At 41.2% G+C, this 144179-nt stretch overlaps 1 protein-coding gene across 1 annotated transcript; it reads right to left on the reverse strand.

The window, feature by feature from the left end:
• Positions 1-30764: 30764 nt before the first annotated feature.
• Positions 30765-100115, reverse strand: ofcc1 (orofacial cleft 1 candidate 1). Its single transcript, XM_068748221.1, has 23 exons — positions 100044-100115; positions 95987-96057; positions 95439-95614; positions 92858-92962; positions 92130-92213; positions 89339-89563; positions 88933-89030; positions 87451-87537; positions 87201-87247; positions 85871-85997; positions 82672-82914; positions 79590-79738; positions 79145-79259; positions 77681-77990; positions 72117-72208; positions 70203-70351; positions 59537-59788; positions 56901-57153; positions 56348-56511; positions 52693-52852; positions 36558-36755; positions 31068-31203; positions 30765-30835 (listed from the first exon to the last, which is right to left on the reverse strand). The coding sequence occupies exons 1-23, from the start codon at positions 100113-100115 to the stop codon at positions 30765-30767; spliced, it is 3384 nt and encodes a 1127-aa protein (XP_068604322.1).
• Between the last annotated feature and the right edge of the window lie 44064 nt (positions 100116-144179).

The following is a 144179-nucleotide window of genomic DNA, read 5'->3' on the forward strand; positions in this document are numbered from 1 at the left end:
GCATTGATTTTGATGTCAACATAATTATCAAAAAGCATCAGAGTAAATTGGCCTGACAAGATAGAGTTCATTATCAGCCAATACTCTTGGGAGTGTGTTTCTCTAATTAATTTTCTATAATGAACTCAATGTTTTTGTTGATCTCGGAAATACCTCCATGAGACGCTGTTTATTAAGAGACCTCGTTCCAGCTCCGGTGGGTTTTCGTGGATGCTTGTGTTGAGTTATGTCTTGCATGAGCCTGGTGTATTTCATCAGAGATTCTGAAAGTGCAACAAAATACACTATATTTGGAAAATTGTGCACGAGTTTTATGACTAAGAAGGATGATATGGTCACTTTTCTTCTGCAGAGCAATATTTTGAGACTTTTGCATTCACTCAAGTGAAGAACAATTCAAAGTTCTTCAATTTTCAGCGATGCCCCCTCTCTGCATGCGCTCTCAATCACCATACCAGGCAGCTTTGGCATCAGAAACCATTTTCAATAATTGATTCCGGACTCTAATTGAACAGCACGACTGAACGACATAGCTCATTACTTTACTCATTAGTTAATTATCGGAGAAGTAGGACAAGTCAATAAAAGTGAAGGCAGTAAATTCCGATACTAATTAGCCACGCTTCCTTCAAGACATATTTAAAGGCAGATTAGTTACCTGAATGTCCCGCTATGGGATCGGAGGTGGGGGGGTGGGGCAGGGTGGGTGGCTAAAGTTAGATGCTTGATATCATTAAAGTGGGAGAGATTATAGTTACAGCAATGAGATTGAACTCCCCAAAATACTTTTTTTTTTAACCACATAGGAATTGGAGGTATGGAAACTGAAGATGCGGTGATTAGTACAGGGATGATAAAGCGTAAATCCTTCCTGATCCTGATTTTCCAGGTTGTTGTTATATCATCGGTTTTTTGTGTTGGAGTATTAAAATACATTATATTTCAAGTCTTTCAAAGTCTTGAAATAATAAATATACTCAGGAAAATTAATTGACAAATTCAGAACAAATGTGTACTGGAAGTCAATAAATTATATGATTGGCACAGCAATAAATAACAATATTATGTGTGCCTCATCGGTTATATCAGGTTGTGATTTTGACATATTGCTCCAATTTGATTAATGAGGACAACTGATTAAAAACAATGTATTCCCTTTCATTATGAGGCTCTCGTCCTCTATTTGTTTTCCTGGCTAATGCAGCTAATTATAACTGTTTGACATATTGGGCCCACTGTGAATAGCCGTGACTGGGTTCATGCACTCCTAACAGGGGGGGATTTGCAACAGTAGCGCAGATGTCCTGTCAGCCAATCATAAAGCAGGAGAGAGAGAGCCGGGCCAAACGAGCACTAGAAGTCTTTTTCACATGCAAATGCTACAATTTGATAATAAACACCTGACATGGAGCATGACTGAATTATCCTGCCTGTTTAATCAAAGCAGCGCTTCATCGCGGTTCCCAAACCTCTGTCACCTTCTTCTTACTGTGATATTTCATCACTCGCTCCATCCTTTGCTACGCTGCCTTTTCATCTCTCAGCATCCCTCTCGATGCATTTCTTTTCTCTCCTCGCTTTCTCTCCTCTCTTTACATCTACTCCTTGGCCTGTTAATCTTTCTCCCTCCCCTTTCTCCCGATCCCTCCCTTCTATCACTCAGATGTTTTCACAGTCATACATTATCACTTTTACCGTCAATTGGCTTTAACCGCACTAAGTTTTGTGAGGAACCATTGGTGGGGGTTCCCTTGGGGACAAGGAAATGACAGAAGGCCGCCTTTATTTACCTCTGCGGCCCCTACCGTGTCGTCTGCTTAATCATGTGTCTAATCGACAACACTGTCTCCCTGCTCGCCCGCACCCGGACAATGGGGGACCTCATTCATATTTAATACAATAGAGTGTTTAAGTCATTGCACGCGTCTGAGGAGGAGGATATTGTGTTTCATTGTGAAGGGCTCCACAGGGACAGCCTCCCTGCCCACCCAGGCCTCCCTGTATGCCCTCCTCCTCCCAGCTAGCATATGCTTGGCAGTTCTGGTGTGAAGCAGGCCGGTGCAGCTGGCTGAATGCTGAGCCCCGGCCTGGTATCAAAGCAAAAGTTCCCATGATTAATTCAAAGGGTTAATTCTGCTTTATCACAGCTGAAGAAAAATTACCAAGACAAATATGTACTCCTCCATGAATGACATCGAGGTGTGTTTAATAATGCAACAGGGCGTATAATAGGTGCTCTTTTCATTGCCCTAATCTTCTTACCGCCTTCACCTCAGAGAGCGCGGTGTTAAATCCTGCAGACCATGTGCTGCCTCTGTTCTGTAACAGCTCTAAAAAGAGATTTGTCCCATAGCAAAGAAAATAGTGTGATGGCTCTGTTTGTGTGTGCGCTGCTACTGAACCGCTCCAAAACCACGTAAGACGTAGTCAAACTTGGACATGGCTAAGAAGTTACAAAACTGCATGCATTTATTTTGATGTAATCCCTCTCCTTAACAGACCATCCCTTCTTCTCTGTCTCTTTTGCTGTCTTTTCTTCTCCCTTATTCTCTAAAAGATTAACCAGGGTCATTAAGGACACCGGGAAGGTTCATTTCGTTGTTACGAGTGGCAAATTAATCATGAGGGGGGAGGGGGTGCCATTTAATGACACACTTCCCTGGACTGATTACTTGTGTTCTTGCTAATTACATTGGTTAACTACAGTGCACCTATGAAGGTCCTTCCGGTGTTTGGTCTCTCAAGTCCACGGGTCTCCTTAAAGACACACTCACACACTTTATTTTCTCCTCCAAGCAAATTAAAGAACATAAAAGGAACAGCTGTGTATGATGCGCGCCCCCCCCCACAAGCCTATTACTGATGTGCTTGCGTGTGCCGTGGAACAAACTTAACTGTGTGCTATAACCTCAAAAAGAGAGCATGCCACTTGCAGCAGCTTTATCGTTGGAGCGCTGTGGCACTCGTCCTCCTCGGCGCTGACTCTTTGTCTGAGTGGAGAGAGCACAAAGGCTCAGTGCCATTAAAAACCACCACCATTAGGGCTGGCTGGCTTCATTTGTCCTCTATTATTACTGAAGATGGCTCAGCCTCCTGAGACAAGGAGGGGTGCAGGGTGGGGGGTGACAGGCAATAGAGTACAGGTTAGACAGAGGGCCACAGCCCGGTTAATAAGGATGGGAATCTTGGGGCAGGTAAGGGTCAAACTGGACACTTCCTAGCATGCAGCAAAGAGCCATTCATCTGAATGGAAATGTCAGCAGAGACCATCAGGTCAACTGCTCCAGGCTAATTTGGACCTGGGTGTGACTCCTGACACTCGGCAGCGGACAGGGCCCAGATAATGGGTTTAGGACCCTGATGGTTATCTACTCAGCCCTGACTTGTTTTCATTCCTCTCCTCCCCCCTGTCCCTCCTTCCATCTCTCCCCACCCTGAGGAGGGGTTAAATGGCCTAATTCCACAGAGATTTTTGGGAAGACAGGATACGTGACAGATGTATCGCGATAAACGAGGTGCTGCCGTTACGTAGAGCAACACGGAAGAGGCAAGACAGCAGCGCTGTTTCCGTTGTGATGTGTGTCAGTTATGTGTAAACAACCTGAAGTCCCGCCTTTACGACTACTATCATAATAAAAATTATTATCAGAATTCAATTCTTTCCCACCTCAAATAATTTCTTTGTCAACACTCTAATCTGAGGGAAAGGTGTGTTTGTTTCAAGTGTAATTGATTCCTTTAATTGATTTATCAATATTCAGCCACATCTTTGATCTTTTTTTTTCATTCTAATTGATAATCATTTATAGCGAAATTGATGCAGTTTTGATGTGATTGGCTGTAGTTTGAAATTACATCATTCATTTAAATATTTAAAAGAACTTTAATCCTGAAGGAGACAAAAAGCTTTCCTCTTGAGTAAAATGTGAAAACCCTTCTTCTTTTTTTTTAGGAATGTAACCCCTTTGTGGAGAAAGAAGGAGACAAATATGCACATCTTCCTCATGTCAGAATCTGTCAGCGCGTTTGGAATCCTTTGATAATTTTGCCCTGTCTTGCTCATATTGAGAGGGCTTAACGGAGATCCTGAAAAGACCTTTTGAAATGGACCAGAGCTGGCAGTCTGGCTATTTGGTAACCCCCTCCTTTTCCTCTGCCTGTTTTACAATCTCATTAAATCGGCCCTTTGTTTTGCCACTTTCCAAGCTCTGATCTCTGGCTTAGGACGAGTCAAGAGGCCGAGACAGTTTGAAAAAGGCTCCCTCCGCCACAAAGACGCCGCTTGTTCGCAATCATTCCCCTCTTCAACACCACTCAGACGAAAAAGAGAGGGAGAGAGCAACAAGGTCATTCACTGGCGGGTTATCGTGAGAACTTAATGAAAGTTTTATAACTCTTGAAATGTTTATGACCTTCCCACTCAGCAGCTTGTCCCACCAATTAATGACTGATTCTGACAAGATTCCACAAGCTCAGCTGGTCCTATGGGCAAAAGTACGGAGAGAAAATAAATACAAAATACAGCAAAGAAAAAGATTTCTCATGCTAGAAATTTCAGCTTACAATTTACAGCTTTTATTTATTTATGCCACACCATTATTATTTTTAGGTCGCTACAGGGAGACGTTGTGCATGATCTGTAATTTCTTAGGCGACTGAGGCCTCTCGAGCACGGCTAACATAGACTTCCTGGCACTTTGCAGCGTTTCAGCTCTTGATAAATACTGCTCCATTGTGGCCTTATTGTGCAACAATCCGCTCCATTATGCCACCATGTTTACAGGGTGTAAAAATGGAGAACTGAAAAGGTCACAATCAAAAGAGAGATTCTGCCGATGTTAGTGCGTGATGCTCAGATCCCAATAGCGCATTCACAAGTGTTGCATCAAAGGACGGTGTGAATGCAGCCCTTCTCCCAGCAGACAGTAGTTACTGAATTGCGCCTCTTGCACGGATTTAACGAAGATCCATCTTGGTACGGGGAACCTGTCACGGAGCAATGAAGGGGAATCCAGCACCCATCTGAAACAAATGACAAAGTCTATCGCCCAAGGCCCCTCTCTCTCTCTCCCTCATCTTAACAGCTATGCTGAGAAGCCATCACTGTCCACAAAATATGATAAAACCCGTGCCATAATAGGATTCATAAACATGCCCAAATACAATTTGCTGAGATGTATTTCAGGAAAAGACAATCATTTACAACTTCTGAGGGGGATTTAGAATAAGTATGTTTGTATGCAAATCCGGCAAACACGTTTTATGTACGGCGCTCCTACAGATCATGAAAGCGCATTAGATTTATGGCAACGTGTGTGCATAATTGTGAAGATGTGAGGGTGGGGTGTTTGGGGGCGGGGGGGGGACGAAGAAGAAGTCTCAGGATTTACACTGAGACCTTTTTGGGGGTTTGATTAGTGTAGAATGAGCCCAGCTTTCATGCCCTTGACATGGAAAACAATTGGTGTCACTTGACTGAGTCCTGGGCATCCAGGCCCCCTTGCTTTTACATGGGTCGCCGCCAACATTTGCTTTTGGCAATAAAGATAGCTGAGGACAAAAGACAGACAGCAAGTTCCTTTTGGCAAATTTGCATTTGCAAGGCCAATTTAAAAATATTATAGCGGAAAAGTTAAAAAAATGGAGGATATTTCTGAGGAGTCGATATTAACCTTAAGACTTTACTTTACATGGGATATTTCTTGAAAATATATTGAGTCGAAATCAGCTATCTTACACTTTTTCAGTATTTATTTTATTTATTAGGCCCGAGTGCCTATCTCGGCACAAGGGGTTATTGCTTTTACAACGCAGAAGACGACAAGTTGAGGAGCACAGCCTGAACATAGATGCCACTTTAAGAAAGCGCAACAAAATCCTGTGACTTTACGCAACCGTTATAAAGTTAAAATACATTGAAATACTATTTACAAACTAATTTATTACCAATAAAGAGCAGAATAAGCACCTGCTTTATGCCACCTTAACCTCATCTTGAGCTGTACTTTTCTTTCCTCTCTCGTTCTGTCTGGAGAGACTGTTATGTGCAATGTGGCATGGATTTAGGTGTCTGACGCAGCAGCCTCCTTTTCCTCTATCTCAACCATTGGAGGGAAAAAAGAAGGAAAGGATTGGAGGGGGGTGACCCTGGAATCTGGAGGTTTTTTTTGGGGGGGGAATGAGAGTTCAAAGGAACTCCCCGCAGCCTATATAAACCACCCTCAATTGGCACAAAGAGGAAACTCAATTTGCAGGGAGCTGCGCTATATACTTTTTATAGAGGAACTTTTAGTCATTAGGCCGAATACTCCATCTTGTTCCAAGAGCCAGGCAACGCGGCAGGAGGCCTCATCGTGCTTCTTCTACAAAACAACACGACAACCCACCCACCCCACCCCCCCACTCAAGAGAAGGAAAAAATCGCTTAACGAGAGCCCAGTTAGTTCCTGTGTCTTCAGACGGTGTCCTGTTTGTTCAGCAAAGCATGAGGAATCTGTGTTAACCCTTCCACAACGAAATCTGCTTAGAAGGTGTAATCCTATCTAGTATGCATGTAGCAGTCTTCAGGCGGGGCTGCGCTGGAAAAACAGCCAACGATGCTGTATCAAATTAAACATATGTGGAAAGAGAAGCTCACTCTTTTGAGGAACAATCAGTCCACATTGAAAGAGAATGAATTTCTTCAGAAAATCTAGTTTAAGGTTGTCAAATTCATTTTAGTCAAATGGGATTTGGGAACAAAACAGATTGAAATGTGACCAAAAAAAAAGGCCCGATAAGTGATCTTTTTACAAATAAATAAATGCATTCATGTCACACACTGGAGGACTTTTATCAAAGCAAGTCAATAGGTGCCTAAATAAAAATATATTGAAATGCATGTCATTTTAAATACTCAGCAATTATACTTAGATATTTAAATTAGTTCTATTTATATTAAAAGTGTCAAATAAAAGCAGTTTCTATGGATAATATTTAGACTATGCAGATTTTATTATATAAAATCATTAAGTTTGTTATTTTTTTTAATGAAATTAATATTAATTTAATTTACAAGAACAGATCTGTTGGATTATCCATATAATGAAATCATTCAGTGTTAATATTTGATTCCTGAAGTATTGTAGAGCAACACATTTCCCTTCACTATTCTAAAGAACATTTTGATCACATTTGCATTTGGAATTATAGGTTGTCATTATTATTGATGTGAGCATTTCTTCTATTTAATGATGAAAACTGGTGTGATAAAACTGGGAATACTTTTAGTAACATTTATTAGCCAGTTTTCTGGCTTTTATCCTTCACATTTTCTACCTGGGTTCTTGCTAAATAACCTTTGTGAACTTTGACCTTACAACCCAGGCCATGCCAGTCGTCATATTTGTCTTTTTTGTGTCCTTTGTTGGCCTTTTCTCTCCCATTCACCCCCTTTCACTATATATATGGCAGATTAATGACAGCTAATAATATCTGATGTTCCTGGACATTGTGTCCGGTAATGAGATGCATTCCCAATGGGCAGGCAGAGTGTCACCACTAACAAATTCACGTCACCGTGTGCAATTAGCCTGTAAGAAGGGTGGGAAAATACACTAAATCAGTATCGGCCAAGATGGATGGCGCACACTGAATGAAAAATGCCCCTTTGTTACCACATACCCAGCATGGTGGAGGAGAGGGAGAGGGAGAAAAAAATGTCTCTTTTCCTCCTCCACATCTTTCTCCTGGAGGAGATGTGGACAGGTTACCTTTATGGAAACATTATTCCTTGACTGCTCACTGGCAGGAGTTCATTACAGCTCAGGCTAACGTTGAAATATTCTCTACAAAATGTCAGCGTATGTAAATGAGGACTCAGCGCTCACTCGCATGTCATGTTTTGTTAAAAGTTGTTGCAACCTTTCTTTCTTACTTATTCCTGCCCTTCCTTTGCCACCCCCCCCCCCCCATCACCAGCAAGTCAGCTCAGTTTTAAAATGACACAAAAAACAACGTGAAGTGAGAAAAAAATAAAATGCAAAATGTCTCACATTATCCTTTTTCACTACGTGGAAGATGTACTCCATTTTTTTTAGTTTCTGTGAATTTATCAAACTTAATTTAAGCTTCTAATACCGCATTGATTTATTTGATCAGTTAATCCATTGCTAAATCCCTTTGAAATGAGCCAACATTATTTTAAATCTAAATTCAGAATCTAAATAACAACATTCTAAACAATTTTGAATGTCAATTCATAGATTTCCTGTCTATAGTACGATACAGTGTTGATGCCAGCCATGATGGACAACGGAAGACAGGAGGCGGAGCTAGAAGTGGAGGAGATGAAGATGCTGAGGATCTCCTTGGGAGTGACCAGGTTGGATAGGATTAGAAATGAGACAATGAGAGGGACAGTGAATGTTAGACGTTTTGGAGACAAGGTCAGAGAGGCCAGACGTTGGTGGTTTGGACATGTCCAGAGGAGAGACAGGGACTATATCGGTAGAAGGATGCTGAGGATGGAGCTGCCAGGGAACAGGGCTAGAGGTCGACCCAGGAGAAGATACATGGACATAGTGAGGGAGGACATAAGAGTGGCTGGTGTTGGGGAGGACGATGCAAAGGACAGGGTGAAGTGGAGAACGTTGATTTGCTGTGGCGACCCCTCACGGGACAAGACAAAAGTACAGTAGTAATAGTAGGCCATATTAAATCATGTTCAACATCATTGATCCCTCAGGGCAGTTTAAATATTAGTGAGCATTAAATCAATATCAATGAAGGCTGTTGTTACACTCTAAAAGGATGCTGGCACAATTCAACATTTATTTATTTATTTATTTATTTATTTATTTATTTATTTATTTCGTCCACGTAAACAACCAAAAATGAAAAAACAATGCCAAATACATGTGCACACATATACATAAACATAAATACAAATATATACTATACACACATATGTAAAGACATATTCACACACACACACGCAGCACATGTAATATTAATTAACAATAACTCAAACAATAAATAATAACCATAATGCCCTAACTATGCAATTTACGTGAACGAAAGGGAGTAGGAAGAAGTAAATACTTATTTAACCCTACCCCTTCTAAACTTAAACATATACACTAAACTTAAATATACATTATTTACTAATAAAGATAGCAATTCACCCCATGTTTGGACTCACAAGCGATATTGTTAGGTACTGTCCCTGTATGTTTGCAAAATCATTTCTTTGTGCCTTCTTTTAAATAAAGTCAAACTCAACATATTTTTCATTTCATTACTCAGTCTATTCCATAGTCTTACTCCACAGACAGTAATACAGAAACCCTTCTTTGTTGTGCGTATTCTACGGACCTTTAGATTTGACATATTTCTAAAATTGTATCCCTGGTTTCTCTCATGGAACATGTTTTGTATATTGTGTGGTAATAAATAGTGTTTTGCCTTATATAAAACTTGAATTGTTTTGTGCTGTACTAAATCAAAAAATTTCAGACTTCGAGATAGCCAGAATAAATCATTAGTGTGTGCTTTATAATCAACATTATGAACGATACGTATAGCTCTTTTCTGCAAAATAAAAATTGGTTGGAGTGCAGTTTTGTATGTGTTTCCCCATATCTCCGAACAATAATGTAGATATGGCATGATTAGAGAGTTGTAAAGAATAAATAACGCTTCATGATCCAATACATGCCGAGCTTTGACAAGGACAAAAATACTGCGAGAGATTTTTGATTTAACATACTTAATGTGAGGTTTCCAGCAAATTTTGTTGTCGATTATTACTCCCAAAAATTTTGTTTCCTTTACTGTTTCAATGTTGACACCATCAATTTGTACCTGATTCTGTATATTATAATCTCCAAAAAACATAATTTTAGTTTTGCTCAAATTTATTGATAATTTATTTTTGTCGCACCATATTTTTATTTTACTTAATTCCGAAGTGATAACACTCAAAAGTTGCTGCAAATTCTCACCCGTACAAAAAATATTTGTGTCATCCGCAAACAAAATACATTTAACCAGTCTGGATACGTTGCATATGTCATTAATGTAAAGGAGAAATAGTTTTGGTCCCAATACTGACCCCTGGGGGACCCCACACGTAATTGTCAGTCTTTCTGAAGAACAGTCACCAACCTTAACATATTGCTCTCTATTTTCTAAATAACTTTTAACCCAATTCAAAGCCACACCTCTGATCCCATATAACTCCAATTTCTTAATCAATATATCATGGTTAATTGTATCAAAAGCCTTCTTTAAATCAATGAATATTCCTGCTGCATATTGCTTTTTATCTATTGAATCTGTTATCATTTCTACGAGTTCAGTTAAAGCAAGTGATGTTGAATGTTCTGATCTAAATCCATATTGACTATCAGCGAGTAAGTTATATTTTCCTATAAATTTGTCTAATCTGTAAGAAAATAGTTTTTCTAGGATTTTTGAAAATTGAGGTAGAAGAGAGACTGGCCTATAATTAGTGAAATGGTGACAATCCCCAGTTTTATATATCGGTATAACTTTTGCTATTTTCATATGTTGTGGAAATTGCCCAGTTTGAAATGAAAGATTGAAGATGTGAGTAAGTGGTTTAGAGATCCCTATGATGACCTTTTTTAGCATCTTCATGTCCATATCGTAATCATCAGTTGATGTTTTGTTTTTACATTCATTAACCGTATTTATTATTTCATTTTCCTGTATTGCATTTAGAAACATTGAAGAGGAATTTCTTTCCTTAACTTCCTCGAAGGGTCCACTCATATTTGTCTTAGGTATGTTTTCTGCCAATTGTGGGCCAACACTTACAAAGAATTGATTAAATTTGTTAACAACCTCCTTCATATTATCAATCTTTAAATCATTATCCATAAAGAAATTTGGAAATTTATGCTGTCTCGAGCCATTTCTTATTATCCTGTTTAAAATATCCCAAGTACCTTTCATATTGCCTTTATTCCTTTCTAATATTTTATTATAATAATCCTTTTTACATATCCTCATAATACTCGTCAACTTATTTTTATATTTCTTATATTTATTTTCAGCTTCTAACGTTCTGTACTTTAGGAATTCTCTATATAGTGTATTCTTCTTTTTACAAGCATTTTGAAGACCCTTTGTAATCCATTGGTCATTATTGGATCTTTGTTTTATTCTGTTGTGTTTAATTGGACAATGTCTATTGTATGAGGCAGTAAAAATATTTATAAATAAATCATATGCTTTATCACTCTCATTTTCTTTATATACAACTTCCCAGTCCTGCGCTAGTAGATCATTCCTCAGTTTATCCAAAGACTCATCTGTCTTAACCCTTCTATACTGTGGTTTGTTGTCATTCTGGATATTTCTATAGCTATTGTTGTAAATTGTGAAGACTGGCAGGTGGTCACTGATATCACAGACTAGTAATCCACTCACTGTATTATTGTCAATATGATTTGTAAAAATATTGTCAATGAGCGAGGCACTATGAGAGGTAATACGGCTAGGTCTGGTGATTTTAGGATAAAGACTTAAACTGTATAATGTGTTGATGAATTCATTTGTTATTTTATGTTCGTTTTGGTTCAGTAAATCAATGTTAAAATCACCACAAATAAACGTGACTTTTTGATTTATGGAAAAATTATCTTCCATCCAGTCCCTGAACAGGTCTATATTTGAACCTGGTGTTCTGTATATGCAGCTCACAATGACATTTTTCTTTCTCTCTAATAATATTTCTATCGTAATACATTCAAGAACATTATCCACTACCACAGACCGTTTTTCATCAACTTTGAAAAGCATCTTCCTGTCCACAAACAATGCAACGCCACCACCCTTCTTATTTTCTCTATTCACATACACCAGTTCATAACCATCCAGTTCAAAGTCAATACCCCTTTCACTATTCATCCAAGTTTCTGAGATGGCAATGATGCTAAAAGACTGTGTGAACTGGCTTAGGAAATATTTTATATGATCAAAGTTAGCATACATACTTCTGCTGTTAAAATGAATTATTGATATTTTGTCTCTAGAAATGATAGTATCGTTAAATTGACCTTCTGTGTAATAGTGGCATTTGTTATTCATGTTAATGAGAAGGTTATTTTCTGGATCAATGTCATTTTCTATGTCCTGTGGATGATGATCAGTGTAATGAAAAGGGTTTATTTCCAGATCCTCATGTTCGTTAATCCATTGTTGAACATTCATAATTCCAGGATGCATGAATGTTGTGTGTTCTGTCATTGAACTTGTGCGCGTAGTTACCCATACTGGCTGGCTGGCTGGCTGCTTGCTGTTGTCGCATCTACTTTGGAGCACTGTTGCGAGGACGAATGATCAGTTTGTCATGTCGTAGATAAGCGATGTCTCCTCTTTCTCTGGCGGCTCTCAGGTCTGGCATCAGCTCCTTCCTCTTCCTCCTCACGACATCTGTGTAGTCTTCATTTATGTAGATCTTGGTTCCCTTCAGGTTCTTTGTATGTTGAAGTATGAGTGATCTGTCCGTATACCTTAAAAACCTCACCAAAATAGGCCTGGGCCTATCTCCGGCAGTTTTTCCTATACGGTGTGCTCTCTCCAGCTCCATGTCCTTTCGTATCTGTAATTTCTCTCCCAAAACGCTTTTCACCTTTTCCTCTGTCTCAGACCAAGTCTCTCCAGGTGACTCGATTATCCCATCAAAGACCAAGTTGTTCCGTCTGGACTGTCCCTCCAGATATTCCATCTTATCAGTGACAGCGGGCAAACTGTCACAAAGTTTGCCCGCAACACAACCGCTAAACTCTGGCATAATGTCCTGGCTGATGCCATCTTCACTGTACAGGCCCCGTGGCTACTCCAAATGATGAGAATGGATAGAGCCTCCATTCAGAGCCATCCATGTGCCCAGTAGCTCAGAGCGTCGATAAGTTGCCTAGTCACATCCCCAGTGTCACAGCCAGTACAGCATAGACTCAGCAGCCAATGCTTTGCTAGTGCTGAAACACCACCCATTTCTTCTTGTTCCATGCTCATGATGCATTCCTTTGCTCTCCATGTAAGATGAAGCAGACTCAGATGCACCAATATATGGATGATCTCCTACGTTGGGCTTGTAGGCTGTGCGCTTGGCTTGCATTGCTATGTATAATGCATTGCGTTCCCATTGTTGCATCTTCAAAATTTTATTTTAGAGAGGGGTACAGAAAATGCCAGCTGGTTTTCAGAGAGCTGCAAGGAGGGGAGGTTTGTGCTTCTGAAAAGAACACTCCAGCACTCCCATATTCAGCAGCCGACTCGCTGCTCTGCTTTGTGCCCCCTACTGTACCCCCAGTGCAGGGGCTGAATCTGTGGGTGCTCGATCCGCCTAATGAAAATTACATTCACAGCCGCACCACTCCTGCCTATACAGCCTGCATTATGCAACAGATGCGCATTGGGGCCTGGGTGTCTAAGTTTGATAGCAGTTCTTAAGCAGGATCAAACTGGAAGCGCGGGAGGAGTGTTGGCAGTGATGTGAATTTGATGAGTTCAACAGTAAAAATATTCACTTTTCACGTATAATGAGAAAGAGAAACATGGCGATGCTGGGTACACACTCAGATACTTTTTTCGAGGAGAAATATTCTTTGCAATATCATTTTATGGGGGAGGGGGGGGATTGATATAAAAATGAACTTTTTGAAATAATTGACTCTATGCTCATAATGAGAGGAGATCCCGTCATTTGTTATGAGCCGAATGTATGCTACAATATAGGAAATCCAGTTAGGAGAAAAGTGATGACTTTCGGGAAGGCGCTGAAATCTACATACAAATGCATAATAATCACAGATCTACATTATTACAGTGTTAAGGAAAGAGAAAAATACCTTGGATTCAATTATCATGTGGGCTGGAATAATCATAATGTTATTGGAAACTCAATTATGGAGGCAAGCCATGTCTAGAAATTAGCTGAACTTAGCTAAGGCAAGTCAGCCCCTTGAATTCATCTAGTATGGATTATCACACTATTACATGTTCACTTTGATTCTGCTGTCCAAAGACAAACATTCACAGTCACTGCTGCATACTCCCCACGTTTGTTTTATTCATGAACTGCACTCTGATCTATTATACATACAAAACTGATTCTATGCTGATCGCCTCAGGCTAAGAGGCTCAGACATAGAATTAATGATATTATATACACACGCATGATAATTGTGTATGATTCGGTCAAAGACAAAGGTATTTCTCTATGTGTGATTACCATTGTTGCTTCGGTGGCAATTATTTTCATTATTGTTGCTAATATTGTTAATGTTATTGTTTTCTCATTACAGCATCTCTCTGGGGCTTATTTTTTAAGATATTAGGATGTATGTGGCCGCGACTCTGGAATAAATCACGGTGCTGGCTGACGAGGCCCATGACATTAATACATAAACGGCATGCTCATATAGCAAGAAAATTACTTTGAAATTAAACACCGGGCTAGCGCAGGTCGGGCACAGGAAATAGAGATAAGGGCTCTAATTCATTAAAAAATATTAATGAAATATCCCCCTCTACACAACCATACTTATGAATATTGCAACATTAAAAGTATTTCCCCTGGCTGATAGGAAGGATAGATCTTTTTGCATTATTATTATTGGTTGATACTTGTTTTCCATGCTTGCATGTGATTGAAAATATCATTTACATTCTGCACTGTGCGCGTCATGCATGGCTCGGTTATCAAATTCCAGCACACGCTGCAAGGTCCGAAATGAATTCAGTCCAAGTTCGGCCAAAGACATTTACTATAAAATTCGCTGGGCCCATGCACTCTACTATGAGAAGGGTGCTGAGGCTCCAGAGGTCAATTACATGCCTGGGTGGCATTTTTAATAAAGATATATTTAGACATGGATCAAGGAAATAAGTGTAAAGGATCTCAATTGATATTTGCATGAATCGACTTGTATTGCGTATTAAAGATGGGGAGGTTTGTATATGCATGTGGAGGACAACTGATATTTGTATCTGTCAGCCATAAAAATAAAAAAAAGCAAAAATTGAAAGTTTACTGACCTTTCCGGCATAATTTCCCAACTGAATCCACATAATGCAACCTTGTCAGCAGTGAATGCATGAAAATACGATGCTCTACTCACCCATGCAGTGTCTGTTTGGCACATACAGGCGTCCATCATAAACTTTGCCGGAATAAATATGCAACAACAACGTTTTATATATCACATATCATGACCTCTACATTAAGAAAAAAACATTGTGAAATGGTTGCCGTTTGGTTAAGGCAACAAAGCTTCTTGGTTGTTATCAGGTATAAAAACACACTTACATAGATAAGTGCACAAACAAAATATAATTAATACACCCTCACTCATCAGACTCACTCTTTCTACCGTTTTACCACACAGTTGCCTCCAGAAACGATGTTACAGGGGTAACTACAGGCTGCCTGTTTTGTGTCATTTAACTGGAATGCAAGCACCTGAAAACCGGTGCATCAGCTTATAAGGTAGAATAAGTGTAGAAATATAGGACTGTGTAATTTACTTTGCAGTTCCAATGATCTTCATTGATCATGTGTTCCCATGTCTGTGTGTAAACATCTGTAAACGTCAAGATTGCCTTTCGGGTTGCTCCGTCGCCCGCCGTATCCTGGTTCCTCCTGCTTCACTGCCTGCCACGGCTGAGCTGAGGAACATGCAGTCTTGCTCCAAGACGACTTCAATCCCCTATTATCAGGAGAGCGCACATTGCCGCTCACAAGGGTTTAATTTATTTGTGCCTGTTTCAGCCCAAGATTAAAGTTTAATTGGCGCTGACTGGCAGCTCCCAAGTTTTGACTAATTCTCCTTATCGGGAATCCTTACTGAGTAGCTGTGGGCAATGTGAGGCCTGCCTGCTGCTTGAGTGTGTGCATGGCAGCAGTACACACACACACATGTAGATACACACATGCCGTCAACATAGTAATCCCTTATTTTAATTGGTCGATACATTGATTACCTGTAACTATACATGCTTGATGGAGTTGTGTGTTTCCTAGGTGTGTGAGGGAGTGTGGACACAATTATACGTGTTTGGCTTCGTATGTATGAATTTGTTTAGGTGTTAATATTTGTGAAACCTCCATTTATCCCTGGCAAGGCCCCAAAAGTGTTGGGATTGTTGTGTAATTAGACATAGATCCCATTATTTACTCCAGACTTGATAATTGATTTGTAAAGGTGGAACCGTCAAGCTATAGAGCAGAAACCTCTCATTTTACACACAATACAAGCAGAGGAATTGTGACATTTGCATGCATGTTAATATATGCATTTACAAGTGTGATTCCGGCAGTCAGTGTCGCAAATGACTGGGCAAATGAACACCATTGGATTGTGGGTTGATGCGGCCTGTCTGCCACATTTTCCATGAATAGTTCTAGCATAAATCATTATTAAGTGCATTACCGTAGAGGGATCGCATTTCCATAAGTGCATGTTTATGCCAGAGTGATACACAAGCATAAATAACACTGGTAATCTCAGCCCGTGTTTGATCAGCCAAATCTGAGTCTGAGGGTGCAATCATTTGTGACCTGTAATATTTGTGGCAGCTATTAAAAGCTGAAGAGGATTTGCAAAGCTTCATTTAGTCTGTCGGGGAGATGTGCGTGAAATAGAGTTCCTTTGGTCGTAACTAATGTCTCTAATTCTAATGAGCGGAGCCTCTATGTTGCAGCTACATGCTCCTAAAGTAGGAAGCATTGGATTAAGGGAGTTCTCATGGGGGCAAATGGACCCGAGTTCAAAGTCTTGAGCTTTGATCAGGCGTGCAAGATGTACACATTGGCACAAATGCATGCAACAAATTATTATACTGATGCACTTTTGCATGTCTGCTTGAACACACACTCACTTTCATCTTATTAAAGAACTAGCCATTTTACAAAACCAGCCAGAAAACATTTGAATATTGAACTTTACCATCAGGCAATTCGACACAAATGACACAGGTTAGGACTAGGTTAGAATTTTGGAGGCTTTAATGAATACTTCTAAGATAAACAAAAGGATAAAAGCAGGGGAATATGTAAGATAAGAATGGAGTTGTAGGCTTGGAGCGTGAATAGGGATGGCGATGTAGGATAATGCACATGGTTTATAGTATATTCAGAAAAAAGATCAAATGAAAGGCAGGTGACTGAGTTGTCCTGGCCAGTGGGAAGCCGTTTGTTGCCAGAGCAAATGTGGGACGATGCCAGAGCCCAATGTCCAGCTGGAGACAGCAAGCTCTCCTCTGATGGAGTTAACACAACCTCCCTGAGCATATTACTATGCTGGGGTGTCCAGAGAAACATCTGGCTCGGGTAAGGGGGGACCAAAGTGAAAACACATGTATGTGAACACAAAATGGTGAAGCCAACATACAGGACTCACCAAAGATTAATTCCAATTACCATTTGTGTCTCAGAGAGATAGATAAATAAATAACGCCACTCATCAATTTCTGCTGGTGAAGCTTGGATTTGCACACTCGAAGCTACACCAGGAGTTTGCTTGCATGACGCTGTACAAAGGTAAAGGTGACATAAAGAGATGACATATGCATTGATTTATGACTATCTATTTTTATGTTATTTATGCCTTGTATTCAATTAACTTCTTGGCTCCTAATGGCAGGATCATATTTATATGGGCATAATTTGATTCTTTTAATGAATAGGCTATTTAAAAATAATAATAATTTAAACAAACTTCCAAATCATCTGTGTTGACAGAAATGGTTGCGACTGATTACCAGACACTGGCAACTTCCTACTAAATAGTCTATGATGGGAGAAAAGGTGGAGCTACTTGGAATGATTGGACATACACTGCAATCACCATCAGTCCAAACTCTCCTTCTCTGAAAATTAGTTTCTTTTTTGGGGGGGGGGGGGCAGCTTGTTGGACTGAAGAGAATATGTGTGAATGATGCTTTGCGGTCTGCGTGGTGTTTGCTAAAATTGCCCGAGAGCAACACAAATCCAAACACATCCTTAGACTCTTAGCTGGGAGTCATTATTTGCTTTGGGCCGAGAATGGTGTGTGTCTTATTTTGTGTTTCGTGGGATGCAGTGTGAGGGGATGCGAGCATGTTGAGATGGGGGTGTACGGGTGTGTGTGTGTGTGTGTGGGAGGGGGTGGAGAGAGGATTCCTAATGAATCCCTAAGTCTGAGGGTCCTTCACTGGCGGCTGCTAATTTCACCTGACACCGTTCAAGCCGCCGCTGAATGCAGCCTGGCAACCAATCGGCACGCGTCAGTCTCAATCAGGAGGAGGTGCACATACAAACAACACACACAAAGACACATCTTAATGCAGGGTCAGAGATGGTATCAGTGTTTCCATCTGCAAGGAGTGCACCTGCTCCTGACTTGGAGGTTTTGCTGAGTCTAACACCAGCTGACCTCAAGGTGCTAAATACTGTTACATCTCACGTGTGAGGAACAGGAGCGAGCGATCAACTCCAGAGGCGCAAGCAAGGGCCTCCCTACTTCATCTCCGGTACGACAAAGAACTCCTGGCTTATTGCCACCATTTGCACGCTTCGTGACAACGCCTCTAAAACACTGTATGGCACCCGGGGAGTGGCAGAGATGATTCCTCTCAAGCTGAAGTCAACCAGCGGCGAACAAACAGCGCCCAGTAGACAGATGGTGTCGCACTGCTGAGCTGAAGCGTCGCCAAATAACACGGACTGCCAGTTATGGTACCACGCCGTTCATAGTAAAGGTGGATGTGTGTGTGTGTGTGCACATGTTGAGGGTTTAATGGTTTTAATAGACTCATGTGTTCGTGTCTGGGAGGTTTTCAATGGCTTGGCTGGATAAGGTGCTTTGTTGGTTATAACAGAGAGACAGACTCTCACATAATAACCTCACAATAATCTCTTTAATTCGTAAATGTTACAAAGGCACAACCATCATCTTCCCACTCGTCTTTTTTTTCGGTGTAATGCTTTTTTTTTTTCTTCAAGGTCTTTCCTTCGGGGCACAAAAAACATTTCTTTCCGCCGTCCAATGTCAACTTATGATGAACACGTTTTGATGCAAGAGTTGTTTACAAAGCCAAACAAAAGAGGAAACAATGTTGAAAAATGGGCAAGGCAGTTAGTTTTTGCCAAACAATTAATGTTGCTTGTGGTGGGCAAAAGCGCCCGCGGCCAAAACCCATCTCTCGTTCCCCTCAGACTGTGAGCGCGGTCGACGTCGTGGGTTTCTCAGTGTCACAGAAGAACATATTCAAATGTGTATGGCTATTAAATGTTAATTTGCACAACAGATGAATGTCAAGTACGGCACTTCATCAACAAAATGTCCCCGTTTGAGTATGCAAAGAGCAGGGCCTTCACCGAGTCGAATGACATTAAGAAACCTAAAACAAATGTCTTTTTGAGCTTTTAAAAGTTTGAGTTTGATCTGCGTCAAAACTTCAATGCTTCATAATCGCGCAGGATCCCCGAACAAACAGCTGCTCCAATGCTTTTAGGTTGACTCCCATTTAACATCTGAACAGCGGTTATCAAAACATTTGTCGACATCGCTGGCATCTTCTCTGTTTCGGCTTTAATGCTAAATGTCTGGAGCTTAATCCTGAGCAAACAGCTTGAGTCAACCGCAGACCAGAAGGGACTAATGTGGTCGCTCGCTGGGCAGCGTGAGGCAGGATGTGGTAAGCGATGCCTGTCGTCACACTATTGACAAATGCCTTTGAGAAAAATGGCCGAAATCACTTTTAATTCAGGAATCTTAGAATGCTGATAGATGGAGATTACTGCAGCTGTCACAAAGGGTTGTACCTCTGAGCTGGATTAACAATTTCAAATTTAAACTCAATAAAATACATGTTCCCCTAAATCCTTATGTACAGTAGGCTTTGCTCAACTCTCCTTTTAATGGTTGTGATTTTTTTTTTAACATACAAGCCTCTTTAAACATTTCACATGAGAATTCATTCAAGACAAGTGTGCTTCATTTCATTTATATTATAGCTATGCTTTGTAACTCAGCATAAGTGCAGGTGAGTCAGCCCTCCTCTCTTTCAGGCATAGCACTGCGCTGAAGACCTACATACATGACTGGACGCGACGGGAGAAATAACAAACACTCACACCAGAGATGCTGAAACGGAGACGGGGTAAGGAACGCTCTCCAGCATCTCACGCTGGACCTTGAGCTGATGTTGCTTGACACCTTCAAAACAAAGCTCGGTGTTTCTCCACCGCTACGTTAAACATCCAGTCTGGAGTGTCAGGCCTTACCTGCTTCCTGTTCGAGGGCGCCATGGAAACCCGTTGTGACTACGACACCTGGTTGGTGTCAGGGGAAGTCAGCACGAGGGCATATGTAGGTGAGGGAGCGAACAGGAAAAGGGAGACCTGGGGAAAAGCAAATTGTGTTATCCTATACTCTGACAACTGTTAGTTTGGGAAACTATTGTATTTTAGAGGTAAACACTGTAAAGACTCGTTCCTCCTTTTGTGCCTGCAGCTTATTTTTGGGGCTACATTATTGTCAAAGGTTACACATTGAAGCTGCATAATCTGAACAGTCTTGAGGGGTTTACTCATGTTTTTTTTATTGGGCTATTGGTACATTAAAAAAATTAAATGCACATAAAATCCATTAATTATTTCAGGTCATGACTGATCACGAAAGTTGTACCACATACTTGAACACGGAATATTAAAAGGGCTGCAGGGACGAGGTGGGCGATGCATCATAGTGTGGCCATGTTATAATGTGGATAATTCATGTTAATGTAGAATAAATATAACATCAATGAGTATTTTATGAAATACTGTATTACATAATAGGTCTCCTGACAGTTCTACCATGCCCTGGATTAATCTGCAGGGAAAAAAAAAACACATATCTGAACCAAGACTACAAAACTGCATCTGCAACCACACAACCTTTATTTAAACAAAATCACAGTTGAGAACAATGGCAACAAAAATAGTGTAAAAAAACAAGTGTAAAAGAGGAGGAGCAGGGTGCTTGCATGTTTTTTCAGCCTTCCCCCAAATTGAGGCCACATTTTTAAGGTCAGCAGAGTGCGAGGAAGTGCAGCGGGTTGCAGAATGTTGCTGGCACTTAGCTTGGCACACTTCTGAACCTCATAGACGTCTGTGGCAAGGTCACCACAGGAAGCATAAATAAGAGCTGATGGCTCCGTTGTTCCGTGTCATTCGCCGTGCTTTTCAACGTACTATTCGGGGACGCGACTGAACACAGCTGACATTGTACACATATGTACACAAAGGAGCCGAGCAGGATTAAAAAGGCGCAGTGAAAATAGAGCCCGGGCTGTCATTATTAAGACACAAGCTTCAGTTAGCCCACACAATGCAATGATGGGATAGAATTGATGCATTTCCTGTCTTCAGTCCAGAATAGTTTTTCAGGCTGTCCCACACAAATAAACATTCTTGTGTCTAAATGCATGTTAGAAGAAGTTTTTGTTGTTGTTGGCTATTTTCCTTTTCTTTTTTTTTTTCGTAAATGGAAAGGGATAATGGGATCCAAGATGAGAGGCCAGAGTGGCCCTGATGCTCCGCTCGCCCTTTTCCTGCTCAAGACTTTTTCTTCCCTGTGAATGCATTGTTTTACTGCAAATTATAACCATAAAAAAGCCTCTGATCCCCCATTCTGTTAAATTAATAGAATTACGCAAAAAATGTAATGATAGCAATTAAGTCTTGAAAATGCAAATTTTATAGTCAAGGACGATTACCTCATTTATAGCATGTGCTGGAATGATGCCAGATGAAGGTAATTTAGATCCGGGTTGCTCACGGTTACATCATGATGAATATGAGATGATCAGGGCCTCATCACCCACCTTCAGTCGCTCAACTCTCAATCAAACCGGGAGATGGGGGGGAGGAGTTTAGGGAATGAGGGACAAAGATGCTGCCAGTGACGAGTCTTCTCATGAAAGGGAGACATAAATCATGACTAAATAGGAGTTAAGTAGTCAGGATGAAGATTGCAGGTATTCTCCAACGGTCTGAGTACTTGGACTGGATAAAAGGGTGATTCTGCACTGACCGTAAAGTATGAAGGGCCAGTTCTTGACTTCTTCGACTTTACAAATGTTATGAATACCAACAACTTCTCTTCAACAGAGAGGAGCTGCGGTGGATTTTATAGCACGTCTTGACATTTTGGAGTGAAATGGATTTTGAAGCAGGGTTTGATGGAAGCCTCTCAGGACGAAGCCACGTTGCTTCCGTCGGTGCGCCCTGTTAACCTCATAATGTTCATTGCCTGAGATTAAGAATTCACATGAAAACTCCACGCCCAAATGACATTTAAATGCAAGCGTAACTGCGTTTAGCTGAATAAAATACTCACATTTAATACTCACAGTTAATTATTCGAGAAAAGGCAGCTATAATGGCATGAATCTTTAATGGGGGTCTGCCTGGTGCCGTGATCTCTAATAGCTTAACATTTCACTTTAGCACTCCCTCCATGCTAATACACTCCTCTGATCAGCATGTTTTACACGCCGGTATACTGTATATTGCAGCGGGAAGCATGGCAATGGTGTCCAAATATTGTGCACTTGCTTTTAAAATCGCTGCCTTCCTCTAGGCCTGTCGAAGCAAGTAATCCACAGGAAAGACAACACCTTCCTCAAAGCAGAAAGATAATTTTGCCTCAACAATTCCACTGAGGTAACATCATCATTTGGGCTGGAGATTCGCCATCTGTCATCATATACCATTTTAAAATCGGATTTCATTTAGTTCGATTTCAGCCTCATGAAGATTTAAGGGTGGAAAAAGAGATGAAATAAAAGAAATACCTTTTTTTTTTCTTCTTTAAAACTGGAAAGCCATTTAACTAACATTTCACCCGGGCCTGGCTATTACACAGTCTATTGACACACATAGCAGCTGGGTTGGACTCTTTCTCAACCCCATCTATCGGTCACACAGATTGTCCCCTGGTAGGCAGAGGCCTGCAACGTTAATGGAAATGGGGCGATGCTGGGAGCATAGAGCCTGGAGAAGCCTGGATGATCCCTGAGGCCATGGCTGCCACGGGATGAAATAGAGAGACTATTACAGCAGAGTTGTAAAGCCCCACACGCTCCACGCACTATCATAATAGAATATTGATTCTATCAGATGCCAGGCCCTGGCCTGTCCCCGCAATGAAGGAAAGAGCACTAAAGGTCATTGTGTAAAAAGAACAGAGTAGTGGAAGAAGGAGAGACAGAAGAGCAGAGATGTGCAGAGGAATAGTGGACAAGAAAGAAAGAGTGAGGATATTCCTAGTGTGCTCTATTTTTTATAATAATGGAATATAGCATTCTGCAAAAATATCCACAAAAAGTACAAATACAAGTAGAACTGAGTTGAATACTGTATGAATTAAGTTGAGCCAATCTTAACATATTTCTGCTCCTTTGTTAAACTGTTTTTTGTTTTTTTTTGCCGCATCTGTCTGCATAGCCATAAGTAACAAGGAAGCAATTTCAACCATTAATTGTTGATCAAGGCGGTTGGGAAAAGCGCCAAAGGAAAAGGATGACAAATAAGCGCCCACCACGAGAACAGCAGTACAAATTACACCACAAGCAGGAGACGTTTATGCTTGATTGGAGCAATTTAATGTTTTCTTACAAAAAAAAAAGCTTACAAATCCTGGGAGGACAGTTAAGGAAATGACTTTTTAATCATCCGAGGAGCCGCTGCAACTTGACTCTCCTGATGGCCCCATATTGAAGACTTGGAGCCATTAGAAGGAGTTCATTGGTATAGAGGACGCTCTCCGTAGCAGTTGAACTGATGTTACTTAAATTTTAGGGTGCAACAAGCCCAAATTGAGCAAACAGAGCTTTTTGAAATTGTGAAAAAACTACTAATAATTATGACTTTTCACTAATTTCTTAGATGATTCAATAATAGTTACTGTTTAATATAGATATCTATTATTAAGGCTACATATGAATATTAAAAGAATAGAAAAAAATGGATGCATTTGATTTAAAGAATCTGGCTTTAATCACGGCTCTAAATGCTTTTAAAATGGCCATTCAACCCTTTTATGAGAGAACATAAGCCACTTCACTACAACGTAATTTGTAACCAACTCAGCGAAGGGATATGCTTAACAATGCCAGAGTTACATGAACAGTGCATTAGGAAATTGACTAATCTTTGCTGGGGCATTACGGCCTGTACAGATTTCATGATGAATTCTGTTTTTCCTGGGCTCTTGGAAAATATATTCATGAAATTTCAATGTCCGATGAAAGAAGTCATCTTTTAACCAGAGCTTGACTGTCACATACCATTCCTCATTTCTATTCTGAGCAAGGCTTTATTTTATCCAAATAAATATCCATTTGTCTTCTTGTATTTTGTTCTTTAATTTATTTATTTATTAATTTTTTACAATTCACACACATCCCTGTAATTGAACAGCAGTTGTTGTCGAGGGCCTCGGCAAATGAAACTGCCATTGTAACATCAAAAATAATCAATGTGATGAGTCTCGTATATACTCCCATACTCAAAGTAATGCAATATTGATTCGGTGCTCTAATAAAATACTCCTCTTCTGTAACAGAATGATTATTGGATTTTTGACAAATTCCAGAGCAATCTTTTATCCTCCTCCTCATGCCCGGCATCCTCTTTTATCCCAGAGCAACTGTGCCGAAGCCCTCATCTCCTATTCCATACTGCAGCCTGACTTTCTGTGTGTTTGTGTGTTTGCAACACACACTTGGACAATAAAATACTTTCCCTTATTGCTAAACAACAGCTGGAATGCAATTTGCCCCGATCAATCTGCATCAAACTATTTTACACGCAGCTCAATTTGCATCTAAAAGTTGTGCAATTTCACATAGTGTGCCTCTCTCACCTTCTCACATACACACACACACACACACATGTGCACAACTTTAAGTTATTATGTTTCATAGTGTAGTGAGGCATTGTGGATGGTAGCTCTGAAAATCTAATACATTATTTAAATCCAAATCACCCTCCCCTGTCCGGCTACGTTATAGATGACAACCCCCCCCCCCCCTCTCTCTCTCTCTCTCTCTCAGCCCTGTTTCTCTCTTCCTCTAGCTTGCTTTACTCTCCGAATCAAAAGAGACACCAATGACCAAAGCAATCATATTGATGGAGTGATAAGGTGAGGGGATATGGGATGATGGATGCATGAACAGTTGGATGGATGGCATTCATGAGGGGAGAGAGACAGAGGGGTGAATGAATGAAAGGAAAGGAGGATTGGAAGAGATGAAAGATGGGAGGAGGTGCAGGCATCGAAGGGTTCGTGGGGTAGAAAAGGTGGCTGCAGAGGAAAGAAAGAAAGATGGAAAGATGACAGGTCTGAACAACAGGCCAGTCTGTATTGATTATTGCGTATAATGAAGAAAGTGAGACACTTGGCCCCAGAGACGATGGAGTTCACTTGGTCTTTGCTATAACAAGGAGTGCATGTGTGTATGAGACACTAAATATGTGTACAAAAATGCCTTTGTCTAAATAAATGGTTAATGAAAAAAGTACGCATGTTTTAAAGCCTACCTTGCTGCATGTGTGTGTTGGTTTGAGCCAGCCCATGTACAGTCCATGCATCTGTGCTTTGGGCTGTACCCCCTATCTGCAGCACAAAATTGCCTCACACATACAAAAAGGTCCTGGTCTTGGAAAAATCAATAGGCTGGTGATAGAAATATGATATAATGTTCTGTAGGTGAGAATTCGATCTGAAATCCAAAGGGTCCATCCAAAACCAAGAAATGGTTAGGGGTTGGGTACTTCCAGAGCTCCACAGAAAGCAATGATTAGAGCCACTTAGTGTATGGCATAAAGCCCATGGTGAACAATGGCTAAATGCTAACGCTGGAACAGGGTTGGGTCTGCGTTACAAAAGTCTGACTAACAATACATCTGTTCAACAAAATGACAGAAACATCTGAATACTCCTTATATGGTTCTTATAATCATACAGATGACTTTGATTTGATTTGAAAAGGTTTTGGAAAAGGTTTTGAGATTTATTTGTAACGTGTGCCGCACTGAAAAAATATGTCAAAACATCAGCGAAAACAGAACAAATCTTCTCACAAAGTGATTTCAGTTCTCACCATTACACATTTTTGTTGTTGTAAAATTATGTAAAGTGACCAATAATTAGTCAGGGTTCTGTCTAAATTATAGGTACTGAAGATAAAAATGTCATAATGGCTGGCCTGATGAGGTGCATTTGCTGCATTAAATGCAATTTATAACCATTATGGTTTTAAACCATAAAAATAAGCAACAATGTGCAGGCAGTCACATTAAATCAACAAGGAACACACATCGCAATTGAAAGTATTTAATGCCAGTGGTGACAACTGTATGTTGGTGAATGCTGGGATATGACTTGCAGCATGATCTTTGTAAGGGATACAATTTGTCTGATTATATAATAAATACTCTTTCCTGTTGAGCGATGCATCAAAGCATGGCTGCAATAGTCTGACACTCTCGCATCTTCCGCTGTGCCTGAGCAGCAATATATGGGTTTTCTGTAATCCATACATTCTATTTGGCTCTGAAGCAATCTGGATGCCCAGATTATGTCCACAGACTGCCTTTGTGTCATTGTAGGTAGATTTTGTGTCCAGTTGCATTTAAGTATTGCAGTAACTGAAGCTGTCTTTATGGAAAGTGACCAGGAACGTCGTCAGATAGCGAGAGAGAGAGAGGTTGAATGTTTAGTTGTTCAGTATTGCACCAGACATAGCCAAATAGGAATTAAACTCTCAGCTAAATTTATTTAATTGTGCTACAGGACGTGACATTTTGACATGTCAAATAATATTGTTTGGTTGAAAATATAAAATTAAAAAACTGAAGCAAAATGTTAAGTAGTTTTTCTTAATCCCAAGGGAAAATACTCTAAATTGGTCTTATTTTTTCCCCCAAAGCCAGAAGTGGCCCACAAAACATCCTGATATGAACTCGCAACCCATCATCACTTTTTGAGTGATGAGTCTCCTACAGGAACCAACAGCTGTATGTGCAAATCATGCATATAAATCAATTACCAGGGCCCTATGTACTTTAAATGCACCCATTAATTAAGCAATGTCAGACGCAATGAACCGTGAAGTTCATTACATTTTTAGCATTCAAACCCGGGATTATTTGAAGAGCGCAAAAGAGAGAGGGGTTTACCTAATGATTAGCCCCATAGCTCAATGTCGGGCAGACGCTGGCGGAGATTTCAGGAAAGCTGTTGCAAGGCAAGAGGGAACAGCAGTGAGCTGTCTCAGCAATCTCCACAACGACGGAAAGGAAAGAGAGGAACGACAACAACTGCAACGCAATCCATGGTGCCGCCGGCCAACTTTTAAAAAATCTACCTGGCGCATCAGTTCATGTATCGATCCTTTATTTCTCTCTGAACTACGGTGATGTTTCACATATTCAAACGTCTTCCTCGACAACACATGCAACATGCAGCTGCTGAGATGACGATTCTATTTCCATGAAGGGTTCAGGAATCAGGAAACAAGAGAAACAAAGAAAATGAAGCTGTTGAAGAAAGTTTATACACTTTTAAAGATGGGTATGTGTGGATTTGCATTTACACATGTGACCTCTTTGCTGCTGTGTGCCAAACTGCAGTTTGGTTCAAGTTGCTGTAAGATGACAAGAGAGGTTGGGGGGGGGGGGTGCATAGAAAGAAAAGGCTGGGCCCAGCTGCTTGGCATTAAGCAATGACCTCTGCATAATGAAAGATGGCGACAACATTTCCCACTCATTACAAGGTTCCACACTGTGACAAGATTTGCATATTCATATATTTTCCCTCTACCTTCCCTCTCCCTCTTTTTTCTTTTTTTTTTTTTTAACCACAATTTTCTTTTTTTCTGGTGAGCAGGACATCTGCCTCCATGACACTGCTCTGGAAGAGGAGAAATGAATAAATATTTGTGCAGAGAGGCACATGATCCATCCAGATGTCACAGAAATATGGCACGGTGTTGACATCTCTGCACACCCCGACTGTGTTTTTTCTGCAGTTTAAGCACCAGGAAATCACTTCAGGGGTCATCGGAGACGAATACAGCACGGCCAGAAAATCCTGACAGTATATGTGGTTTGCACGTCGGTATTGCTGCATTAATGCCACTGTAACACTGGCGCTGCAGGTTGGCATAGTTGGGAAGAAGAAATGTCAAAAATAAATCTTTATTTAAGAACATTAACACTGAGGTGAGTTTTATTTGCCATGAATTATTGAGATAAAATTTGCAATACAAAGTGATCATGAAATTATTGTCAAGAATTTAGAAATATCACAATTTTTACTGTGTTAAATAAGAAAAGTCTTGTGAACATGCTGTACCATCAGACTTGATGGATGTTAGACAGTCTATTTTTTTTATTTTATTAAAATAGCATCTGCAAGCCAAATTACTTTTCAACATCAAACAAGAAGACGGCATAAATGAAGTTAGGTAAATTGGAAATCCAGACATGTGCAAAAATATAAAACGTGTAAAAGTAAGATTTCTTCATCAAAAGAAAAGCTTTTAAAAATGTGCTCCAAAAGACAATGTTTGAAAAAAAAAAGAAAAGAAAACACAAGCTAACCAAAAGTGTGAATTTGAATCCCTTTCATTTAGCTGGTTAACTTTAATTCAAATGAATCGGGTGGCGCTCCACCCTCCAACTGTGCCCAAAGAGTTGCCAATCTCAATGCGTAGCGGAACGATCGCCACAGCACTTCTGAATACAAACTGTTTTATGTGAATACCTCAAGCTGAGGGCTACATAAATATAGAATTAGACAAAGCGTTATTTTTCTTTTATGTTTTATGTTTTCTTTTATTTTTTCACACACTCCAGCAACATCCCCAGGTTGGCTTGGCTCTAAGCAGATGCAGGCACTTACTTCAAAAAGTTGCAGCTCCCTTATGATAGCTCTGCAAAAAGGTTTTCTTTTAACTTAAATCAGCAAATGTGTGGAGCACAGACCTAGCGGCGCGTTTCTCTCCCTGAGAAATAATTGCTTCCAGGGATCAATTTGAAATTTAAATTGTGTTGAAACGGTGTTTGTCATTAACAATCAAATATTTGAACGATTGAAATACCTTTGCCCCCTCTGTATCTGTGCCCTGTGCCCCGAGTTGAGAATATTACACAAGGCATTGTTTTTAATGGTGATGAACAGAAAAACATGAGAGACAGAGCGAGAGGTGAGAGAATCATATATATATCAAAGTATTAGTACACAGACAGATTCGTAGACCACAATAATATTTATGCTATTTAGCATTGCTTTTGCTTCTCAGACTAGCATCATGTTGAACAATACAGAAACGCACAGGAAGTTAAAAAAAAAAAAAAAGAACAGAGGCATTGGGTTGAAGAAGACGACGATGGCAAGAGACGTTGTAAAGGAGGACGAAGGGCTTCCTGTCATCTCCGAGAGGCAGCGTCTCTGCTAAATGTTCATTAGGGGGCTGATTGAATCGGGAGGTGTAGCGCTGTCACTGTTAATGGAGTGATCTCTAATTGGAGCGCATTAGCTTTATAGGTCCTGGCTAGTGTCAAAGGCAGACAGAAGGACGGGATGCAGCAGGGGAGTCTAACACAACCTTCAAATGCTGACAATGCAGCAAAATAAATAAAGTATAGTTATATGATGAGCATTAGCATGCTTGCAATACAATACGTTACTATATATGAAGAGTTACATGCAAATCAACTGAAAAATCACACAAAAAAATATTTCAATAAAGGTTTATCTTTCTGTTTTGGGGACATTCAGGCCGCAAAGGGCCTGTGGGTCAGCTGTGCGTGAATGTGTGAGAGCAAATGGTGGTGTGCGTGTCTGTCCACATGCACCTGTGCCCTTGGGCCATGACCGTGATGGTTTAAACATGGATAGGTGGTGTAACTTCGAGGCCAAATAAGGTGTCATCCTGATGATGATGAGCATGAATGGCCGTTACCACCATCAAACAAGACCCAGAAGTTGATCTGTAATGGCTGCCCATAAAGGAGAATGATCATCAATGAAAATGACAGGTTATTAAGATCCGATTTTAGGGAGGGTATGGCTTAAGTATGATAGGCTAGCTATCTATAAAACATTTAAAGCGTGGTTCTCAATGACATGAGTCACAATTCCTATCTCTCTGCGCCCTGTGCCAGAGACACATGCTAATAAGCTCACAACCTTTAATTAAGCAATATGTGTAAGTAGGCAGCCATTATGGCCTGATTTGTGAGCCACTTCATTACACTGAGCACCGGCTAGCAGACACATATTCAATACAAATCAAGCCGGCCTGAATATTATCCTGTTTAATGTGAGGACAATATTGATATTTTATCACTCGTATTCTGATTAGTGACTTTTAAAATCTTAATTTCCCCCCCGTGTTGAGGCGCCATGAACAGCTAACGAGCTGCATTCATTAGATGTGCTGCTCAACATTGTTTATCAGGATACAAATAACCCATCAGTTCACAGGAGCAGTGTTTCTGTATTTACAGAGCGTGAGTATCTTAGAGTTGTATCACCTACTTGTTTTTTTTCTTCTGCTTTTTAATGCCTTTTTTAATGCCATTTAACATTTTCTTGTTTCAAGGTTTTCCACCCAGCATAAAAATACAGCGTCAACTTGCAGTGTTTTGCTACTGAGAATAAATATTACTGTTGTGCTTGAGGTAACTTTAGTTTATTTTTTTTCCTTCATTAGTTGATATCTTCCAGTGCAAAACCGGAGCCACACCCACTTCCTCCTACTGGTTCAACCCGATGGGACCCTAAGGGAAGGAAACAAAGGAATAAAAATGTGTAAATTCTGCTGAACAAACATCAAGTATAAAAGGCGTGGCAGAAAGAATCGCACGTCTCTGAGATGAGGCGACAAGATCAACCAAGCGTGAGTGCTGTAATTTCTCTTTGTGTGTCCTTCAATAAGGTGAGCCGGCTCTAACAAAAAAATAAAGAATAGCTTTGCACAATGAAATGTGAATTTTGTTTTTTACCACTCACTCCCAAAGAGTTTATTCCTCCGCTTCCTTAGCTGCCGTGGAGCGCTTTCACCATCCTTGTCCTCCCTCTGATTGGCTGAGTTCTGACATGCCTTCACTCTGGCTGCTTTATCCACCGCTTCCACGTCACCGATCACCTTCAGCCAAAAAAAATAATAATAAAAAGCATGTGTACGAGAGTCAGAAAGAAGATGCAAAAATAAATACAGTACACAAATGCTAAAGCCAACCGTTTCAGAAGGGCCCAGGGTCGTGTGTATCAAGCATCTGAAGGTACAGGTTGAACCTGGATGGCAGTGACCGAGATTGGCAGGAGAAATGCTATTTCTCTGGAGGTCTGTGAGTATAGTGTTGTCATGCGTAGTCGCTCACTCTTTCCTGGTGCTTATTGTGAACGTGCAGCAGAAGCAAAAGTGTAGGCTTCATATGACACAGTACGTCTGGTCCCAGAGGGGAAACGGCGCTCAAAACTCCAGCTTGGCCTAGTTATGTGCTCTGATCCAGCTTAAATCTTCCTGGTATGAGCCATCATGACATGAATATCTCCACAAAATAGTCTATTTAGTTTCAATTAAACTGTAATGCGTCTTTAAAGTAAAAATTACTTCTGCATTCTTTCCACATATTTGTTTCACAACAACAACAACATCAAGTGGTTGTGTCAAAAGGCAAGCTGATGCTTTTCTAATGGTGCAAACGACACAGATGCAGCAGCGTTTGTGCCAATTCGAAAATATGTACCACGGAGAGCTTCTTTATCTAAAACTAGTGCAAACTTGCCAGATAATTACATGCGCCGTACTTTGGAGAACTCCTCCTGCTAAGCAGATATGGCTGCCAGGGGGGCATTAATCTCTTCATGCAACATACAGTATGCATCCAAGGACATTCCCTCCCTTCTCTCTCCTTGTCTTTGTCTCTCATAACCAGACTCGCAAAATACAACACACACAGACAAGAACACACAGAGCGCACACACACTCACTTCCTGTACAAATCATATTCATATTTCTGAGGGCTGCCGATGACCTCACGGCAAATGAAGCGCGGGTCCACAGCGCCGCAGCAGCAATCAAACGTGCAGCAGAGTAATTACAAAAGAGAGAAAGGAGGGAGAATTGATGTGGTTTGTCAATTAATGCTGCTGCAAGGTGTTCTTTTGAAAGGTTAACTTCTTGGTATTCTCTGCATACTAAATTAGGTCAACATTGGTCCAGGAAACAGTTGCCGTCGCTCGCAGATGGACAGTAGGGTCTGCACGATGAGAGATCAGATGGCGTATACGTATGATGAGGCATGCCTTGTCACACCTTTACAACGTTTCATTGTTCAGGTGCTCAAGTCAACAGCAGTGTCATTATTCCCACTCGTCATCATATTTATCAGCCTTGTGACTGTTATAAAAAATCCACAAACTATATCTGCATCCTCTAATGTAACCAACCATGCATAATACAACACAGCTATAAGATAACCAAATGCAATGCAGTTGCCTTACCCTGTGAATAATCTGCATACCTTTTGTTTCTCCAAATGGTTTTTAGCACATCCGTTGCAAAAAAAAAAAGGGAGAGAGAAAAAAAAAAAAGGCACAGCGAAATTGCAGAGAAAAGTGTTTTTATTTATACAAGTCGCTGGAGATGCTCATCATCAGCGTTTTTTCCGAGCCATAAATAATTTGCGCAGAGAGGTAATATTCAAGCTGGCAGAGCCTTAGTTGTGCATCTTTAATGGAAGTTTTACAGAAGCTGAGCCAGTTCTTGCATATGCTGCTGTCTCCCATATGGAGGAAAGGAGACAAAAGGAGCACAGTTGGCTTGTCCTATCTTTTTATAAGTCCATCGGCACTTAAATGCTAGCCCCGGAGAAAACAGCGACACAGGGGGACATAAACCCACTGTGGTTTTAAGAGGGAAGATAATGACTTTGCCTGCATTAATTTCTTCATCAGCCATCTTGTTTCTTCAGACAGAGTGGTTATGAGGCCTTCTCTGAAGGTCCTAGGTTATATAGAAGCATTTCCCTGCATAATTTCGGGCCTAACAGTTGTTGTCAGCAGTGCATTTTGTGGGCTGGCAGCTGGGGAACATCTGTTTATAGGTAATGAGTGTTTGAAAAGCAACACCTCACTTTACCTTTAATGTGTTTTATTGGCGCACACTGATGGGAACGCAGCTTTAACTTTTTTGTATTGTTGTGATTCAGCTGGAAGATTCCCCCCACCGTGGTCAATATTGCAGATACTTGCCTCGGGCAACAACATGGTGAATGAGAGCATACGATGGATCATTAATATTAACTTTCTTTAAACAGAATTCAATATGCGAGTCAATAAAGACTTCATTATCGTTATATTTTTTATTACACACCCACAACTCAGAACTAGTCTTTTCTCTTCCTACTTCTTTCCAACTATGTGGCAGAGGAAGGAGAAGAAAAAACTGTCAGTCAACATAGCCGGTTTAATGATGGTTGAATAAACAACAGAAACATTTCGTTTCTCATGACTGTGACTCTCCTCCAGATCAAACAGGACACACCTCACTGTTCAGTTTCTTCCAAACAGTGTCTCTGGCTCCAGGCAGTTCTTCCACCACTTGCTTTTTAAGGTGTTCGTTTATACTAATTTTGGGTGTAAATTTGAGGCTAGTATGCGAAGCTGCTGGCGCCTTGAGCTGTGGTCATGTTAGTCTAAGGGAGGAACAAGTCCTCCGGGGCATGGGTGTCCAGGACACTGCCTGCAAAAAAAAACAGAGCTCTTTAAAGGAAATGAGCCAGCCGTCAATATTTCATTAGTAAATGGAAACAGACTTCTTTAGTAGTGAGATTATTCCTTATTCCTTTATGGGACAGAATATGCAGTCGTGTGTTATTACACACGTGTAATCAGCCGTCCTCATACTTGAAGTGTCCTCTTCGCTCGTGATCAAGATTTCAAAAGGGATTCAAAATGTTAAAAAAAATATATCTAAAAATGTGATGCATACTTTCATAATAACATCCAACCAATACAATAAACTAGACAACAGCACCACCTACACTTTCAACAACAACAACAACAACAATAATAATAATAATACACATTTGGCTTAAAGTCAAACAAATTGCATTCCTTTCTGTCACTGTAACAAACGTAACAGCTCCTCTAGTAACACAGCAGTCGCCGCCTCATCATCATAAAGCATGCAGATAAGTAAATAAAGTAATAAACCCTTACCAGAAAACTCATACAATTCATTTAAAAAGCCATAAATCTAAGAGCAGAGCGGAACTCCTCTGCATTACCGTGGTCACTGCATCTTATAGCAGAAGCTTCTTACTATTTCATTCCATATATTTTTTTAAATCTATTTAATTTTTGTAGAACTGCCTGCACGGCTGCCATTTCTCTCTGAGGAGCTGTCACCTTGCATCTGAAGGCCAGTTTGTGCACAGCACCCTGTCGCATGCGTGTGTATCGCTGCCAGAATTATATAAAGCGCTAATAAAATCAACTCAAGTGTTCCTCTGAGTGCTGGGGATGCCCTTTGGTGATTTCTGGATCTCGCCCTATACATTAAACCAGTCTATACCGTATATTCAGGGGAGGATTAGCTTTGAATATGTAGAGTGGGATTCCTTGCTGCGAGGCCAAGGGGAATGGCGTAATGCTGAGCGTCGGTGTTATTGCTTCCCACTACCAGCGGGTGAAAGATGACGCCATCGGCATCTCTTTCTACTGGAGGTCTCTGCCTGTTAAGTTGCGAGGAACAGACAGCAGCACCCAAGGGACACAGTGTGTGTGTGTGTGAGAGAAAAGAGAGCAACAGAAAGATAATGTCTATGAATGTGCTTCTCAAGGACAGCAACACCTACCTCTCACCCAGGGTGGCCTCTATGATCCTCACGTCACAGACGGAAGAATGGAGAGTGAGAAAAAAAGGATTTTCCACAAATATCCAAGGATTCATACCCTCAGTAAGGTTATGAGTGTTGTGAAATATGCATCTGCATTTGTGCAAAGGCTGAATGTTCGAGGTCTTCGTGTTTACCATACCACCCCCCCCCCCCCCCCCATTTTACACAGTATGTGACGATCTGTGCGTGATTGTCTAAGTCAATGAGAGTTTGCTGTTTGGCTATGAACAATGCCCCCCAGATGTCTCATCTGCTACGCAAAGACACACAGAGAGAGAGAGAGAGAGTGACTGCGACACCGGTTATAAATATGTCATGCTGTGTGTTTACCCACATACGCACACCATTACTCAAATCGTGATGGAGAATCATAAGAACCTAAAGAGCCTCAAAGCTAATCATTAACGCGTCCGAATCCCTCTTCCCTCATTCCTCCGATGTTCAAAGTTCAAAATATTAATTTTCTTGGGATGATCCAGGTTTCTCTTGGGCTACTGACATAATGATTGAGGAAGGGAAAGGATTGCAGCAGTTGTCATGAACTCTACTCTTCATTAGGCAACAGTCTGTGTTTCTGACCTGCCTGTCTTGCAGGGGCTTGACGAATCCAAATGTCATTTACAATAATTACACAGCAAAAATAGGCAGCATTGTAGATATATTTTTTTCCTGTGTCAAATTACATTTAATCCTTTTAAAAAAGGATGGGGTGCTGGAATGTTTATTATATGTTACAGATTTTAAATGGTTGTTACAGGAAGGTGAGGCGAAGAAAAGGGTGTTTTTATGACTTTAAATGGGGAGTAGCTTTGCTCACATGACAAACTAAGTCCTGATTTGGTTCTAAGGGCAAATCTTTTCATTCCTGTTTGAGAAAAAAAAAAAAAGTAAAACTATTTTACCCAAGGGGGAAAAAAAACTCACTGTTAATTCAGATCAATGAGCTGCACTGTTGTTTCTTCATTAGTTTGAAACCAGAATAATGAACTACTTTCCGTCTGCTTCTGTCCTATTTTACTCTTATTCATTTTAGAGAAGCAGGAGAGAGAGATGAAAAGAAGGGATGACGATTGCAATCGTCTCGTCTATGGCCACTCATCCACCTTGCAGGTCGTGAGTCTGCTGAAGCCTATCCCAGCCGACGTCGGGCGAGAGTAAAAAGAAAATCCCACACAGACACGGGGAGAATTTACAAACTCCGCACAGATAGGGATCAGACCCGTAACCTTCTTACTGTGAGGCCACAGCGCAACCCACTGCACCACCATGGGTTTTTTGTGTGTGTGTGTGTGTGTACTTTTAACCCATCTCCTCCCTTATCCTCTTCCTCCAGTTGTCCTGTTCTCTGCGTGTCTCTGCTTTCGCACAGGTGCGTGCTTTGACTGTTTCTCATGCGGTTAAATGCAATTATATTCAGACAAATAATTGTATTTAACCACTGTCAGTGTCATTAGGTAGAATTGTTCCTGAATAGCATGAAACACACGCATTAACCAGTCAAACAGGAAAATCCAACTGACTTTTATTGCAAGCTAATGAAAGATAATGAAAAAAAACTCTGTAAACGTTTTCACGCGATATGCTGGTATCTTACCTCACTGATAGCCCCATCTGGTTGCCTGAGGAAGTGTCTGTATCTTAGTTTCAGCCCACTCAGGTAAAGGGTGGAGATTGACACGTGGGTGCTGATCTCTCCCTCTGGTGAAGGTGCATCCCGTCCTGGGAATTCACCGGGGGCTGCAGAGCCGACTGCTGGTTCTTCCACTGCCCAGATATAGTCAGAGACCGCAACCTTGTTAAATACGAAATGAAGGGAAATTACTTATTGATATATGACGTGTTGAGCAGGGACAATAAATACTCCTTTGTCGGTACGTTTGAAGTCCCATGAAAAGGTCTGACATACAGGATTTGAGAGCGGTATGGTAAAAATTAAACCAAGACGATGTACAATGTGTAAAGGTCATTAAACACAAGTAAGACATAATAAATGATTTAGAAACCAGAGAGATTTTCAGTGTAAAACTACATTGTCTTTTTCATATTTTTAGCTTATGACAGTATACTGTGGAGTAAATGTCAAACAACACAAAAACAAACGACATTAACTTCAAAATCTGATGTCCTTAAACTCAAACTTTGGTTCTGCAGTTTCAGATAAGCCTCGCTGGTGTAAAAGTACATCGATGCAGTAATTCCTAATAGTGCATGAGTCCTATGGGACTTGATCTGTGGCAGGGTGCGTTTGTGGTCATGCATGCATGACCATATATGATAACTGTAATCCTGGTGGTGAGCTTTATTGTAACACTTTGTGTGTGTTTATGTGTCTTTTTGTGTATCAGAGGTTTATGCACCTGTAATGCGCTGTCCCTCTGTGTTTAGAGGAAACACTTGGATACAGCAGAGCGGCTAATATGTGATATAGGTCATGTAACTTGAAGGCATCCATGTGTGAAGATCATGGAAGCCGGCTGCCTTTCTAATAGTGTCTGCTGGTGAAGGTCTCAACATCTGGTAACATGTTTTAAATACAGTATATATATACACACAAGTAAACATTTTAAAGGAAATAATAATAATAAACCTAAAATGCATGATTTAGTCATTATTTCATTCATCTTCGGAAAGACAAAACAATTATGATCTTATGCTTATGATGTAGAAAATTATTGATTATAAATTACCATTTTACCATTTTGTGTAATTCTGTACATAATCATTGGATTAGAAAATTTACTCGACCTGGATAAATCTGCATTAATACACAATGTGTTATTCATAGGTGTTAATGCAAAATATTTTCAATGCAAATAGAATGCAAGTTAAATGTTTACAGCTGTTAAAAATCGAATTCCCCTCTAAAGAAGGTATTGGTGCTTACTGGAGGTGTATTCTATGTTTTCTGCTTCGTGGCGGATGCTGGGGAGGTTTGTATGTTTGCTATTGCACACTTTTAATCAAAGGTAACATGGAGGACTTGGGTCTTTTGAATACAGGAGAAGCACTGACCCAACATGTTCATCATGTTCAGTGGAAATAAACATCAATGAATTAATGTCCATTTACACTAAATTAACAAAAATAAATATTAACACAACTGGAAAACTGAGCCGAGATTTTGTGAAAACATATAATACGATTGCTAAATTAAGCGCCCCCCCCCCCCCCCCCAGACACACACACACACACGGACCTAGACAGAGAGCAAGTTGCCAAAAGAGAAAGTTTTTCACATAGTTTCTAAAACCCAAGGTGACTCCTTAATTGGCTCTATAATTATGATTTGCCTAAAAACACAGAAAAAAGAAAAAGGCCAAGTCATTCAGCAGGCCAGGAGATGCAGGGTCAAGCTGAAGGAGAGCTTTAATTTGGCAGTGTATCGATGTCGCCCCACACTTAAAAATGGTTATCCAAACACAACTCGAGGCGCTTCAGTACAAAAACATTGGGAGACATTACTGCACTTGTAATGAGGGACATTGCATAAACTGCAAATCAGACAGCCTCACGAATAGAAGGACGTCATTGTCAAAATCAAATGTGCAGAAAAAGAGTAGCTAAGAACACTTAAAGAAAGTGTGTTTCCAAGTGTTTGTGTGTGTGTGTGTGTAAGCGGGTGGTGGGGACGTGGGGATGAATCTCTTCAACGCTAATTAAGACACTCATTAGTGAAATCGCCTCAACTGTGCCTTGCCTCTAGCTTGGCCTCAGCCCACACTGGGGGAAACTGATTACCTGAATTCCTTAAGTAATCAGCACCACTGCTAGGCAGTAATCAGTCTGTTTGGATAGTGTGTGTATGCTGATTTGCTGCTTTTTAGAGGAAACACAAGTGTGAGCGTGCAGAAAACCCATTTCTGTGTAGTTCTGGGTTTGTCCGTGATTTGGTAATAAATCTAGCATTTAATGTCATGACTGTGGGAAGAACCAAACATCCTCTGCTGGACAGCACCTATGACCCAGTTAAGGACTCTTCTAGGACTCTATGAATCCAGCCGTGCAGCATGGATGCAGCTCCTGTACTCTAAGTCACTTTCCTTAAACACACCTTCTTAAATTCCCCCCCATGTTTTGCGCATGTGTTTAGAATTCAGCTCGCATGAAAATATATATATTTTTTCTAATGCTAGCGATGCCACCATCGTATGGAAATCAGGATGTGAAATCCAGTTGACAAGACCAGACAAAAGCTTGAAAAGGTGTTTGTGTGTTCGGTTTGGGTGATGCCATTTCATGCAACGCACTATGGCTCTCAGGATGCATCACTGCCGCGACACGTGAAGAAAAGAGCATTAGAGGACCTGTCTGCTCGACACTCCTCTGTTCTGGTCTGCTGTGTTGTGTTCCGGTGCGAGCCTGGCTTCTAGCCCCAGCTTGAGTGCTCTCTCCACTCCACCATTGTTCAATTTGATAGCCCTAAATGACTGATTTAGGTCCAATGCCTGCATGGAGCAGACAGGCCAGCTGTGGGTTAAGCAGATAGCATTCAAGTGAGTTAACCCAATTCAAAGCCAATCAAGCTGGGATTTATTGCTGGGGTCTGCATTTAGAAATCTGATAGAGTCTGCATCAGTCCCTTGACTTGCATCAAGAGAGACGGGCCTTATGTCTCTAGCGGAGGACTATAAACAGCTAAACCATGTTTTCCAGCAGGGACATAAATTTCACGATTTGTAGACATTACCACAAATGCACACATAGAATGGAGGGAAGGACTGGGACACAGGAAGTGCGGATGGCACAGCTGCAGACCTGGCTCCATGGTGCACAAATATAGCCTGTCTTTCTGGGCGAAGGTACAATTCCACACCTACCGAGTCACAACATACCACATATGAATATAGAATAATAGCTTAAATGCAGGCACCTTTTCTTTTGAAATATCTACTGTGATTTGTGAAAGAATTTGACAGATCTGTCAATACATTTTATTCAAGCGTCTGCAAATCAAAGGATTTGGAATTTACTTGCAGTTTAAGGCCAAACGGCAGTTACCACTGCCACGGAGAATAAATGTATCACATTCAAAGAGATATTTTATTTTGAGTTATATTTAAGACGTGACCCACATTCATCATAAAACTGGTGTTTGATCTTGTGACTAAGAAAAAAAAAAGAATAGGAATTCTGGGAATGAAATATGTTCCATAAAGTGAGACTGGTCTGGTAATAACTATACAGTATTCTAGAACAGAATAATTGTATATATATATATATATATTATCTCACAGGTGTCTCACTGTTGTATAAAACAATACCTGACATTTACCTCAAGTGTTTGATGTAACCACTTAACAGGGGCTTTTTTTTATGATCGTTGATGCTTTTAAGAACCAAAACAGCTGCCAACCATGACCCCTGACCCCACAGAGGACTTTTCAAAAAAACCAAAACACAATGTCACCTGGGACCCAATGATAGGCCTAAAGCACCCACAGTCAGAACGCTACCATGAAGGCGGATTCACCTGCTAACAAACAGTGCAAGAAGCAAACATCTCAGTGGGTAGGCAGGCTGAGCTGGGCCGGCCACTGTCCAGGGCAGGAGCCTCCGGCAGGGGCAGGAATGAGTGTCAGTCCCTGCGATCCCTTAATGAATGATCCAAACAAGATAGCTGTCATTAACATTTGCGTGCTCTCCCTTTCCCAGGTCTCACTCTGGCTATTTAATTTTACCTTCATTTGCATGCTCTCATTAAATAATTAAAACTTTCCCTTCTGTCTCTTCATCTCACTCTATGTCTAACTTTCTTTTTTATTCTGTCCTTTGGTATGAAAAATAATGCAGCACATATGTTTGTAATGTGAGAGCATAATGCAGTCTCATTGATTGACCGTCTCTTGAATGAATGCACCTGACCTTGCTCTGCTATACCTTTTATTTTCTCCCCTCTTCTCATCTCTCACTTTCTCCCCTCCTCAAGATTATAGCGCTGTCTGTCAACACCACCACTTTTTCCTCCACTGTGTCCCACATCGCCATGCACTCCGTGCACAGAAGGGCCGCCATCGCTATTATCATTTTGGTTTGTAGTTCTGTCCCATTTGGCTTTAATTTACAGTGGGAAAATAATTAGAATCTCCCTTTTGTGAAGACTGGAGTGAAAATGTAAACAATGCTTCCCTGCGGGCGGGTGCTTCATCACTTTGACAGGTGCATTTGAATTTGCCTGGGTGGCGGACAGGCTTGGTTATTTATGTGTCAGTCGCACATGGAAGCCCCGGCTGTGACTGGGACTATGCTTGGGACTGAAACTTGGAAAGAGGTTGGAGCTCCGTGGGTCCGGGGTTTATGGTCTGGGTTGCAGGTTTTAGGAGGGACCTGAGCATGGTTCTGGTTCTGACTAATGGAATTATGATGTGAAAAAAAGTGTAAAACATCTGAAACATAGAAGCGTCTGAAAATATTAGAGGTTTTGCAAATGCATTTTATGGGTTTATTTTATGTTATTTAGACAGAATAGACACATTAGCTAATATAATATCTAAATTTCCTTTGAAAAAATTATCATTCATATGTCTATGACCAGACCTATCACACAACCTAAACCCTGCACTAAACCCTTGAAATTTAAAATATAAAGAATAGCAAGATATTTATTCAATGTTTTGTTTGGCGATAATCAAATAACTTCATCGGCCATTGCAGGAACGCCCCTATGTCTTAGATGAGATGTCTAAATATTAACTTTGTTACTATAATGTTGTAAGGTGTCACCTTTTGAAATATATTTGTATTTAAATATTAAACCTAAACACAGTTGTAACATGATAATGCATTGGCTCACCAGTTCAGACAGAGCAGAAAAGAGCATCAGTGAATACTGCCAAGAGAAGAGACAGGTGCATGGTTGTTTCTTTTGTCCACAAATCCTCAGTCACACACACTCTGCTGCATACTAACACACAAACATGCATGTGCGCTCACAAACACACAAAGCCTCACACAGTGAGGCAACGCATGCGTGCATCTCCGGGGCCTGCGGGCACTTGGGGCTAGGCAGCAGGGAGTTGGGGGAGGGCAGAGGGGAGGATTGTGGATCAGAGTCAGAGGGGGGGGAGAAATGAGTACTCTGTGCCGACTCTCTGAGCTATAGAGGGCCAATCCCTCCACTCGACCACCACCAACACCCCCGTCTGTCAGAGTTGGGTTCATACCGCACGCTGCATGCAGCAACACAAACACGTGCTAATAGGAGCACATGCTTTACATGCACTGGATTCTCGCACTTGCACACCAATTTGAAATAATAAGCAAAAATGCAACTGCAGTGCACAAGTTCACATTCTCGTTCAGAGATATTAATGCATGCACATGAGCATATTCCGATTTCATGGACACACACATACAAGGCCAAGACTGTCTCTACACCACATTACACATGGCTGGAAACAGACCAAACCGCGAAGCATAAAAAACAACCGACATACACGCATGGATAAGCCAAACAATGTCAGCCATTAGAATGGACATAGATATGCTATTATTGTAAATTTGGCCAATATGTGAACAGTCCGCTGATATAATTGCTGAGCTTAAAAATGGCATGGATGTGCACTGTGTGCACCGGACCTGATTTGGCTGAAGTAAAAGTCTGTGTCTAGTTAAACGCACCACTGGTCAAGACAGGCTAGCAATTCATATTTGCATGTAGGGACTCACATACATGTACACCAAGAGTGAAAGTGCATTATGGTGGCTTTCAACTAACTTCTTATTACCATACTGTGCTTATGATGCAAAAATAACTTTGCTAAATATTTCATCCTCATCGTAGTTGAAAGTGCAAAGTAGCACACAATAAATTGGACTTCGAGTAAAGATAAACAAGCAACAATGACTATATTTTCAGTCAGAATAAACATACTTTAAAAGAGATTATCCGGTGAGATCATATCTCTAAGTGCCTGAGATAATCCAGAAAATAAGATGTGCATAATTCACTGTTACTAATCTCCTGAACAAAAAATTAAAGCCTACTCCCATTTTACAGTAAACAACTCAGACTAGCCCATCTTTTACTTCCACACCATGTCTGACTCACTTTGGATGAGACTCCTTCCATGTTTCTCGGTTTGATCTGAAAGCATGCCAGTTTACCTACAACTTTGTTGAACACATGAAGACCCGGACATGATGAAGATATGCTGGAAAAGACTGATAGTTGCATTTTGATCATGTTTTATCTTCATTTTTAAGTCAAGCGTCATATTCAGAGGTCAATGGAAGAACTGAACACAATAAATATAGATTTGCTTTATGGTATCTTCAAACCAGGCCGCAGGTTCAAATCTGACTTGCAGCCTTTCTGTGAGGAGTTTGCATGTTCTCCCCGTGTCTGCGTGGGTTCTCGCTGGGTTCTCAGGCTTCCTCCTACCACCAAAAATATGCTACAAAATGATGAATAATTTGACTTTGGAGGGGATTCAACCTAATCAAGCCTCGGAGGCTGAAGGTGATATGTATCCAAGGCAATAACCAACAAAGATGAGTGCTGAGAGTCGCACTGTCTCTTTAAGGTTATAAGTGAATCCAGTATGAAAAAAACCCCACCAACATCTCTCAGGATGTCATATCGGGCTGCTAAGACGCGACACCTGTCACAATCGCCAGACATTCCTCATCCCCTCCGGGCCGCAGGATGTGGCCAAGGTCAAACTCTTTAAAGGAAAGGCAGGCAGAAAGGGAAAAGGAAGTGACTAACAATGGACAGTCACAAAGAATCTGATCAGTCAAGTTCAAGCTGTAAAACCTCTGTGGAGTCGGAGGCTGAATATGCATCTTTGTATTGTGTGTCTGAGTCAGCATTATAGTGAGATTTGTTCCTGTGTGAATGCAAATTATGCATTGGAATCTTTTCTGACTCTTTGCTGATCCGATGTGTTTCCTTTTGTTTGAAATTAAGGAGTGCCCAGGGAGCAGACTCCATAGGTCTCGTCCTGATGGAGGAAGAAGGAGGCGAAATGATGAAGAGAAGTGGGATATGACGGCAAAGCATCTTAAACTAGTCAAAACCTGACATCCATCTAACTTCTTGCAGCTGGACATGTTTGGACAGCTGACTGGTGAAGCTTTGTGTCATGAATATAAAGGAACATAATATCGTCTTCGCTGATAAAGTCACGAGAGGCAAATATCAGAAGCAATCTGAAGAAAACAGTGTTTTGAAATCTTAGCCTGATCCTTTTGTGTGACGGGTCGACCATATGACCAGGAGCTAACTAGAAGCACCTCCTTCTTTGGCCCTATTTTGATGCTCTCATTTTGTCGCTCTTCTCCCTCTGACTGAAAAGCTGGCCCAAAACGAGGCTTTGGTAGATAATGACATCCTCTCCCTGAATTAATTGTAAGGGACACATTAAGCAATGGAGCCGACACTGCCTGTAATTAAACTATTCACAACGATGAGTTCATACTGGAACTCTCCACTCTCTCTCGCTTTCCCTCTCTCTCCTGTTGGAACAGTGGACTTCTTTAGAAATATGATGTAGTCCTATGTTTTTAAGACAGAGAGTTGAAATCAATTTGAAAGACAGTAAATGCATCAGAATACATTCTTCACATAATAAAATGAATTTCATTTCTGGATCCAAAGGACAATGCCACAAACTCCAAGTATGTTCACCTTCAGCCTTGAGAATATAACATGACGCCAACCGTTTTCAAAAAAGAAATTCAGAAAAGAACTATAGATACACATTGTAAAGCCTACACAATTAGGCTGCAATCAATAGTGATCCCTATGTAGCCTATTTGTCAATCTATGTTCAATAACTGAAAATAGCTATCTGTGGAGATAGCTGTTCCCTTGTCTCTGTCCTCACATGACCAGATCTCCCATGACAACAACATCAACAATATGAGACCTGGGTATGGTTATTGTGGATGATTTGGAGGTGCTAAGCAGTGGTTAGAGAGGTGTATCTAAAGCTACATTTCCAGTTCCAGATCTATTACATCCTTCGCTGTTTCTCCCAGTTATATTACTCCTCTCTCACAATTCAGTTGTTGATTAGTCAGAGATCTGTAATTTTGCACATGACATTTGAGAACCTGCTTGGTTTGCTTGGAACATGTAGTACCAGGTACCCACAAAAATGTTGACTTGAACCGGGAGCCTGCTATACAGTGGGAACGGGGGGCTGTACAGAACAATCCGGATTGACTGAAGTGACAGACTAATGGAGAACAGCTCACCTCCCAGGGCTCATTTAATTTAGACGGAGCATCATGGTAAATGTGATCTTCAAATAGTTTTTAGTTTTTGTGGGAAGTTGCTCTTGACAAGAAAAGTGGATGCTCATGCACTCCATTGGCCCAGGATGCATTATATAAATGTAAAGTGTGAGGATCCAAGAGGTTCAACCCATTACAGGAAGAACATCGTTGATTATTACCAGACTGTCTCTCTCTGTGTCTGCTATTTCAGAACCAACATTATAAGATAGTTTAATGTATAAATAACACTTCTCTGGTGTTCCCTCAGAGACCATGTTTATTCTATTTTACTTCTAGTTCTATAAAAGGATCAGTCTGTTTTGCTTTAAGAAATGTAAAAGTAATCTTAAGTGTGAATGGAGTGAGGTGAGTGTACATGTTTGATCTACTTTTCTCGCTTATTTTTTTAATCACTGCGTGCTGCTTTCACACGTTACTGCCCAGCAAAGTCCAGGAACACGTAGCCTTTGCAGTCATATCTCATATTGAGCTCCCTAATGCTCTGACTGGAGAAGTCATGCCTTGCTGCTACGTCGCTCCTGTCCTTGCCTTGCCTGCTCGACATCGCCTGGGGCTATCGGGGCCCTCAGCACTGTCCACAAAAAAAAAAATAAGAAAAACAGCCATCCGCTGTAATTGAAGAAGCCATTCTAATGTGACATACACATGCAAGCATGCAGAAAGCTTTGCGTGCATGTACTTACAATTACAAGTGTGCATTATGGTACGAATACATGCACAGACATAGACATAGACTAAGCTAATGAATGCACACCCATGTACACATGCATGCACAATTATCACAGTCATCACCAATGCTCTTTGGTAGAGGTTATTGGGGTCTACTCCAATGATCCTATGCTTACACACACACACACACACACACACACACAGACCATTGCGTGCCCTCTGACTTTAGATGACCCCTCCTGTGCTGCTGAAGCACTCAGTTCATCCTCTCTTCTCCTGGGGTTCCTGTGCTGCTGTTATGTGTTCCTGTTCAGGAGCTGGGGGTTCTATTGTTTTGTGACAGCGGTTCCTGTGTATCCTTTCACGGTCTATTGCTCCCTCTGTTCACCTTCCTCTGCAAAGCGCCTTCTTCCTTTTCTCAAGTCTAGATTTGTATATCAGGTAGCCACAAGCTCACTTCACTGTACCATTTGCACAGCATAGTTTTGTGAATGAACCTGGTGAACTGCTGCAGCCACATTATTTTATGTTTTTTTTCATTTTATTTCCATATTGAGAAAATAATGACTATTTTGGAGTTAACTTTTTTATATGAGATTAAAGCTACATGTTTTCTGGTGTCTGTTATTTGTGGCAAGGTGAATTGCAGAAAGAAATATGGCCTTGGTCAGGTGTTACCATCATATGACTGCTGTAGGTGAAGATGGGAAACACATTTTATATGATTAACAGCCAGCCTATAAGACTCGGGTTATCATTAGCACTGCAGTCTGTGCTGTTTGACTCTCAACAGGTTTGCTCCCCACAAACCATACTGCTGTTGCAAAGCACCTTGGGTGTTCCCAAACTCGCCCGCTGGTAACCCATTACCTAGACATACGGAGACAAACGGCACAAAGGTACGCAAATGTTGATGCAATCAGGTTGCGAAAACATCTCCAGGGCCACCACACACCTCTCTCTCTCTTCCCTCCCACCTTCCCCACGTTTAATCGCTCCCCCCTTTCCTTCAATTATCACAATGTCACCGCCATCGCTGAGAACGTTCCTTTTGGTGAATTAACAAAAGAGGAGCTTTGCGGCTTGTAAGTCGGAACCACTCTGTCATTGTCATAGCGGTGGCTCTGACAAAACAGTTTGCGTACCTGCTTAAGTATTACAGAAATTAACACCTCCCTTCCAGGTACAGTAATGAAGGGGGTGACGGGAGACAATTAATTGGGTCCATCTGCATCACTGCCTTTACATAATTAATGGGTCTCATTACTGAAGCACTAGTATGATGTGTAGCATGCTTGCGCATTCAGTAGCTCAGGGCACTGGAGTACTAAACGCATCGAGAAAGTTAGCAATTTTCATTGTTTGTGTCATTTTTCATAAACGTTAGCATCTAACTGATTAACTTCCATTGCTAACTGCAGTTTCCTATTGAAAGCTTGCAACTTTTGATTTTCTTATTCTGCAGCTTTTGCATCCTAAAAGCAAGCAGTTCCCTTAAGCAAGTTCACTGTTGCTTTGTTCTTGAGAGTTCATTTTGCGACATGTTTTTGATTTGGTTTTGAATTACATCCATGAACTGTTGGATCTTTCACTACATTTGGTTTTTCAGCAGTCCAAAATGCCACCAAATATCTAGGTAATGAGAATTTAAAGATACGCTTTAATAAGACAAGCGACAATATAATAAAAACACACTTGGCCTGGAAGACAAATATTGTACAACCATCACCTCCAAACAATTTCCAGCGTTTTGAAAATGCAGGTGTAAAAGGTGTGAGGTTTACCAGACGTGGTAAATAGTAGTAGTGTGGTACAAGAAGTGTGACTAAAGAATTTTGGAAATGAAAAATGCCATAATTAGTGAGTGAGGTAATGCCCCCCCCCCCCCTTCTCTCTCTCTCAGTAGTTATTCACAACACTCGGGGCAAATGATCTATGGACATATTTTTTCCCTTCCTTCCTGTGATCAAATTAAAGAGCACACATGTTGATAGGTCCTTGACTCATTCACCCCTGTTGCTCAGCCAGTCAGCTGCACTGATGACATATCAACCTGAGAGAGATATTTAAACCTTGGAGCAACTCAAATGATCGTATGGCATGGAGAAATCTATAATATAAAGTTAATTGGTGAGAAAGTAAAAATTAGATTATGTTTTATGACTACCTTGTGAAAATTACAAGTTTGATAATAATAGGCCATTTGCAGGTTGGTTATTGAATGTGGATTCTTCTTTTATTGTTTTAGTGCTGGAGGCAGATACAGAGTCAGAGAGATTCTGCTGAGTGCTAAGTTACAGCATAGCACAACCAGAAAAACACATTTACCTAATTGCTCGTAATGATGCTTTATTTTGCTTTGCTTGCTTTAACTTTACTGTTTTTGTATTTCTCATATACACAAGTAGCCTATACATGTAGTCAAATACCATGCTGTGCTCTGCACATGACATTTCTCTGTTAATGGACAATAATATAAACTTATATATTTAATTAAAATCTATTCAGTGTTTTGATTTATTTTAAATTGAAGTGAGTATGCTGTCTCATTACAAACCAGGATCTGGAGATCTGAAGAGAATTGACAGGATTCAAGTTGAGCACTTGGTGGTTCGGACCACACAGAATCCTACAAGGAACTACTGGAAGCCAAAAACCTGATTTAATTCGATCAACTGTCTGTGCAATCGCAGGGCCACACAGAGACAGACAAACTTCCATGTACACACTCGTACACTACGGACAATTTGAGGTAACCAATTGACCCAAATTACATGTTTTTCGAGGTGGGAGGAAACCGGAGGACCCGGAGAGAACCCATGCGGACACCGGGAGAACATTCAAACTCCGCACAGATAGAATTGAAAGTGAGCAGATAATTGAGCTTCAAGTCTTGGTTCAGTACTAAAGTGCTAACAGCACTTGGAACATCCATCCATCTTTTTTCTTGTTATCCGTGACAGTGTCATGGAGGCAATGGCCTCAGCAGTGATTTCCAGACTACCCTCTTCCCAGACCTCCTCCAGCATTCCCACGGGGATCCCAAGGTGTTCGTAGGCCAGCCAAGAGTCATAGTTTGTCCGGCGTGTACTAGGTCTTCCCCATGGCCTCTTCCTGGCAGCGCACCTCACCAGGGGGGCATCCGGAGATGGCCTCTCTCGATAAGGAAGAGTAGCAGCTCTACTTCAAATCTCATCCACCCTAGTGCCCTGCCACCGAAGAGCTTGGCAACCACCTCAGTGACCTCAGCCCAGGTGAAGAACGAGTCCACTTCTGAGACTTCTGTTTCTGCTTCTTCCACGGAAGACATTGTAGCAGAACTGTGGAGATCCTCGAAGTCAGGGGTGTCAAACCCGTCCGGTGGAGGGCCGAGACACTCCAGGTTTTACTTCCAGCCGGCCAATAAAGCAGGTGATTGTAATTATCAACACCTCTGATTTGAGAGAAGGAACTCATTAGTGAGATCAGCTGCTGGAGAGATGGTTGGAAAGAAAACCTGGAGTAATGCAACAAAATATTTAGGGGTAATTATGCCCTACAGGACACAACAACATGTGCTCTAAGTATTATTTCCACCGCCCAACAATATTCCCAGGTGAGGTCAGTCGCTCCCCCCTGCCTGTACTGTAAACAGTTTTGGTGGTGCACCACTTTTCCCTCCTGAGGCGCCAGAAAGTTTGCCAGAATCTGTTCAAGGCCAACCAATAGTCATCCTCCATGGCCTCTCCGAACTCTTCCCAAGCCCGTGTTTTTGCCTCCATAAACACTCGGGACACGGTACACATGGACTGTTGGTACCCGTTGGCTACCTCCGGAGTCCCACGGGTCCTGAGTTCTTATTTATTTGTTTGTTTGTTCGTAGTAGGCTATATATTTATTCATTTCCATGTCTTTGCATTTGTACATTTATCATTATTGTTACTAATTTTGGTTTCTCCAAAAGCGTGATATTTACCATATGTCTCCACTTCCAACTAACTGATTATTTGAGGATAGTATGTGGCCAGAAAGGATTAAAAAATCATTCATCCAATCACCTCTCACTTGATTGTTTGAAAGCAATGCGTTTCCAAACAGTTTGCAAGCATAAGTTCGTTATACAAACCATGTGGTGCATCAGTTTAAATTGATTGCTCAAGCTAAGTACACACTGTCTGACAGATATTTTAAATGTAGTTTCGGTGCTAGAGAGGGGGTATTACAATTGTTGTCAACTGTTATAAATAGAGTTTAACCTTGAAAGAGTCTTACTTCTATTTTCACTTGCCCTATCTGGCAGCTGACATACAACTTGTATCAAATTAAGCTAAAACAAATAATAGTTCCTGTTTCGACCAGATCTAATTTGTTGAAAATGTCATATTTTATCCTTTTAAGAGTCTTCCGTTCAATAACTTTCTAAAATTGGCTCAATATCGTACCGCTAATCCTGTGAGTGCCTTGTTTTACTTCTCATCCCTCCTCTCTCTCTCACTCAGCTAATGAAGGCCTCGTGGCCCACTGTTATTAAAATTACGCCTTTGCCTCTGATATTAATTGGGTCCGTAATAAGGAGCGCATCAGATTCATTATTTAATTGCCAGTGCACATTTGGAATTCAGTTTCTGAAATGTATTTTTAATGAAAAACACTACATCCTGACCTAATCATATCAACCTTATTCTATCTAATTAAGGATGCAAAAAATCATTAGAGTTGCAAAATATTAGTTTCAGCTCTGTCGGGCTGCTCCTTTGCTTGCCTTCATGAATATTATTTTTTTCCTGTCGGTGATAAATAGTTAATGAGGGAAAAATGACAAGAATTTGCATGTAGGCAAATTAGTCTAATAGGGTATGTCTTTGCTGAGTTAGGAAAGTGACCCTTTTCATAGAAGTTGTTAAAATAATTATGAAATAATGGCAAGGACTTTCTCTTATTTTAATGAAAAATTGCTTGAAATTTTTTTTAAATCATAAAAGGCAATCACCCTAAATTTGCATCACTCACATGAGATTGTGTTCATGTATTTTATTTTATTTTATCAGTTTTATAATGCCAAATTAGGGACAATATTAATTATGCTTTAATTGTTGCTTTGGAGGAAGATACAGTAAAGCAAGGGTGATTTAACAGACCCAAAGCAAGAGGTCATCAGCAGTTAAATGAAGCATTTTCTTAATCACAAACTTTGGGGCGCAATTTCTTTCCAAACATTGAGAACTTCAATTTTCTCCCAATAAACAGGTCCATCACTATTCCATTAAGAGCAGCGTAGTCACGTCTCAGAGCCGAGGCTTGCTGTTCGTTGAGGCTCAAGAGACAGGAGAAACAAACAGCTTTAACCTGTAAAACCTACAGGTTAATACTTCATGAGGTAAGTTACCCAGAAAATAAAGGTTGATCTGTGAGTTCCTTAATGTTTTGAGAAAGTTACAATGATTAAATCATCTGTCATTTGCAAGAAGTCATTTGTGTTAGGATTCTCAGCCCAGAGCACAGGAAGTCTGGCCACCTACTGATAGCCAGTCAAATGGCACATTGTGCTAACTAACTAGCAGCATGGTTAATTAGCATGATTCTACACTAACCTGTTGGACACTGCTGGATGATGTGTGCTGTATGAAATTGTGTTCCTGTATTATTTTTGTCTTAGTAATAATGCTATCAATCACGAACTGAAACATTTCTGCAAGTCAGCCTAGAATTGCATTGTTAAAGATGTAAATGCCTCCATTCACACCGGAGTAGATCAAAGTATTTCTAAGGCAAGGTTTGACAGTGTAGGTTGGTTTTCTGATGTTCTGACTCTGACTATCATAGAGCGATTAGCTACTATGACCCAAACAAAACATTCTTTTGGAAGTGGCAAGCTTGTCTTCCCCTCCTGAAAGAAAGCCCATCCAAACAGGCTTGTCTGTGTTTCACCAGAAAAAGAGAATTTACTGAACCGTCTGGCTCTATTTTGCTCCTCGTGTGAACTTGTGCAAGCAAAGAGCAAGGGAGTTAATGAACATGGAGAACACCGAGCAATGTGTGCCACTAAAAAAAAAAATCATGAGGAATAAATTAAGCGCGGCTGCAGTTTGATCGCTGTGTTCCATTTTCCTTATCTCAACAAGTCACATTTTCAATCACTATGCAAAGATTTTACATCGGGTATAGGGTCGGTGATAATACTCTTCCCTTTCCTATGTCATCACTGTAGGCCTACACCCGGTTGTCAAACATGAGACAGCATCTCCACAGCAACAGTAATTTCATGGAGACATGCACTTATGCAAACTGGAATTCTGCATTTCCCATGACACCAAGTTGTCCACATTATTTGTGCATGTACACCCTAGTATGTGTTGATTGAACAATCTTTCTTAAATGAAATATCTTCGGAAATTGGTTTCCACAGACTAATCAGGCAGCCCGCTAGTTGAGTTTCTGTTTTGGTAATTATCTTGCACTAATTAGAATGAAACTAAAGACCTCTGAGATACATTTCTGAAATGTAACTAAAAGCAAATTCTGTGATATAAAGTGAGAATATTGAATGCATTCTCTTGTCATAATATCTTAAAACGTAGATAGTGTTGATGGGCAGCGGGACAAAAGGATGGCTGCCATTAAAGTAATCAGTAAACTTATCCGCCAACAGTTTTCCCTTCACTACTGCAACCTCCAGGCAGCCTACAACCCATCTGACTTTCTGCCTTACACAGCTTAATCTAACAATTTATCATCGGTGACCTTCTTGGATCGCTCTCTAGTTAAGAAAACATTTATTAGCCCAATCCAATCTCCGAGGGATTGAGGAGAAGTGCTTGTGAGTGCAATGAGATGCTTACCTTCCGCCGCTCTCCATTAAAGCCTCTCCATTGCTCCGCCTTCTTAACGAGGGAGCTCAATTCCTGATTGGAGAGCTCCAGATCTTGCGGCAGGAAGTAAGTCCCCTCCTTGGCTGTGAGCCGTTGAAACACATCCAGCATGCGACCGTCGTTGTGAAATCTGAAGGTGTGGCATGAGGGGAAAAGGTGAGGAGGAGAAGCAGGAGTGATGACTCATTTAATACATGTATTACAAAGACAATCACACATATTTGCCTTGTGTCAAACGTGATAATTGTGGTTCGCATGCCATGTGGCTAATTCTATGCCGAGCATCATCGGATCTTCTTCTTCGCTGTCATGTTGACTTGCTTTTATAGAACGGGTCAAATCTCAGTGATCCCAGCTTACTGGAAGAGCGCAGGACTCTTCTATTGACTGCATAGAGCATGTTTGCAATACAGTATAGGTATAATCGATCAATTCAAGCAAAATGAAATAGCAAAAGGAATCAAACAAATTTTCCTATGAGTGGGAAGCGCATTGAGAACACAAGTTGACTGTAGTGATGTCTGTGTTTGGTCGAGCGTCTACTCTACGTGGTTGTTCTTCTGTTAATGTGTGGGAGTTGGATTCTGGGATATTCTTTAACATTTTCAATGAGCTTCAAAGATGACCAGCTGCAATGGATGCACTGGTTGCAGATGCGTCTGGAGAGACCAGCCTGAGTCACAAAAAAAAAAAAAAAAAAAAATCGGCACAGCAGTATGCGTATTGATTGATACCTCCAGATGAGCGCACATCAGCAAAGCGTTGTTTTTGTTTTGCCATGCAAGGGTTTCATGCAGCCGAACCTCTAAAAGGAATAACCATGGCTGTAAACAAATGCTTTGGCTGACCATCAAAACCATAAGACCTTCTGCCCTTCCATAGAGATTCACTTCTGTCAGAGGGTAATCAACTCTCAAATAAAACCAACATCAAGGAGACTGGAATTTATACAAGAAGCTGGTAAGGCGCTTTGAACTCAGCATCATTCCCGATTCCTCCTGGGAGACGGATGTTTGTAGAATCTTGACCTCAGACACAGGAATAGCATGCATTCATTTTCATCCTTCACTTGAATTGTGCTTCTCATTCATTTATGCGGTCTCTATCGAGGAGGAATTCACCATCTTTGTGTCTTTGTGTTTGAAAACTGGCTCGTTTCCTTATCGTTGGTAGTGCTCTGAATGTAAGTATGTGCTGCTTATATCTGGGTTACGACCTGGATGATACGTCTCTCATCAGTCTCCTTCAGTATAGGGGTCACCGTGAGGACACATTTTAACTTATGGAATATATTTCAACAGAATATTCATGACAAGGTTCCTGTGGTGGGTAAAAACAGATAGGAAATAAGGAATTTTTCGGTGGTATTGATATGACATCACTACTTTTGGTGTTTTTTTAAAGTAAAAAAAAATAGTAAAAAGATAGAGATGTAAACCCATCACTGATGTGTGTTTCTGCAGTCAGTGAATAAAGGCAGCCTAAAATGTAATTAAAAAAGGATAACAGTCCATTCTATCTATACATATAGCCTGAGGCATTTTTTTTAGAAATAGGTCACGCTCTGTGTCAGACCCCTTCCTTGCAGCCAATAGGAAACTGTAACCCATAAAATTATCAGCCTTGCTTCAGCCTCGTGGCCTACATTCAATACAAACCCATGCGACGGTTGAGTGGCAGAAGTCATTATTCCCGGCTGCTGTTTTAATATTGTCCATTTAGCTGGAGCGCGATAAGCGTCCCGCTTACTGAAATTAGATGGCACCCTCTCCTTGGCCGCCAATCTCAAACTGATTAATTCAATAAGTAGTTTCTTACATTTTCAGCCTTTAATGGAATTTGGTCATATATGAGGGTGGGAGAACACACCTTGGATGAATACTGAGGTACATTATTGAGTCATTTATCACCCGCCCTTCTACTCTTTTTACATCCATGCAGAAAAGAAATAGAAAAGTAAAAATATGTCATTCTATTATTTTAAAAGTGCAATAGCAGTCTGTTAAGCTGGAAATTTAGGAAGAAGGTCTGAAAGTCTAAAATTAATAAAGTTGTGTCCATCAGTTAGGGACTAGTAAATGAGGCAGCAGAGAAAATTATATATATTTTTCATGTTCTTGTTTATTTCCACAATGGGCTTACACATTGTGGAAATACAATGTGTAAGCCTCTAATAGATTTATTATAAGAGATATGAAGGCATAATAATAATTAAAAAAAACATTAATACAGTCTGAGGTGCTTTATCAAACTATAAACCTCACAAGTGAATGATTTACCATGGGTTACCTCAATCTGAAGATGCAATGTGTGTGTTCACCACCATGTATATTCTGTTAATTTTAGTTTATATGAAACATGCAATGATACCCACAATGCAAAGCATTCATCCTGATCAGATAAAGTCAGGAAGGAGCTCACGTTCATGCTGCATAAAAAGTGGTCTAGCTTTTAAATTAGAAAAGCTTAGAACTTCCCTAACAATTTGACTGTGCAAAGTATTATTTTTTCTTTAAGGTTTGAAAATTGATGTAAAACATAATACTTCTACTGTGTAAACATTTTATTTTTATTGTGATTGCCCCAGAAACTTGGTCCTTCTAGGACCGTTTAATTTGCCTTGCAGGTCCTCAGATGGGTGGAGCTGAGATGACAGCAACTAATTGGGAACACCTGGCCAGTCTTCCCAGGCTAATTAACCCCGCCCACCCAGTCACCAGGTGTTGGCTATCAGCAATCACAGTGGCTGTTATCACAGACTTGGGTTCTGCTGTTTTCCTGTCTCTCCAATCCCAAAGCCATGCTGTGAGTTGTTGTTGTGTTTCTGCCTTTTGCTGTTCGCTGAGAACATGCGCCATACATTGTCCAACACATTTATGCGCCCTCACACACACTATTGAAACCTGTTTTCACGACATATTGCAATATTGATAGAACTTGTTGAATAAACTTTTTAGTTTGGAGCCACCCTAAAAGACAGAAACTGGAACAATGAATTGCATTGATGGAAAATTAGGGGTGCGAGTTTATTTCAGCTCAGTGGATGTTGCGGCTTCCTGCCCTGGTTTAGCCGCTGAGGGGTGTGTTGGGTCCTGCGTAGTTGTCCGACGCGCTCAAATGTTTGTACAAAGACGCGGAATCCAGGATGCGTTCTCAGGTGGATTTATTGAGGCCCAAGTGCGGCGGTACTGGCGATAGACAAAGTCCAAAAAGTATATTGCCTGGATGAATGATGGATGGATGAAAATAAACCATCAAATAAAGCCAAAGTGTACAAATGCGTGTAAAGCGGTCAACAAAAATTACGGCCTCCCAACTGCCTCTCCCCTAGCCTCCGTGTTCCAGGTGTGTGCGCGCCCTTAAAGCCTCACACACGCCCATGCGCACACACCCACAGGCACACCCACCGGCACACCCACCCCCAGGCTATACCCACACTCACCACACGGGCCAGCAGACACACATGCATTCAGTGTCCACCATATCTGTCTTCTACAGTGGACATTGAGGAACTTCTTGATAATAGGACTTAGATTAAGTTGGTTGTTTTCTACTATAGAGAAATGTCCTTACTCAGGAATGACACAATGATTATAGCTATTAGATCAGTTTGTCATCGACTCACCTTAATAGGTAAATGAAGAGGATGGTGATGGAGAGCAGGAAATGGACCGAGTAGAGGAAGAGCGTGATAATCACTCCTGCGATGCCTGATTGGTCAACTCGATAGAAGTGCCAGTAAAGCTTGGCTGCGTCACCCACTGGAGTGTCTGGGCTGTAAGCGAGACGCTGAGGAAACAGAAATTGAAACAGGAACAAAAGACAAATCTGCAACTATTAGATGTTTAGAATGAGAAATTTTGAATAAGCTCTAAGCCAGGAGAGAGATGTTGTTTTAATCACAAATATGATGATTCCATTAATTGTTTTGTAATAAATTAGTGTGACATCACATTGCAGTGTCATCTAAACAGTGTATGACTCAGACATTAAGAAGGCCACATCTTTTCGGCGCTCATAACCGACAAGATCCAACCCACTGGCAAAAAAACACCCATCCAACCATGCTTATTTTAATTCTCACCACCCTTTTTTTGTAATCTAAAGTCACTTTGCCAAGATAAAGTGAACTCCTATTTAAAGTGCACAAGTGTCCAAGTTATTTTTAAGTGACTTACCCCGAGGACGGCATCCACTGCAAAGACTGCCAGGGGGTCGAGGACTGTCCACACTCCCTGTGCCATGACAAACTTTGACGTGAAGGAAGGCAGTGAGCCAAATATTTGTTGACAGCCCCATCTGATCAGAACCAACAGGAACATTACTGCGTTCAAGGTCAGGGGACCCACCACCACCATCACCAGCTCCTCCCGGGTGTGGAGCAAAGAGCTCTGGTAGATGAGGTCCACTGTGTGTGCGTGGAACTGGAATCTGGCAGGAGAGGAAGTGGAGTGTGCGCACGTGTCAATACGCATGTAGTGAATTTGTGTTTGTGATGCTTTGCCGCTCAAGGGCGAGCTGGTTCCAGCAATTCACACACTGTGTTATATTGTTTGTGGTCGATTCCATCAAATGTAATTAGTGTTATGTTAAGTTGTGCTATAATTTGCTGCTTTAGTGCATTTCAACAAAGGATCATTTATCGAAAACGTGGTTTCTTAATGTCTGAACTCAATTCAGTTTACAAAAGGAAACATCATAGACATAGCATTTTGCCACCTGCACTCATTTGATTTAGATGGAAACCAGAGAGAGCTTTTCTTAGCCCCTTATTTCTACGTTAGACTCCTGCATTTACCGCAAGCCTCATGAGTTTCTTAATCTTCCCATCAGTCAGGAGGAGGCAGAGCTAGTGGTAGGAAAGGAAATGTCCAGTTTTTGCTCATTAATTTCCATCTGATTTGCTCCAAGAGCCTCAGATCCTGTACATTAATCTGACAGCGGAGGTCCATTGGTGTTTTATCTGATGCAAATCTCCTAAAGCACAAACCCAGTCCTCCAGAAGTCCTCTTTAGAGTGGCGATTACCTCAACGAATGGTCGGTACAGACAGGAGTTTAATGCTATTTTCTACACCGAGGGCTTGTGTTTCTCTGATAAGTTGCACACTGAAATCTCATTCCACAAATGACAGGGAGATATTTCATTTATAGAGAATCTTGATATGATACTACAAAACTTTCCAGTTTAATACTTTGGATTACATTGTGTCATTTGTGACTTCATTCCACATCCAATCAGATGCTTTATCTCTTCAGATGGGGACAATGTCTGAAAATGTCAAAACGCTGTAATTTCAGAATGGTTGAAGCACATGCATTCCTACCGTTGGATAGCGGGGCTCTATGACAAATAGCTAATTGTGTTCGCTGTACTTACAATTTAGAGGTAATAATCTGACCACTTTCTTGCCACTTAATATTTCTGCTTCACTAGAGTTCTGAAAAAAGTTTCATTGTACTTTGCACATCACCCAGTTTATGAGGTTCTGGCTTTTTTAGCGCATGTGGTTCTAAATACTGTAAAACTTTGGAATAAATTACACAAAATAAAAAGACAGTGTTAATATTGGCCCTACCTGACCCAGCTACAAAATTGCTGCCTACACATTAATGCATCAGCAATAACAATCCAATAATCCAATCCATAATAACATGACAGTGGTGGAGAATTGTGCATAATGAGAACTTCAGCACTTAGTTTTGGTTTAGTAAATCGGTTTTACTGACTAACTTTACTCGTGTCTGTGCACAAAAAAAAAAAGAAAATACAAAAGTAGTGAAAGGCGAACTCGTAGGTGACGGATGTGACACAGCCAGTAGGAACACTTCCAGTCTGAGGGTGGATGGAGGAGGCAAAGACAGACTGAGCTAGGGAAGGAGGGGGGCCTGTCAACAACCACGCCGACTCTCTCTCTCTCTCTCTCTCACTGGGCACCACCAGCTCTGACCATTGCATGGAGAGAGAAATGCTCGAAGGGAGAGCAGCGTATACGGACATGTGGAAGTTGTCATCTGATGTTGACCCCCTCTGTTTCCGCATTTCTGTTTTTCACCTCCTATTCACGCCCTCAGTCCATTTTTTTTTCATCCAGCTGAATTTTTTATTTCTTTTTTCAACCTTCCTCTATAAATTTCCACGATTTAACGCATGATGTGTGCGCCCTCTTGTTACTGTCATAAAAACCTCGTGCATGCATGTTTGCAGTCAGCTTGTTTTATTGTGATGAATTAAACCAGCACCATATGCTATTAAAATGGGATTTAACAGTTCTGTGGCATCTTATTGCTGTTTATTATCGATGTTGTGTACCAAATAATAACAGTAAATTCCTTCCAAATAATGTAGCCTTTTGGGACTTTAAGCTGTGTGGTGAAATGAGCAAACTCCCCCAGCAATGGTTTGTTAATATTGAAAGAGTCTTGTTAAAATGTTAATGGGGGGGATTCTAAGCAGATGAGTTAGGCATAGCCACACACAGCCACACACACACACACACACACACACACACACACACACACACACGCTGCACATCCTCTGCTCCTTAACCCCTCCATGTCCCTGAATGTTTGTGTGTGTGTCTTTTGTATTTAGTTAGAATGTGCCCAGCAGTAATCTATAAATGTATCTCCTCTCTATATGTAAATTGATTTTTTTGTCAGCCACAATGTGTCTCCTTGTGGTAGTAGTTTTGGTCTGTGTGTATATTTGCATCCATATGCTCCCCCACATCCATACGTATTGTGCGTGTGTGTGAGTGTGTGTGTGCGTGTGTTTCTGTGCGTGCAGGCTGATTTCAAAGGAAGCAAACTCACTTGTTGACAGGAACTGCTATGGCCTGGAGGTAGAGCCACTGGCTGCAGTAATGCAGGTAGAGCCTCACAAACCACATCAAAGCCAGCAGCAGCATAATGAGGCCGAGCTGCTGAACGGAGCCACGCCAACGACTACGCGGCTGTTGTTGCTGCGGCAACGGCAGGCCCAGCTCGGACGGCAGCATGAGCAGAGCCAGGCGGACCCGGTCAGACAGGCGTGAGGGGCAGGTGCCAGATCCTGCCAGCATTGCCCTGTTATTTGACAAAAGAGAATCAGACATGCCACTCTAAATAAGTATTTTATTATTTACTATCCTATTTACTAATAATGACATTTATGAGCACAATATCTGAGTAGAATTCCAAAACTTATCCTAAAAGTAACATGAAATAGCTAAAAAAAAATTGCACCACATCTGTAATATTTAAATGTATGCCTTTTGTTATCTTCAGATAGTCACACGAAGAGAATTATGGGTTTTAAAATGCTGGTAACTTTTCCCCAGTGAAGTAATCAAATTGACACACATTCACACGAACATGAATTCTTTCTCTCGCACACCAACACGTACACAGATAGGAATCCCTTCCAGCAATGCTCAGCTTCCCTCAGCACCTCTGCCTTCTCCGTGCCGCCCTTTGTCAGGCCTGCTTAAATATTCCCTTTAATTTCGAGGGCACAGATGGAATTTTGGAGGAGAGGAGAGGAATGTTTCAGGCTAGTATTGGTCTATTATAAAAAGATCATACACACCACATACAACATTCAATAATGCTATATCTGTGTATAGTAAATTAGTGTGTTTAGGTAGAATAGAAAAATGCATTACAGTTTCAACATGCCACCCAAAACAGCCCCTGATGACCCCTATCATGGAACTGACATTAATTAGACCAAGGCTAAAGTAGACGCTACGGTTAGCATCGGTGAGGCTTGAGGCCTTAGCCTGTGGACGTCCCCGTGTCTCACCACTGTGTCCCAGAGCACAGTTATAATTCACTTTGTAGTAGGTATGTAGGGGAAATGGTACACTGCCTAAAGATGGAAAAAAAATCTGAAAAAAGAGCAGAATCAATTTCATTGCCTGCCACCCCCACCCACCCCCAAAATAATTAGTCTCAACTTGCATCGAAATGCTCTATTGTGTTTCCTTCTGCTTACATTGCAGCAGAAATATGAGCCATCACATGGCTGTATTTGTAACAAAAAAGAGATCATCGTTGCTGTTCTACATGTGGTGGGTACACACTCTGAAGTATATTATTATTTGAAGTTAGCAAGTTCCGTATTTGGTGTGGTGCAGCAAACAGCACGTGGGAGGACTCAGCATTCATTCAGAACGCTCAGTCAGCAGTTTCAGCTCATAAGTATACAAGCGTGGCTGAAACAAATTGGGGTAGAAAGATAAATATCAGCTATTGGTCAGTTTTGCTGTTGCGATCTTAAAGTAATGCACACTTGTATACTGTATATTTCCTGTGTCGGGTCAATGACATGCTGCACATTTAAGATGCAGAAATGAAATTAAGAGAATTTAAATACTTGTATGTCTGTTTTATACAAAATATAAATACATTTAAAATCTAGTGCTAACAGGAACACAAATATAAATAATAAACAATCACACAGACAACCTGGGAGTCACTACACTTAATATTAATAGTAGACAATCGTGTGAGACACACTTTCATTCTGTGATGACTCGCTATACTGTGTGGTATGAAGCTACTTTCTGCAGTCCTGCAAGAGCCGAATTACAGAGTAGACAAAAAAAGCAGCGTGTTACAGGCAAGATGCTATCCTGTCAAGTGGCATTAAATGAAAACGGCAAACACAACCTGACGCCCGTCTTTCACGTAATGAAGATATTGATGATGCATGAAAGAGGAATATTTTTAGATGTCCTCTTGTGTGGCGGCCTTTTCCGATGGCGACTGGTAACGTGATGTGAAATCTGTTATCACCACTGAACTGATGTCATTGTGGCACCTCCAATTACACACACAAAAAAGACACAGCAAAGAGAGCGAAAGGCAGGGGACATTTTTCAGGATTTAATGATGTTTCATTCCAGTACGACAGTTTGACCCTGGAAAAACTGATAGCATGTGTCATTGGAGCCCAGAGATTAAACCAAACACCTCAACAAGCACTGGCACATAATACATTTTAAGTGGAGCATATGAGTTTGTGAGATCTTGTCCAGAAGCAGTTCCCTCTTTAGCTTTTGATAAGTTTTTTTTCATTTTTTATTCTTTGTCATCAAAGCATGCCGCAGATGGATTTATTCTCCTCCTTTAAACTTTTTTTTTTCAGTGCGGGCCAACACCTGTAAATCAGACTTAGATAAATGTTAGTTGTCACCCACTGGAGCAGGAATCATCTCCTGGACTGGTTTTCCCAGGCTGTGTCCCCACAAGATGACAGCTAACGTGAGATGCGCTCTTAAAAATAGAACAAATAGCAAGTACGGACAAGTATTAAATCGCTGAGATGGCATAGGTAATGAGAGACGGAGGCGCAGAGGGAGGAGTACAGCGGGGTGTTACATTTTAAATAAGAGATTTACGGTGAGAAGGCTCCAGGGCGGAGGAGAATCCCTCCACATTGCCCTGATGGCGTAAACCCTCCAGTCTGAGGCCATTTAAGTACTGGACTTATCCCTTTATTGTGAGGATTAAGTTATTTTCTGTCACTTTCTTATTTAGGCCACCGGCATTGTTTATAAATACACCAATAGCACATAGTCGAAGAATGGTTTGTTGAAGGGGAAAAACAGAAAGGAATGATGCCGTGTGAAAATGGACTTAAAAGATTGACAGATAATGTGATTGAGTTCTCAGTGGCCCAGATCCACGAGTGTTGTGGTGATTATGGAAGTGTGATTATCTGAGGTGTCGGAGATAGTGCTGCAGATACCCCATCTTTGTCTGAATTTCAATTTTGAAGAGTGTTGATACTACATTGGTTTTGGATTGTGACAGTATCTGCCATCTGTCCTCCGTAGGTTAAATGTCCTCTCTGCAGTGTTTTACATTGAAATAGTTTGTAAGAATAAAGAAAAAAAACCTATGGGAAAAAACTATGAAATGGGTGCACATCCAGGACAATGGCACTTAGATGCAGAAGTAGAAGTTCAATATACACTATGTTAAAATTTTTTTTACTTACTTTATCCAACTAAGAAAACAGGCATCCTTCACTGTTCCCTTAGCCAGATCATGCTACGTGTACACCTGTACAGTCATCACAACTGAGAGACGGTTCACTTTTAGTGCTGACAATGGAGGTTTGGGGTGATGTGAAAGAAATAATCCATATTAGTGCTGCTAATATGAAAGGAAACAGTGAAGAAACACAGGTCCTAAACTTCAATTCAAGTTAATGAAAGTGTAAAAATGTTGGATATATCCATTTGTCCAGATCTACACCACAACTCATTGGGGACCATTCTGGCCTGAGACCCCTCCTCTTGTTAAATTTCTTCCATATCTGTCAACATTCATGGAAACCTGCCGACAAACCAGTGATAGACAGACATGAGTAAAATGCAACCTCCTTGGCACAGGTAAGAAAGCAGCATGCAGACTGCCTGCAGGCCTTTTAGATAATTGAGTCATTTTCCTATCCTGTTAAGATAAGTTTTATTTACAGAAAAAGAACTGCTTTAGAGTAATCTTTGTTCTTCCGCTTTAACTCTCCCTCATTCTGTTTTTAATTCTAATCAATCCTACAACACATATTCAACATTTAGGATCTTTATTAAGCACTGTTTTTACAGAGAAGCTGGAAAAACCAAAGTACAATCAGTAGTGAGTTTCATTGACAAAATGGGAGCACAGCGGCAGGTATTTGGGTTGTAGTTAAAAGAGACTAATGGAATAGTGACTCAGCTTGCAGCCCATCAACATAGCAAAACAGAATAATAATGCACCACCAAATTATTCTGAATTATTTACACCTGACAGAGAATAAAGGAGAGTTTAATGAACAGCAGTGGGGGAAAAAAAAATGTTCCACTTAATTAGGTATCCGTGTTCCGCTAATAGACACCGGCTCATTCATACAATGTGAGGGAGGCTGTCAAGTGCAGGCATACAAGGGCAATGGAGAAGGCCACGTGTGTCATTCTGTTGATCGGCCCGGAGAGAAGGAGATTCAACAAGCACATGCAATCACATGCTGATAGATATGTAGATGATAGTATGTAAACAAATCAGACAATCATTCACATTGGTATTCTTTGGTGATCAATAAGCATGCACTGTCTTTACAATGTCTGAAGCAGCAGGTTGTTGATTTTTTTCTGCAAAATTCCTGACAACCAGAGGCAAATTCTAGACAGCAAGTTTTGTGCCCTGCCAAGAATATAACATACTTTTTATGCATGAAATAAAAATATCATAAAACAGAAATACTTCTTGAGAGTTTTAGGGGGGGATTTTGTTTCCTGAGGACACAACATTTTGTTTTTTTTAGTCTTAATGCCAACTTAAACCAACCAGCAGCTGGCTCCAGTTTATTTACCGCACAGATTGTGGCAATCTAACCTTGAGGAAAAAAGTGAAAGAGTATAAAAAATATGAGGCAATTCTTTCAACACAATGCCAAAATGCAGTCAGGGTCATTGTGTGATGACAAAAAGCTAATATCATATCCTTCTGTATCTTAGCATTTCTATAATATCATGCTACGTGTGGTCGCAGAAAAACAATGAAACTCATCGACCATCCCTTTGTGATTTCTGCATTAGTAAAAGAGAGGCTCTCCTGCAAAAGTGCTTTACCCTCTGGAATAGTTTAGATGCATGCATGCATGAGGTTTCACTGCCGTGCAACATGTGGTGCTTTTACGGGGCGACTGACTTCATACGGGAGCAGATTAAAACATGGAAATGGCAGCTCCCTTGGTGCGCTATAAACTAGGGTGGAAACATTTCAAATGCAAATGCACCTGGGATCAACAAACACACAGGGACTTCCCAGGGCCTTATTACACACTCAGTTGCTACAAGTACAACCAGGATCGCTGGAGAACAGGTTTTTCTCTCTATATACATTTTGGAGTGCCGGTATATATGTAATACATTAATCCTGGATAAATGCTGACACTTCTTCATCCTCTTTCGGCTTGTCCACTCAGGGGTCGCCACAGCAAATCAATATTCTAGTCGATTGCATGCTTAATTCTGGAAAAGTTTTACTCCGGATGCCATTCCTGTCGCAACCCTATATTATGTAATACTATATTAGAAGAATGATTCATTTCAGTCATCAATTTGGGTGAGGTGTACAGGGATGAGCACTGTGGAGGCTGGGCACAGGCCTCCAGAGAGTTGCATCAGTATTTAAATGGATTCCACTTCCCTGACCTTGCTTCGTGACTGCAGGACATTGTCACCAGAGAGATAGAGGCAGATGGAGAATGAGGAAAGGCCGCAGATAGGAAGATTGAGAAAATTAGCGGCAGACAAAGTGAGATGAAGCCAGAATTAAAAAGAGAGAGGAAGTAATTATGAGACTATGTGTAGCATGTGTGTATGTGGAGAACATTTACGTTTGTGTCAGTCAAAGAAAACAGGACAAAATAAGGTTCCCTGTGCTGAGACATGACCATTGAACATCATAGCGCAGACGAGGCATCGAATCAGTTCTCAATGTGTTATCAAACGGACCTCTGGCAGATGTTGCCTCACCATTCATTTGTGTCTTTGGCTTTGTTAATGTGAGTTTATGTAAATGTCCCTTAAAGTCTACACCTGTGTGTGTGTGTACAATCCAAACAACTAATGTCCAATACAAAGTATTAACTATGATTCCAGTGTGATTCTAAATCAAGTATACTCTGCTTCTGAACTGAAAACAGTTCAAATAGGTGCTGATGACATCATGCTCAAGAATACACAAATGTTCCAGCGAATCAAATCCTGATTACGTTGACATCTACAGCCTGTCAGTAACATTATTAGGGCTGCCTGTCAATGCTATTTTCCTAAAAGTTCATATTTATTTGCGCAGGGTTAAGTGCATCTGCGCTGCACTGTGTTGGCTTCGTGTATCTACACGAAACAGTCCGCTTTAGAATTCTCGGGGCGCTGTTTGTTGACATTTGCCATCTATTTTAGATGCTTTGATCAGACCGGGGAACAAGTGTGTCACCTCTGGCCCGGCTCCCTTCCTCTCATCTCGCGCACACTAACACAAATACACAAGGTCTCACCCAGAATCATTTGCACGCTATCACATATAGTTCCTGTCATTTTTCCTGTATCTGATCCCCTTCCCCCCCAACCACCCACTTTTACATGTCTGTGGGAACCACATTAATTTAATGCAGACCACCAATGGGACCGCAGTCGGCTCTGACTGACACCCACATCACTGCAGATTAACCAATCACATTGCAACATTAGCCTGTCAGGGAGTTGACAGCTCAGATCTCCATAAAGGAAGCAGTTCGCTGATTGTGTATGTGTGAGATCAGAAGTGACCCATGGCGCGCCTGGCCGCAGACAACCCTAACGTGCACTCTGCTCGAGGTAGCCAGGGGCCTCTCCTTCCCATATGCATGCAAGTACTTGCACATGCACGTACATAGATACATTCCTACCCCCCTCAGCACAGAAAAGAGCCTTGAAAAGCACTAGAGACTCAGGGGTGAACCACACTGCCATCTCCACCCACCTCTGCAACCACCATTACATCAGAATTGATTGACCCTTGCGCTGGGTTGTGATTCAGAGCTGCAGTATGCAGGGGATTGACAGAGTGGAAGTAGTTGTTGGTTTTGGTTTTTTTTGTCTTCATTTCAGGTGTTTTTCTCTCTTTCTCTGTCTGTAACTGCAGGCCGATATCTTTATATATCTCTATGACGGTTCTTTGGTAAACATATTACACTGCAGGGTGCATCCCATGAATGTTCCCCGTGTAATTAGAAGACCAATGCATATGGGCCGCCTTGAACAATATCGCTGCACACTTTACTGCTAATGTCACACTTGAGCATGTATACACACTCAAACAGATGGAGGGCACAGAAAGATAGACGGAGACACGCAGCGACTGAGTGCTCTGATAGGCTCAGTTGGGGGAAACGGGCGGAGAGGATTGTTGGTCCCCAACGAGGCGAGTTAACTGGGGGAAATTAGGTCAGTGTGTTCCCTCTGACTCCACAAAAAGACGAGTCTGTGCATGTGTGTTTTGCTGGTGCACATATAGTGCTGTACTGTGTCTCTATGATAGTATACGTTGAAGGTCACACTAATTACACATCTGAAGTCTTTTCAGCACAATCTCTTCTACAGCTAAAGTCCTGAAAATATTAAAACTGCAGTGAGGTTGACTCATCGTGTCAAAACAGAAAATCAGGATGTAACTAATCATAAAACTATACTTAGTTACAAAATATGTCCGATAATAAAAACAACCCAATAAGGTTAAAGTGACACTTATTCCCAAATGACCGCACGGCCTTTCAGAATAAAAGCTTTGGGGACACACAGCGTTTGCTTTGCAGTCATTTGGCCTCTGGAGGATGTGAGTGCTCCTCTGCTCTTCCTCCCACACAGCTTTGTCTCCACTGTCTCTCTTGTTATGTCTCCCGATCAGGACAAGTCACACATACTATAATTGATATGAGATTTAGGGGGCATATTTTAAATGTAATTAGATTCTTGATAATTGGACTAATTAGATATAATTGCTACGTGAGAATTACTTTGATTACAACAGGATTTGCAAAAACCAGAATGGAAAAACAGTTGGGCGATGCTGATGAGACCAATTTTAAAGGCAACATATAACTATCACGGTTGCACGGGAATTTAAATCCTTGAGAGTAAGGAGTTTTCTGACATGCTAATGTGAGTCGAGAAAATGTTTTATACAAATATAATAAGGCCTCTAATGCTTGAATGAAAGCTGGGAATAACAACCTATCACTGCTCTGAAGCAGCCTCACCCTAAAGATCCCAAATTAATTCAGTGAGAGTATGTTTACCTTTGCTAGAAGCTTTTGCTACACCATCCAAAAGCATGATATTGGACTTATCGAATTACAACACTCATATTGAATCGGGCGCTTTGATTTTTCTCAGCACAATTCTGTGAGAGAAAAGGTGGTTAAGATTACACTTGCAGACATCAAAAAAGCTGGAAGGTCGGCAAGAGTCTTTCATGCAAGTTCAAACAGATAGCAGGAGCATAGGAACTAAAAAAAAGAAAGAAGAAGAATCATTCTTGGCTTGTTTTCACAGTCTTTATTGTCAATACTTGCAGTGAAAGGCAGGCTATGTTGTCTTTGAAATTGTAATTTATGGTTTATGCTTATTATAATCCATACACGGTGCAGGCTTCTGCTTTTTTTCTATTTTAAATGCGTAGATGTTCTTTTCAGGTTATCATCTGGGAACTCAAAAAAGTCAAACAGAGGACAATCAAATAATTAAACTCCAAAAATTCAGAATTCAGATAGAAGCTGATCCAAACCAAAAACTTTCACTAGACACCTAAAGTTCTCTGAGAACATTCATTGAATATTTGTTCTGTTTGCATGAATTACTGCGGTGTTTCTATTTGTAGTTTTTTTTATTCTCTAGATGTCATTAGAAGCATTCCTACAAACTGTTTCCATACCTATAACAATATTTTATTTAATGACAATTAACTCTGCCACCACTGGAGCCACAGCCTGCAGCACATGTAGAGTTTATGTATGAATACTGCAGAGCTCTGTCATACAATAAGAATAGTTCATTCCAATATGCTGCTTTTCATTAAAGCGCCTGGTGAATAAAATGCTACTTAGTGTGACTTGAGGTGAATGCAATCTGTGATTTTCTGTGATCCTTAAATCATCCGAACTGAATCTTAATATTTAGGGTTTGGCTTAATAATACATGAGCATCTGATTTGCTCATATGTGTCAGGACGCCCTATAAAAATCTCATTGAGCTCAGCCTCTTATGGCTCAATAGATGGCAGTAATATCCCTCAATCACTGCAGGATGAGTTCTCATCCCACATAAGATGAATGCACACACAGCCATTCATGTGTGCACATAGAAGAGAAATTATGCACACGTAAACACAATCACAGTGCCACGCATGTGCACGAAATGCATGTAAACATGCAAACACAAAAGTACAAACAAACTCCAAAATGACATCAGTATTGTAAATAAAATCAAAAACAAGAATGGATAAACAACTACTTCTGTCTGCATATCTGTCAGTCCTCAGGTAATGTAGAGCTACCCAGAATAAGACAAACAGCGTGCTGGGAGAGACAGACGGAGGCATGACTTTGCAAAAGTCAATACCGGCACCATATCTTTCTAATGTTCTGGTTAGACGAGGGCAAAAAGGCAGCCTTGCACCTCCAAGATACTGAAATGTGTGCACTTGTAAAGACGTTCTCAACGGCGGCACCTTCACAGGGTATCGGGGCACCGCTGGGGCGCCAACTCGGTACAATCATGCCTGTAACTGTCTCATCTGAACCCATCAACTGCTCAGAGGTGGAAAAAGCAGCACTATGAATAATTGTGAAAACCATTTAATTGTGACCCTTTGTGTGCAGACTGCCTGGGTTCGTTTTGTGTTCACGCTCCCCCAAGATAGTCCCTGTGTCGTCATTTGTTGATAGGATATAGTGGTAATCATTTGAATTCCCCCAGTGTGCTCAGAAGATGTGAGGGAGCAGTCTCTGATCTTGTTTAATATGTGACCACCAGCTATAAATTACCAACTCCCAGAAATGAGGAAACAGGGGTACTTTAAAATCTGCAGGGAGCGCTCCCTTTCTGCCTCTCTCACACTCATAGTCTCCGTCTATACCCCCCCACCCCCTAATTTCATTGACGTTCAAATAAAAACAAAGACATGCGACTTTTTTGTTGAAATAAGCAATTTTGCTTTTAGCCCGTTCCAATGCTCCATGGGCAGAGGGTGCAGCACCTTGTTGCTTTAAACGCATTTGGCCGAGGTGTTTGAAATTGTGTGCCTCCTGCTTTGTTAGTATTTCATACATGCCCATATTCTCATTAAAATCAATGCTGTGAGCTGCAGAAGAAAGAAAAACACACTTTCAAAACCTGTTTTGTTGTATTTTTTTTGAAGAAGAGAAAACAAAGAGGTAACATAATGGGTAAAAGTTTAGCAATATTTTGTATTCCTACAATGCACAAAAGCACATTGTTTTTTTATTGTCATTCACCATCTTTGTATTAACTGTACATTGGAATAAAATATTTTTTTTCCATTAATGGAAGCATTTATGTTTATGTATGAAAAATGTAAGCTCTCACAGACAGTAGAATTTTAATCATTCAGTTTTCACTCATTGTAACTTTCTTTTCTCTGCAGGATAGATCGGGCCATGAGGTTTTGATAATTGCTAAACTTTTTATTTTGAAAAATTAGAATGGAGCCATACAAGATTAAAAGCCACGGCAGATATCAACTCTGTTTAGTCAGGATTCCCCTTAAAAAAAACTTGTGACTGTATTTATTTCTGAGCAGAATGTGCGTTGGTACTTTTTGTCTCAGCCTCTATCTGCTTGATGTCAGATGCACAAACCAGTTCTCGCCCTCATTTCTCTTTTTTTTCCCCCTTCACATTTGAGTTTTGCAAGCGTGAGGAGGGATAATGAGTGGTGAGACTTACTGTAGGGAGAATGTATACTCCTCCATCTCCTCCGTGGAGAGGTTCTCTGCTGAAAGCTGCATTCTCTGTTTATCTGCCTGCCGAGGCGGTGCGCTGCTGCTGCCGCTCATGCTGGGGCCGCAGCTATTTGTCTTCTTGATTGGCTTCTTCTGTGAGGAGCAGAAATCGGGGGAGAACACATGCGGATGTCATTTGTAATCAAAGCAGGAAACAGGCCTCTGAATTTATCTTGGGGGATGCACACGGTGACAGTGACAGTGTGCGTGGCGCTCTGGAGCCTCTCCTATATCTCAACCGCGCCTCAATTGACACGAGACAAGAATGAAGGCAAAATCGCATATGGCATGCCATCATTCAAGTTGAGTTCATTTGGGAAACGTGTGTACAAGTGACGGTGGTATTAAATATGTGATATCTGAGCAGCTGGCGCTGTTTTCTTTTCAGTACGAGTTGTTTACTGTCATCATCATAAACATCGTCAAATGGAGTTAGGAAGTGGGGCTTTAAATATTTCACCAAGGTACCAGGGAGCAGATATTATTTGTTAAGCCGCCAACATGTTAACGGCTTGCTTTCCCTGGCCCTGTCAGCCCTGCCTGTGTTGCCCTTGGGTGGGCTTAGTGCCTTTCTGCTTGAAGTTGTGAAATACTCAATGATGTATGTTAATGAGATCCACAGTTGGAATAAGCAACCCCTTTCCGTCGTCTTCCCATCTGACTGTACCATTCTCCATTTATTTTTTTCATTTTTCTCCTCTCTCTCTCTCTCTCGCTCTCTCTCTGAGATAAACTAAGCCCAGGAAGTAGTAAATGGGCAGGGCCCCATAAAACCTCCATTCGTTTTCATAGGGCAATCTTTGCCAAAGCAAGCTTGGATTCCAGAATGATGATCACAATAAAAAAGGTGGAAAGGAGTTGGAAAGAAAGCAGAGAAAAAAAAAGCAGGAGATATATAAACCGCAATGTTCTGTGATGTCTCCCCACAATAAATTTAATGCAATACCTTAAGAGAGGATTCTGTATAGAGCCGGATTCCAGCCCTGTGGGCAAAGCGGTCGCCTGGAGAAAATTCATTTTAATTAGGCCTGCACTGCAGGTTGAAGGGTTGAAATCTGATCCCGGGTGCTCCCAGGCTGGGGCAGGTTGGAGATCACTTCACTTAATCATTAGACAACTGGGTTCTACACCATGACATTTGACAGAGTTGGGAAGGTTTTAAAGATAGGGCCAAATGGTGAAGAGGGAAAAAAAGACGCGGTCTGCAGGGGCTGCAGAGAAATAAACGCTCACATCAACAAACTCATTTATTTAAGAGGTCGTTTCTGATTAATGGGTCGTCTGAGGAACCTCTTAACCATCGGTAGAAAGGAGGTTAGTGAGAATAAAGACTTGGACGGTTAGCGGAGAGCAGTGTGTGTGTGTGTGTGTGACAGACTGTGGCTTCCTTCATAGACTTCTAACGAGCTCAATAATAGCAACACGACAACAAAAGGCGCACAATGACAGCGATGGACCGGGCGGCAGCAATGCCACATCAGCACACAGAGTAATTTTGCAATTACCACTTCAAAGTATGGCAGGTAGCATGCAGGCTTTGATTCATTTAGCTTAAGTCCTCTGTAGCACAGGAAGAGGCGTGTTTAGAGCAGCTCGGGGAAAAAAAAAAAAGAGGAAGACCTGGTTGGCTTTGCTGATTTCACAGAATTTGAGCTGCTTTGGCTTGTCAAGCAGATCAAAACTGGCTTTGAAGGCTGAAAAATACCTGTTAGTGTGAAATGTATTTTGACAAATCTCAGATAATAAGCCAGGGAGGTGTGTGTAGGGGTGCAGAAGGGTTGGGGAAGGAAAGGAAGGGAAAACAGAGAGAGTGCTCATTTCAAGGGTGGCAACACTTTCCCTTAAATCACTGTGTTACCTTGTAGTGAATCCCACCCTCTGCTTTCTCCCTGCGCGGATCGTTCTTTTCTCCAGTGTTTCCAGAAACGGCTCCCGAGGAACAATTCTTCCCTGCATCCAGAAAAGAGAATCAAGTGTGAAATGTTTTTTCCATGTTTGTGTTTGTTTTCTTTTGCCAAACACATCGGGAAATCATAGCGAGAATCAAGAGGGACTCAGCAATAAAAGCAAATGACTGTATAAAATGAAAGAAAATCTGATGATCTTTATGAAATAGATAATGGAAATTGACAAAAGCACACCGATTGCACCATTTGAAACGCAACAATAAACACAGACATGTTTTAATTTGGAAAAGTAAATTAAAGGTTTGACATATCATTTTTAAAGGATTAACTTAAAAAAAAGATGTTTGCATCAAGAAACTGCAGAATACTGGTTTGTGTTGTGATGTTCACTATAGTACTTCTGTGGTCTTGAACAGGATTCAGGATAAGTATATGTAGACTTGTTAAAGCTTAAATGCTGATTTTGCTCAGAGAAAAGCAGGGCTGTTCATTCATGGCACTCCCTCTGTATCGTCATCCCTCCATCTCAGAGCTGAGCCTTCCCAGCCTCAACGCTCTAATGTACGCAATTAGAAATGATGAAAAATTGAAAAAGAAATTACGTTTGGTTGTAATAGATTTTCTCATTCATCTCCTCTTTGGAAAATTACTTTTGAAGTATTTTCTTTTTCACCCTCACCCTCTTTCTTTCTTTCTTTTTTTTCTGTAATTTAAATGGTAAGCCACCAGATGTGTGTCTCATGCTTGAAGAGTCAGAGATCTGCATTATTTAGCATATTAACATTCACAGAATTTAAAAAAGGGTTCCTGCATTGCCTGGAGGTTGTAATTAAGTAAACCTTAGCTCGATACATGTAAAAAATCTCACGATGTGAAACTTTCCCCCCCGTGGAACCAGTCACATCTATATGATACCTATGCAATGATATAATCTTTAGCTTGCTGCAGGATTAAATATATCTGTAATAATAACTTAAATACAAGCAACACATCAGAAAACCTTCTGACAGCTAAAATGTACTCAAATAGAAGGGGGAGATTTCTGACTGCTATTTTTTAAGGGGGCCTACTACAGATGTAGTTTTTAATTACTTTGCTGGTAAGCATTCAGAGCCACCACAGTTACAAAGTAATCCGATTACTATTTACTCTACATTTCCATGGTAATACATAAATGTATACTAAATTCTGTGTCAATATATATATTGACATAATGAATGAAAATGTGTTGTGTAAAATGCCATATCGTATTACATACATTTGGACAAGAGGATGATCGGAAGTGCATTAAAACATGGAAAATATTTTAAGCAGAAGTGCAATTGTATAAATCTCATATTTGAGCTAAAACTACTAAGCCACTATTAGCAAACAGCAGCCATGGACTCTTGGATCCAGACCACAATAAATGAGGATGCTTTCTTAGACACGGGCAGTCGCACACACACACACATCCATTACATCGGGGCCCCACTTGCTAATTTGCAAGCGCTATGGAACAGGAATAAACATGGAGGCAGCATCGACTGCTTCGACATCATCGACTGCTTCGGAAGCTGAGGGCTACGTCTGTGAACTCAGAGCATCGGAGCGGCCACAACTCCAGCCTCTCCGGGCTCTCAAGGCCAACAACAAACTCCATGCTATCCCCCTGTGCTCTGAGCGGTGTTAAGACCAGCTAACACACACACACACACACACGTAGTCCTCCAGTGCGTACACTGTACCGACGCACCCACACACTGAAAGGCATATAAACAAAGACATTAATATATAGACACTCGAGTACATGCACGGACAAAAATGAGCATACCTCACAACTGCATAACTCACACTTGTTTTTCCACTCTTGCTTACCAAAAAAAAAAAAAAAAAGCAGGCCAAGGAAAGCGGGAAGCCTGAGGGCCATAACACTGTCAAGACCCCATCACCGGCTTCCCGGTAAGATGCAACCACTTTGTGATTGCAGTTCTTGCTCACCTAGGCCCCTAATTGCCTGACGACTCGTCCAAAGATACAGAAAGATGGAAGGTCAGTGACTTGCGTATTACACTTGAGTCCATGTCGAGATTTGTGTTACTAAGGTTGCTGTGAAGCTGCAAGGACTTGGTGTCAATTCGCCCAAGAGTTTGATTTTCTTGTACTCCGTTGCATTATAAAGACAGGACAAATGCTTACTACGGGAATATATTTGTGTGCCATTTCAAGACATTGTCCTCTCACCGGTTAGGTCAGGTGAAGTCAGTTCTGTCTTAACCATGTTCACCTGAAGGTTGGAAATTCTGTCATCAGACAAGAATGGAGTATTTTCTGTGTATTCTGTGAGATGGCATCACCTTCGGGTGTGTTTGTCCCCCATACGCAGTTAGAGCATGCTGTAAACAGGCTTCAAAGGTTAAATCCAGTCATTTGGAATCCAGACATTGTTGAATTAATCGTCAGGATGCAGAGTGGGTCTGATTGAGAGGGTATGATGTAACACTGTGGTTTGAGACACTGATGACTTGGACCGGCCTGGAGGGGAGCACATCTTGAAAGTGCAGGGCAGTGCTCCAAAGAAGACATCAGCAGATGAGGAGTTCTTGAAATCACAACCGCTGCTCAAGGGGATGGATGTTACGTTGTATTTAAAAACTAAAACAAAAAAAAAGGAGCGAGGTGAAGAAACGACAGAGTAATGTCCGAATCATCTGCGAGTTTGTAGTGATCCATTAAATGTGGTCATGGAATAAGATGCTAATCTAATTAGTCATTTGGGTTCAAACAAACCAATTGTAACTGGATCATTCAGTTAATGTGAAAGGTCACTTAGCCCAGTGTGCCTGTGGCAAATATCTACGTTCGAAAGCCAAATACACTCCATTATGCTTGAGCGAGTCAACTGAGGTAAATTAAGATCATCATCATCCAAAGGCAAGTAATGGGGTGGGGGGTGGGGGGTTGGGGGGGGTGGGGGGATACATGCACACAATGGTGCATAAATCCTAAAAAAAATTCATAAAATTCATCAGAACTTGTCAGAGTTATTCTCATAGATTGGGATGTCAGGTTTTGCTCTGTAATAGACACCTCATTGTGCACTGCTATTTTTCTATAGGGATTAATTAATTTAAGGCCTCAGGAATACAAACTTCCCAGCTCATTCTCAAGCTCTGCTGTGTATATGTTATCACACAGTGACAAGGAGTCTCTGTATATTTGTCCGTATTCTAAGACAAGTGAGTAATGAGGAAAATGCTCACATCACGTGCGCAGAAAAAGTAGTCTTCACTCAGCACACGTCGGAAACAGAGGCAAGAAATGAGAAAGAACTGCGTGAAACCTCCAAACTTGACGGAGGACCGAGAAACTAGGGGATTTGTTTTCTTCTTCTTCCCGATGAATTTGATTTCCATTTCTTGCGAGGTTAAAGTTGTCCGACCAATCACTACCTTCAGCCTTGAGAAAATCAGCCCATCCGAACGCCCTAATCCATCGGAGAGGCAATGCTGAATGAATGGATCTGTATGCAAATGAGGTACAAATGTCAGGTCAGCTTAAGACAGGGTGTTGATGATGTGTTGTGCAGGACACCTTTTGATCCATTATTTCCCTTGCAGATCGGGTTCACTTTCCAAGCAACCTCTTCACCTGTGGGATGTGTGCGTGTGACTGTGGAGCTTCGTGATTTGAACAGAACAATTTTTGCCTTACAAGGCGGGACATAAATCTCCCAAAGTGAGGGCCTCCCTCCCTCCCTCACTCTCTTTTTCTCACTGTCTCGCTGGAAAAGTGGTTAGTTCATTGGGGACACTTCCCTTGTGGGTGTTAGGATCTCTGTGGGGGGGTCACAGGTCAGTCAGCGGAGGAAGCGACAAGCTGTGAAATGTAAAAGACCGATTTCTTCCACATGTTTCAGTGCTGGGAGAACACTGCCAAGCTGTCAGCCAGCATCACGTTGAAAATGGGCCAGGGTGCTACCCAGCAGACCTGTCAGAACTCATTTGTAATTAAAAAGCCTGTGTGATGTTTAAAGCAGAGCACCCCAGAAACTTTTGAGGACTGTTAAATAAAGATGAGCTGTGCGTGCAAGAAAAAAAAAATTAGTAACAACGAAAGTAGCCATTTGCTTATAGCAATACCAAATGAGTCTGCATTGGATTCTGGTAATGGCAAGGATGCTATCCTGACTTAACTGTGTTTTTATAAAATTAGAAGTTGAACTTTATTGCCATTAACAGAAGTCATTAGTTAGTCCAGATGTGGCTGCAGTTATGGCATGGCTTCTCCTGGACCACCAGGGAAGTAGGAAACTCATATCAGAATAATTTATCGCTCCATTTGAATGATGTATTTAATTAAGGATGACATTGGAGCTTATCCCAAAGTACACTAAGTGTGTTGCAGAACTAAAACATGGAAAAGTAATAATTTTCACAAATCTAAGCCTCAATTCAACCTGTATTTGGACAGCAGGAGGAAACTGGATCACCAAGAGGAAAATTGCACGTGCAACCACATTCCTTTTTCTGTGAACCTATGCTAACCATGGGGCAACCAGCTCCCTCACAATACTTTATCGAAAAGCCTTCATTCAGTGTTTTTGTGTCTACAAAGGCATTTGCGAAAGGAAAAGAGATTATACTTGAATACGAGTAACGAAGGGATCACGGTGCAGATAACAACTTCAACATTTTATCATGTGTCATGAAATGCAACATTTGCTGTTTCAAACGTGCAGCGTTTGATGTCGATTATGAGTCACGATATATTAGTGCTAAAATAGTACCTGCTTTATAAGTGACTTCAAAATATTGTCATGTATGGCTTGTTTACTTTTCTGTGGTTATATTACCTAAAAATTTGATCTGAAGGTATCAAGTATGTAGTAATAATAATACTGCATTGGTTTTATATAGCGCCTGTGTAGACACTCAAAGACACTTTACATCGCACATTATTCATTCACTCCACACTTGGTGGTGGTGAAGCTACTATTGTAGCCACAGCTGCCCTGGGGCAGACTGACAGAAGAGAGGTTGCCAATTTGCGCCATCGGCCCTCCTGACCACCACTGACATTCACTCGCTCACTACATTCACACAGGCAATGTGGGTGAATTGTCTTGCCCAAGGACACAACGGAAGTGTGCACATGTGCGGGAGCAGGGATTTGAACCGCCGACCTCTCGATCATAGGACGGACCCGCTCCACCACCTGCGTCACCATCAAGTTTGTGCTTACTACACGAAACTGCTGCTCATCCAACACTGATAGACTCTGTATCTGTTGGGCCTTTACATCTAATCTAACTGAGAAAACATCGTTTGCTTGATTTGACTTCTGTTTGTCAACCTTTGCTCACCGTCTCCACCCAACCCTACCCTCCAGCACATTCACCTCTGTGGGGAAATGCTTTACGCTGAGGCCTGTCATTATTCTCATCCCAATGCTGGTGACATTATAGGTGACATTTTCTCCCCACTGTGACATAGTTGGGGGGGGGGGGGGGGGGGGGTTAACATTGGACCCCTACCTGGCAGAGATGAAGAAGAGCAAGCGGAATCAACTGACAGGTGCAGAGGAGACCCACGGTGAGAATGCGCCACAGCAGGCTCTGCTGCTCTGCTGCTGGGACCGGCATGTGGTTGCTGTTGAGGGTATAACTGGGACTGTGAATGAATGGGCTGATGATGCAGCTGGGCCTGTGATGCAGTCGGGTGGTCGAGCGACACTTGGCTTTGGGGCTGCTCAAGATGGACCTGAAGTTGGGGCATGACAGGGGGTTTTGATAAGGTGATGCTGAGCTCTGGCCTCCCAAATGCTCCAGAGGGGAGTGGCTTCACCTGAAACAACGCACAGGTTTGTGTTTCAGAGGTCTGCATATGGCTTTGATGAACATTAATATAACCGTTTCATGTTGATGCCACCAGCAGTTATGTTCATATCGTTCCATTGCATCACCGTTGCTTGTCGGGAAAACAGCATGTGCGCACAATGAAACTACAGGTGCTAGTGATTAAACTGCAGCCGTAGCCAACTATTAGCATTTGTCATAGTGTGCCATAATGGTATGAAATAATGAATTTAAAAACATAAATGTGATTAGCGTGAATTTGTGGATCCAGTTGTGTTATGCATCTGTAAAAAATGTAGAAAAAAATATATGGTTATTCACATCCTTTAGAAATCAAAGCAACTGCAATGATAATGCGGTAATAGAAACAACATGTCACAGTCTAAGGGACAATTAAGTAGACAAATCCAAGACAGAGACCTTTGTTCTGGCTTTTAATTCAATTAAGATGTTTACTAATCTAATCAATGCATCAGCTCAAATGCATCCGGAATTGCTGGGAAAGGATGTGGTTCTTGTTTGCTCTCTGGGACCAATCCTATTGCTCTTCCAAAGCTTTTTATCATAAAAAAAAACAATGCCATGATAATGGTTTTCGGTGGTCGCAATTTAAGAAAATGCATGCAAATAGCCCCCCCGCCCCCCAAAAAATGAATAGAAAATAAACAACTTTAACATTTTGACAACAGATGGACATCTGCAGACTAGCAAGTAGGCAAACATGCTGCAAACGCGAGCACAACTGAAAACAGAGACGTCATGCAAGTAGCACAGGAAATGTTTTTCATTGCAACGATTTGCAGCGGGTTGGGAATGCTGCTACTCATCATTATGGTTTGGTGTTAATGTAAATAAGTTCTCTTACAATAGCCTGAGCATTCTGGTCCATATTAACTTTCAGGTTAAAATTATCAGATGAAAAATGCTCTCTTTAGCTCTCTGACCACTGTGCAGATCCATCATTTTGACTTCCAAGCAAAAGGCGAGAGTCAGAGAAAAGATGCACACACACCCACACACATGATGTCACCCTCACAACAATAACTCATACCTGCACACAATTATCAATATGCACTAAAAACCAGCCAGAATAAGAATCTTCAAAAGCAATGTGTTTGCACATGTTTTTTTAATTGCACATACCTGGAAGTAAAGGTTGCACAGCCAGTGGTCTAGATCAGAGGCGATTAGAGCTTCAATTTTTCTAAACTGGTCCATTTGCGTGTTCGGTTCCCCTCTGAGCAGAGGTGTTTTGAACCTGGGTCATGGATAAATAACCGTTAATGGTCACTGGACATGTAGATGTATGATCTTAAAGTTATCCTGCAAACACAAGCACAACTGAAGCAAGTAGCACAGGAGTGGTGTTCAAGTTTTGTTCATATGTGCACCTGGGGTGTGTGTTTTGAATGACAATAAAAGATCTATCTATCTATACGGAATTTATTTGGTCTCAAATGTAAATCATCTGCCAGCATGGGAAACACAGCCGTTTATTCATGTAAACAATAATTATCATCTCATAATAAAATGTCAGATCTATAACTGCTTGAGGCTCAACGGCTATCTTAGATCTGCCTAGATATACCTGCCCTGGACGTAACAGAGGCTCGGTCCACAAACAGGAAAAGCCCCCCACGCCATTATGGAGCTGATGTGGCTGCTGCATCCTGGTTGTCCGATCAGTTGGAATAACATGACCATGGAGGGGACAAGCTCATGCGCTGCAGGTAGGATCTGCAGACACATAGAAGAAGCCCAAAGTCACCCACAGTTCCGCTTAGGTGAATCCACAAGCCTGCAGGCGCACACACCTCACTGTATGCCTGCATACACAGATGCATTGCACAGTGAAGATGTGCAGTCAAAAAGTCAATAAAACACAGACATACAAAGAGTAACAAACAGGACAGGAGCCCTCAGGGTAACACTTAATCTACATCCTTGACTTGATTTGTCCTGTAATTTATTTGTATCCTTCCTAACTGCCATTCTTGGCTGCCCAACGCAGCAAATTGCCTAAAACGAGATACTGCAATGATAAAGACTGCATCAAAAAAAACAGGGTGGAGGACAACGTAAGTTTTCCGTTGTACTCTATGAACTGACAGTTACTGGATTCTCAATGGGGTGCGAACACCATCAATCAAGCTGATGATAATAAGGGTATCTTGCACAATTGTTGGCAAACACAACGATTCTTATTTACCCAGAGAAGTCATGAGTTGGCTTAAAAAATATGAAATGAACTGACAGTAAGGTGCAGGCCCCTTCATCCATCACTGGGAGGGAATATTTTACCCCTTTATTGACTGTAATGGAAATGTAGGAGATGATTTTTAACATATAACTGACGTGTCAATCTGCTTTTGGTATGCACGTCTGAAATGATGGGGGGTAAGTATAGCTCCAGACACATATTCATGGTGTTATATGTTGGATTATGGATATTGAGAGTATTACATATCATTAATTTGGCGCAATAAATATGACCGACATAAATAGCCATTTGTGTGCACGTGTCTCATGGTCCTGCAAGCAAACACCTGTACGTGTTGGTAAATGTTCATGTGTGGGTGTTATGTGAGGTTTTTGAGATGATGTGCTTCAGAGGTTCCCTCACTTCCTCCGTTTGCTGGAGGTGCTGTTTGAAACCATTAGAAACATCCTTTTTAATTCAAAACAGACTGATATATTCTCATTTACAATAAAGCGTGTATATGTCCATGAAAGGAGCGAGGAAAGAAATAATGACTGTTATTGTGCAGGATGACTCAATCGTTTCCAAATTAAATAAATGGAATTGGAGGGTGTGTGTGTCGGGGGGGCAGGAGCAAATTCACGGATAAGAATTTCCTTGAACATTTCATCTCATCTCATCTCTTTCCACATCCCCTTCCTCTTTTAATATTAAAATGTTCCTTCCTTTTTGGTTTAAAAACTGCACAAAGACTGTGGGCCCAACTCCTATGAAGTGCTCCCACATGCCAGCATATCCGAGACATCTCCCACTGAACTGCACTGCTTCTGTCTAAATCCAAACCCAGACACATGAAACAAAAGGGGAATGAAAAGGAAGAGCGAGAGAGGGAGGATAGGAAAGGAAAATAAGCTCCTGGCTTCCTCTTACCATCACTAATTCCTCATTTCCTCTTAGAAGGCACTGCAAGCACTCCTAAAAATCACGCACTATAGTGTGGGCAAGAGTAGAGAGGGAAGCTCTCCGAGCCAATCCTGATATTCTCAGACAAATCTGATCAGCATTTCCACCGCTATCAAGGAGGACAACAACAGGTTTGCCTGTATAGCACAGCTGAGTGTTTGCCGAGGAGGGAAGGAAGTGTGACACGAGGCATTTACTGTGCCATACTTAAAGCTTTTTTTTTAGAACTCTGAATCAGATCCCAGGTCTGTATTCATTGTATGCCAGCTTTTACCCAATCCTTTATTCTTGATGGGAGCTGGAGACAATATTATCAGGATGCTCGAGCTCAGCGAATACACCCACCAGCACATTGACAGTGTCCACATATGCTAAACGCTCCAGCTCAGGCCTTCAGAGTTGCCATGAGAGCATCCGAGCATGAACAAAACTCGGATTGGGATCAGGAGCAACATTGTTTCATCGGCTTGTGATTTAAACATTCCTCTTGTTAATCTTTCATACTGTGTACACATCATCAGTGAATACATATAAACGGTGCATCAGCTCTAATCGTGGTCAATATTGCCCATCTAAACGAAGTGTGTGGGTTCTCAAGATTAGCACAGCTTCATCAGAGGACTTTTTCCAAGAGGTTTATGGAAGTGGTGGTGAAGGATGTTACGCCGTATCCATCTTTATTGTGCTAAATGAGTTTCTTAACACACATCACATTTTAGTCAGCAGAGCCTGAGTTTTCTACTTTCTGCCCCCCCCCCCCTCCCCCCGCTTCCAATCCAGTCCAACTGCTACAGAGGCTCAAAGACATGTGGGGAAGAGACTGAATTTTTCAATGCATTTGCACTTCATTTTCATTCCAATAAAACATTACTTCCTTATATAAATGCATAATTGATATTGGGTTTGATTTACATGCATGGATTAAATGTCATCTTTGAAAAGTTATTGTTTTATTCATACAGAGATCCCCCCCCCCCCCCCGAGAAAAACCTAGAGGCTGTGTGGCATATTTTCATATGCCGTCTCTTACAGTAATATAACTTCTCATAACCCTTTTAGTCTAGAAACTCTGTGGTCTCCACTGCACCAATGCAACCAAAGAAAACACATAAGAGGATCCTGACAATTCTGCTATACTAGGAAAGGTGTGTTTTATTGTTGGATTTTATCTGAAGGGATTGTTTGTTCTTAACATTACATTTGACTAAAACTTTCCTATAAATTCATGCCAAAGGCTCATTTCTGTGTTGAATAAAAATAAATGAATGCTGATAAAGGCAAGCAACATGTACTGTGTACTTTTCTTTCTTTCTTTTTGCTGTACTGTAGCTTAGGTCACTTCTATTTTACATTTGGAAGCTTAATATAAATGCCAATTCTGAATACAATTTTCTATAAATAATTTTTAGATGTCATTTTTATACATGCTTTAGAATATCATAACCATCATGTTATAAGTGTGTACAATCCTCTGCTATTGTGCAACATCACTTCACAAACTCCTCACCATGAACACGCTCTGGTTAATTTGCAGGTCAATGTCATAGAAGTGACCCCGATGATCTAACGGCTTGGTGGACACGGTCCATTGCTGCTGCTCCTTGTCGTTGAACCAGGCCTGAGCTGGAGCACCCAGATGACTGTGGAGGGCCACAGAGATGGAGTAGAGGCCCTTGGGCAGCTTGTCCCGTGTGGCTCTTAGGCAACGCAGGCACACCTCCACAGGCTGGGGAGTCATGCTCTGGTTCCCCTTTAATACACAAAGACCAAAACATTTTGAGTCCATGATTATTGGGAGGGAACATGAAACATTTGTTTGTTTATTGGAATAAACTCATGAATTACACAAACATTTGTGAACTGGTGTCCCTTGATATTATTCATCTGTGTTTACCATTACACAGTTCTACCTATATATTGTACATCAGTACATCCATTTTATATAAATTCCCCTATCCTTTGCAGGGTTTCATGGGGTGTCACGGTATACGCTGGAAAAGTTACCACGTTATTATATTTGTCATGTTTTTGGATTGTGAAGATCAATAAAATGTCAAAGCCTTCGTGCATGGGGGTTTCCACTTCATTTTTGGACTCTCTTCTCACTTTCTTTCATAGATGTGCATAAACTACAAACCCCATAATGATAATAGTGTCAAAATGTATTTGCACCATATTAAATACTATATAAATGTAAGAATCTACACACATCTGCAGCATTACTGAGTAAGAAGTTAAAGTTTTTCTGCAGTGGCCGGCAGCATTGTTCTTTTTTTTCATCTAATAAAATAAGAGAACAATTTGAATACACACGCAATTTGTCCCCTGTGGCATCTGTTGAAAAGCACTGAATGAAAAGTTAATCTGGTTTAAAGGAGCCACTCTGACTTTATCACCATTTATATATTTTAAACTTCACTCGTAACAATGATGTCCTTGACTCAGAGAAGACAGGGCGTTTTATCATGACTTTCAAATGGACATGATGGGTCTTCAGAATATGCTCCCTTGTATTTGTGATGACCATTTAGCCTAATTCTAATGCCATTGCTATGCCAAAGGTTCCACTTGCTTTTAGTAAATATCTAATTAACAGAGCGCTATCCTCAAATCCTTGGCCTTACATCTTATCCTGTCTGAACTTATCCCATCCCATCCCATCCCATGCTAAATTCCAAAAGATTGAATAGCAGCACTCATGGGACTACATATAAACACACACCCCATTTTGCTGTTAGCTTTACAGAATTCTCCTCTCACTTTTTGCAGAAGCCCTTACACAGAAATGGCACAGCCTGACCATTGCCTTCCTAGTCTGTAAGGGGGGGGGGGGGGGGGGGTAGTCTGCTGAGCAGTGCAGTAATGCCCCGCCATCTCCCCACTGTGAGCATCTTTGCATAGCCGAAAAACAAAAACAATTTAGACAGAAGTGAAATTAGTATAATTGGTGAGCAAAGTGGTTTAGCCCACACATCTCACATATGGGAGGAAGTGATGGAGGCCTCCAAACCCACACAGCAGAAAGAGTGGAGACTGGAAAACAGAAGGGGAGAAAGGAGGAAAAAGCAAAGAAACCTGACATTGCTGTTCAATTTGCACGGTGTTTGTCTCTAAGTTGTATTTTTATTATCTGCCCCGCATGCTTGCACAGGCATTATGAGACAGCAAAGCAAAGGTGAAAGGTGAAAGTGAGCCCCAAGCCTGAGTTGTGCCTAAAGTGCCATAACATTACAGCACTCCTACAGATGAGATCAAAGGCTCTAGAAAGGATCCTTCGTGGTTTTGCTGGCAAGCGGCTGTCCTTTCACAGAAACATCTTTTCAGGGCTTTTCCACACATTGACTGATCACACAGAATGCACTCTTAATAGAGACAGGAAATGCCACATACAAAAACTTCCTTTCTTTCTAAGTATGGGCTAATATTCAGAGATTAAGCTTTCTCGTTAATTATTTTCATTTTAATTAGTAAATCTTAATTAACAATGAACATTTACCCTTAAAATATTTTGGCTTCAGAATGAAGGAGGGAGGGGGGGTGAAAAAATGAGAGAATAAATATGACAATCTTTTGGGGACCTCCGGGCAGGATTACTGATGCAGGCTGCCTTAGTTATTAAACACGTTCTAAATTAAATGCCTCCATGAATTTTGCACAGAAATATATTTTCATAGTTTTGCATGCCAAATGTGACATTTTATATTTCGGATTCATCTCGCTGCAGTGATTTTTAGAGAAATGTCATATAAACAAAGATTTTGTCATTTACCAATGGAAATTACTATGCGTGGCAGGTTTGCCCATTGCTTTCTCTCTTTTCCCCCTCTTTCCCTCTCCCTCTTTTACCCCCTATTCTGCCTGTGCCGGTTGTTTCAAGTCAGCAAGCCATAAAAAATCTTTATCTCAGTGAAACACAGCAATTTGGGAGATAATCGAATGGTGACTGGGGGGCACAAACGCCAGTCTGAGGAATTATACCACAATCTCCCCTGCATTTACAACCTTCCTCAAAGCCAGTTGTCACCCTGGAAGGAAAGCCCCCGACTGAAGATTCATTACATCTTTAAGCCAGCACGGTGGCATGGCAGCCTCATCCCCAGATGCAACACAACAGCACACTCCTCCCACAGCTGGTGATGCTGCCACTAAAGCTGCAGCTTCCTTCTCTTTTTCTTGCTTGGTTCTCTTTTCTCTCATCTCCCTCTGTTCCAGTTTTTTCATCTCCAAAGACTTTTTTCTGCCTCCTACTTAGATTCCTAAAACCACAGACACCATCTCCACAATGCAGGGAAAAAGAAAAGATATTCTGTATAAAGATAATATAGAAATATAGTTATATTGGTGCCTTTTGCGCAGCGCTGTCTAGTGTCTGATGTGATTTTGTGTTTGGCATCTGCACATACAGTAATGAAAAGAATGTACTGTAATGAAAAATGTGAAGGATTTATAAAAAAAACTAAAAACTAAAAAATAGGATTTGCCCATTCTCTACTGGCTCCCATTCATCATAGAATTTCATATAATTACATCATTTGACTGTTTTTGGACAAAAAAGAACTGCCTTCTTTTAATTCTCATGATTTCTATACATTTCGGGATCAGTTTTTCCTGTGAAACTATATTTGTGGAGATTAAGGAGTGTGCCACTTCCTGTTTGTGTGCTTTTCCTGTTTTCTACAAATGTCCCACTGGCAAACCGGTCTCACCTGCCACAGGAGCTGTGATGCTGACGATGAGGATTCTGGGAGATCTGTCATCTGGCCATATTTGGCCATCGCTTCCTCCTGGCCTTCTCCCAGCGCTCTGAGTGACGGGCTTTCAATGGTTGTGCTGCTATACACAGACAAACACGCACACACGCACGCACACACAAAGCTAACCCTGTTAACAGCCACCTGCATTTTGGACTCGCCGTTGTTCCACTTTGTAGCCAACAGCAGCTCAATCTAATAACACCACAACAAAACACTTTCCGCTGGGTCCCTCTCTCTCTTCCTCTCACTCTCTCTCTGCCTTTCCCGGCCTTTCAATCTTATCAGTGGTAACGTAATAAGCGGTTGCTTCGCTCTGTCTCCTCGCCACTTCTCTTAATTCCTCAAAAATAAAGCAATATCACAAGGGCCCTGGCCTGCCTGTGACTGGGGATAACGTGCTTGTAAAAGGAAGGATAATTCAGCAAATAAATGCTCAGCATCAAAGGCAGGCACTGGGTCTTTCCTTCCTTTCGCTCTTCCCTCTCCTATCAAAAGTATTACATGTGCTTTCATCAGTTCACAACAAGGCACAATGAGCTTCCTAATGCAATTACTCGACCTCCATTAAATCAGAAACAGTGGAAACCAATGAATTACACATTTGTTGCAAAAACCACAAGTCAGCTCTGCGTCTCTTCGCTTTATTTCTTTTCTTTCGTACGCATAGGGGAGAGAAAACATGAAATCATTTCTCATTAAATTTCAGGCAGATGTAGCCCTAGGTGATGCGTAGAAAGTCTCCCATGTCTAATAGCCACCCACCATTGATATCAGAAGGAATTTACAGGGTTCAAGGCTGTCGAGAGGAGGTCATCTCAATAAACTCTGAACCACATTCATCTGACAGAACTGGTGTCCAACTACCACCCACCCATAAAACAACCAAGCACGAGAGAAGATGCTCATCTCAACAGAAGTTTCTTGATTTGAACACGTCGGCCGGCATGCTAGTAATAAGTAAAAACTTAAACATGCTAAGATGACTGCCCCCGGGGGCGCACACTATGAGATGATGTCTGATCACTGACTAAAGGAGATGGACCAAGAATTGATGCACCTTCAAGCCCAGCGACATGGACGGATTTCTGCACCCTCGAGCTATACTACCCACAATGCAATGCCTGTCGACAGGAGAAGCCATGCAGAGGACTTATGAATTGCATGTCTTCTCATATCTCAGTGGGAATAGGAGTGGTGTTCACACAATTAATGATTCCAGTCATGTGACATCAATTGTACACATGGAGAGAACTATGAAATGGGTTGGACTGACCGCTGGGGCAGAGTGTTCAGTCTGGGCTGTGGTGCTTCTCTCTGTGAAGGAGGATCCTTTGAAATATAGAGGTAGACGTGTTAACCCTAAATGACATTAGCATCTAATTGACAGTTTCATTTAAACCACAGCACTCTAAATCCTAATTAAATGTATTGCAAAATGTATCAGGTTTAAATTCTAGGTGTAAATGTATTGACCCCTCATATCCTCCATGCAGAATGTATACAATAAATATATACAGTACATGGACCTTTACCTTTGCAGTCCCAGATAAGAGGGCCATTAGTCTCTTCTTTCTCTGTGCCCACTGATTCTGTTTTAGTGGTCCCTTTGGAGTTTCTTGCTGAAAGAAATATTTTTTTTTAACGTACCCATGCACACTTTCTTCAGATGCAGCTGTCTGAAAGAGTGCAGTGCGTCATAATGGCAGAATTAAGCACAAGCACCAACTGCAACGCAATCTGCAGGCAATCGATACCGAGCCAGGCCCTAAAGACATGTGGCGTTTGATGAGTATTCCTGCCCGTTTTACATTCAGTCAGCACATTCGCGCTCCCCATTCAGATGCATTGACAAGGCTAAGTGACAGCGTCTCGCCCTGTAGAGGCTTTGTGTGGTAGAATAGAGAAAGAAGAAAAACACTATTATTTTTTTAAAATAGATGTGAAATCTCTGGAGGATCATGTGCTTTCAATGAGAGGTGGGTGTGGAAACAGTAGAGGTATTGCATATGTATTATGGCAGGATGAGATCCCAGTACTGATACAGTACACAGAACATGCCACCGATTATCCAGTATGGGAGGATGAGTCAAATGTTACTATTGCTTCTAAGTGATGGAAAGGCATTGTTAGCCACCCCCCCCAATTACGCTGACTTTATATTCATATAATTCAACACTTCCTACCCTCTTTTCAAGCAAGATTAGTACTAAAAATACAGTGGCAAGAAGTTTGGCATTCTGTTCGCATATTATACGTTAATGTTCAGGTTTCTTTGCAATCTAGATTTGCCAGCACAATTGAAAGCCTGTGTTGTTGTCTGCTCACTCATTTCTTTTCTGACTGGTGAAATACAAACACTGGCTTTGAAAGAAGCTTCAGATCTTAATGCTACTCGACAATATCCTCACTCCGCAGAAGCAGGAAAAAAAAAAAAAAGTAGTCACGCTCCATTTTTCTTGAAAAGACTGTAAGACAAGCGGAAAAGTGAAGAGAATCCGCTTCTGTCAGACAAAGATATGCATAATAATGTACAACAAAGTTCAAAGATGGGGGGGTATGCACAAATAAAGTAATTGTGTGAGAATATCATGTGTAGCATAGATATTACTGCTGAAACCCTTGCATTTATTTTGAGTTGGGGATGAATGAGTTATCTAACCTTGAATGGATGTTCTACAAAAAGCAATTTCACATGAATGCATTCAGCTGAGAGTCAAACCATCTGCAGTCTGCAGTGAGAATGAAGTGCTGAACTGTTATAAAGATAGCTGTGGGAAATAAAGGTTGGGGACAAAAGGTGGAGAGAAAAAAACTAACAAATATGGAAAGAAAGCAGAAGAAAATCACACACACACATATATACACAAAGACAAAACAACAGATGAATGTACAGGGACACGTGCACGCTCTCCATGTCCATTAGTGAAAGCCGCTGATACACAGCGTAATGGACATGGCTGATGTGCTGGTGAATATGGGATGATGACACAGATATTCCTCTTTGTGGCACTGACCTGCTGCAGTGAAAGGCTGCCAAGCGTGATCATGTCAGAACGCACAAGCTCCCTCGGCTGCTGGGCGTAGTGGGGGATCGCCTCCTTAGCTGCCCCTGCTGCAAGAAGTAAAAGCGGCATCACAAACCTTTACGTATTTGTCAAAAAATAAAATGCTACCACAGCATGGGGCCTAATTGTTGTGGGTCACTCAGCTCATTTACTAAAACAGTCAGGGAACATAACACAAATGCACACAATTCATGTAATGAGTCATTGCTAAAATATATATTTTATACAGTATCATAAGGAAAAATATTTAGAATGCTATCCTACATTATACCTGATGCTGAACTAGCATTCAATAAACCTCATGTATGTGAATATGTGATAAAAATATGTATACGCTAATAAAGCACAGCGTTACTTTTTCTAGCGCTCTCCGTTTCCATTAACATCCCTCCTGTTTCGAGTCCAGCCTCTCGTCCCAGCCCGGCGCTAGCCCCTGTCTGGGTTTTGGCAGTGGAGTGAGCCTGGGAGGGCCCAGAGCCCGAGGCATCACCACCACCGTGGAGCAGCAGTCGCCACTGAAGCGCCGGATCACCCGCCTTCACCTCCAACACCTCCTCATCCCTGGAGGCTAGTAGCGTACCTGGAGAGTCACGCATCGGTGGGTACGCACAGATACGCACGCACACACACCGACACACACATGCATTACTGATGGATGCGCATACTTATCACATACAAAAACACAAGAACAGTAGCTCATACAAACCACAGATTCACATCCTGTTGTAGATTTTTTTTTATTGCTCACATTCTGATCTTGATACATACAAACATAGAATCTCCACTTTATCTGGCAGCCTACATTTATTTTCATTTTCATTCCTTTTACTAATACGCAGATAGTGGTGTATTTAGGTAATTGTAATGTTTCATAATGTTAGAAAATCATGCGAAAGCATGCCTGCATTTTGACATGATAAAATAAACAGCATATTTACTGTTAGTGAGACTAGAAGAAAATGAAGTAGAGCGAAACTGAACAGATATTGATATATGATTTCTATGCAAGGGATTTAAGGAAGGAGTAGGAACTGTGATCTATATTACTTTAGGATAATCTAATGTGAATAAAGTCATGACAGAATTGAAATGTTTTTAACTCACTGGTATGTTAAAATGGCATTTTCTTCAGCGAAATATCAACTAGTTTGTACATATTTATCTGCATTACTGAATGCAGAGAAGCACAATCTACATTATATGTGTGTCTTTCCAGTTGTTATGTGTCACCATATTGGTAGAAAGCATGAGATATTCTTTGAGTGTCTGTGTATTCAACGTGTGCAGTCCCATATGTATGAAAGCCAAAGCATTTACCACCTCCTAATGCTTTTCACATACAAGCTGATATCAATACCCAACGCCTTACAGAGAGCTAGAATGAATAGAACAGCAATTCTATGTTGTTTTCATCTTCATGCCAAAGAGTTTTATTGAAATAAAACTCAAGATCTCAAACAAACAGAAGGGATTTCTCAAGGATTTCACTCCGGAATGTTTTTTTTTTTTTTTTTAAATGTCTACAGGACTGGCCAGTGCCCAGTTCATTAATATGTTGCCCTTTCTTGTGAAATATGTATGGCTCTTTGTGGCAGCCTGCAAAAAGCAAAGACAAAAGCATAAAAAAACCAGAACCAGAATGTAAGGATCAGTCCTGACATAGCCTACGCTGATTCTAATGTGCAACAGCAAGGAAGACGTGCGGCCTACACCGTTGGGAGGCATCTATACAACAGCATGAGGTGATTGTCTTGAAGTCTATTGTAGCGCGGTGAAGTGCTTACTGGCAGTCACAGCAGTTGGACTCCGACAGTACAAGTGTGTAAGAGCTCCCTCTCTCTTTCCTTCCATGTGCATGGAGAAACTGTTAATCCAAGATCCTCTTTACTTTTTTTCTGTGGGATTTCATGAACATTCCGAGACAATGGATGCGACTGGTAATCTCGGCGGTGCAGCTAAATCCGAGACAATGGCAAATAATACAAGACGGCTGAATTCTACCGTGTTGAAGCAGACCTAAGCCCATCACTAGTGTGCCGGAATTACAAGGGAGATGCGCGTCATGTCAACAGGATCTGGTGCGACTGTCTTCACCCAGAACAATGCTAAGCTTAAACCATCTCAGTGATGCCGGGTTGTTAACATATTCAAATGCAGCTGAGCTAATGAGAAAAGGCACACCTCCTGCCAGACAATGGCTGTGCTTGGAAAGCACCGGCTGCTGGTGAGGGTTCATTTCTAGTCTTATTCTTACTTCTATGGCAGCGCTGCTTTCAAGTGACAGTGAATAAAAACGGTGTGTGTTTTTTTGTTTTTTTTGTTTGTTTGTCTGTGTTGGGTGAGACTGTGTGCAGCTTTTAAATTATGCTATAGGACTATAGTTTTGCTGTATTTCAAAAGCCAACTTTAGCAATTTGGTTTCATGTTAAATTTCAGTTTGTCAATATATCAAAAATAGAAGCATTACACAAGAGCTAAACAACAATTAGCGGTTTTTTCCTGTTCCCACACCTTGAAAACCACAAGATATATTACAGATGGAGGATATCGACAGAAAAATACAATCAAGACGATCAATAGTTTGTTGTTATAAATTCAACACATTTTGATCATCATTCAATATTAAAGCAGTTTAATCCAACAATAAAGTCATTTTAAACATTGTATGTTTTATTTGTGCCTCTCCCTAAGAGGTTATATTTTCACCTGCGTTTGGATTGTTTGTTTGTCTGTCTGTCTGTTTGTCTGTTACAAAGATAACTCAAAATGTTCTGGACAGATATTGATGAAATGTTGAAATGTTCGGAATCTTACCAGGAACAATTGATTACATTTTGGTGATGATCCAGAAGAGATCCTGGATTCTGAGTCACTTTGACATTTTTATTAACATTGCAGCCAATGGAGCTTAAATATTTGTTCCTTGATATCTCTGTTGATTATTGTCCGATGTCTAAGGAATTTGACGCAGTCATGTAGAGTGGGGATCTCTATCTCATTGCCGAATTTCATCTGGATCGGTTTCAGAATGAGGTAATTGAAATCCCCAATTACAGATTAAAAATTCAGTTGAAAATACACATCAAGTCCGATTCACTTTTTACTTATTTATTTACTAACAAACAAAAATGCATTGATATACATACCAGGTATATCTATGGAGGTTTCATCCTCATCCAGCAGTGCTGTCATTCTCTCATACAGCCTGTTTTCATCAGCGTTCAATACTGCTAGAAGCCAAAACAATTGTACAATGAGTACAACTCTGAGAGGTGCTGGAAAATTACATACATTTGTGTCCTTCACAACTACTTTCCACTTATGAGACGAGTCAATCTAAACCATATCTCAACATGCAAAACTGAAACATTAACCGTGACTGGAGAGGGGTGGAAATCACGTCTTACGCAGAGGGGAATGAAATAGGAACGGCAATGTGCCAGTTAGCCGGCCTGTCATCCAGTGATGAGATTTGATTTGGTGAATCCTTTGATATTACACGACAGTGATATCCAAAAGATACAGGTGAAATGGCTTCTCCATTAATAGCCATGTTTCATTATAACATGCATATTACTTGGTTCCCAAGAGCTCGCTTTTAATAGGTCTACTTTAGGACGGAGCCGAAAACTATTGATATGGCTCTGCTTGTGTCATTTGGCAGGGAAAGAAAAAGCCATGATGAAATGAAAGCTGACCAATGATACGTGACCTTCATCCATGACAGCGAGCTGGCAAGCCAATCTAGTCGTGCCGTCGCTTGGTGTATTTACATAGACTATCATGGCGCCGCGAATGGCGGCATGTTACCAGTGATCTCTCTCACCTCGCTTTAATGAACCGAGGAGAACTATTATGACAGAGAATGGCATACTTAATTCCAGCTCATCTTCAGCGCTGACCCCAGCCATCCTGCAACGCCTTGGGTCTGTCTGCTCCGGCGACAATGGGTCAAAGTAATTTTGGGCACATTTATTTCCTGTGGAAAGTGCAAGGGGTAAGAGAATGAGAGAAAGAGGGGTGGGAGTTGGTGGTGGTGGGGGGGGGGGGGGGGGGGGGGGTTGGGGAAATGGAAGAAGGGAGTTGTACAGGTTCAGGTTAGTGGTTATTAGAAGCACATGAAGCGAAATGTTAATTTTGAAACCCACACTGTCTAAGGGCAGGGGCAGCCACTGCTGCCAGATAAGGTAGAGCCAAGATGAGACAGGAGTACAGAGGCAGAAAGAGAAGTGGGAAAGAGCCTGCCGGTTTTCATCGCTGCACCTCTCCATGGCCTGCCATGCTCTGGGGCCTAATTAGCATGCCGCAAAAGGTCACGGCAGGCAATCTCTTAAATACGACTGCCATATGTTTGCCGTGTTCAAAAGGAACTAATGAGAAAGTCTACAAGCTCAAAAGTACCTGGAATTTCAAAGACAATACCTTCTAAATACTTCGGGGTCAGCGGCCTAGAGAACCGGGCAAGTTTGGAGGAGCAGATCCAAAGGAAAATAACCCGAGCCCATGTCTCATTGACTTCTTATTAGCAATCACTGACCTGTGGGTATCAAGTCTGCTCCACAGAGTTTATGGGAATCTGATGGCTCCAGGGTCTTTCTATTAAGGGTACACCCACCAAGCAGCTTCCTTAACCCCAAATCATTCTCATTACAGGCCTTGAATATTTCTCTCCTATCTAAATGGCTTTACTTGTATTTCACAGCTTGTGGGGCAAAATAATGCATGGCGCATTAAATCATGTTATATATTCCACATAAGGATCAGCTTTACAGGAGCCTCAGTGTATCAGCACATGGCTGCATACAAATTCCAGTATATGAGCTCCACTGGCTGACCAGGAAACAACACTCAGACTGAAATACTTATAGGAGCAGATTCTTCAACAATGCCATAAGCTGAATGTGACTCCATGTGTGAAGTTCAATGAGTCATTAATATACTTCAAACAATTTCTTTGCAAGTAGCTCTGAGGTTATGAAATGCTTTTTTTTTTTTTGCTGGTGGTAGCTTCATGAATATCCTTTGAATCACGTTAGCAATTTACTTAAATAGTCTGACTGTAAACTTGTCTATCTCTATAATAGAATAAAAAGCAGAGAAAGTTGGCGGCAAACACGGTTATCTTTCCATCCAAAGGTTGCATAAGCTTGTAAGAAATGTCTGGAGACTTGGTCTAATAATGTATTCTAAAAAAAATTACTGTTTTGTATTTTACGTTTCATGAACAATTTATATTTTACAGCTGAGCCATATAAAAATGACTGATAACAAACCAATGCTACACTGAAAAGCCATCTCAGGCAAGCATTAACAATCTTTTTACATAATTGCTCTTTTCTTTTTAAGGGTTTTAGGCAGATATTTAAAATGCCCAAATTCAAGTGGATAAAAATCTCTTTGGCTGCAAACCAAACCACAAAAAAAAAAAAACATTATTACAGCTATTTTTTATACTTTCAAAATAAGTAGATGACTATGAAATATCTGACAGTTCAACAAAACATTTGGTTCATTTCCCTAATTCCTCCCAGTTATCAATAGTTAGTGAAATGTTATCATCCGTCTACAGATGGAATGAATCCTTTGTGCCACCCTTGGATCTCAGACATGTTGAAATAAACACTCTATGTCCTCATTGCTTTGAAAATAAATGTGATTTAGGTCCAATAAATAAATTAGAACCTAAACAAAGGAGACACAAATTTCACAGAATTTTGTTTGACCACTGGAATTCACCTAAGAATGACAATTATCTTCCATGGATTTAGGATTACAGCTTTTATATCTCATTGATCTAACATTCTTGGCCTGGTATTTTTTTTGGGGTCCAATATACTGGCAGTTCAAAGTCTAATCTTACCTCTTATACATGAAACATCATGACAATAATGGATAATTTTTACTATCCACACACAGCAGAAGCAAAATAAACAACATTAAATCAAGAATCTAACATGTGACTCATCCTTGAGAAAACTGGCACACTCGCAACCTTGAACACATCCTAATTTACCATCCCATTCCTCAAGAGTTCTCCCTGACATACTGAATTATAACTGGGCATGTTTGTATTGCCTGATTGGCCTTGAGCCGTGTTTTGGGGGCGTTGTGAGAACACCACACAGACAGCCGATCGGCTTGGTAGCATAGTAGCGTATGTAAATGCACTCTCCTATGACTCCAGCCCACCACAAGGCATGTAGCTGAGAGTGGGAGTCAAGGCTGATTGTGTCGAGGGTACTTCTAGATAGAGATGGAACACCCACTACTGTATTCAAGTCATATGAGGGTTGCTTGTTAGGACAGGCTTGATTTGGAATGCAGGGACCGAGGGCCCACTGAAGAGAGAGAGAGAGAGCGATAGATATAGAGAGAGAGAGAGAGAGAGAGCGAGGTTAGTTCAGGAACACGTCCTCTGTCAATAAATTTGAGGCTAATGAAAAATGAAGCGTCACCTCGTTCTTTGGCGGGGGCTTGAAGCTCCATTTTTTGGGGGTGAACTGCAAGGGTGCTATCTGGCCTGTCACCTTGAATTTCTGTCCCTGGCCGAACCGAAGGAACAGAAAGCTGGGCTCTTTTTCCACAATTAAACGCTGGATTTGCTGTGCCTACCAGAGTCGCTCTGTCCTCTCTCCCTGGCAAAATAAAAAGTACAATCAAAAATAAAAACGCAGACACGGGCATGAAGAAATAATACAAAAGTTTGGTCAAAGTGGCACATGAAAAACAAGCATGTTTGATGACAACAAATTTAAAATGATTTTCTAGCTTTGATTGCTCCCCAGAATGTTGAGGCGCATCCTCCTCGAGTGACACAAAAACACAATTAGGTTAGAATTAAATCAGAATCTTCCAAAGGAGGAGGAAAAAAAAGAAGAAATGATTAAAATAATTACAAATTGCACCCTGACAAGCAAGAGCAAAATTTAGCCCAAAGCCATTTGTCTGTAATTAGTTAATTAATCCTTACACAAATTATGAGCAATAACTCATCAAGCAGGACTCACCCATCAGAAATTCAGCCGACTTGGATTTCTTCTGCTTAGGTTGCTGCAGAGCCTTCTGCTGTAACTTCTGGAGGGAAATTGTTAAATGAATAAATTAGCTGCAGAATGAAGATCATCATTTATGATCCGCAACTAACGCAGTATTTTAAATATGGGACGACACTAAAATGTCATTTAATTTACATCGCCGCTAAAGGGGTCAAGCACTAATTGAACAACAGGAGTGGAAAAGAATTTAATCATAAATAGATAAGAAAAGTTGACATGAATGGGTAATGAAGGTCACATTAAAATACTTCCGCCTTGTCTCTAAACTGAATGAGCAACAACACTGTCTCCTGGAAAATTATGCATTTTTTTTTACACGGGCTACATGAGAATACACAGACGTGGTGTGCAAATGAGTATGGAAATGCAGGCACACTACTCATTACTTCCATTCACATGATCTCAACCTAAAAAAAAGCTGCAAAAGAGAAAAAAGAATAACCTTAAATAGCTCTACAGAAGGTCCCCTCTAATTTGTGTTTGCCTGCAGAATAATGGATGGTCTATCTATCTATCTATCTATCTGTCTGTGCTTGGTCACAACTTTTTTTCCTTCTGGTTTTGTAGGTGGTCTCCGTGGAATGGAAAAGAGAGAGAGGAATAAATGAAGGAAAGTGAGTATGGTTTCCTTTGAAATCAAGAGTATGTGGAAGAAGCCGTCGTCCCACATTTCTCTCATTTCTGTGGACAAGCAGAACAATAAGAAAACGGAGGTAAAAGGCATGAGCAGTTGTTTAAGTTATGGATATGTTTACATAAGAATGCGCCATAGAAGATCTGCGTTGCTCAAAGCACACGGAGCTTTTGAAGCATCATTTTATGCAGATTTCAATGATGAACTGTGTTCATGCCCGTGAACAGCATGTATTTGTATACAATATTTCATTTCAAAGGCAACATCAAGGGGCATGGGGGTGGGAGTGAGGATGGAGTGGGGGGGGGGGGGGGTATTTCAACTCTAAATGACAGCGCAATTAAACTATAGAAGGACTACTTCCAGACCAATCCAGTAAGAAGAGTTTTTGTAAATCTGTTTTTACATTCAACAAGCCCTACAGCAAGCCATTCATTTATACCACTGAGATTAATGCTTATCTAATTGTAACTTATTTAAAAACCATTTTCTTTTCGACTGGGTACCAATCAGTTTTGCAGAGTTTCATACGCTGTGGATTAGAATCTGGCAAATTCGACACTAGTGATGATTGTCTCTTCATATTTTCTTGTATTCCCTTATTTTCTTTTCGTTTCACCTTTCGGTGAGACAAATATTGTTTGGGTGCAGATGCAAATTGAGAAACTCACCTGGAACAATTATGGGAAAATTAATCAGGTAATTTTACACATGTAATGATTGCACACCCTTTCCTTTGCCAGTTTAGCGAATGTGTTACGAACTAAAGCATCCATTTTACATGAGCATTCATTATATGGTATTAAAATGTTGAGCTTTATTGGAGCCTCACAGCCAATTCTGAAAAGCTTTAAGTAAATAAATGAAACATAATTCAACTTTACAGTAACTCATTTAATTTTATTTAATACTTTAGTGCCGTACAGTTATCGACACATTGCTTCATGTGAATGTTATTGTTGGAATTATATTTATGTAATAATTCCTTGCTTTAGTAATTAATCATCATATTAGAATAATGAAGGAGAATAACGCCATTTATCTCACAAATTACTGCCTCCGCCCTCGGGGCTAAAGGCACTTTGGAGATATGAGCAAATATCAAAGGAGAAATCTCATTAAGTTTTATCTCAAGCTACACAAATACATTTTGTTTATCACCCTAATTACCACACAGCATCATTTAGAATGTCACAATTGACTCTGAAATGTAACACCAGTCGTAACATTTCAAGAATACTTAAGATAGAAGTTTATTCTGTCCTTTTATTCTTTCCCTTATGTGTTTTTCATTGCAGCTCCTTGTTAGTTCTCCTCTGGGCACAGTTATGTTTTGCAACATCCATATTTCTCATGATGCAAAGCTAATTAGCTCCATGTCCTGCAAATATCAATAAGTCCTTTGATTACTGTGACTGTATTTTATGCTCACCTTAAGTTCGGTTACAGAGCAAAAATCACACAAGCCCACAAGGGGAATCACACAGAAGGAGTACAGTACATACCCTCTAGGCCTAAAGCTTTGGGTCATTGTCACTAAAAATCGAATCCACACGGCACCATGTGAGCCACTCCGTCTGGAGAGCTAAGAAAAATGCCTCGTTCTCATATCGCTCTCCAGACCCGACTGACAATGACAGCATGTTCCTTGCATTACAAGGACTGTTGTTAAGTGCCATAACCTGATGGAGCATACAGATGTTGCATTTCTAATACAATAAACCGCAATTCAATCCTTGGGGTGGGGAGGTCCTTCGAGTTCAAGGTGTATGTATGGATGTTCAATGCTAGTTCATTTAGAACTGTGTGAGTTCAGGCTGTTGTCATCTGGAGGCATCTCTACGTGCCCCCTTCAGCCGTCAAACATTTCTCCAAGCAGCAGCAACAACAGCAACAAAAATAAAGATCCCTTATTTCGCAGCAAACATGACAAATCCTTTTTAAGTGGTGACAAAAAAACAAACATAAATTTCTTTCTTTCTTTAAATGTGATTGTTGTCAAAAGGAATTGAGCACAACAATGCCTTGTTCAGTTCTTGTTGCATTCAAAGGCATAGCTAGAAGGGTTTGGGGAAGACCGCTCGCTGCCAGGGGCTGGTGGGCACAGACCAGCTAGAAAGTGAATTTTGCATACTGTACGGATCATCGCCCAGTTCGGCCCAGTCACATTGAATCTGCCATCAACCAATTGTGCTTCATGAAACCGTCAACCCTCATTTACGTCTGCCTGTTTTCTTCCCCGTGCAGCTGTAAACAAGGCCCCGGCTCTGAGCTGTCTTCCTCCGTCCCTGCGCGCTTTGCTAGCCAGACAGCAAAAACCTCCGCTTCACAGAAATACTTAAAGCTAGCGTTTCTAGACAAGCACCCTGCGTGCTGAAATATCGAAGTCGAGAACCAGAGTGTTTCTGAAAACGAGCTTTAAGCATATCCCTGCATGTCATTTTTCTCTTCCCTGAGTTGGTGCTTAGAGATCATATAGAATTTTGTGACAGTTTTCAGGTCATTCTGCCACTGGGCTTATAGAGCGATCAAAATTTGAACGTAAATGACAGTAAAATAAAAACAGAGGGCGAGAGAGAGAGAGATTAAATTGAATGTGACTTCAAATTCTTAAACTGGAAAAAAAAAATGTACCCATAGAATTTGAAAACGTCGTTTATAGAGCAGCCTCACATATGCATGGTAATTGTGGCCCACCAAACAGTTTCTTATTAAACAACAACCCCGTCAGTTGGTGTAGACAGAAAACGTAATTAGCATTCAAGCTTAATTAATCTATGCTGGCCCCCTTAAAGTGAATTAGTCAATTATTTATGCATGTGTGCTCCTTTGATGCTAACAGATTACGTATGTTACTGGAAAAAACCTTGAAAATGACTTTGAAAAGTTTCCAGCCGACAATCTCGCTACAAGCTTCCGCACTGACTTTGGAATTTCAAAGAGGACCATGTACATGTGAATGGTAATAGGAGGAATAAATCTTCTTAGACGAAATTGACATACTTCTATAAACTGCCAAAATCACCAAGTCATATATTTCAGTGCCAGTGAAGAAAAGGCTGCAAATCATTGTCTGAAATCCAGAGTAAAATACAAAATAAATCGAGCAAATATGTACTTTTTTGTGTGCCCTAATCCGTGGAATGGAAATCTAACACAGGTCGGATCAAGGTCTTTCCCCGGATCATGGGAACTCCTAGGGATTTTCAAGAGCCTTTTTGTTTTTACCCTTGAGAACCAGGCACTGGCCTCTGCACCCCTCAATCCCCCCATTGAGGACCCAGAGGCTGTGCGGAGGAATGCTAAATGTCAATGGTCAGACTGTACCAGCACCTTCGGAGCGAGAGAGAGAGAGAGGTACAGGGCCTGACCTCCTTGTGTTCGGCTGCACTGCTACGAGGAGCCAGAGGTGAAACTCTACTCACATTGCTGAAGGTGTCCATCCCCACAAACTGCAAGATATCGTCTCTCGCTGACCTTGATCTCTGAACAATGTCAGGGCCTGCAAAACATAATGTGTGAAGATATGGTGAGAAACATGTCAAAACAAATAACCTACATTTCCAGATATATGAACCAAACATTAAGGGAATTTCTTACTGACCTCAAACTTTTAAACTGCCGATATTTAAAATGTTGTTGGTAACATTAAAGCTCTTTTGATGGCAGCACAAAATCTGTGTTGCACCATCTCCTTCCTCTCTCTCCTCTCCTGCCCGTGTGTTTAAAACCATTATCTATGCGATGCATCTTTGAAAACAAAGGACAATAAACACCATTTATTTCACAGATAACAAACGATAATGCTGATAATTCAAATGGTTTATTCATTTGCATCTGATACAATATCACTTGGTATTTTTATCATCTCTTCCTATGGTAATTCACATGGCTTGCACAAGTTTCTGCTGAAATAGCAAAACAAACCCCAGGCAAAATGTGAAAGATTATCCCATACCATGCGAGCTAGGATGAAATGCTATACTTTTTCACACTGAACACTGCTCCACTGGGTGTGATTGAAAAACATGTAAAGCTATTGAATCTGTGGTTTGTATATGTGAGGGAAAATGAGTGTTGTAACAAGTGGGCCAGTGTTTTTGTAATTGTTTCAAATTACACTCGGCGCAATAACTCAGTGAAAGCAGAGCCGGTGTGCGGTCCGTACGCATTAACTAGGCAAAGACCACAGGATATCCATGCAACTTATCACCCCCACCACCACTATATATATATATATATATTGGGTAAACAGCCATGCAAGCTAAAACACTTTCACGACAGTGTATTTCCAGCTGGGTCTATTTGTGCTTATCGCCCACTAAAAAAAAATTATAGATAAAGAGGTACTTTGCAGCATTTCCTTAACACATGTCTTGTATTGAATTAAAGACACCCTAACATTCTTGTTTTTAATTTGCTCAACATTTTTTTTTAAAGATTACTAATGGAGCGCTACATGTGCATTTGTGCGTGCGTGTGAGTCTCTGCATGTTTTATACGGGCTGTAAAATTGGGATGTCGAGAAAGAAAAAAAAAACAAGTGCATAAGTTGTTAAAACTGCATGCCTCCTGCCAAATACTGGCTCCCCGTCCAATGAGATTGCCAACACCATTGTTAACTACATAAATGACTGGCTCGCTCTTTTGCTTGAGGTTCAGGCTTTTTGTCAAAAGTCATATGCGAATGCAGAAAGTGCAACAAAACCCAACAATCTAATGTATTGCTGGACTTTAAATAGTGTCTGTTCAGAGAGATAGTCATGTTTGAGTTCAGCGCCGTGTTAAAGTACCTAATGTGCTCGCTGAACCCGTGGAAACACACACTCACCCCCCTCACACACACAGCATCACACCAGCGTGCAGCTAAATTGACAATGTGTTTGTTTGTTCTGACCCACACACCATGGCAGTGTTTCCTGCTTTAATCACAGCAACATGCCCGGAATAAGAATCTCTGGTCAGAGTTTAACAGAAAGGCGAAACCGCTGTCAGTTGATTGTTGCTTTGAATTTTAGAGCCGAAATATTTCAACTCACTTACAGATTTATTTATTTATTTTTATAGGGCATCATTTCCATTAAAAATACAGACTTGAAGTTATTTCTTTATCATTGTTTAAAATCATTCTGTCAGGAACCCAGACAGAGCTTCCTGCTCCATTCTCGCTACACTGCCTGCCACGCCCGTCATCAGCTCATCCACATCACCTGTGCTGCTCTGGACACCTGCTGCTCATCTCCTCATCAGCCCCACTGCATTTATATTCTGCGCTCTGCCAGATCGTCAGTGACGTGTGTCGACTCTCCAGCACTCTAATCCAGATTCCTAGTCATGTGTGTATTAAACTTTGTACGGTTTGCATAAATCAAACACACACACACGCACACTCTACATCTCTCTCCTCCACTAACAATGAACATTCTTGTCATGTTGTCCACTGAGCTCGACCATCCTGGACGCTCAAATGAGAGTGTGCACAAAAAGGGCAGACTGCAAATATTGCAAAGTATTCATATTTACTCTACATGCACTCAGGCATGGATCAACAGTCAGGTGAAAAAGTCTGGCTGTATTAGAGAAAATGTATTAAAATACGCTCCATTTCCGCAAAATAAGTTGCTTATGAAGTAAATTACATCACAAATAACTGTCCGCTGGTGACTGAACTCTGGCTCTATTTGATTTTACTTGATTATAAACATATATTAGCAGTTGTATACATGCAAATGTATATATTTTTGTTTAGGATTAAATGGTGTTTTACCTTGCAAAGCTGAACTTCTTCCCCGTCATGGTCAGCTACACTGGTCGCCCGGGTGATGATGACGCAATCCCCTAACACACGTCCACATGGTGTCAGATAGCCTCCTCATATTCACTTTCACCCACAAGAGAAAGTCCTGATTAAATTATTCACCTTTTTAAATATATAAATCATGTCCGCTAAATACTGGAACTTGTGAATGAAAAGTTAACCACAGGGAAATCCAGCAGTAGAATGGAGTGTAACTGTGTGTGAATTCAGAGGAGAATCCTTAAACTGTTTAATGTATGTCATTACCAAAACTGTAACTGTTGAGTTGTGCCAAGTTTAAATTTCATCTGTGTGCACCAGATGGCATCACTGTTTGTGTCTCAAACAATGATTTATTATTAATGGAGAGTGTGGCATGGCGCTCCTCCTTAATGTTTCACCAAAGCCAGAGATGCTTAATCACCTTCTGTGGCGATTACAACGAACTCCCCAAAACGGAAGGTAAATTGCACGCACTGCTTTCCAAACAAACCATCATGTGCTTGACAAGTCACCCAAAAGACACCCAAATGTCCCCCTCGTGGATTATTTAAAGGGAGCTGCAATCAAATTCATTGCTCAGCCAAAGAAAACCCAGTAAACGCCACACCTGTTGTGAAGAACAGGTCCAAAACAGCCAGGCGTATTGTCACTAGGATGTCGTGTTTGTGCCGGCATTTAACTGTCTGTCTGTTAGCAACATAACTCAAAAAAAGGATCTTGATAACATTTTCAGGGACAGATTATTACATTTCGGTGATGATCCAGAAGAGATCCTGGATCCTGGATCAGTTTGAAATTGTCATTAACATTGCAGTCAATGGAGCTTCAAAATGTGTTCCTCAATATCTCAATTGATTATTAACCAAGGTTTATGGAATTTGACAGTCATGTAGGGTGGGGGCCTCTATGATAGCAATGAACACATTTTAATAAAATAAATGTCAGCCAATAATTGTTGGTGTAAATTACAATATAGGAGGACTGAGGTGCTCGGCGGAGGTCTGCGCTCTCCGACTGCTTTTCTCGTTTGAAACTATGAACTCCATTCAAGTGACCCATATTTATGTTTGTCCTCCCACACCACTCACACCAGTCAGAGGTTGACATGGGCTAACAAGCCTTCATTAATGCACCTTGGGACCGATGTGGTGCGTGAATGCAATGTGCACCTTTACAGCGAACAACGGGGATATTTTGTTCAATAAGCGAGTTAAATGGGAACTAAATATGATGCCCACTGGTTTAAACCCCCACATTACCTGGCTAAGCTGTCATTGATCGTTTATGTGATTAAATATAGACTTGAATCTCCATCTTATCCAATTAATTCTATGTGCAGGCATGAGAGTGGCTAATGATGTTATCTTACCTAATTAACCTGTATAGGGATTCAACTCCAGGACAGGGATTGTTCATCCTTCATCCAAGTGTTCATTATTATCATTACAATCATTATCATAAAGGGGCTAACTTATGATGTTGGCTATTCCATCACCATTAATCTAGATTGAGCCTGTCTTTTTTTTTTTCGGGAAGTGTGTGTGCGTGTGTGTGTGTGTGTGTGTGGTGGGGGGGGGGGGGGGGGGGGTTCCTTTGGGGTCATTTATAATTATCACTAAAATAAATTCTAGCAAACTGAATAAATCGGTTGTGGTCGCATGACTAAAATCCCATGAGAGCAGATCACACAATGTGACGTGAGTCCTTATAACAGAGGACACCTCTGATTTAACAGTGTTTAAGGTCCTTCATCCTCCTCGCCGTGAAACTCCTTTCTGTTTTGTCAGCTTTCACATTGAGCATTGGCTTCAACCTATTAACACCGCAGACGTGGACGAGATCAATAGCTCTCGTTGGGCCATGTGTCATTAGTTAATCGGATATTGATGAGGGTATTGACACCCGCGTAATTAATCTCAGGCCCAGTGCTGGCTTTCATACGTTTCCTTAATTATGCTCTTTGTCTTAGTCCTTCACACATTCAGCCGGCTGATAAAGAGTAAAAGTTAGCTGACAAGTCTCAATCGCACAACTCTTTTCTTTTGATTGACATGTATGTATTTATTTATGGTTTTTTTTGCCTGCTTTCATTTTCCACACTAATGAATTTTCTTATGAAATAATTAAACACTGTTTTTGGTAAAAGCACATCTCCTTTCCTGCTGCCCCCTTATAAGATACACGTATGAAGGATCCATGTTACCGTGTTTCTATGTACACGCTTTACTCATGTCTGTGTGCTTGATGTGCACCTGCGTGTGTGTGTGTGTGTGTTGATGCAGATCAATAGAGCTCCACATTAGTGTGCTACTGTACAGATGAGAGCGCACCTGAAGGTGACCCTGACTCCTGGCATCACCACAGGGCTCCAATAAGCTGCTCCTCATCCACCGCTCTGCAAACCACAAATCTCCAACTTTTAGTCTGCTGCTGTTGGTTTGATTATTGTTTATAGATACAGCTGAGAATTAAAGTATGGCCCGCAGGCAGCATAATTATTTACAGCTGAAAACTCATATCATTACCAGCATGCTCCTAATTGCCAGAAGTAATATCAATGTTAGTTGATTAAGTGTATTTTTTTTTTTCATCTTCACTCTTCGTAATGTGCAGAGATTGCTTTGCCTCAGCATACGGGGTGACGGTTTATCTCAATACAGCTGTTCATCTGGCTTGACTTCTTTTTTTTTCTTCTTCTCTCTCATGCACCGTTCATTCCAAAATACAATATCACAGCTTCTTCAGAGGGTAACGATCGATTGCTCCACTTTTTGTAGTTTGATCGCAAGGTCAAAGGAAAACACAAGAGATTCATCCTGCGCTGCTCAAAAAATAATTTATCTGTGTAAAGATTTTCCATAAATAGATACACATCTGAGTTACAAGGGCAGTAGGAGACTTTAAGACCCATGGAGGGGGCAAAGCCGGGGAGTATGGCCAGTGTGTTGTGGGGTTACCATTAAACTCACAATCAGATGATTCATTAAAACAAATATTTATTTTGGCCTGGACCTTCCTCCCACTGCTACAAACACATCAAAATATATCATCCTGTATTTAAGATGAGGAAGATATGGATATTAATAACACTGACTCTGAAGGGGGGAAATGTATAAACCTTGAAGGCTACTTTAATATTCACACGTTGATTAATCAAACATGAATGTGAGGCTGCAGCACTATTTCTTTGACCTGAGTAAGCCAATCTCAGCATTTAAATACTGTAAGTATATGTTGAGGATTAAAGTTTAATTTAAAAGGGAAAAAGCTCAAGTCTTTCTTCCAGACTCAAGTCATCCTTAGATGTTGTCTATGCATGCTCACTTCGGCAATAAAATCCACACTCTTCTAATTGCTTATTAAAAATATTGCCCATAACAATGTCAGTTATGTTACACAAGCAATAAGCTTAAATGTGACCCACCACATAGTACACTGTGCATGTATTTTCATGTGGTGCTACAACTGCTGTTATTTCTGGACTGATTTCCATTCAGGAGTCAGCGAGTCGTTCAGTTTAGAGGTTTTTTTTTTTTGGTCTGAACTTATTTCTGTCAGACTAGTTTTGCTTTCCCTTTGACCACAGAGTTCATCCTGCCTCATGAGTGTGGGAGTGAGTGACGCTTTTTTTTTATGAAGCCTTAACTTTGCTTCAGTTGATGTCAGTTTGCCTCGCATGATTCAGCCTATGTAAGATATAGAGAAGTAAAATACAGCATCTTATCATAAAAAAAAATAACATCTGAAAGACTGTGCATGTAGACAATAAACAATCAGAGGAATCACGCTGGAGGTAAAATTGTGAAGGGGAGTGGAATAATTGTTAAAAGGCCAAAGTAAATAGTGATTAAAAGTGGGCCTAGGGTCATCATTAGGGCATGATCTCAGAGAAATTAAGAGCAAGGGAGGGGGGTGAGAAGCATCTTGCTGACCGACACGGGGGCGTCTTGCATGCATATGACTCCTCTATGACAAGGATTTATTATGTGCCTGACAGCAGGCGCTGAAACCGCCCTATGACGAGTACGCTGGCTTCCAGTTCACGCGTGAAGCGCCTGAGGAAATTAGACAATTGTCAAAATTAAACTTGGTGCTATAAATACTTTCTATTTATGTCTTTGTCATTCAGTCTCAGATGTATGTGATGTCATCCCAGGGTGGAAGTCTCCCGATCCTTGCTAAAAAGATGAAGAGGCCACAGGCGGTGGTGTGTCAATGGATCTGGGGGTCAGTATGTGTGGCATAAGCTCTGAAATACAGTCAGAGACGTGTGTTTGTCTGTCTGCCTGTCTATGTTGCATAAATACTCTGATGACTCATATAATGGAGAATCAGCTGATATTTATGCTTTACTGATGCTCCTTTAAGATCAGTTTTATTGTAGTTATCTTCATAGTGTTTCTTAAACCCCCCCAAAAAAAATTGTTCCCGTGTGATTGCAAAGACATGACAAAATGGCTCACACATGCATGGACAAGCACTGCCAGATATTCCAGCTCAGACAAGAAAAGACGAGAAAAAATCATATAAAAGTCTTATTTGTTATTTCTACACTGCAGTTGCAAAGTTTACAATTCTAGGTTTTTTTTGTCAGATAACTTAATCCAATTAGTTTGCAGCTCTGTTCATCACTGAATTGACAAAGATTCAAATGATTCATGCTTGCCAATTACTGAAAAGCACAATTATAGGCGCCCCCAACTACTAAACGGCATGAATTCCCTTGAGGTGGTGTAATTGCACTATAAAATTACTGCCATAATAGTGCAAGTAGTTGCAAGAGTAGTTTCTCAAACCTGACAGTCTTGAGATTATCATGTTATGGCCACCACTTTTAATTACTTCATCTTTGTTTCTCTTACTTCATAGATGCAAATCAGGGCTGTAGACAATTCAAAACTTAATCCACTGCATTTGGGAGCAAAAGCTACTTGATTCATCCGTAATTTGCCCAGAATTCATATCTGAGTGCAGGCTGTTTGGGGGTTCCATCAATACTAATTTTAGTTCTGCTGCCACTGGCAAAATGTAATATATGTTTTATGTTTTTAATGCATCTAGGGAGTCATATTTCTTAATACTCTATCTTATAACTTAACCCTTTGTTTTTTAATTATTATTTTCTTTCTATTTTGGAGGGTCCATGGTAATTCTGAGGATTTACAATTGTTACAGGTGACAATCGGATATTATTGTCGGCTAGGAAATTTTAATTGAATCAATCAATCCTGATTGGCTGCCACGTCCTGAAGTACAATTAATCTAATTTATATCTTTACATGCACAAAAACAAAACTCTGCTTTAACAGGAGCTGATTACCTGAAAGGAGAATAATCCTAATCTCCCAGGTCACTTTCATCCAGCTCTCTGTCTAAATATGGAGAAACATGTTTGAAATGTTAATATCTTCAATGGCCAGCTTCACTAAGTTTGTCTTCAATGGACTTGCATGGCTGATCCTCGGGGCTAGCTCATTGGACTATTCATAGACTGTGCGTCCTCTGCCTCCTGCCTTTTAAGTTTTTTAAAGGGTATAATGTTCACTCTGTGAGTTTAACCTAGATCTTGTTTGAACTTTTAATGATCTATTTCCCACAGTTAATGATTCAACGCAAAGTTTACTACTGTGTGTGCAATGACATATTAATTCACAGGCAAGAACACATTCAGATGTTAAAGTTAACTGAGGTAGTTCCGTTTGCATCATCACTAAATATGGAACATTTTAACATTTACATAACAGTTCTTTTTTTTTTCTGCCATTGTCATTGTCTTGAAATATAGTCGATATAATGCTGTGCATTTTCCTGATTTGCAGCTTCTGTCCTTCATTGCTGTAAACTTTAGTGTTACAAATGTGTTCTTATAAAATTATTCCCTAAGTTTGTATTTCTTTGTTCTTTTAGAATCCCAACAAAAAACTATTTAAAATGGGCAGCATGGTGATCCTTTTTCAGCTTTATCTTTGTTGAGTAACCTAGAGTATCGACTCATCTTCAATTGATCACTTTTTTTGCAATCTCTATCCTTCTTTTTCCATGAGACAAAAAATGAGCGAAAGACAGAGCTAAAGGCAATCACAGCACCATTCTCACATGAGCAAGTGTTAGATGTGGGCCTGTGTGGGGTAACTCTAAGAGCTCAATATTTCCAGCACATGAAGTTATAAAGAAGACAGAAGCAAAGCATCCTCTGTTGTGTAAAAGTCATATATCGCTCGCAGGCAACAAAACACAAAAGAAGTTGAGCCGTGAACATATTACGAAACAAGATTGGAGAGTGGCAAATCGGTAATTAGCCTGTACGTTGCAAATGAGCATTAGAGCCTTGCTTATGACTTTCCTCTCTGGTCCCCAAAGCCTCTTTTATTAATTTAGCACTGAGGGGCCATCCATAAACAGGCTGAATAAGCTGTTAGCCTTAAATACGAGTGCAAATGAAGGGCTGGCTAAATATGATGGAGGAAACAAATATAGCAAAACACTAAATTCTCAAATTACAGTGAGAGAGACAGAAGAAGGTAGGAATAGATTATTTTTCTCAGGTATGTGTCATACAAAATATGCCCCATCAATAAAAAAAAAAGGATTGGAATAGTTTGACTGAACTTGATTCTGCGATAGATAACCCGATCGAGTTAAAAATCTAAGGAAAGTGGATAACGTTACAGGGCAGGGTACGTAAGCTCTTTTCTATTTTATAAAATGTGAGCTGATAATAGCTTCAATCTGAAGATGAAGTACAAAAATAGAAATTGTAAGATGCAGAATAAATTTTCATTTTCTTTATCATAGATACAAATCATGACCAGTTTGCGACCAGTTTAGTTGATGCATGTAGACATGTTAGGTACCATAAGATACCCTGACTTCATTTGTCACATGTCATGTTCTGTCTTCAGGCTTAAATGGAAATTGCTATGAACTCTTGAATTTCTGTGTCCCCCGTGAGGTCAGTTTTCTGCTTCTGAATTCATTCAGCCCCCTGGTTGTCTCCCATAAGAACAAGCCCATCCCATTACGACCAAATGAAAAGGAAGTAAGATAGAAACTTCCAAATTAATTTACAGTAGAACACACCTTACAGGTAACCGACTCGAGCTTGATGTAATTACTCCAGAAACCATAAATGGGTGTAATTGAGAAAAAGCCTACAGCATACAAGGATAACAAATGGCAAGATAATGGAGGCAGTGAAAGCCTGAGCTATTCAGATTGATTGGAGGGAAAGAAATATCTAGCTTCTTTGAGATGGGCAATTCTTGCGAATGCCCCTCACGAGCGCCGGTAGGTCTGCTGCCCTGTGCCTGCCCTCCCCTCAGCAGGCTCATATTCGGATGAGCCAGCCATTAGCTCTAAGTGGTCTTTACGCCCAGATTCTACCATTTCGCAAATTAGCCAATTTTCAGCATTACATGTTAGCCAGTGGCTAGGGTCAAAAGGTCATCTGAGGTAAATATGAGGTTTGCACACCCACAGTTACGGGGATTAATAAGGGCTCATTGAAAAGCACTTAAACGAAGCTCGCAGCCTGTCTAGAGGAACGTAGGATGATTTCGGCTTTTCAAATAATTCACTATGGCTGAGCAATGCGTAAAATCGAACTTTATTTGATATATATTTTTTTTTTTTATCGGAACAAAACATCATCTGAGACAAGTAGACATTAATGAGAAAATAATGAACTAAAATAATAAACAAAAGCAATATATATACACATATAAGAAAATAAAGTGTATTACCAATAAGAAAAAAATTAAATCAGACAAAACAAAAAACTAATCCAAAACGTATACATGCGCATAGTTAAAATGACATTTACAAATTGAGGTATTCTTCAACTGTAAGCCATCTCTGATTAAACCTCCTTAAATTAAATCCTCAAAATATATCTTTGGACACATAGATAACAACGGACACATCTTAGCTATGTGAAGACAGGCGGAGGGGGAGAGCGGTCGACGAAGCAGCCTGCACCAAACTTAAAAGGCCATCCAGAGGACGAGGTCTTCGTCATCAAACATCCTCCATATACAAGGCAATTTTGGGTCCACCAAGTCACGCCCATGTGACTTTGTAGACTGAGTTAACCTTGATCAACCTTTTAGGTTGAGTGAAACGGAACCCGACGCTAACGGCTCACAAAATGCCTCAGACAATTCAGCCGTGTCATCGATGACGGCAACAACATGTAACGGTGCCGCTGAGTCAGCGGTTTAGAACAATGTACGACGTGCCTCCTTCAAGCACCGCCATGTTTCAGCACATTTAAAATACAGATCCATGCCGACAGCAAAAAAACAGGATATATAATAAATTTTCATGAATGTTAATCAAGTTAAAATTTTGAAATGACTTTGACAAGTCATTTTGTTCGAGGCTACTCCAGGATACAAAACTTTGTTGCAGACATTGTGGCATCCAGCCTCATTGTGACGCATGGTGTGCGGGGTCTGGGTTAAGAGGGTTCGTGGTTAGAGGGGTCCGGGTTCAGATGGGTCTGGGTCCAGAGGGTGCTAGTCTTTCCTCTTTAAACGTGCACGGAGACGAGCCCAGAAGCGTTTCAGGGTCCTGAACCTTTTCTGGCGCTCCTGAGGCTGGGCATCGTCCTGTATGAGGCACTGGGCCTCCTCTGTCCTCTGTGCCTCCTCGCACCTGTCTATCAGCTCCCGCTCAAACCTCGCCCTCTGCTCCTCCAGCTCTCTCCTAAATGCTTCCTCCTTTTGAGCGAGCATTGCTGTGAATTGTTCCTCCCTCCTGGAAGCCTCCTGCTGCTGGCGCTCATTGACCTCATATAGGCTCCATAGCAGTGTGGAGCTGATGTCCTGCAGAGCCGCCTTACTGTCTTTCAGCTCATCCAGAACCTGTTTGTGGTTTTTCGCACACAGTCTGTCCTCCTCCTTCTCCTCATCCTCCTCCTCCATCAGGACTTCCCCCGGTGAAAGTTCTGTTTGCGAGAAGTCAAACAGGGACCGCTCACCCGCAGAAGGATCACCATTCACACCGTGACTGACGCTAGCATAATCCTTCTGGGCGGTCATTTTATCAACCACCCAAGGGACATGCTGGTTCAGGAGGTTGTCCCAGTCCAAACTGGAGAAAAAGCAATGTCCCTTTACCTCATGCCCCCCCCCCCTGTATCCAGGCGGGTCATGAGATCCTTGACCAGGAGAGCAAAGGCGAGGTCTCGGGCCTCCTGCTCCTCATTGGTGTTCGAGGGCCACTGGACGTCATCATTGACGATAGACGAGAAGAGCTCCATATTTGAGTTCCCCTTGAAGGGACTCGCCGTCTTCAACAACATGTACATGGTGACGCCGAGGGCCCACCAGTCTACCGGCTTCCCGAAACCGCTCCCGATAATCATCTCTGGAGCATAGAAAGATGGAGTTCCTGCCACCCGAGAGCAGCGAAACGCTGCGACGGCGTAGTTGGGTACCTCCATTGAAGTCAGCGTGAAGGTCATGTTGACCGTACCAATCAGGGCCAGGCCAAAATCTGCTAACTTGACATGACCAGAGGAACTGATCAACATGTTTGCGGGTTTCAGGTCCCTGTGGACAATCCCATAACTGTGGATATACTCGAGCGCCATGGTGGTCTCTGCCACATAGAGACGGGCCAGGTCCAGAGGGAGGGGTCCATGGCAGTGGAGCAGCGCTGCACAATCTCCCCCTTCCATGAGCTCCATCACCATGCAGAAGTGTTTGACAGTTTCAAAGGAGCAGAGCATGGGGACGAGAAACTGGTTGTCGGCAAAGGCCAGGATGCCTCGCTCCATGGCCTGCTGCAAGGGGGACCCCGTGCTGTGTTTGACGCATTTCATGGCAAACCTCTCACCCGTCTCCTTGCTGCTGACGATGGTGACGGACCCGGAACTGCCACGTCCGATTACCCGGTGCTTCTCGAACTTGCCCATCTCTTCACTGTCCAGGATGGAACAACACGCCACACAGGTGTGATGGAGAAGCTTCTCCAGTTGGCCATCATATTCTTTGATTGGCAGCTTTTCCTTTGAAGTGTGATCAAAGCCACCAAACGTTGAGGGGAGGGGGATTCTTCAGCTAAAACTAGTCAAGACTATTACTAGTTAGAATGTGTTAAATAAAGCCACATTCATTGAAACAGCAAAGCACATTCATTACTACAGTAATACCTTGCTGCGCACGGGCGCAATTGCGCACCCATCTCAAAATATCCCATTTTGATCACATCCGGTCCGACCGCGTTTCCGCAAAATCTTACATTAACTGTGGATGGCACAGGTTTCAAAGCCCCCTCTCTCTCTCTCTCTCTTCTCTGGCCTAAATAGTGTCCTAAATGGCAAGGGAAAAAAACCAGCATTAAGCCTTTGCCTGCACCAGAGCAGAGCAGAGAGAGAAAGCACTCTCTCATCCCTGCCCGCTTCCACTCCATCGAGTTTTCACCAGAGCAGACAGACATATGGGTGACGCTACATTCTTTAAAGGGAGTGAAGCTAATTCTTGACCCTCCTTTCCGGTCCCCATCTCCTTCTCCTACCCTGTCGCTCACAAATTGCACGTTCAAATGTCAGAACTCCTCTTTATCAAACAACTGCATTGCCTGCCAAATAATGGGGCACTGACAAGAAAAGGCTAGTCGATTGCGGATCCTCTCACATGCGAATGAATGTATGTGCATTTAGTTATGCTTGCTAGCTGTCGTATGAGCTGTCAGTCTTTTTTAACATGGCACACACAGCCATACAGGCAGCCAAAAAAAAATCAATACAGCTTTGCATGGGCCTGACCCACATACAGTGAGGCCAGTGGGTGCTTCGTCAAGACTGTTTTATCATTTTGGTAGTGTGTGTGTGTGTGCACATAGAATTTTATCTGTGCACATTAGTGCATTGGTGATTAGTGTGGCATGCATGTGATCAAATGTGTGCACATGTACATTTGCATGCACATATGCAAGTCTTTGTGTGCTTGTCAATTTTGGGTGTATGTATGCAATTCTAAACACCGAGTCCAAATGGGTGTCGAGTTCACACAAGCCCTTCCTGCTGCCTGACTTCACTGTCACTGATTGCAAGTGACGCAGAGCTAATAAAAGAGCAAAGCTGACTGTCAGCAGCGATTAGGCTGTCGACACAGACAAGACAAAGAGAGGGCAGAGCGCAGCAGCATTAGCCATGGCCAACAAACAACCTGAATCAAGGAGGTTTTAAGACGTCTTTTGTTAAAGAGAAGTTGATGCAGAGACATCTTCTATCAATTTGAAACCATATTTCGCACAAAAGGTACACATGAACGCTATGAAGTTTGAATCGTGGGGTGAAGAATTTCAGACAAAGTCCTGGCCTGGAAGTAAACATGAAGTAAATATGCACCAATGCAAATGTTCTGTATACATCAGTTGTGCCATCCAGTGTGAGAGGCTTTCACTAGCTAAAGGCAGGAAACTTAAATGACTTTATATTAATATTATTTCATTATTATTATTGTTTATTGTAGTAGTATTACATTAGATTTCTTTTTAAATAATCAAAATTGAAAGTTAACATCTAGATTTGTCTATTGCATCTTATTGTTTCATTTGCATTTGTTTTGTTCCAGAAAGATGAAGTGATGTCATATTACAGTTCTGAACAGGTGAGTCGGCATGAGTTATATTCAAAGCAGGCCTGCAGTTTTCAAAGGGGTTCTTGAGAGAGTTTCAGAGAGTTGCTCACAAAGCAGATAATATTTTATTCACTGTAATTCCATGCATGAGTTAAAGAATGAAGTCGCAATAGAAGAAAGTACCACTAGTGTGGTCCTTGATGTCAAAAAAACCCTCTGTAAAATATATAATGGGAAAATTTCAGATGGCCGACCCAGGAGCAAAATGCCGTATTATTGAACGGGGGTCCGGGTCTAATTTGTGTAAGTTTAGGAATCACTAGACCGAGGATGCCGTTAGTCTTCTCAGCTGTAAATGTTAAAGGCAGGCCCGATTCCTCCCACTGCATCCCATTACTGTCTTTAACTATAATCTGGCTGCGGTTCATTTTACGTAACACATTTATACATATTTAAAATTTTAATATCACTCTATTTTCTCTTTTTCTTTAGTACTGCGCTCAATCATATATTTTTTTTGCACCCCCTCTTTTTTTGTGACATTTTCTGAAACTTAAACGCAGGCACCCATTTGTTTATTTTTTTTATGTTTGCATTTCAATAATTTACAATCTGTGTGCAAATGCGAGAGAATGTGTGTGAGTTGATGTTGCAAAGAACTCTAAACAAAGTTCAGCAGTCAACCAGTTAAGGAAGGCTCCTGGCATATTAGCACTTAGCGAGACATTTATGAGTGAAACTAGCAGCTACGTTTAATCTTCGGCGGCTTCTGGGATGAGATGGAAGCTTAAAACAAAATCAGCTGATGACAAGAGGATTATTAAAGGGAGACAAGAAATGATGTGGAAGAGAGGCAGGCAGAGTGAGTAAACAGCAGAGATGGGAAGCATTAAAAAAAGAACTCCATTAGAAACATCAATGTTAGAGACTCCTATGAAACCAAATGAGAGTGCATTTTTCCAGTAAACAGTCTCCTGTTTCATGTTAAGCCTTCCTTGATGAGGTTTAATACATCACACATACGTTAAAGGGTACCATGTGTATCTGGAAGAAACACAAAGCTGACATATCTAGGAGGATGACGGGATGGTGTGTGGAGCTTCACTCTGAGGTTCACTACCATTTATTCCTGCTCACTGAAGCGCTAAGATATAGATCGTCCATCAGCCTTTAAAAACAAGTAAAGACTAAAGAGGCTGAATTATTTCATCAGACAACAAAAGAATGAGAGGAAAAACCACGTCTGTTTTTGCTTTGGTTTACCTGAACGTTAAAATAGGAAGAATGAAAGGATGGATGGACAGATGGAGGCAATTAAAGGTAGGAGGTGACCTGAAAACCCAGACAAGAAGCAATAAAAACAGGAGTTAGAGGTGCATGTTAAGAAAATGAGTGACTTGTAAACGGATAAGTACTATAGTTTATATGAATGACTTTGCTTCTGAGTTTTATCACGGCACGGATTATATAAATTCTAATATCATGGCACCAATTACCTGTGCTTTACTGCAGTATTTTCATATTCAACTCTTCTTCTCACATACCCAAAGACAACTACGAGTGAAAGAAAGAAAAAACATTGCAGCCAGCTCAAGGAGAAGAGCCACACCGGAGTCGAGCTCGCGTCAGTTTACGCACGCTACCTCCCACAGGTGCTTTTGTTCCGACACAGGAACACTCAACAACACATGAACACCGCGCAGAGGACACCCAACGCAACATTCCTCTCACTCATGGTGCCAACAGCACAACCCAGCAAACTCCCATGGTGCACCGCGCACCACAGTCCAACTTAGCGACCGGCCCTCACGGTCACTAAGAGCTTATTTTTTAGGTCTGAGGCAATGTAGCCTAAAAAATGACAGCATTAATCACATCATATTTAGATTGTGCCATTTATGTTCTCTATATAAGTCCAAACATTTCTTTTTTTCCCTGTCATTAAACATTAAAAGCAAAGCTGTCCTTGCATGAGAACATTTTGAAATCCTTTTGTTGCATGTACAAGAAGTGAATGGGGGGGATAATTCATACGCATACGCCCGAGTTGCAAGCACACTCACACTCACAGAAAAACAAAACAACCACTCACATGCAGAATGAGTCAGAAGCCCAGACACACACACACACACACACAAACCCAAAGCCTGTTTTTCCAGCTTGTGTTAGAAATGACTGCCAAGAAGCAGGGCTATCCCACAAGCCCTGTAGCCAAGAGACCAAGACTGATAACCAGATTGAAACTTCCACTGTGTGAGCGTTGGTGTGTGTGTGTGCACATAGAGGAAGAGGAGGTTTTTGTGTGTGAACAATATGTGAATTAAAGAGAGACTCTCTATCCCATGTGTGTTGGTTGTTCAGCTTAATATGCTCTTTTTTATACTTCTTTACAGTTTGGCACTACCCTACTGTTTCTCGATCATCTCCTCCTTCTTTGTTGGCGCTGACCTGTTGCTCCTATTTCCCCTTTCAGGCCACCATCCATCAAAAGAGGTTTGCGGTCTTTCCCCTGTGCATCATCCGACAACACCTGAGGAGGAAACATTCACATCTCACTTGCATTGCTGACAATTTCTATATATTACTGTCTGCGTATAAACATTTCTGCTGCTGCAAATGAATGGCTATAGGCATCTGTTACTTTAGCTGACTGTGGAGGCTTTTCTATGCAGACTTGCATCATCAGCCTCAATATAATGTTGAAAACGTTTCAAGAATTAATCATGAAAGTAGTGAAATTATTTTCTGTGCATAATGTTGAATGAGCACCTCAGGTAGAAATGCTGAAGATTATAGTGGCTGGCAGCTAGTGTCAGGTATGCTTTCAGAATTTATGGCTGAGCTCACGTTTATGCTCGTGTCTCAAAGCAAAACTTTGCTGGCAGGTCTGCTCGTGTCTCGGAACACTCGTAGGTCGAGGTATTACTGTACATGAGTAATTTTGACTGTCAGTGAAAGTGTGTTTGTGATGGTAATATTGCAGATGCGCTGACATGATTCTTTTATTCAATATGACACAAATAAAAAGGTACCCTTCTATCCTATAATTTTATCCACAGCATAATGTGACAGGGTATTGGAGACAGTGTATAGCTACAATAAGAATACTTGTAATTCCTCTTTGCTTCTATTAGTGACATTCCCGCTGTTCCAGTCCAGTAGCCATCTGAATCAATGCATAAGTCTATCTGATTTGGCATCGCTTCAAGGAACACAGAGAGTAAAAGTGAACCAGCGACAAGGAGGTGTTTCTTTTAAGCCATCAGCCATAGCTGACATAACAAGCTGACTCCGATTGGCTGTTGTCAGTGACTTTGTTCAGATGTAAGCATGAAATGTGGTGAAAGCAACCATGAAGGGCCATTTTACTTTGTATTAAAAGAGCAAGTGCAACCACAGTGTATATTGGCACCGATCTCCTGTTTGTGCACTCGTTCATTGGATTGCATGGAGGAAAGTAAAAGGTTCCTTCATCTCGGATATGATTTCAGTTTTCTTCTTAAATAAAAGTTTTCCAACCAAGTAATCCATTTACAATCTGAAACTCAGCATTGGTGTGCACATGGATAATACAACATGCACATGCTGATAAATTCAGTTGGGAAGTAAATACACACGTGGGCATATAGGTACTATAAAAATACACATTCACAAACTGAGAGCTTAAAACATTACCAACAGACACATTTTGATCTGCTCCACATGCTCAACAAATCAATACAATTATCTTTTGTTCTTGAGAAGCATTTTTCTTTTTTTCCCCCCCAATGAAAATCGAAATGTATTTTTATATGCCCCGTACATAAGCGGTAAAATGTTCAATGACAACACGCCGTCTGGGGAATGAGGGAAGTCTTCGTCACGGCAAACAAATACATGCATGCTATTTTCTGCATCTCCAAGATCACGTATTTGGGGCAAGGTGTTCGCTGTTTCCTTGTGGGTCTCTCGGGGGAGTTGTGTTCTGCGCTTCGTCTTCGGTCTGAGATAAATGAAAAACCTTTTGACTTTCCCTCCAAGGAGCGAGCGCAAGCAGGGAGGAACTGTGAGCTATGCTGAGGAGAATGCGGGACGCTTTCCTGCAGATAGAGAAAAAGAGCGAAGCGGGGGGAAACTTTAATAAAACAATTTCTTCTCATTATAATGCTGTTCGTCTTTCTATTTTTATTTTGTGATGAGGATCATGCATGTCACTTTGGTTGGGAATGACTTGGTGAGCGCCCTTCGCCACCGTGGTATATTGTTGCGTGTTTTTCTCATTAGTCAATGTCACTTTTTCATGTTATTCCATGAAGATATATTTGCTTGCTGATACAATCCCGATGACAGTTGCAAATTTCTAGTGCTCTTCTGTCATGTCAGTTTCAGACTTAAAAACAGACTTGTTGATTGGCAGCCACAATTTTCCAGCAGTTCTTTCACATTTGGATGACAAGGTCTTTATTTCTGGATTTTAATATGTTGTTTTTTTATGTCAGTGTGAATGGTTGTCCACCAGTTTATATATTACACCATTAACTTGACTGTGTTTCTGGCTGAGTCGATGTCAACTCACCATCTATCCTTGTCTGCTCTTTTTTTTGACTCTCTTTCTGTACCGTCGGGTTAGCTTGACGTTCAGAATTCAAGTCTCCTTCACAGAAACAGTCATCACTACAAGGGGATGAGATACCTGCACGGAATAAAAACTTTGTCCAACCCAGTCAAAAAGGTGTTGATAGATTTGATTTCATGATAAAATAATTCTTAAGAATAAACAGAAAATTATCACATTGCATTAGCCATAAGGTAGTCCTGCAAGACATTGTCAAGACTTTGATCAGTATCTTATCCAAAGTCAGATTGGAATGATCTTTACTCAACCTGTTGCACAGTTTTGCTTGAAGTTGTCAGCTTCTGATTGGTCAGTGGCGCACCCCGTGTTTGCTGCCAGATAATTTTCTGGCCTCGCAAAGTGCTTCTGATTGATCCAAACTGGTCCAGCTACTGGGCATAGTCAGACTTCTGTACTGAAAGCAAATGTGTATTTGTTTTTATGTTTGTTTGCATTTCACTTAATTGAAAGTATCTGTTAAAGTTATCAAAATTAAACTTTAATATCTTTCTGCAGCAGCGTCAAAAATAAACTCAATATGAAGCGTTCGGTCAAAGGCACATTAATTCTACAGTTCTCCTGTAAAAATCCTGCAAACTGTCATAAATGCAACTGAGAGCAAGATGTACGTTTCCCGCTGTATCAGTGTGCAATCTGTGTTGTTGTGTGTGGGCGTTTGTATGGTGTTGGTGTTTCAGTGGGTGTGAAGGGCGTGGCGTTATTAACCGGCTTGTCACCACCTGCTGCACTCACAGATGTGCAGCGCTGGGCCATGCCTGTGTATGTGTGTCCTGACACTTGGGCTTAAATCAATGAAAAGACTGACAGTTGACCTTAAATCATGATGAGCATTACGTACATCTTCCCACGGTGGTGGATGACACACACACACACACACAAACACATACACACTCGCATGCATACACATGCACACACGCTCACACAAGACGCACTCTGTCTGACTTTATCTGATTTGCTCTGATTCTCTCTCTCTCTCTCTCTCTCTCTGCCTCCACAGTCGTTAGGTCTCACCTTCAACTGTTAGTCATCAGTGTATCAGACTTCTGTTCTTCGGCATTGGGGTTTCCAAGATTCGTGTTCTTTCTCACTACTCTGACTGATATTCCTTTGGCTATATCGAGAACATGAGCACGACCATGCAACTTCCGAGACCACCAGTTCCAAAACAAAATATTGAATCACCGCTGTTTCTCTGCATTTAGTCCGTGCAAAGATGCAATAATGAACAGCAGCGCAATGGCATGAGCCAAAGAGCAAATCATGCAATGCTGATGATGAAGTGCTGTGAAAGTTGAAAGCTTGGCCACTTATTTTGACCCTGCATAAAGACAGGAAGAAAGGAGTGTTGAGAGAAAGCTACCTCCACCGTCACCATCAAAGTGTCCCTAACCACATGTTGAGAGCCGAGAAATCCTTTAAACTGGAGTGGAGGTGTACATTCAACTTAAGGCAGGGCAAAAACAGCATTAAAAAAGCTCAATGTTCCCCAGTAATCCAATCGCATCACACCAGTCCCTAAATCTTTGTCAAGGAAATGCAATTGTTATAATGTGTTTATTGAAACTTGGGCAAGGTTTTATTTAATCAAGCTGCACTCTAACAGAACTGGTGCAAGATGAGAAAAACACACAATCTTTCATCACACCCTCATCCTAGGGAAATCCAATTTGTTGCTGTTGTTCTCGCCGCTTGTGTGATTGCTACACGCTGCAGTTTGGAATGTGCAGTAAAGTCTTTGCTAATGTGTGCTGCATGGGTTCTTTCCCTTCTTATCCTTTTTCCCTTTCACACTGTATGTCATAACAATTCTATAGTTTTCACTGATTATTGGAGGAATGCAGTGCGTTGGGAAGGCAGGGAGTTTTCTGCTGGGCACGTGCATACACACGTGATTAAATGTGTGCATGTAAACGCCGCAAAAAGACACATCACACTTTCAGGACCTGAGCTCTGCTGTCAGAGTCCAACTTGTTTATCACAAGAACCTGACAATTAATTTAATACACAGTTGTGTGCCAACTTTAGTAGGTTTCACACGGATCTTTTTTGGTTTCCCTACAAATTAAAGAAGAAAGAAACAGATCTGAGCTGTGGACCTACTTTGAGTAACACACACACACACACACACACACACACACACCCGTTGACACCTCAACTGTCTGCCTTATTTATTAGACTATTTAAGTTGCTGAAAGATCCCGCGTATGGTACTCATGGTACACTGGGAGTGAAGATTTGGGTGTTGATTGAAAAATGGCCCGGGTAATGCTTTCACTCTACAACACCTCGCAAATGTTTTGTGCCTTTGTAACTAAAACTGAATTTACAGAGGACTTTTTTTTAAATGCACAGTTTTGTTCTGCACACATATCAAAAGATGGAACAAATAAACTAATAATTGGAAAACAAATAAAGAAAACAAAAGTCTGAACATATGTACATAGACATAAACTGCACATTGTTGGGCTATTAAAAGGCTCGGTTGGGTGGGATTTACAAGGAGCTGAAAAAAAATCCAGACTTTCAACACATCTGACAGATTGGGAAAGATGGCTCGAAAGGGTCGGAGCCAAAATAGGAAAGGTGCGGTCATATTTTTTGTGTAATGTGGGAAATGGATAAGAGTCCAGGATTTGAAGAATGGGTGGTCAGGACGTTGTAGGAGAGATCAGAATGTCCAAAATTTGAATGGGGGAGAGGTCAACGTCTTTAATTACCTGTGTATTTAATTTGGTTTTTAAAGTGAATGTTGAGTTTTATCAAAAGCATATAAGCGGATGCAGATATGGAGACAATGTAAGAATGACATGTGACATGAGGCGTGGAATGAAAAGAGGATCTCTAATGTTGTTGTCCATAAAATGGCTACTGCTACAGCAAATACTCATTGCTTGTGTGTTTGTGCCTTTAAATGTTCTTCACTCCTCCACTTGCTCGCCTGGCATTGTTTTCATCTCCTTTTCGCTCTGTCTTAAAAATCTACCAGATGTTACCGATTAGTCAGCATTTCACTTTGGTTCTGGTCTTATGTCAAATGCCATCACCTCGAGCCACCCCTCGGTAACCGTAAAGGCTTGAGGTTAACCAAATGGAGGAGGGCCACAAAACGTAGTTGGTCTTTGTTTGCAGATGGGAAACCGTATGGTTGTAAACCTGAGAGGCTGAAATCCAGCTGTGTTTTAAGACATTACTGTGATGTAGCCTCAGAGAAAATGAATTATGCTCCATGTTTGTGCAGTTTGTGTTCCGCTCAAAGCTTCACGATGTGGTTGACAATATGTTGCGTTTGGCAGCTCTGCTCATAAGGGGACCGCCGTCTGAATGTGACTGACAACTATGACCTGACACTGTTTGTAAGGTGCTCCCATAACAACATAAACGACAGCTGAGTTGACTTTGTAAAACATATAGTAGGCTTTAATTCTCTGAGGCAGAAGTTATTTCCCTTCAGTACGTTTGCCAGGAATGCAATGCTTTTACCAGCGTTTGTTTCCCTTTTTATGTCTCTGTCTGTTTGCAAGATTACTAAGGAATGGTGCGTAAGCAAGACAACGCTTGGACAATAATTACTCAGTTTCATCCCCATAAAGTTGTTCTCGTAGTCTCATCTGGATCCAAGTTATATTCCAGATCTTGTGTTCCAGAAAGCTTGGATTTACGGGGCTCGTGGAACACCCAGCATCCATTCCGGAGATAATTTTCTGTGGTCAAGGAGAAAATTAGGCCAAACTACCGTGAGTTTATTGCCTTACTCTGATATAATAGGAGAACTGAGCTGCCTTGGCAGAGGTTTATGATCACTGAGTGCTGTATAGTATTCCAAATCCTTTGGATCAAATATTCGGTCATCCTCATTCTAATTTAAACTGAACTGAGGATTGGTCCAACAGCAAATTTTTGGCAGAAGTTGGAGGATCTCAGAAGAAGGAAATCCTCCAAAGCAAACTGTTTACTCCTGGCAGACGATACGTTTTGCAGGAGTTTATAGAACGTTATGTCCTTGTTTGATCTACACCTTTTTATTTGAGGTAAAGGTGCAGTTCAAGCTTCACAGGAAAGAGAAACACCAGCCGAATCATCAGATGAAGAATTTTAATTCCTATTAGCAGCAGAATGATCAACTACTATGACGGGCACCTAATCTTTCCTATTCCTTGTAGTAAGTTCCACAACAATATAAATCTGCACGAGGTAACGGCTGTATGGAAAGTCAGTGGATACTGAATATAATAAGGTGTGTGTGTGTGTGTGTGTGTGTGTGTGTGTGTGTGTGTGTGTGTGTGTGTGGCATTAAGGTGCTTTAGATGTTCTGGAAGCTCAGGCCCTCTGGCTGCAGCCAGCTGGAGTTCTCCAAATTAGCCCCACACTTCATTATGCAGCTCCTGTCCCTCACAACCAACTCTCCCCCCTTGCACATTCTCATCTGCTCTTTTTCCTCACCCCTAACTGACATTTACCCTCCTTGTTGAACCTTCCTTCTCTGCCCATTCTTCTTTGCTCATCGTCTCCTTACTTCCATCATGCTCCCCCCATACTCACCCATGTCTGTGGACTTCCCCGTCTGTGCAATCTCAAAAAACAAAACAATTGACAAACTGTAAAATGATCTAACCTCAAAATAATCTCCCCCTTCTTTACAACCTTCCTCTGCTTCCCCTCTTGTCGTTCAGCCCTTTCTTCCCCCGCCAATCTCTCTTTCTCTCTCCTCCCCTTACCTTCCCTCCTCTCTCTGCTTTATTTTTGCTCCAGGTGAAACAGCGAGCCGACCCTTATGTTGCTTCTGTCTGTAAAGCTTTTGTCCTCTTACTTATAACTGCATTAATGCTGAATGCAAAGAGAGTGCCAGTGTGCATGTGTGCGTGTGTGTAGGTGTGTGTAGGTGTGTGTAGGTGTGTGCGTGTGTGTGTAAGAATCGGCAGCCATGTGGGAGTTGGTTTGTGGATTGCACCATGAGCAACAAAGCAATGGAGGTGCACTCACACAAACAATGTGCACAAACAGACACACACAAAACAACCCGGTGTGCTCAAATCATTTTGTCTGACTCATGCATGTACACACACACACACACACACACACAAACCTGTGGCCCTGTGGCCATGCAGTGAGATTGTTAGCAGGTGTATATAATTTATGTTAGCATTAGCCACATTAGCCTAGCTACCATGCCCCCCAGTGAGTCTGAGTCTCAATGGAAGCCAGGGATTTCTTTTCATAGGAGGGCTGAAGGGAGGATGAAGGGAGGGGTGTGGTTGTACACACACACACACTCACGCACCAGGGGGCCTAAGGGAGGGCCACTAACTGAGCCACCAGCCAAGGGAGCTGGACCAATTACATTGTTAGGATAAATGTAGCGCCAGCTATGCATGGATTGTGGTACTTAACAGCCGGCGCCAAAAGGAAGAACCCTCCCTCTCTTTGCCATCACTTGTGTCTCGTTCGCTTGGGCGTTTTTAAATGGAGGGGAATTTAAAAACAGATTTATGGGTCAGTTAAATATAGTAGGCAAAACTGATTCCCTAACCAACCACCACTCCTCTGTAACTCCCTCTATCCGTCCCTCCATTGTGTCAGTATTGTCTTTCCATCCCCCTCCCAGTTTTTCATTCCTTTTTCCTCCCTTTGGTCTACTATGAAATGATATATCTCTTAAAACTGATGGAACAGTTCCCCGGTGGAATGGTTAAACAAAAATTGACAATCCAGGCCGTGTGATTTAATAGGCACCCTGTATCTCTGTAGCTTCCCCTCCCTTTCTCTCCATTCTTTCTCTACCTCCCTCCCACCGTTCTGTCTCCTGCCTGTGATTCTCCTGACCAACAAGGAGTTATTAAATGAAGCCTTAACTAAATCTGAGTTAATGAATTATTCTAACACCTACGATGTGATTATTGTAATTAATGGGCTGCCGACGTACCTGCCTTCACACCAGATTCCCTCAATGAAGCATTGCAGACTTGATGTTTCTCTTTTCAACTTGGATTTTAACCTTCTCCTGCATGCATTTCCGAACAACCCAAAATACATTGATGAGTAGATATCTGGGTCTGATATTAATTGTTCTCCTCTAAGGACAAAGGGGACAAAAATACCCATGAGTATTTAAATTACAGTTTTAATAAAAGCAGCACCACTCGAATTAGTAATATCTCACTTGGTGTATTTTTACATTTTACATTTTTTTTACATTTTCTGAAGGATTGGTGACCTCAAATGATTTGCTCTCTTTTTTTAAAAAAACTCCATATAAGATGATCAGGGAATGTACATTTGGAGGACAAACATTACCTGGCAACTTCAAATTTTTACTTTAGTACTTATTTTAGTTTTGTTACGCTTCTTTGCCTTTAAAAAAATATGTTATGCACCTGGGGGGGGGGGGTACTGAAATTGTGTTTACCTCACCATACTATGAGCAGCAAGTGCACCAGTTAGCAGGTTTTCAGCTGAGTGCATGGAGGTGCGAATCTCCCTCCTCAACACACTCTAGCCTGCAGCACCAACATACAGATTTGGGCACATACTTTATTCACACGCGCTGCTGCAGTCTGTAATCCACAGCACAATCCACTTTCAGGGCTATGCTGCTGCAACTGCGCCAAACAGGCCACAAGTTTGGTTTCCTCTCCAAGACATACAGTTCGAGGCCACGTTTAAGATACTGCTTCAGTAGCAAACGCACAGACCAGCAATGTTCAAAGTTCAAGCAGTATAAAAGCAGATAATTTGAGAAGGAAAAAAAACACAACAACTTCCTGGTGTCGACGCTAGTTCACGATCCTCGGCCAAGCCTTTCATCCTGAAGCCAAAGTGAACGGGGCAAACATTCAGTACGCTTTGATTTTCTAACCACTTAAGTAGATTTGGTCATGCTTAATCCAGTTTCTCAGATGAATTTCCCTTCAAGCTGGTAATTATGACTGAATAAAGAGTATACTTCAAGTACTGATGTTGCTGCTGTTGTTATAGGCTCTGCATCGGGTGTAGTAACCCCTTTGTTGACCTGCGGGTAAAATGAAGAAGTTAAAACTCAACATGAGTGAAGTAATCTGCAAAACACATGGAAGAGCCTATACTACAGGTACATTCAGCAGTTTATTATACTTAAAATAAATATATATATATTTTATGTTGTTGGAATATTCATATTAATTCCTCGTACCAATAATGAATGACCCATCATTTTAACAATATACCACATATTTTGGCCATCTTGCATCCACCCTCTCGATAAAGCTGTGAATCAGGGGCAGAGGGAAATGAGGTGACCAACCCTCCTGAGCTATACGGATAAAATCCATGTAGATCTTCCATCCAAGTCTAAGCCCAGCTGCAAACTGTCAGCTTCACTATGTATGATATTGACAGACTCACAATCAGTACTTCAATCAGCATTGAGGATTAAAGTACTGTAATGTCATTCACAAGAATTTAGCACCGCAGCGCTCTCCAAGGTGCTGATCCTGCTCCTGGTGGAAGCTGCGTGCTTCGTTTTCTTCTTCTCTGTCCACAGTAACGAGAAGATCTATGCTAAATATACATACCAATTTGCAAACGGTGTTATTTGTTGTTGAATGGCAGAAAAACAAGCACCCCTTCTTTCAAAGCTTGAACTCTGTCCCTCTCTGTCTCGCGCTGTCTCTCAAACACACATCATTTGTTTGATGACAGAGAAAAGGGAAGCGAAGGTGAAAGGTGCAGTGTTGCAAGCAATGTTTCTGTAAGTTATTGTGTAAGTTATTTATTTATAACTTACACAGAACAATGCTTTGTTATTTAGAATACCGCCCACCCGAAACTATGATCTTTTCTATGCCGATATTTCCTGCGAAACCTACTGTCCCGCTGGTCAAAACCACATGACCCATGGATTATGGGTTGACCTGCGCATCACTAGCGCTGACATAATGGCATGGCATGAGGGACTAAATAAATCGCAGGTCTGGTTATTCCAATACGTACATCCAGAATCATGTGCATCTCCAAGATGCATTAATGGTCATGTGTGATACCTCTCCAGCAAGCGAGAGACCAGCTATGAATTGCTGTACTGATCCAAATACTGTATATGCATATGCAATATTCTTTGAATGGTGATGTTTAGCTGTACGTTTTAACAGGTGCACGTTAAGATTGTGCAAGATATCCCTGGAATTTTTTTCAAACAATATATTGTCCTATGTTGCAAAGCAGTAACAATTTTAAGTTTTGGTTGTTTTCTTATTTGTCTTTTCTGTATCAGACTGCCAAACTGTCTGCACTACATCTCCCAGGTATGCTAGAGATGTGAGGGGTGCACGGTTGACCCGTGTGGACCCTCGACTGGTCTGTGTGCTCTGAGCCTGTAGCAGAAAAGCAGCCCAGCACTGATGAGAATCCCTATAATTGGCCCAAACCTGCACACATGGCCGCGAGCGCCTCCACTCTACATTGCCAATGAGAGTGGAAACTACAAATGGAGAAAGTAAAGCAGAAAAAGGAGGCTGACCTGACTGACGATGCAGCTACATACTGTCATGGTGAAGAGATGCAGGTTGGGTTTACAAGATCGTCAGTAATAACTGGAGATGTAGCAACTTGCGTCCCCTGGGTAGCATTAAACTGGGTTTTTATTTTTCTCTTCCATTTTTTCATGCAGCTTTTGATGGTTTTTATACCTACAGAATATCTTTTCAGCCAAATTTCTCTTGTCCATCTCAATCCATGCATTGCGGTACCTCCTTATTGTGACTGTCAGTGCATGGGTGTAAGTTTGCATGTGTGAGACACCACTGCACGTGGGCCTGCTATCTTCCAGCCACACTTCTGGGGCTGGCAGTGGGACAGAACATCCTGAGGGCCTTAACTTTCCACAGCTCCAGAACCCCTCCTCCCTCTCCCTCTCCATCTCGTTTGTTAGCCGTCCAAGAATATGCCAGTCAGGTCCTGGGCAATCTGCATGCTGCCCTCCTGCCATCTTCCACCTACACGATCATCCTCTCTCCTTACTCTTTTTCTGTTAATCCATTCCCCTTTCACCTCTCCATTTTGACGTTTCTCCCCTTCTCTTTGCATTTCCCTGTCCCACATTTTCTGTTCAGGTATCTTCCGGGTCCCTCTCCTGTCTGGCCTTTGGCAGCCAGTGTGAACCTGCTGCATGAGGCGATGTCTGTTCGCAGCTCATGACCATATATTTGGTGACGCCCTCTGGACATGTTGGCATGCCTACTGACAGCTGGATTTTGACCCAGTGTTGTACAGAGAGGGAGGTTAATGTTAGAATTTATAAGACGATGATATTAGGAGGAATCTATACATGTATTAGTTTAATTAAATTGAAGGAAATTACGTGATATGGTGCCTTCCCGCCACAGATGCATTAAAACAAGTCGTTATCATGGCCCTTCAGGTATGTAGGCACAAAAGCTATTTTTTTATGTTCAGGAAAATATCTGTGATGTTTGAAGTGAATTCCTGGGTGAAGGTCAACGTGGGCGGGCCTGACCTGATCCACACATCTTGTTGTGTGGTTCGGGTCATCTGCTGCTGACAAGGACGAGGTTGAATTTCAGGTACATTAAAAACCCCAGTGTGTCTCATGCAGCACAAATAGTACTATGCCCTGGGAACGGGACAGTGCACATGCAAAAACAGAACGGAAAGAGTGGGCAATGGGCAAATGGCTTGTTAGCATATGTCTTTGATTGGCTTTGTAATGTCACTGTATAAGAATTTATGTGACTCCTCTGTCAGCCACATCTGCATAGTAAAAACAAAAATGGGGGCAAACATGACAGCTACTGTAGCAGGACCTCCTCCGAAAAGGACTAATTAATGCAGACACCTCTAGGGGTAAGGATGGAGGGATGCTAAAGAAGAGAGCCTGGCAGCTAGCTCCTAATGCTACAGGGAGAGTGACGAGAGAGAGAGAGAGAGAGAGGGAGAGAGGAGAAGGAGAAAGAACGTCCGGGGGCAGACATGCAGGAGAGAACGCACACACACTACACACACGTCGGGAGGATTTTGACTCTTTAATCTTGCCCTGTGTTGCATTGATAAGGAAAGAAATCCCCTCCTTGCAATGAAGATAGAGCTGTTCTCCTTTTGTCTTAAAGTTATGGGCATATTTATGCATGAGCTGTTTATTTGTGTCAGGCTTACAAATTAATTTCTCAGAGTCCTCGAAAAAAATCAAGTGAGTGCGCAAGTTAAATGTGACTTTCCAGAGTTTGGAGACAAAGCAAGTCAGCGGTGATGTCTGCGAGTCAACTGCGTCTGTCAGAAGCGTCTTCCTTGGGTGTGGTTTTATGTATTTGCATATACCCCACGTACATACACAGACACATACCTTTGAGTCTTCAATCAAGTTTCTCAAGACCGGGTTGCCAAACCTTCAACAGGTCACTTCCATGTAAGTGTGTCACACTTATTCTTCCACCCTCTCTATTGTGTTCCAAAATGAGTCTCACGCCTGCAAAGGTTTACAGGAAATGATGATGGAAAAAAAACAAATACCAATATTGAATAGTACTTTTACGTACAAATCTTTTTCACTACCACCTATTCAGTTGCTCTCACAATTGACCCATAAACACAAGGCAGCAGTTCTTTTTTGACAGGCTGTCATTAAAACCCAGTCTTTGCGTAACTCATTCAGGAACAACACGAATTCGCTCAGGTACACTTACACAAATATTTTTGCAGAGGCACAGCGTTCTGTTTTGAAGCTGCTTCCATTCTTTGAAGTCTCTGACCTTCTGCTCTTGGTCGTCACGCACTGATGCAAAACCGGACTGTCAAGTTGCCACTGCCTTCTGCCACATTCCACAGTGACTGGAACCAGCGAGCCGTGTTTTGTATTACTTCTGTCATTGAGATAGACAGGCCTTCTAGAACAAAGTCATGTGCTAGAGTGTGCCTTTGCTCCATCTACAACAGAAAGGTGTAGCTCATTAAGCATGCAATGAACAGTAGTGCAAGGTTACTAAGGGACATTTAATAAAAATAGTATTCTCTTATCTGTTGTATAGCATGTTTTTAAGAAGATACTTGAACCCTAATGTGTCTCGTAATGTGAAATGGCTGCATAAGTACAAAAACAAGCTCTGTGGAAATTCAGGGTGGCCTTAAAACAGTACTGAATGTGAAGTTTTCCTTTTTAAATATGGGAGGAAATTATCTACAATACTTCCAATTTTAAAATGCAATACATATTTATGATACAATTACACATAAAAACACAATACTGCTGCACGAATGTGAGGGAGACCTTGAGACATCTGTTAATGAGCATGTGCTGGCATTTTATTTTTTTAGACCCCCTTCCTTCTAGACAGTTACTCATGCCTTTAATTTATGGAACACCTGCAGTGTGTGTGTGTGTGTGTGTGTGTGTGTGTAGGTGTGCGTGTGTGCGTGCGTGTCTATCTGTGTGGTAACTTTCAGACTCTCACCGTAACTGTAGAAGGAATGCTGCTCCCTCTGACTCACCTGATGAGTTGTCTCCTGCTTTGTGATCAGCGCAGCAGGAAGGAGCCCACACAGCAGGGAAGAGGCGGGCGACACACAACAGCAGCATTTTTCATTCCAGGGGTTGAGATTTAAAGCTAGAAAATGTGTTGGACAAAGCAAACCTTATCACAGTTGATTGAAAAATTGGGTGGTTAAACATTGATGGTCCTGAATCACAATTCTGATGAGCTGATCCAACCTGTGAAGCAACACGGACTTGCAGACAATCCTGCAGGAGAGATCCTCGTGTGGCTTGCAGCTGAGTGACGAAGGGCGCGCACAAAGCCGGTCTAATCGCATAATCGATGACTGAAGAGTTGAGTCCGCTGCCCTTTCTTCAGACTGACGCTGATAGGCGGGCAAGGGGAAGAGGTGGGCGGGAAATATCCAAAGTTCACATGTGCTAAAGCTCATTTGCATTTCTGCTTCTTTCGACTCGTGCTTGTCTTCTGAAGCGTGGTGCACAGAGGACCTTCCCAGTGTGCTGCCATCGTTCTCGTTCTCAGTCTGCCTCGCACACTCGCAAGTTGCCCGTTTCTCTCTGTATCCGTCGTTCTCAACTGTCAGATGTGTAAATAAAAGTCGTGCTTCCAAGTAAAGCCTTTAGGCTCGCTGAAGTATACCCAATTATGTGGAGTATTATTTAGAGGACACAGAGAGACTACTTTTGGAAGTGAACTAAAATAATAACATCAGATTTGTCTTCCTTTTCTTATTCTAACCTTAAAACTGGGATAGACCTGAGAAACTAATCTTACAACTTCAAATCACATGAACATCTGCAAAATGTCAACTAACTATATGACAGGTTAACACTATAATTATCCAACCTCAACATTTAAAGTTAGCATAATGGAATCTCTATAAAATTCCTTTGTGGGTACTAAGAATGCTTGATGTCTGGCGTCATTATTTACCCAAGATAGACTGTTGTTGTTTTTTTGTAATAATTATGTGAAGGTTAAAGTAGTAATTCTATTCATATTTTTCATGTTAATAAAATGACAGTTTTAGGTTTCATCATTTAAAAAGAAACATTTGCTTTGGCTATCATGTTTGGCCCACTGTCTGCAGAAATGAAACATGTGTTTGCGATCAGCAACACATGGCATGAGCATGGGATCCTGGGAAAGAGGGAGCGAGGCGGGACTATGCATTCTGAGTTAACGCTAGACAGGATGACATAACAGATTCCATTTTGTTAGAAAGACTAATACTGATCTGAGGCCAGAGAAATTCCTATCAGCTTTCACTTTATTTCCAGTTTTTCACCCCCGCTGTCTCGTGAGGCAGCAAGAACATTAAAATACCTGAGAGGGATCAACTGTAAAAATGGCTATCGGGTGGTGACATTCGGGAGTATCAGTAGAGCTGCTACTCCAGGCCCCCGCAGCCATGTGACAGTGATGTGATCTAGTTTAAACAACAGCTGTTTGTGATTCCAGGGGAAATTAGGAGCAAGATTCCCCTCGAGATGACGGCGAGTCACTACTCCAGTTATCTAAATGATGTGTTTCCACTTCCCAAGCATGCTCATCTTGTAAAAACACACTATGTGCTTCTCTGATGTGTGATGTCTTTACATCACTTGGTCCCTCAGACAGTTGTTTGTCTTGTGAAACTTATTCTCATGTTGCTCTATCACGTCTTTGTATTTTCTACTCTCCTTTCTAATTGCATGTTCACACAGTGTCCCTTCACATTGCCTGAATGATTATTGTCCTGCATGTGTGTGCTTGTGTATATGAAGCCATCTTCCTGCCTGCCATGGTGCTGTATTGAAATGATTAGTGAACCATTTTTTATGATGCTTGCCTGCTTTCTGGGCATGTGAATGCTTGCTCAGGACTTCTACCACGCTCCTCTCCATCCCCCAGTCTTACCCTCTGGCTATCCCCTCACCGTCCCGTAAAAAATGATGCAACAGGGCTGAATTAAAGAGGCTGAGATAATCTCTAAATGTAGAAGTATTTGCCCTATAAATTCTGTTAGATTACTAAATACATTTAACGCAAGTCTGCTGTTTTGTGTCACATTTAACCCTTATAAAACTGCTGTTTGAAGCATGGAGCCTTGAGACTTTTCCACTCTGTGGTATTTTATTATCTGAATACCAGAAGCTATTAACAATGTTTAAAGACTTTTGCACTAGAAATTGAGATTAGACGTTCAAATGTCGATTATACATTAAAACATTTGCAATTTAATGTTTACATTAAATCCTAATGGGCTCTGAAACGATACATTTGTCAAAAATGCCTCACCTTTACAAAAGGTGATGGCTGTCATATTTGAAATGAAAATGGTAATTGTTCCAGCTGCATGCATGATTTTAGCTTCAGTGAATTCCAAAAATAAATTAACTTATTTTTCATCCACTTTCTTGGAGACAAGACGTCCGCAATCGTCTCATCTACAGCCGTTTGTCCGCTTTGCAGGTCACCGGGGTCGCTGGAGCCTATCCCAGCTATGGGCGAGAGTTTTTGGAGGTGAGAGGAAACCGGAGCACCTGGAGAAAACCCATAAAGACACGGGGAGAACGTCCAAACTCCGCACAGAAAGGAATCAAACCTGAAATCTTCATGCTGTGAATTTAATTAATGAACCATTAACCCTCCGAATAATTGAATCTTAGATTTATTATTTTATTTTAGGTTGAGTAATTACACCTACAATTACAAAAGTCATTGAAATAACACATGTATTCATAAATTCACTGCTGTTCCAAGCATGAATAAATAAAAAAAAATGTTTGCATTCCAAAAATAACTGCCATTAATCTTTGAAGTCTCGCTGCAGTTGTGCTTTTGCTTTTTAACCCATGAAACCGGAGAGGTCCCAGTCGACTACTTCTCCATCTTTTACCATGTTATACTGTCGCTGTTCCACTTTAAGTGTATGTAGCACCCAACACATGGGTGTGTTTAATTAAAGTTATATGGCCACCATAAATGGGGTTGCATTTACGGATAAGGAACCTTTATGGGAAGTAAAAAAAATTCATCAGTTTCTTTGAAGTAGAACCACATCGTGGTAAAGAATAGTAAAAAGATGTTGAGTAAAATGTATTTAAATGATATTTATTTTTTTCCATAAAACACCCAGGTTTGATGTTACACTTTACTGTCCTAATAGAAGTATTAATTGGTTATTTTAAAAAGATTATACTGGCCGACTTAAAGGCTTCATGAACTGAAAAGCACATTGGCAGCATATGTAGGTGTCTCGGTATACGGGAATTGTTGCAACACTCTCCCATAGGGAAACAGGCTGGAATACTTTGGGTTCACTTGAACCTATGAGAAAATGCTGTAAAATCCAATATCTGTCTTGTGTGTGTGGCACCTGTTTGCAGCACAGCATTTCAGGGCAAAGATGCTGAAATCTAGCAATAGAATCTAATTTGTCAACATAAAATGTAAAATATGATCTTTATGCAGATGACGCCATTGTGTTTAATCAACAGTTAGAGCAATAATGCACCCCAACATGGTAACAATGGAACACTAAAATAATCTTACCCCCAAGATAAAGACAATGACAGAAAATAACATCTGTGCTAGCGTTTCACTGAGCTGTGATTCTTGCAGTCTTCCCTTGAAGCTAAAGGCTCTGTTGTCAAGTTCTACCCACCAAAATAACTCCTCGCACCAGGCTGCACATTGGCCACCAGTACTCCCACAAATATGCACTCATTCATCAAATCAATGCATTCCCCTCCCATTCACAGAGCTCTCCTCCAGCAGACAACAGCGCAGCAGTAAGCTAGATGTGTCTGTTGGAGACTTCACAATGGTTCATCAAGCAAACATGCTTCCCTTAAGGCCCTTGGGACAAACACAGCATCAAGTGGAGAGACTCCAGGAGTGGTTGTGCTGTCTTGTTTTCTAGTGTGTGTTTGTGTGTGTGTACATGCGTGCGTGCGTGTGTTTTAATGTGCATTTACATGTATAATGTGTCACTGCTGCATCTGCATGCTTCATAAAACAACATATCATCCTGTAAATTGCAATAAACCTTTCAATAATTCTGCAAGATTAATTGTTATTATAAGTTTTTGTTACAATTAATTTTTTGAGCTGTTGACATTTAGCATCTATCAGTTATGTAATAAAAATAGGTTTTTTTTTGCCCTTGTTTCTTTCCCTTTTCAGTTTTTGTTCGCCTCTTTTTTCTTTTTTTTTATTGGTTGATTCAGTTTAGTTAGTTTGTACTAGAGGGGAGGATTTTATATAAGCCCTTTCGGCTTATTTTCCTCTACTGCACAATTATTAGCCTTTGTATTATTATATTTTTTGTTTATTATTGTGCATATGAATAAAACAAATTAAAACATACTAATAAGACTGCAGTTAATTTTTACATTTTTAAAAATATTTTACTTTTCACAGCTTTGGTTGATCTCTGTTCACTTAAACTACAAACTCCTGTGGGCATCAATTATCTTGTCTTGTTGATAAGTCATCATTAATTATGTAACTGCATCTCTAGCTTACAGGGAATTGAAGCAAACGTAACTTTGGGCATAATGATAATCAGACCTTTTATTTTTTTTTGCAATCAAATCCAACTACATTTAATAGGATATCATTATACTAAAGCAATGCTGTTTTTGATCCCAAACCTGAAAGTGCTTTTTCAGCACAGTGGGCACACTGCTATCTATGGGTTGGCATTAATCACAAAAGCAGCTTTGGTGAAGTAGGGTGTCCACCCAGGTTGCTATACCATACTGGGCCTGTCACAGAGATCAGGAGGGATGCACATTCTTCACCTTCCCCAGAATGGCATCTTCTAAAGTGAATCCCTTGTCTACCCATTCCCCAGGCCACAGATAAGAAGCTCATCCATCATCCACTGGGGCTGCATTAAATTTTAACTCTGGTTACCGAGTGTGGCCATTCAAACTTTTATCTCAAACCTTCTTTATCTTCTTTTCATTAAGTTCTCAAGCACTAATAGCCCTGCGAGTCTCCGCCGGGGTAAGGATGATGTTCTGAATAATGAAAGCTCATTATTTCTCCACAGAATGCTTGTTAATTCAAATGATGATATTAAAACTATAGTAGCCCTCAGCAGTCGGGTGATTTCTAGCATACTTTATCATGTATCAATATATACTCTGTTTGTCAAAACTGCCCCAAGCCTGGGTTGACATTCTCCTCCTGAGGAGTGGAGCGCTTCAGCCGGGCCCGCTATACTCTAAGGTGACAACTGGCAGAGTTTTTGCCTTTAGGAAACTGGGGGGGAGGCGGTTTGAAGGGAGTGATGGGGAGAAGGATGAAACTCAAAGAGCAGTCGTCATGCTCCCATATCTATTCAACATTTTCCATCACGCACACACAGCCCCCCCCCCCCCCCCCTCCACCTTCCCACACATACACTTGCACACGAATGCACTCACATCTGTCATTCTCATCTGTCTTGCCGGATATGTGCATGTCAGCAGACATTTGCAAATTCATATATAAAGACAAAGAGTGAGCGCAACTATGTCTATTAACCTTTAAGCATAGCAGTCTAATATTTTATTTTCACGACATGACTCATGCACGTGAATGTCAGTGTAATTATACTCAGATTTTGATTTCATTTCATGACTTCATAATTCATAACAAACACACTTCCGGACATGCACAATGCTGTCAGGCGTTTCACAATTTCATGCAGGAACCTTTATTTTTTACCATACTATCATGTGTGTAAACATCGATAAGCGTATAGGCAGCTAAGCTAACCCACCTAGCTCACATTACAGCTTAATTGCGTTGGCAGTTATTAATTCATTCATGACTAGATGCAGCTTCTATCGCTATGGTTGTAAAACAGCAGAATGTTTTCCTGCATGAAACTGCACACAAGGGTCTGTTTATTGTTGTGTTTATTCCAAAGGCTCTTGGGGACAAAACAGGGCCATCTAGTTTGACTGTATCACACCAAGATTTGGCAACTCACAGTAGCACTTCAGGTAAAAGGAACAATACACACACATATCCACATAGACGCATATAAAGCATTTTTGGCTTCAAAGTTCCCAACAGGTACTGCGGAGCAATGACTTTAATGAGGGTTAAATTAGTTTATTTTTTCAAATTAAAGCAATGAATATGCTTCTGTTTTTTATGTCAATTGGAAACTAAATAGCATGGAAAACACTCAATCAAATTAGATAAAATAAAAAAAAGCCATTGAAAATGAATAAAGTGTTCTTATCACTCTAAATATAGTCATCTTATTCCATTACCTGAAGCAAAGCATTTATATTTTGTCATCTCCTATTAAAACGCCTATGGTTCTGTGCTTGAAATACATATCTGGGGGGTAAATGGGATGACAATAAGTTTCAAAAAGTGTAGAGGGCATATTTACTCTGGATTCCTCTGGAGAACAAAACCAGAGGGAGGAGAGTGTTGCACTAAAAATGGCCTTGGGTGCAATAGATGACAGATTTTGATAGTTGTGCTCCTGGACATGTATTATTAACACCTGGAAAAATGTAACCGAATGACTCATAATTATAAGGACTGTGTGTTTGTTTGGGTACAGCAAATACAATAGAGAGCATATATGCTGTGCATATACATGTGTGTTCAAGGCCATCGACGTATGTGCATACAGTGCATACAAGGTAGGCATACAGGAGTTCAAAGTCAAGGAACCGAACATTCACTCAGCAGAAGACTAATAACCCGCAACACAGGCCTGACTGGTTGGGTCACCCGACTGCAGCCTTCCACACCCCCCTCAGGCTGACCCACCCAACTATCTGCGAGCTCCTGCTCTCGGGATCAGTTTTCTAAAGGAGAAGCCTCCAGCGCGATGTCACAAAGCTGCAGGCGTGTACATGAATGGTGTACATATCTGCACAGCACATTCAAATACTGTATGTGTACATATGTACTCATGCTGAAACTTGTGTAACTACAGGCAATTAAAGAAAGATGGTTGCAGTGCAAGGGGTCAAAGATCAGAGGTCAGAGGTAGTGAAATTTAGGTTCGACCTCAAGCTTGAAAGATGCGTCTGCTATGTATAATAGGGACTTGCATTTTGTGACAGACATGCAATCCAAAGCAGTATTATCTCCTAGTAAAGAGGAAAACAAATGCCTATCAGGTATGTAAGCATATTTTCAGTGATGGGAGTAGCAATATTCTGAAGCGACGTAAAATTATAATATGAACAGCTGTGAGTACACCATGAAATTCAACTGCTACATTCTTTTCTGCAGTCACCTCCTTAAAACAATATTGCTTCTTGCCTGACACACTGCTCAGGTAATATACCTGTTCTATCTATGTAATATTTGTGGCCTTGTGTGTCATATTCTGACTGGTACACTGGCCATCACTACTGCCACTTGGTTAGTACGCAACAGGCCATTGTTTGTGTGATTCACACATATTTTAAGCAATCTGACCACATTCAACTTTTGCACAGACTTGTCTTGATTATAAATTCGTGTTTTCCACCATAGTGTAAAAAAACATGTAAATTGCTGTTTGCTATTTATGATCTTTTAAGATATGCTCCCTTAATGCAGGATCATACTGCAGCATCAATGGGCTGTAAAATGCATATTTTTACCAGCCATCTGCAGCATTCAATTTAGATTAAACTGGCTCACATTCAGGTTTAAAAAGTGAATGCAGACCTCAGCTCCCCCCTTCGCCCCCTCTCTGTCTTTTCTCCCTCCTCCCTTACTTCTATCTAGTATGCAGTGTGAGTGAAACATTGTGGAAGCTGTTGTCCTACCTGATAATGGATTTGGTCCCCCCCCCCCCCCCCCCCCCCTCAAGCCTTGCAGGCATGCGCCATTGGCAAATAGTGAATACCGCTGTGAGATCAATGGGAGGACAGACCAGGGGATGTTATGGCAGGGGGGGAAGAAAAAAGATGAAAAAGGGATGGAGCGCATAAAAACAAAAACCTTGTGACTCCTCGTGCTCGCGACCATGGTAGGCTAAAGCCGTTGCCGTAATCTGTTGTCGAGACACTAGGCTGCTGTAATATCTTCCATCAGCAAGTGGATTATGTGCAGGGGAATTGTAATTTACAGCAGCTTCACTTTTATGTGTCAGTCAGCTTAAAACTTAATAGCATTTAGCCAAACAATAGCCCAGCCACATCGAACCTGGTCTATAGCATACCAGCCTACAAGTGAGGTGCCATTGAAGTGCAGTTGGCCCAAACCAGAGACAATGGGTTTTCTCTCTGAGCTAATTAGCTGACGCCTGCCTATCTGCACGCCACACATGTCCATTGTTCCTGTCGCTGCATGAATCTCTCTGCAACTGTATCTGTACAGGCTATTGTCTCCTCAGGTTTTCAGCAATAATCCAATGTAATGCCTTCATGTCGTGTCTTTAGCATGTTAGATCCGAGCACTGAACTGAACGTGACCAGACACAGCTTTAGAGAGGAAACACTGCACACTTGCCTCTAAATTCCAACATGTCGCCTTTTGTCTCAACGGAACAATAGGCCTTACAAGCCTGGTGTTCAAAAAACTTTAATTTATTGAACATAACCTTCAAGGAAAATTACTATTTAAAACAACATGGCAGTGTTTCTTAAAACAACGTCTAGAAGATTATCTGGGAAAAATCTGAAAAAAACTGTTTTGATTTGAGGCGGGGAGCTATATATACGCACAAAGTATTTCTATTTGACCCAGACAAGATGTAGGTTACCCTCTTAAAAATAGCAACAGTTACAGAGCAGGTCTCTTATTTTGAGCATCTAATACTTTGCGTCAGACTATTGGCAGGGAAAATTAGTCATACGGCAGTTTAAACTTAAATTTTCTGAGATGCTGGGGTCACCCTCTGGAGGGCATTCCAAAAAAAAAAAAACAGCCAACAGCTAGCTGGGTTCGGGGAAACACGAGAGAGAGAGAGAGAAAGTTAAGTCTTGCTCAGATATTTTCCCAAACCATTTTGCCCTTGGGGAAGGCAGGTGTGATGTTTTGAAGTGTCCTCTCTGGCAGCAGTAAAAGGTGGGTGTCGGGAATTAGGAATGGAATGAAGGTGGGGGGTTAGATATACAGATAATCTGATAGCATGAGCATTTAAAAGAGTGTGTGAAAACAGCTGCATTTTCTTCTTAGCAATGAAGTGAACTACAAACCCCATCAATCATTGTAGCATCTAATTGCATCCCATGATTTTGCAGCCAGAAATCCTCCACACTTGCTTTGCTCAGCAATGGCCTCACTAACATGGAAACATACAAATGTCGGCCCATTTTACAAAGTGATGCAATACCACCAACACTAAGCCTGTCATTATGCTGGATTCACCTTTATACACGGAACAAAGTAGGGATACCCCCCCCCCAGTCATTTGCTTTTGAACCGATACAGAGTCCTGATCCGATACTTCTATTGTTATTTTTTTCTTTTTTATTAAAGATGAGTGAAGAAATAGCTGTAAACTATCGAAAATGATTTTTTTTTTTAAACCCAAAATATATATATATATTTTAGAGCTTCTTTGCTAAGGGAAAAAGGGTCCAAGAAAAATAAAACGTATTTTAACTGACAAACCAAGAGTCATACTTAAAACAAGGGTTTATCTACAGGTGACTCATTCACCAAGTCCGCTCTGCATTAACGAGGCAAGGGAGCCTTTAAACTGCTTCGGCACAAAGAGACCAAGGACCCTGGATTAAAAGACAAGAACTTGGAATTTATGAAAGAAAAAACGTGAACATGAAGGACAGAAGCAATTATTGAGACTACAACTTATGGTGAGTATAGATAATAGTTTAATAGTTATTGCAGTTGCATAAGATAAAGTTTATTGGTAAGATTATATTCCTATTTTTTTGTTTAATTATCCCCTGGTCCGCGCAAAAAATTGCCCGGCATGAAACAGGTCCGTCGCAGGACAAAGCTTGGGGGGAAAACTGCTATACAGTACGCTTATCAACATATTGGTTTAGGCTTGTTTTAAAAGAATACACAAGTCAATTTATTAGATTAGAATTTTAAAATGGATAGTAAGCATCTTAATTCATTCATTCATCTTCTTCATCTTATCCGAAATCCAGGTCACTGGATTTACGGGCGAGAGGCAGGGCACACCCCGGGTGAGCTGCCAGTTCATTGAAGGGCCACACATAGACAAAGAATCATTCGCACTCACACCTATGGACAATTTAGCATAACTCTCTCCTCAGAGAAAGGAATTGAACCCAGAACCTTCTTGCTGCAAGGCAACAGTGCTATCTATAGTAAGCATCTTAAAATAGTGTTGCATTATATAATATATGCAAACATGCCAAAACGCACAGCGCATTTTGTACAAGGCCAGAGGTTGCTCGTTGCGCAGGGAAAATACACAAGCATCATTCCTTCGTCCTGCCACACCCAGATCTTAATATATTCTAAAGGTATACGAGACGAATAAGTACAGTCTTGAATAAGTAAAACTCCATTTCAGCACTCTGCTCCATTATTAATACTGTGCAGGCTGATCTTTGATTAATCTACTCAAGTGTTCTTCCTGTGTGGGATTTTGATTAAGACTGAGCAATGTCTTGGAGCAGTAGAAAATGGCGACTGGCTCTTCTCTATCCGATTTGTCCTCTCTGTGTTTCTGCTTGTCTTTCTGCATTCTTATCAGAACCAAACGGACATCGCTCTGTCTTCTACACTCTGTGGCTGCATTTCATACTGTTCACATTCTGTGTGTTACGTAAGACACAACCAATCATCATGTCACCTGTCACTTCATCAACGAGTTCATCAGCATTTCTTTCTCTTTCTCTTTTTTTTTTTTTACCAATTCTGCCACTAAGACCCACTTAGTATACTATACTATAGTATAGTATTACTATAAAAGATTGCAGTAATTGCACACGTACTTCCACAGAGCTGTCATCGCTTTAAATTTCTCTGTAAAATTTGAACCTTTTGAAGTGAGCATTTTGGCACCCTGTCATAAATCCCCATTCAATTTGTCAGTTCTTTTCTGGTATGCATTTTTTAAGTGACAGCTTAATGGCCACTATTGCGTGACTGAACCGGTGTAACGTGTTTCATGTCGCTTCAGATGAAATGACCGGTGAGGCTTTTGTGTGTGTCAGGATATCTTGGCTGAAGTCGGTCTTTGTGATACTTTACATAGCTGACTGCAAAGTTCTTCCAATCATGCGGCCGTTTATTTTATCACGCAACGGCACATCAGAAGAACTCTGTCGGTTGTTTGACTGGAAAACGGAAATATTAATACAAACAGTACAGTTTGTGGGCAAGTGCTCCGATAAAAGATTTCTGCAGCGATAAGGTGAAGCATTACCATTTGCCCCAGGAGGAACTGTCCAATTAACAATGCACACGTCTCGTCTGTATTTTCCTTTGCTGGAGAGTTAAATCTCATGCAATACCTGACTTTGATGATGGCAATAGAAGATTTAGTAACAATATACATTTTTGAATGTTGCTTCAAATCTGCAATGTGAAACATAGGATATTTGGAAAAAAAGATCATCTGTCCTTTATAACCCAAATTCACAACAACTCCTGGCCAACTCCAGGATACAAGGAATTACTGGAAGAAAACAAAAATCATATAAACTTTGTAAATCTGCCCTGGCTAATTAAGAACAGGACATTTTCTCATCAGTTAATATGAATAGTAGAAGCTCAGAGGAGGAGAAAAGCGCTTCTGTGTGCATGTTTCTCATGGTTGTGCTTAAAAAGCCAGCGTATCAGTGTTTCCCTACAAGCTCCGTTTTTTTTGTTCTTCAGCTATGATGCCAAGGTCTCTTGACGTTCATTGCTGCATCTGTCGCTAATTTGAACACCCTGTTTGTCGCACTCAACTTACAAATCAATCCCTCCTCATGCAGGGCATGCAATGCACACACACACACACATGCATGGAAGTACAATTGGGGTGAGATGTCACTTGTCTTCCAAGGTCTTCTTTTCCTCAAGGTGCTTTGAACAACATGTCAGCGTGCTCCCTCTCCTTTCTCTACCCTTGTGCGCCCTGTTTTCCTGTGATCCTTTTATGAACACCTCCTCATGCAAAGCTTCCTTCTCCACTTGGGGCTACTTCTGTTCCATTATGCATGGTGACAGGATTAAAACTGTAGACGCGATGGTTTCCTTCTTACGGTGTCACGTGCATGCACCAGGCGGCCAATGGCGTGCAAGTGTGACGCGCAACAGGGCGCCCCGCTTGGCCACCCACACATCTAGAGGAGTGGGGAGTATGTGTGAGGAGCACAGTATCAAACGGGGAACATCTGTGGCCACTGGGCTGTGGAGACCGGGGACAATGGTGGCCCCGGGGCAACCGCAGAGTCCTGGCCCGTGCCACAAAGGCTAGACACAGGCTAAGGAGCCAACCATGCACACACACAGAGGGGTGGGAACCCATCTCCACACACACACACACATCCCATTTCAGCATTAAACTGAACAAACTTCTGCCTGAAACACATGCAGACCTGCTGATGGCAAGAACCAAAAGGCATCTAACAAGTTTGGTGATAATCTTCCGAAAATTGAAAGAATTTAAAAAAAAAAAGATTTGCAAGAAATTACTTTCAGCAAAAAGTAATGAAAAAAATATGTCATGCCTTTTTTAGGGGTGTCAGAATATTCAATACTTGAATATGACATAAGATTAATCCGATCTAGTCGGAATTTAGTTTTCAGATGGGGGTGAATCAGGAGAGAGAGTTCATATTAAGTCCAGCCAAACTTACAATAAGGCAGTTACCACAACCTCTACCTTCGCATTGCTCCTGTGTATTTACTGTCTGACGTATAACCATTATTGCTATTGTGAAAAGGTTCGTGATCTGATTTTTCTTTTTTCTGTCCCTTCCTAATAGCAGGCGGCAAAAGAAACTGAGTCAACCATTGCTACGCTACAGTAGGAGCAGAGAGGTAAGTGATTCTCGATAAGCTCCCCACAGAGACACATCAGTGCCGTTTATTCCTACAAGCAGAGATGATGCACACACACACACACACACACGCACACACACACAGTCACACACCATTTGAATAACATATTCCACAGCTGCTGCAGCTCTCAATGGCCTCTCGTGTGGCTTTCGTGTGTTGACGTGTGTGTATGCAGACACAGATGCACATGACATGGACATGCACACTCACTCACACTCACACACAGAGCGGATCTCCTTACACTATGAGCTGGGATGTCACCTTGATGAAAAGCCCTGCTCCACCTTGACATGTTGTGGCATCCAGTCTGCATTCAAATGGCCACTGACACGAAATATGACATGAGAGCTGTGTGTGTGCGTGTGTGTGCGCGTGCGCGCGCGTGTGTTTGCATGGACCCAGGTGTGATGAGATCCCATTAGGGATCTAGAGGCGGGTGGTGCTCAATCTAACTTTACCAAGATCCCATGTGTGTACACAAATACGCACAACACACCTGCGACGCTTTAGAGCGGTAGCTGGAATTTGGCCATAAGTGGCGATCCAGTGCTTTGAATTGATGCCATGTGGAAAGATTTCTCCCTTTTGCATTAAATATTTACAGTAGTAGAATAAAAAAATTGCTGAGCATTTGATGGCCCTTTTATTATGTGTGTTACCATTTCGATCAAGGAATGAAATATGCCATAATAATAATCCGCACATGTTGGCTTTTGACTTTTGCGAGTACAGTTTACAAAGTGTCTCAACACCCTGAGACGTGTGTTCTTACTGGCCAGGTGTAACCACACTGATCTATATACTCTAAAATGACAAATACCAGCTCCAAGCCATTTATTTGCGCATCCTGTTTGAGATTTTGATTACACAGCGTCTTAAATTACAGATGTGAATATAAACAGACAATCAGAGATGCACAATTAAATTTTCTACGCACACACCCATTTCACACACACAGTGCAATCATTCAGAGGCTTTCTGACGACAGATGTCTTGCTGTATCAACTGGCCTCCGGCTAGGAATAGTCAGTGTGATAACTGTGGGACGGTAACCCAAATGGAAAAATAAAAAGTCAATCAGTTGA

This window comes from Brachionichthys hirsutus, chromosome 14 (assembly GCF_040956055.1).
Source record: "Brachionichthys hirsutus isolate HB-005 chromosome 14, CSIRO-AGI_Bhir_v1, whole genome shotgun sequence".
NCBI classification, from domain to species: Eukaryota; Metazoa; Chordata; class Actinopteri; order Lophiiformes; family Brachionichthyidae; genus Brachionichthys; species Brachionichthys hirsutus.

Coding starts and splice junctions, on each gene's coding strand:
- ofcc1 (XM_068748221.1), bottom strand. CDS start 100,115: ATGGACACCTTCAGCAATGTGAGTAGAGTTTCACCTCTGGCTCCTCGT. Junction 95,615..95,986: donor GCTGAATTTCTGATGGGTGA/GTCCTGCTTGAT, acceptor TTTGCCAGGGAG/AGAGGACAGAGCGACTCTGG. Junction 31,204..36,557: donor CAGATGGGGCTATCAGTGAG/GTAAGATACCAG, acceptor TTTTGGCTGAAG/GTGATCGGTGACGTGGAAGC.